We start from the raw sequence: 144,179 nt of genomic DNA, 5'->3' as shown, positions 1-144,179 counted from the left end.
GTGCAGTCGGGAAAAAAGTGGCCCTCAGACAACTGTGAAATGGATAGGACATGGTATATTGAGGTGCAAATAGCTTGGAGTAGAAGGTGGGACTCAGTCCTAAGAGAATATAATGAAATGTTAAGACTTCTGTTTAAACCTAGTTGTTTTTAGAGATAGGTTTTCTTTTTTTAAAACATGCTGCTTCCGAATATCAAATCCTCCGTAGACTGAGTGGGAAAAGGCAGTGAGACTTATAAGGCTCATTATAAGATTTCCAGGACACTATGCGCCCGGGTTTTCTGCATCCTACTTTGTTGGCACCTCCTTGGTTGCTTTGTTTTTCCTTTCTCATGCTTGGATGCCCTAGGGCTCACCCCTCTTCTCTCTACGGTTTACTCCCTAGATGATCTTACCTAGTCTCTTGGCTTTAATAACGTCTGCGTGCTGCCATCCCACAAACTTAAATCTTCAGCTTGCATTCTAGACCCGTATCCACCCACCTATTTGACTCCTCTCCACAAAACTCTCCAACAGCTTTCTCTCAGTACAAGCTGAAATCTTGACTGTGACTACAGTTGAGCAGAAGTCAGAGTCCTGTGGCTACAATGCTCTACTTGACTTGCCACTTCCTACCCCCAGCCTCCCTGACTTTGTCTCTTTCTCCCCCTTGCTAGCTTGCCTCTTCGTGAAGATTTCTGCCTCAGGTCTTTGTATTTCTTGTCCTCTTTCTGGAAGACTTCCACTAGATATTTGCTTGGCCCTGCTCCCTCACTTCCTTCAAATGAGTTTCTCAAGGAGACCTTTCTTGACCACTTTAAACTCAAATATTAAGCCCCTTCCCATGGCCTTCTGCTCCCTTCACTGATATATATTTCCCCTGAAATAGTGTACGTTTATCTTCATACTTGTTTGGGTCTAGTTTGCTGCTCTATTTCCAAAGTGTAGAACAGTGCACTGTTAGAGCACATAGTATGTGCTCAGTGTGTGCATATTGATTGAGTGAATGAAGAGTAGCTTCACACAGGTAGGTAGAAATCTTAGAGAAAGCTGGGTGCGGTGGCTCACGCCTATAATCCGAGCACTTTGGGAGGCTGAGGCAGGTGGATCACCTAAGGTCAGGCGTTTGAGACCAGCCTGATCAACATGGTGAAACCCCGTCTCTACTAAATACAAAAAATTAGCTGGGCATGGTGGTACATGCCTGTAATCCCAGCTACTTGAGAGGCTAAAGCAGGAGAATTGCTTGAACCTGGGAGGCAGAGGTTGCAGTGAGCCAAGATTGCACCATTTCACTCCAGCCTGGGCAACAAGAGTGAAACTGTCTCAAAAAAAAAAAAAAAAAGTCTTAGAAGATCTTTGAGGTGCCACATCACAGCGTCCTGTGGGGAAAGATAACACAGATGGAAGAAGGGGAGTCAGAATGACATGGGGAAATTATTTCCGAAGTAGAAATACCTCCTGCAACCACTCTGCTAAATAGTTTATCCTTCCCCAAAGTTCTGAAACTGGTTTCAGAAATTCTGCTGTCCTGCCTTCAAGTTAAATGCATCACTTCATAAAATTATTATATTCTTGACAAATACATGTAAAGGGGCTCTTCAGTGTTCTCAGTACAGGTAAATCTAAAGACAATAGTGAGCTACATGTTAAACAAGATGAACAAACTTGTCATTAATAGACAGTTAAAGCTAGGCCTTTGAGATGATTTTCTTCCCCTTACTACACAGTTTTTAAAGATGCTATTATTAAGGGCTCCATAAAAAATTTAAGCAAATCCCCCTTCTTCCCAACTTTTTATATAGATAAATGAGCTTATAGACATGTAGGAACAGTTTTGCTTTATAATAAATAAATCTAATAGGAAACCTGATTTTTTAAAAAGAAATATAATTTTTAAAATAAAAAAATTCTTAAATATGTTACAGAAGGAAGAAACACATTGAGTTGCTTTGTTTATATATGTGGTATGTACATTTTCTTTTATTTCGTTCTTTTTTTTTTTTTTTTTTTGAGATGGAATCTCGCTCTGTTGCCCAGGCTGGAGTGCAGTGGCGTGATCTTGGCAAACTGCAACCTCCACCTTCCAGGTTCAAGCGATTCTCCTGCCTCAGCCTCCCAAGTAGCTGGGATGACCGGTACAGGCCACCATGCCCGGCTAATTTTTTTGTATTTTTAGTAGAGACGAGGTTTCGCCATGTTGGCTAGGCTGGTTTCAAACTCCTGACCTCAACTGATCCGCCTGCCTTGGCCTCCCAAAGTGCTGGGATTACAGGTGTGAGCCACCATACCCGGCCTCATTTTATTTTCATAGACAATTTTTATAACCATTTATTGAGATAATTGATGTATCATAAAAATGCATCTTTTGAAAGTGTAAAATTCAGTAGTTTCTAGTATACTCAGAGATTAATATATCAAACCATTATCTGGTTTTAGAACCTTTTCATCACCCCAGAAAGAATCCCCATACCCACTGGCAGTCATTCCACATTCTTTGTCTCCCCGCCCCTAGCAACTATTCAGCTATTTTTTGTCTCCATGATTTGCCTGTTCTGGACATTTCCTAAAAATGGGATCATTGGATGGGCACGGTGGCTTATGCCTGTAATCCCAGCACTTTGGGAGGCCCAGGTGGGTGGATCACAAGGTCAGGAGTTCAAGACCAGCCTGGCCAATATGGTGAAACTCCATCTCTACCAAAAATATAAAAATTAGCCAGGCGTGGTGGTGGGTGCCGGTAGTCCCAGATACTTAGGAGGCTGAGGCAGGAGAATCGCTTGAACGTGGGAGGCAGAGGTTGCAGCGAGTCTAGATCACGCCACTGCACTACAGTCTGGGTGACAGAGCCAGACTCGATCTCAAGAAAAAAAAAAAAATGGTATCATCATATATGTAGCCTTTATGTGTCTGGCTTCTTTAGTATAATGTTTTCAAGGTTCATTCTTGTATATATTGGCACTTTATTCCTTTTTATGACTGAATATTCCATTGTATAGCTATGTCACATATTTAGTTTATCCATTCATCATCTGATGGAGAGTTCTGTTGTTTCCGCCTTTTGACTGTTATGAAAAATGCTGCTTGCACAGTTTCCTTAAAGGATATAAGAGACCTGTTAACAACTACTCCTGGGAAGTGTGAGAGGGAGACATACTGATTACCTTGTTGTACTAGGTGATTTTTTTTTTTTTTTAGCTAAGTGCATATATTACTTTATAATTAAAAATACCCAATCACTAATATTATGACAGGGGTAAGTAATTATACTTTTTGGTTTTAGTTTCCTCATTTTAAGTAAAATTCAACGAAATGTTTGTTGAGGTCTTTTTTAGTTCTCAAATTTTGTTTGTGATAAAATGAGTGATAATGTTATAGGCATTTTTTGTTTGTTTGTTTGTGTTTTTTTTTTTTTTTGGTGAGACAGAGTTTCACTCTTATTGCCCAGGCTGGAATGCAATGGCACGAACTCGGCTCACCGCAACCCCTGCCTCCCGGGTTCAAGCGATTCTTTCCTGCCTCAGCCTCCCGAGCAGCTGGGATTACAGGCATGCGCCACCACGCCTGGCTGATTTTGTATTTTTAGTAGAGACAGGGTTTCTCCATATTGGTCAGGCTGGTCTCGAACTCCCAACCTCAGATGATCCACTCACCTCAGCCTCCCAAAGTGCCGGGATTACAGGCATGAGCCACTGTGCCCAGCTATAGGCATTTTTCTTCATGAATGAGAGTTGTATTCTTTGTATCTGCTGTGTAACTTGCAATTTGTTTTCATCATAGGACTGAGAGTGGTTGTCACAATGGAAGGGATCAGTAATTTCAAGACACCATGCAAATTATCAGAAAAAAAGAAATCTGGTAAGATAGCAGATGTAAGACTTTTTTTTTTTTTTTACTATTACTGTTGTTGTTTCTCTTAGAAATGTCCTAGTAATATTTAGTTTGATTCTTTATTATCGGTCACTTAGAAACTTTAGTGTAAATCCTCTTTATGATGTTAATATTAACAAATAAGACATTTTATAGGTCAGGGTTTGATCATATCTGGACTAATTTTATTGACAATCTAACAGGTTTGGAGGCTCTCCCTGCTCAATAATCAACTTAGCTTGACCCATTAAAGAACTGCTTTACCTTTCTCCCTCTCATCCATACATCGCTCTTATGAGGGAAAGATATTTTCCAAGGCAACTCAATGGACAAAGGACAATCTTTTCAACAAACACCTGGATATCCATGTGCAAAAAATAAGCCTTGACCCTTAACTCCCATTATATAAAAAATAGCTAAAATTAAATTTCTAGAAAATAACATGAGAAAATATTCTGTTGTCCATTTCTAGTGACAGATTTTTCATATTGACCTTGTATCCTGCAACCATCCTAAACTCACTTATTCCATTAGCTTTTTAATAGATTGCTTAGGATATTGTATATGGTTGGTCATTTGTGGATAAATAAAGACAGTTTTACTTTGTTCCCCAGTCTGTATGGCTTTGTTTCTTTTACTTTTTTTAATTGCACTGCCTTCAGTATGTTTTTGAATAGAAACGTTAGTGGATAATACTTGCCTTGTTCCCAGTGTATTATGTTAGATGTAGGTTTTTCACAAATGCCCTTTATTAGTTTGAGGAAGTTTTCTTCTATTTCTAGTTATTATCGTGAGTGGGTATTGAACTTTGTAGAGCGCTTTTTCTGAATCTATTACATTTCCTTTTAAAATCTCTTAATGTGGTAAATTATGTTAATTTTCAAGTGTTAAACTGACCATTCCTTGTGTAAAGCCAGTTTGGTTATGATATATTTTATGTATTGCTTGATTTGCTCATATTGTCTATATTCATGAGGGATATTGGACTGCAGTTGTCTTTTTGGGATATCTGTCTAGTTTTAGTATTAGGTTATTCTGTATTCATAAAGTAAGGTGAGAAATGTTTCTATTTTTTTAATAGAAATATATTTTTGTTTAACTTTATGTGGAATTGTTATTATTCCTCCTTAAACTGGTGGAATTCACTAGTAAAGCTATCTGGGCCTGGAGTTTTCTTGGTAGGAAGATTTTAACTGTGATTTCCCAGTTAATAGATATAGGGCTATTCAAGTGATCTCTTATTTTCTTTGTGAATTTTGTTAGTGTTTTTCAAGGAATTTGTCCATCACTTCTAAACTGTCAAATGTACTGGTGTAAATTTATTCTTGATATACTCTTATTAACCTTCTAGTGTCCTTTTTTATATCTGGTACTAGTATTTTATATTTTCTTAATTTTTTTCCTTAATCAGTATGACTTGAGGTTTATATATCTTGGTGAATGTTGCATGCACTTGAAAAGGGCATTTTTTTCTACTCTTGTTGGGCACGGTGTTCTACAAATGTCAATAGGTCAAGCTGATTGACCTGTCTGTTATTTTCTTCAGGTCTTCTATATCCCTACTGATATTCTGTGTACTTTTTATATTAATTACGAGAGAAGAGAGTTGAAGTTTCCAACTACAATGTGGATTTGTCTGCTTCCCCCACCCTCAATTTCTATCAGTTGTTGCTTCATGTATTTTGAAGGTTTGTGCTTTGTTATTAGGTACATACACATTTAGGATGGTTATTTCTTTTCTTTTTTTTTTTTTTTCCGAGTTACCCTTTGTCGCCCATACTGGAGTGCAACAGTGCGATCTCGGCTCACTGCAACCTCTGCCTCCTGGGCTCAAGCGATTCTGGTGCCTTGGCCTCTGAAGTAGCTGGGATTACAGGCATGCACCACCATGGCTGGCTAATTTTTGTATTTTCAGTAGAGACAGGTTTTCGCCATGTTGGGCAGGCTGGTCTCAAACTCCTGGTCCCAACTGATCCACCCGCCTTGGCCTCCCTTTCAAGTGCATGCAACGTTCACCAAGATACATAAACCATAAGTCAGATCCCAAAGTGTTGGGATTACCTTGTCTGGCCTAGGATGGTTATTTCTTTTTGATGAATTTATACCTTAATTGTTATGAAATACCCTTCTTAATCCTCAGTGGTACTCTTTGTTCTGAAGTCCACTTTATGTGGTAGTAATGGAGCCACTCCAGATTTATTTTGTGTTTTAATGATGTTTTTCAACCCTTTACTCTTGCCCTATTTGTGTCTTTATATTTAAATTGAGTTTATTATAAATGGCATGTCTTGAGTTGTTTTTATCCATTCTGACAACTTTAATTTCCTTTGACTGTTTTGCCATTAGCTACATGTGGCTATTTAAATTTGGATACATATTAATTAGAATTAAATAAAATTACAAATTGAGTTCCTCAGTTGTATTAGCCACATTTTAAGTGCTCAGTAGCAACTGACTACCTTACTGGACAGCACAGATGTAGACATTTCCACATAGCAGCATGATGTATTGGACAGCTGTTTAGACCATTTATACTCAATGTAATTGTCTATTGTTGGATGTAAATCTGCTGTTTTGCTGTTGTTCCATAGCTCATTGATTTTTTAAAATCTTTTTCTCTCTTTGCTTCATTTTTTGATAGTTTTTGTTGCTCTGTCTTAAGATTTAGTTATTCTTTCTTCTGCTCTAAGATGATACAATTCTTATCCATTGTATTTTTCATTCCTTCTATTTTGTCTTTTTCTTCCTTGTTATGCTCAGACTTTCCTTTATATCATTGAGCATATTTTTAATATTTGTCTTAAGGTTCTTATCTGCTAATTTTGCCATCCCTTTTTTTTTTTTTTTTTTCTTGAGATAGAATCTTGCTCTGTCGCCCAGGCTGGAGTACAATGGTGCAATCTCAGCTCACTGCAACCTCCACTTCCTGGGTTCAAGTGATTCTCCTGCCTCAGCCTCCCGAGTAGCTGGGATTACAGGCATGTGCTACCACGCCTAGCTACTTTTTGTATTTTTAGTAGAGACAGGGTTTTACCATGTTGACCAGACTGGTCTTGAACTCCTGGCCTCAAGTGATCCGCCTGCCTTGGCCTCCCAAATTGCTGGGATTACAGGTGTGAGCCACCATGCTTGGCCTCCTGTTATCTTACGGTATGTTTCTATTGATTTTTTTTTTTTGAGACGGAATCTTACCCTGTGGCCCAGGCTGGAGTGCAATGGCACGATCTCGGCTCGCTGCAACCTCTGCCTCCCGGGTTCACGCCATTCTCCTGCCTCAGCCTCCTGAGTAGCTGGGACTACATGTGCCCGCCACCACTCCTGGCTAATTTTTTGCATCTTTAGTAGAGATGGGGTTTCACCATGTTGGCCAGGCTAGTCTCAAACTCCTGACCTGGTGATCTGCCTGCCTCGGCCTCCCAAAGTGCTGGGATTACAGGCGTGAGCCACCATGCTGGGCCTCTATTGATTTCTTTTTCTCCTTGTATGGGTCATATTTTCTTGCTGCTTTCACGCCTGGTACTTTTTGATTGGGTGGTAGATATTCTGCATTGTCTAATACTGGATTTTGTTATTTCTTTAAAGAGGGTTTGATTTAGTTATGGTCTGAGGTTTAAGTTACCTGCACATTAGCTCTTTCCTTTTGAGACTGGCTTTTAAGCTTTGTTGTGAATGTTTATCTGGGGCTAAAATCTAGCTGTACTATCTAGTTGTGACCCTTCAGAGGACTTTACTGTGTGTTACAGGGTTACCATCCTCTGGCTCATGGTGACATGAAGTGTTCCCAGACCTGTATGATCTCTGGTAACTGTTGAGCCAATTGCTTTCCTCTGGTGCTTTCCCAGCTTTGGGGCATCTACACATTGTTATGTGCGGATAAGTACTTGGCCAAACACTCAAAGGGAGACTGTTCAGATCTTTGAAGTGCTCTCTTTGGAGCTCTCTTTAGTTCTCTGCTCCACAAATTCTAGCCACCTAGTCCTTCTTGACCTCTGATCTCTCTCTCAATGTGACAGGACTGCTGGATTATGTAACCTCTGTCCTGCAGTCTGGAAACTGCCTTCAAGCAGTAAGTTAGGGCAGTGATAGGGCTCACCTCATTTGTTTCTCTTCTCTCAGGGATCACAGCGCTGCTCTGCCTGTTGTCAAGTGTCTGAAAACAATTATATTTTGTCTAGTTTTCTAGTTCATGGCGAAGTGGTAACTCTAGGAACAGTTAATTGTCAGGGGTAGTTAATTTTCATGAGTAGAAGCAGAACTCCATCTTTTCATCTTTTTTTTGAGACTGTGTCTTGCTCTGTCACCCAGGCTGGAATATAGTGGCATGAACATGGCTCACTGTACCCTTAACCTCCTGGGCACAAGCGTTTCTCCCAAGTAGCTGAGACCACAGGTGTGTGCCATCATGCCTGGCTAATTTAAAAAAAATTTTTTTTTTGTAGAGATGGAGTCTCTTTATGTTGCCCAAGCTGGTCTCAAACTACTGGACTCAAGTGATCCTCCTACCCTGGACTCCAAAAGTGTTGAGATTATAGGCATGAGCCACCACATCCAATCCCTTTGTCTTTTAACAATGTTTTAAAAATGTGAAAACAGTTCGTAGCTTGTAGACCATACAAAAACAGGGCATTTCCCAACCTCTGCTTCAGAGTTACTGTAGGATGAAACTCTAAAAGTAGACTTGGTCAAAGGGTACCCATTTAAAATTAGGATATATGTTGTCAAATTGCTCTCCAAAAAGACTGTGCCAATTAATACTCTTGGCAGTAGTATATTGAGAATGTTAAGAGGTTTTGTTATTTTATTTTTTATTAATTTTATTTTTTATTTCTCTGACATTTAGTATTAAATTCAACTCCAACTATAAATATCCCTGCCTCTCCGTTTATGCAGAAGCTTGGCTTTGGTACTGGGGTAAATGTTTACCTTATGAAAAGGTAAGTATAAGATTTCAGATTAACCTTTTTACATGTAACTATAATTCTACTGTACTTGGAGACAAAAAAGTAGTATGAAAATTCCAGTATTTAGATTCAGTGTCTGTTCCTGATCCTGGCTGACGGCTGTATTCCAGTCCCTAGACCCTTTCATAACTTTGCCAGTAGCTCTGCCTCTGCTTTTCTCCTAGCTTCCTCCTGATGCGTTATTAAAGGGGAAGTCATTTACTTTTTAATTTTTCATTGGCTTCTATAAGAAGAGGAAGTGGCAGGGGAAAGGGTACCTTTGTGGTAAACCAGATTCTTCATGACAAAACCTCAAAGAGGAAGCCAGTGTTGGGTGATGTCAGTAACTGCTGTCTCTTCTGCAGCGTTGCCCTTCTAAGATATTCTCTTCTAAAAGAAGTAAAAGGTTTATAGCATTGTTATTAAGAAGGGTAAATACATGATTTTAAAGTACGAATATTAGCCGGGTGCGGTGGCTCAAGCCTGTAATCCCAGCACTTTGGGAGGCTGAGACGGGCGGATCACGAGGTCAGGAGATCGAGACCACCCTGGCGAACACGGTGAAACCCCGTCTCTACCTAAAAAATACAAAAAACTAGCCGGGCGAGGTGGCGGGCGCCTGTGGTCCCAGCTACTCGGGAGGCTGAGGCAGGAGAATGGCGTAAGCCCGGGAAGGCGGAGCTTGCAGTGAGCCGAGATCGCGCCACTGCACTCCAGCCTGGGCGACAGAGCGAGACTCCGTCTCAAAAAAAAAAAAAAAAAAAAAAAAAAAAATAAAGTACGAATATTGAGTTAAAAGAAAAATGAAATAATTGAACAAGTGTGGTGCCAATATAGCTGTCAATAAAGTGTTTTTTTAAATTACTTTTTTATTATTCATATATTTTTTTGAAACAGAGTCTCTGTTGCCCAGGCTGGAGTGCAGTGGCACGACCTCCCAGGTTCAAGCGATTCTCCTGCCTCAGCCTCCTGAATAGCTGGGATTACAGGTGTGCACTATCACACCTAGCTAATTTTTGTATTTTTAGTAGAGATGGGGTTTTGCCATGTTGGACAGGCTGGTCTCGAACACCTGGCCTCAAGCGATCTGCCCACCTTGGCCTCCCAAAATGCTGGGATTACAGGTGTGAGCCACCATGCCCAGCCCAAAATTACTTCTTTTAATCATTACACTGTACCTAGTTTCATGTTTATTAAGTGGCAAAAAACTAAGTTAATATATATTCCTTACTTAATGCATTCTTGGAATCAGTCTGACTTGTCCAACCCTCCGTATCTTAGCTTCATCCAGGTTTACATTGTTTCCAGATAGAAATGCTTTCTTTAATAAGAGGCTAATTAAGACTAATTTAGTAATTATATACAATGGGTATTCCTGAAGCATTTTTGCAGTTTAAACACTTTTTTTGTATGTGTGGTATTAATTTGTTTTCTAATTTGTTTTTTAGTGTTAACTCCTATTTTGAAAGAAATAAATTCTCATAGATTTATGGTTAGTTTCATTTTTTTCCCCTTTTTAAAAAAACTTTTTAAATGTAAAGTGTTTTTAACAAAGTTACACTGTATGTGGTTTAGTCAAAAAGCTTCAAATAGCTGATCTTGAAGAACAGCAGTGCCTGCCTGACCCTACCACTCCTCATGATTCAGCCCTGTCAACCTGGGATGTCTTTTATCCATAACCTGCAAATTTCCTGTGCTTCTCTGCTGAATTAGATCCTGTGTTCTTCTCTATCTTGTGTCTTACTGTTTCTTGATTTACATCCTGTTTTCATTTAGGACATCTTGTAGCTCCCCATGAATTAGTGCACAGAAGATATACTTTTTGAGAATTTGCATTTCCAAAAATTTTTTCATTTTACTCATACTCGAATGGCCCTTTTTGGTTTTCTGGGTTACAATTTTCTTTTCTTTTTTTTTTTTTTTGAGAAGGAGTCTGGCTGTGTCGCCCGGGCTGGAGTGCAGTGGCCGGATCTCAGCTCACTGCAAGCTCCGCCTTCCGGGTTTACACCATTCTCCTGCCTCAGCCTCCTAAGTAGCTGGGATTACAGGCGCCCGCCACCTCACCCGGCTAGTTTTTTTTGTATTTTTTAGTAGAGACGAGGTTTCACCGTGTTAGCCAGGATGGTCTCGATCTCCTGACCTCGTGATCCGCCCGTCTCGGCCTCCCAAAGTGCTGGGATTACAGGCTTGAGCCACTGCGCCCGGCCTACAATTTTCATTTGAAAACAATTTCCCTCCAGAATTTTGAGAATATCAGTCACTGACAGTTTTTTTTTAGCTTACATTGTTGTTGTTGACAATTATGAAGCCTTTTTGACTGCTGATTCTTCATATGTAATCCGTTTTATGTTATCTGTCCCTCCCACTGTCCTGGATCCTGGTATGATCTTCTGTGTGTTGCTAGCATTTTGAAATTTCACAATGACATTAGTGGATATGGGGCTCTTGGAATCTGAATAGTTCTGTTCTTCAATTTTTGAGACATTATTTTAAAAATTACTTTGTCGATGATTTTCACCCTGTTTTTCTCTGTTCTCCATCTGGAATCCTATCATTTGAATTTTGAACTTACTGATTTCTTCATCTACCTCTTGGTTTTCTTATTTGCTATCTTCTCGGTTTTCTGAGATTTCCCCAGCTTTATCTTTCAACACTTCTACTGAGTTATCTTGTTTTAAATTAATTGTCCTTTTTAGAAAAAAAGCATGTTTAGTCTTTTGGAGTGCTAGAAATGTTCAGTATCTAGGTGTTGATAACACAGGTATATGCACATGTAAAAATTCACTGAGCACTTAGTATGCATATGGTGATTAATTATTACCCTGCTTCTGTATTACAGGTTCTCAACTGACAGTAAACCTCAGGCTGAAGACTTGTTTTATACCTTCCAAAGCTAGTTTACCATCTTTAGAAGCTGGGGATGGGGGATGGGCAGCTAGTGCAGAATTAAGGAGGGTATCTAGGAGTCCACCGGTTTTTTACCATTATTAAAAAACATTATTAAAAAACATCATTATTAAAAATGAGACAGGGTCTCATTTTGTTGCCCAGGCTGGAGTACAGTGGTGCCATTATAGCTCACTGTAGCCTCAAACTCCTTGGTTTGAGCAATCCTCCTTCCTCAGCCTCCCAAGTAGCTGGACTACAGGTGTGGGCCGCCACATGTGGCTTTTAAAAGTTTTTTGTAGAGAAGGGGTCTCACTGTATGGCCTATGCTGGTCTCAAACTCGTGGTCTCAAGTCATCCTCCTGACTTGGCCTCCCAAAGTGTTGTGATGCTACCCCTTACAGTTGTGTGCTACCCCTTCCAGCCCTACTTGCTTTTTAAATAACTTGCAAGCAGTTAATTGGGGCTAAGCCAGTTACTTTCATCTGCTTTCCAGCTTCTGAAATTTTGTTGCTGTTGTCTCCTCTGCTGTTATTTCCATTCTTGCTGGCTAGTATGCCTTAAAATATCCATTTGCTATTATTTTGGTGGGTTTGGAAAAGATAAAAACAATGTGTATGTTTAAGCTACAATTTTAACCCAGAAGTCTATATTTTTTTGTTAAATCAAGTTTGCATTCCTTGGTTAAATCCAACATAGTTTTGATGTAGTAGTATTTTTAAATAAACTGGGCCGGGCACGGTGGCTCACGCCTGTAATCCCAGCACTTTGGGAGGCCGAGATGGGCGGATCACGAGGTCAGGAGATCGAGACCATCCTGGCTAACACGATGAAACCCCGTCTCTACTGAAAAAATACAAAAAACTAGCCGGGCGTGGTGGCGGCGCCTGTAGTCCCAGCTACTTGGGAGGCTGAGGCAGGAGACTGGCGTGAACCCGGGAGGCAGAGCTTGCAGTGAGCTGAGATCCGGCCACTGCACTCCAGCCTGGGCGACAGAGCGAGACTCCGTCTCAAAAAACAAACAAACAAACAAACAAAAAAATAAACTGATGGATTCAGTTTGCTAATATTAAAGTTTGTTTCAATTTTTATGTCTAAGTGAGGTTGGCTTGTAGTTTTCCTTTTTCTACTGTCCCTTTTTATTTTTTGAAATTGAAGTTATATGAGACTCATAGTCCCTTTTCTGTTCCCTGTGGAAACAGTTTGTATAAGACTGAATAAATTCTTTGAAAGCTTAGTAAACTCACCTGTAAAATCATCTATACTTTGTATTTCTAGTAGGAACATTTTAAACTGGTGATTAAATTTATTCATCAGTTTTCTTAGATTTCTCTAAGTCTTTGTCCATTTTGTCTTAAATGATTGCATAAAGCTTTTATTATTTACTTATATATTTTCTTTCTTGTATCTGTAGTTTTGTTTCCATTTTTATTTGTGATATTGTCTTTATTTTTTCTTGTGTAATCTCATCAGAAATTTGCCTTTTTTTCTATTAGTCTTTTTAATGAACCAGCTTTTTGCATGGTTGAGTATTCAGATTTCATAAATCTATTCTTATTCTATAGATTAGAATATGTTATGGAAAAGGTGAAGATTGACTTGTTTACTAAATTCTAAACTTTCAAGAGCTAAACTTTCAACCCTTAAAACTTGAAAAATATATTTTTCATAATAAAATGATATGTAGATGCTCATCATTATCCTCAAATGCTGCTGTTATCTAAAACTGGAGATTTAAGAATAGTTTAGATCAACTTACGGATGATAGATGTGCATGAATTAAGAAATCTTGTGATCCTTTTAGTATAGGTTTTTTGATTAAACAAAAAAGGTTCTGCAGTCATAGAGCTATGCCTGTGAGAGAGTGCAAAGCTAAATAGATCTTTGGTTCAATCTCTTGTTTTGTGTTCTTACCATTAAACTTTCTGTCTTAAACTTCTGAGGCTCTTTCACTAGGTTTTGTGCTGTTATGCTGCATATACTTAAGTATTTTGTGATCTGCTGTACTCATAAATATCTACCACCTCAGGTAAATCTTTCCCTGACTTTATTTTACCTGTTTATTGAGGCCTTAAAACATTTATACCTTAGATATTTCTAAAATGGCTGAATCTTCCTAGAAAATAGAAAGTTTAAATTTTTCTCATTTGTATGTTCATCATTATCTCCTTAAGCACATATCTTTGAATATGTGGAAAAGGTATAAGGTGAATTGGTCAGTGTATAGTGAAGCAAGAACAGCATGCTGTTCTTTGGATGATGATATATGGGCAAAATGTTCTTGATTATCTCTTCTTTAAATTTCCTAATTTTTTTTCTTTAGCATCCTACAACTCATCTCTGATACATACAATATTTAATAAGTAGTAGTCCGACATGCTCAAATGGAAAAATTGGAAAGTAACAATTTTCAGGTTTAAAGTTTGTAACATTCCATCTTTACCCTTCAAGTTCTTTTTATCCTCTCCCTTCCACTGTATAGATAGTAAGACTTGTCTATTAGATCTTATCTCCCAATTGAAATGGAAATGTAGCAGAGGTGTTCATAGTCCAAAACATCTTAAATACTGTTTTTTAAAACAAATTTCTTTCAAGTTTTTTCCCAAAAATTTGGAAGTCATTTTAAAAAGTATTGTGGTTGTATTGTTTTCTATCCTTTTTAAATGAATTTTTTTCTTAGATCTCCAAGAGGTTTGTCTCATTCTCCTTGGGCTGTAAAAAAGATTAATCCTATATGTAATGATCATTATCGAAGTGTGTATCAAAAGAGACTAATGGATGAAGCTAAGATTTTGAAAAGCCTTCATCATCCAAACATTGTTGGTAAGTTTAAATTTGGTAGTAGTGTCTGGTATATTATTTTGTTTATTCAGAAAAAGGTTATATGCTCTCTTAACTGGTCTCACTAATAGAAATGAAGAGGAAGGGGCTGGATGTTTAATGGGAATCAAATTAATGTGATTGGTCTAAAATAAAAATTTGCATATAATATTTTTTGATGCCTAAGTATATATTTAAACTTCATGGGAATAGATAAAATTGTGTTGCTAGTTCTATGAAGATTTTAGGAATATAAAATGATCGTCATTTAGATAATTTAAATCCATTTAGGTAATTTCTTGGATTTTGTTTTTCATTTTTAATACAAGTAAGGCTGGCGAAACCATTATATTTAGGGAAGCAAAGGAAAGTAAAAGTATTTTAATTTGTGTTACTACTGGCAAACACTGAAGGCGTTTTAAATGAGATCTACTGAATTAGTCTTGTATATAGTAGCTGTTTAATTGTATATTTGTGTTAGTCCAGATCCATGTTTTCAATCACATTACTATAAAGGACTTAAATATTATTGTTCTGTATATTAGTGAAGAAATGTCATGTTTTCTTTAAGGTTATCGTGCTTTTACTGAAGCCAGTGATGGCAGTCTGTGTCTTGCTATGGAGTATGGAGGTGAAAAGTCTCTAAATGACTTAATAGAAGAACGATATAAAGCCAGCCGAGATCCTTTTCCAGCAGCCATAATTTTAAAAGTTGCTTTGAATATGGCAAGAGGGTTAAAGGTAATTATGCCATTATATTTTAAATGACTTCTGTTTTTGTTCATATTTTAAATGAACAAATAATCACTTTGCAGGACATCTTTGAATGTGGATGGATATTGTTACTTGTCAGTTCCAAAAAGGGGTCAGTACAAAATAGAGGCTTACATTTCTGCTTCCGAATTACATTCATGTGTAGCTTAATATGTTCTGAGAAATGTGTCATTTGGCAGTTTCATCACTGTGTGTGTGGACATCATAGACTATACTTACATATACCTAGATGGTAGAGCCAGTTACACACCTGAGCTATGTGGTATATATAGCCCAGTTCTCCTAGGCCGCAAACCTGTATAGAATGATACTCTACTGAATACTGTAGGCAACTGTAACACAGTGGTAAGTACTGTGTGACTAAACATATCAAAACATAGAAAAGGTAAAATCAAAATAAGATATTGTAATCTTGTGGGACCACTGTTGTATATGTTGTCCATCATCAACCAAAACATCCTTATATGTACATGTGGCCCTAGTCATTCATTGTCCCACATGGTCTCAACAATTTATGTATGCTTCACTGAAGATTCCAAAATTATTTCTAAAAATTACTAGACTAGCCTCAAAATTGTGATATCTTTTGAAATCTGCAGTTGTATCTTCTGATACAACTTACCAAGTTAACTAATTAATAAGTAAACTTATAAGTATATATACATACTTATAGTTAACTTGGCTGGGTGTGGTGGCTCACGCCTGTAATCCCAACACTTTGGGAGGCCAAGTAGGGCAGATCACGAGGGCAGGAATTCGAGACCAGCCTGGCCAACACAGTGAAACCCCATCTGTACTAAAAATACAAAAACGAGCCGGGCATGGTGGCGGGCGCCTGTAATCCTAGCTACTCTGGAGGCTGAGGTAGGAGAATCACTTGAACTTGGGAGGCAGATGTTGCAGTGAGCCGAGATCACGTCACTGCACTCCAGCCTAGGCAACAAGAGCAAGACTCTGTTGTCTTGGAAAAAAAGTTAACTTATAATTATTTATTTTATAAGTATAAAAGGTTAGTGGGAGTATCTATTTCTAAAGAAACTTTTAGACTTCTGGTCAGTACGGCAGACTGAGATAACACGGTATGTTCCCTTCTCTTGTTTCAAATAATCTGAAATGCTGGGCCGGGCACAGTGGCTCACACCTGTAATCCCAGCCCTTTGGGAGACTGAGGCGGGTGGATTACTTTTAGCCAGGAGTTCGAGACAGACCAGCCTGGTCAACATGGTGAAACCTTGTCTTTAATAAAATACAAAAATTAGCCAGGCTTGGTGGCACCCACCTGTAGTCCCAGCTACTTGGGAGGCTGAGGCAGGAAAATCGCTTGAACCTGGGAGGCGGAGGTTGCAGTAAGCCAAGATCGTGCCACTGCACTCCAGCCTGGGCAACAGAGTGAGACTCCGTCTCAAAAAAAAAAAAAGGTTGAAATGCTGGACAAATGTAAGCCTAGAGTTTAGGAAGGGAGCTCAAGTAGTTATATTTGGAGGTTATCACATTTTTTTATTAGTTTGTGTTTCTGCTCATATGTGTTAAATATTTTACTATTTTAGTATCTGCACCAAGAAAAGAAATTGCTTCATGGAGACATAAAGTCTTCAAATGTTGTAATTAAAGGAGATTTTGAAACAATTAAAATCTGTGATGTAGGAGTCTCTCTACCACTGGATGAAAATATGACTGGTAAGTTGTACTCAAGTTTTAAAATTTTGTTTTTAATACAGTGTTTACATTTTTAAATATGTAAGTCCACATGGATCAAAAATCAAAAACTATTTTTAAAAAGTATATGGTAAAAAGTCCTCTTTTTTCTCTCTCCCAGTCAGCCTGCAGTCTTCTCCCTTGCCACATGTACAGTATAAATTACTGTATTAGTAGTCGTAGTAGTAGTAGTATATATTTTAACTAGAGTTATCTTTGGGAAAGATTTGTAACTGGATTGGGATCTTTAAGCAGGAAAGCATCTGGGATCTTTAAGCAGGAAAGTAAAATTTAGTAAGGTTGTGTAAAGCAGTTTATTTAGCATCAATAAAGTGACAAGATTTAGGAAACTGGTAGAAGAAACTGGAATGAAGCAGAAAAGAGGCATGCTAATGAAGGCTGGTCTTTGGCTCTTTGCCCTTTCTTCTCTATTGTATATACTACTGATCACTGGCTTCGCAGGGAATTTAAGATATGTTCTTGGTGAGAAACAAGAGCCAGCCTCAAGAGAAAGCCTCTGCTTGCAACATATTATTTAGTAAATACTTAAATGTGTCTCTTTATATGAACAGAAGTTAAACAAATGGTTAATAAATGCTGTTTAGAACATATAACTACTTTGATATCAGAGCATAACTCTGATATCAAAACCTGACACATTGTGGGACATCCCATTGATCCTGATGTGATTATTATGAACTGCATGCTGGTATCAAAATATCTCATTAACACATAAACATATACATCTGCTATGTACCCAGAAACATAAACTGACATTAAAAAAAAATTCATAGTCCAATATCCTTCACAAACATAGATATCAAAATCCTTAACAAAATATTAGTAAATTCAGTCTAATACTACATAAAGACACTACATCTTGACCAACTAGGACTTATTCCAGGAAGGAAAAGTTGTAACATTCAAGAATGAATGTCCTCACTGTGCTGTATGTTAGGTCATCAGAACTTACTCATCCTGCCTAGTGGAAGCTTCGTGCCCTTTGTTAACAATACTGTATACTTGAGATTTGCTGAGAGTGGATCTTGAATATTCTTACACACAAAAAGGAAAATGGTAACTATATGAGGTGATAGATATGTTAATTAGCTTGATCGTGGCCGTCAGGTCACAGTGTTTACGTATATCAAATATCAAGTTGTATACCTTAAACATATAATTTTTGTTAATTATACCTCAAAGCTGGGAGGGGGGAGTCAATATAATTCACCATATTAACAGATTTTTAAATTATACTTTAAGTTCTAGGGTACATGTGCACAATGTGCAGGTTACATAAGTATACGTGTACCATGTTGGTTTGCTACACCCATTAACTTGTCATTTACATTAGGTATTTCTCCTAATGCTATCCCTCCCCCTGCCCCCCAACCCCACGACAGGCCCTAGGGTGTGATGTTGCCTGCCCTGTTCTCATTGTTCAGTTCCCATCTATGAATGAGAACCTGCAGTGTTTGGTGTTCTGTCCTTCTGATAGTTTGCTGAGAATGATGGTTTCCAGCTGCATCCATGTCCCTGCAAAGGACATGAACTCATCCTTTTTTATGGCTGTATAGTATTCCATGGTGTATATGTGCCACATTTTCTTAATCCAGTCTATCATTGATGGACATTTGGGTTAGTTCCAAGTCTTTGCTATTGTGAATAGTGCCACAATAAACAGCATGATTTATAATCCTTTGGGTATATACCCAGTAATGGGATTGCTGGGTCAAATGGTATTTCTAGTTCTAGATCCTTGAGGTATCGCCACACTGTCTTACACAATGGTTGAACTAGTTTACACTCCCACCAACAGTGTAAAAACGTTCCTATTTCTCCACATCCTCTCCAGCATCTGTTGTTTCCTGACTTTTTAATGATTGCCGTTCTAACTGGTGTGAGATGGTGTCTCATTGTCGTTTTGATTTGCATTTCTCTGATGGCCAGTGATGAGCATTTTTTCATGTGTCTGTTGGCTGCATACATGTCTTCTTTTGAGAAGTGTCTGTTCATATCCTTTGCCTTTTTGATGGTTTTTTTTCTTGTAAGTTTGTTTCTTTGTAGATTCTGGATATTAGCCCTTTGTCAGATGCATAGATTGCAAAAACATTCTCCCATTCTGTAGGCTGCCTGTTCACTTTGATGGTAGTTTCTTTTGCTGTATAGAAGCTCTTTAATTAGATCCCATTTGCCTATTTTGGCTTTTGTTGCCATTGCTTTTGGTGTTTTAGTCATGAAGTCCTTGCCCATGCCTATGTCCTCAATGGTATTGCCTAGGTTTTCTTCTAGGGTTTTTATGGTTTTAGGTCTAACATTTAAGTCTTTAATCAAATATGAAAACTACGTATCGTCTCAATAGATGCAGAAAAAGTGTTTGCAAAACTCAACATCCATTTTTGATTTAAAAAAAGATTAACCTCTCAGCTAACTAGAAATAGAAGGGATCTTAGCTTGAGAAAGGCTGTCTACAAGAAAAACCTGCAGGTGTCATACTGAAGTAGGGAACAAGGCCAGGATGCCTGCTCTTGCCAGTGTTATTTAACAGTCCTATAGCCCTAGCCACTAAAATAAGGCAAGAAAATGGAGAAGGCAAAATTGGAAAGGAAACAAAACTGTCCTTGTTTCCAGTTGATATGTTGTTTAGGTAGAAAATCTCAAGGAATCTATAAAACAGCTATAGTGAAGTTAGTGATTACATTTCTGTGTATTAGCAATAATAATTGAAAATGGAATTGTTTAAAATCTATTTACAAGTACCAAAACCCAAAATATTTCAGAATAAATCTAACCAAAAAAGTCTAAGTCTTCTGTAATGAATATTATAAAGTATCACTGAGAAAATTCAGTAAGATATAACTAAGTGGAGAAATATATGACTGTGGTTTGGAAGACTCAATACTATTAAGATATTAATGCTTACCAAATTGATCTAGAGAGTCAGTCCAATCCTAATGAGAATTCTAGCTGGCTTTTTCATTGAAATTGACAAGTTGACTAAAATTTAAATGGAAATGTGAGTGGACCTATTTTTCTTGGGTTTTAAAAAAGAGCCAGTGTGTGATTTCTCCCCTTCCCTTTTCCTTGACATAGCAATCATGGAAGCATAGAAATGGTACTTCTCTCAGCCTAATATTGTTCACAAACTGAAGAAATTCAGGTCTAGAAGTGATCTGCTCAAGGTCACGCAGCTTGCACATGTCTTTGAACCAACCCAAGCAAGGCAGTCTGGCTCCAGAGTCTGTAATCTCAACATCCACATTCTATATTCCTACTAATTTCTAAGAGAATTGCTGTTTCTCTACATAACTGCCAACTGACCAGCTTCTTGAATATTTACCAACCTGAAAGGTAGAAAGTAATCCTTATTGAGGTTGAGTGTATTTTCACATTTACTGGTTATACTGATTAACCTGTGAACTACTGGTTCAAATCATTTGCCCATTTTCCTTTGAGTTGCTCGCCTTTTTGTGATTTGTAGTGCCTGCCTTCATAACCATCTTGCTTGTTTCAGTGACTGACCCTGAGGCTTGTTACATTGGCACAGAGCCATGGAAACCCAAAGAAGCTTTGGAGGAGAATGGTGTTATTAGTGACAAGGCAGACATATTTGCCTTTGGCCTTACTCTGTGGGAAATGATGACTTTATCGATTCCACACGTTAATCTTTCAAATGATGATGATGATGATGAAGGTATGAATACAATTTCTGACATAAATCCCAGTCTCTTCATTCACACTAAAGATTGGTTTATATAATTTTTATCTTTCTGTTAAAACTTAAAATAGCAACTTATAAGATCTTTAGTTGTGTAATTTCTAAGATATGTATTAGTACTGATGACTGATTTGGTACCACCAAGGTTTAATCTCACAAAAATGAGACATAGATTGAGAATAGGGGGAAAAATTGAGGCTATCCAGAGAAGCAAAAAATTGCCTTAAAAACTCTCCTTACCTGAGAAAATGACTGGAAAGCTATCATAGGAAGGGTGGTAGTAGGGGTCGATAACCTATAAATCCAAGACTAAAGCCAATCTACTTGATAGCAGGACAATTAAAGACATTTCCATTCTGTCTATGGCAGAATGGAAAGCATACTGGACCATAAATTCTTGTTTCAGGAGAAGGGTGAACTATTAAACTTTTCCATGACATAAAGTGATTTTGTTTATTGTTTCAATCTCTAACTCCTTCAAGATAAAACTTTTGATGAAAGCGATTTTGATGATGAAGCATACTATGCAGCCTTGGGAACTAGGCCACCTGTTAATATGGAAGAACTCAATGAATCATACCAGAAAGTAATTGAACTCTTTTCTGTATGCACTAATGAAGACCCTAAAGATCGTCCTTCTGCTGCACACATTGTTGGAGCTCTGGAAACAGATGTCTAGTGATCACCTCAGCTGAAGTGTGGCTTGCGTAAATAACTTATTCCAAAACATTTATATAGTTACTATCAGTAGTTGTTAGATTCTCTAAAATTGGCATATCTGAGGACCATAGTTTCTTGTTAACACGTGGATAACTATTTCCAATATGAGATATGCTTATGTTGGCTATAAGCACTTGGAATTGTACTGGGTTTTCTGTAAAGTATTAGAAACTAGCTACATAAGTACTTTGATACTGCTCATGGTAACTTAAAACACTAGCAGTAAAACGCTGTAAACTGTGTCTAACATTAATTTAACGACCATTACTTTTATTAATGATCTTGCTTATTCTCTATTTTAATGGATCTACTGAAATTAGCACTTTGTACAGTACAAAATAAAGTCTACATTTGTTTAAAACACTGACCCTTTTGCTGATGTGTTTATCAAATGATAACTGGAAGCTGAGGAGAACATGCCTCAAAAAGAATAGCTCCTTGGATACTTCAGACTCTGGTTACAGCTTATCTTGAGCTCTTGGATCTCCTCAGATCTTTTTTGCTTTAATTTATTAAATGTATTTTCCATACTGAGTTTAAAATTTATTAATTTGTACCTTAAGCATTTCCCAGCTGCATAAAAGCAATAAAACTCAAATAGAATGATATAGAATAAAGGACACTTTGGGTACCATAAGGTGTCTCAACATTATTTTATACTTGATTTGAGTGTTGTCATTAAACTTGTTGAGTGAATAATGTGAGTAGGTTTCTTTCCCTCTCTTGGCCTTATTTTGCTAATCTGTAAAGTGTTTTGGATCAGTAGTTTCTGTAAGCCACAGTCCCCTGGGAATTCTCTAAATTATTGAATTGCCAATGTAGGTGGTATACCTAGATTTGGGTGTAGACAGAATTTTAAAAATTACTGACACGGGGGGTTCTTAGAAACATTAGGAACAACTACACTCTGAACTTTAAAAATGCCTAGAAATCACTGAAGGCCTTTTGGTATAAGATTGTACCAAGCAATAGGACACAGATCATTAATTTGCATATATTCCATCAAAATATTAATGTGACAAACTGGAAGTTGTCTTAATCTGTAGAAAAACATATGTATAATTTTGCATCCTGATATTCAATAGGGTCTCTTATCCTCACTCTGACATGTGTCACTCTTCTTTGCCAAGCCAACAGAGCAGTTTCTCCAGGCCATTCTTTTCCTAGCAGTAATAGCAGTTCCTGCTTATAAGACAAAGCAGGAACTGGATCTTTCTTGAATTGGCTCTTTAACACATAAGCCATTGCTTTTGAGAAATTTGTTTCTAGTTCCTACAGTTGGGGTATCTAATAAGAATAAAGTAATACCAAGGACAAGGCCAGCAAATTCACAGCCCTTATCTATGGTAGACATTATAAAATACTCCCAGCATGCACTGCCCCTTGAGTCTGGTGAGGTCCTAGAAATCCTCAACACAAGATTGCAGATAATCTGCTACCAACTGGGAGAAATTTTTGTATTCTTTTTCTAGAACTTGCTCTTTAAATCTCAGATGTTATCTTTTTGGACATTTGTCTCATTCTCAAAAGAGCAACATGTGACTTGGCTGGCTGAGGGTTTTTGTTTTTTGAGACAGGGTCTTGCTCTGTCAGGCTGGAGTACAGTGGGACAATCATGGCTCACTGCAGTCTTGACCTCCCAGGTTCAAGTGACCCTCGCACCTCTGCCTCCCACTCTGAGTACCTGGGACCACAGGTGTATGCCACCACACCTGGCTAATTATTTTTTTGTATTTTTTGTAGAGACAGGGTTTCACCAAGTTTCTCAGGCTGGTCTGGAACTCCTGAGCAACCCTCCGTCTAGGCCTCAAACTGCTGGGATTACAGGCGTGAGCCACCGTGCCCAGTACTACCTTTACACTGAATTAATTAGTAAATCAAAATAACCTTCTCTCAAGTGGGTTTCTCACCTCCCAGAAAATCTTTCCCTTTAGAATCTGTAGAAGGCCTCCAGGAGCTTGTTATGCCTCCATAAAAGGAGATAATCAGCAGCTGCTTGAGAAATGTTGAAGATCATTCTTTCATGTCTCCTGGTACCTATTTAATCTTCTACAATCTGTTGATTAGAATAAAAATTAGAAACGATTTTAAATGAAACAAATGCTACACATAAAAACTATATATAAAAAATGCTGTATATATCAGCTAAGAATTTAGGAAAAACAAAACAAGCCTCTCATCTTAGGTTACTATAACAAAAATACCATAAACGAGGTGCCTCAAACCACAGAAATTTCTCATAGTTCTGGAGACTAGGAAGTCCAAGATCAAGATGGTATCTGGTGAGGGCATCCTCATAGAAGGCACCTTTTGGCTGTGTCCTTACATGGTGGATGGGGCAAGGGAGCTCCCCCACCCTCTTTTATAAGGCCATTAATCCCTAAGGGTTCCTTCCACCATCATGACCCATTCACCTTCCTAAGGCACTACTTACGATGGTATTACATCATCTTGGGGGTTAGGGTTTCAACATGATTTTTGGTGGAACACATTCAGACCATAGTACCTCCCTTCCAATGAGGGGAAAAAAATTAAAACTTACAGGAAACAGAAAACAAATCTATGATAGATAGGATCAACAATGCCAATCTTTAAAAATACTAACAAAATTGATAAACTCCTAGGCAAAACTAATCTATGGAGAAAAAAGACATGTCATAAGTGAAAAACTTTACTACAGATCCTACAGATGCCGATCTTATTTATGAACACATGAAAAGTCCAAAAAAAAAAGTAGTTAACTGAAGCCAGTAACATAAAAAAGAAAGACATCAAGACCAAATTGGGTTTGGTTTATTTAGTTCAGGAAAGCTAGATTACTTTAACATTCAAATAACAATGTAACTGCCATATTAACAATGAAGAAAAATCAAAATCATCTCCAAAGATAGAAGAAAGACTTTTTATAAAATCTGAGTATCTGTTCAAGATGTTTGAGAGCCTCTTAGAAAACTAGGAGTAGACAGAGGAACTTCCTTAATATTAGAAATTTATCTACAAAGAAACTATAGTAAACCTTATATTTAATAGTAAAATGTTGAAAACTTTACCTATATCAGCAATGAAACAAATATGTCCCCTACCATTGCTTTTATTCAACACTGTACTAGACTGGCGATCTTAGAAATGCAATATTGTAAGAACAAAAAATAAAAGCTGTAAGTTTCTAAAAGAAAGAAAACTCATTCATAGACATTATGTAGATAAAAATAAATTAGAATTAAATAAGTTTAGAAAGATTGCTGAATACAAAGTCAAAACAGAAAACTTGTATTTTATGTATCAGCAAACAAGATGTAACTTAAAACACTTTTCCCAATGGCTTAAAAAAAAAGTATCAGCTGGGCACACTGGCTCACGCCTATAATCCCAGCACTTTGGGAGGCCAAAGTGGGTGGATTACTGGAGGTCAGGAGTTCAAGACCAGCCTGGCCAACATGGTGAAACCCCATCTCTACTAAAAATACAAAATTAGCTGGGCGTGGTGGCATGCACCTGTAATCCCAGCTACTGGAGGCTGAGGCAGGACAATCGCTTGAACCCGGGAGGCGGACGTTGCAGTGAGCTGAGATCACGCCATTGCACTCCAGCCTGGGCAAAAAGAGCAAAACTCCGTCTAAAAAAAAAAACTATCAAATAATCCTCCCAAATTGATCTATATATCTGACACAGTTCCAGTAAAATCCCAACAGGCTTTTTTGTTGTTGGTAGCTTTTTGTGGAATAAATTGATTTCAAAATGTATACGGAAATGCAAAGACCAAGAATAGACAAACTATTCCTGAAGAAAAAAAGGTGGGACCATGTACTAATACTATAGCAAACATTAATATTATAATTAACAGTCTGGTATTGGCATAAATATAAACTATATAAGATTAGTAAGAATAAACAGGCAGAAATAGACATACACATATATGGGCACAATTTATGACAAAGACTGCCAGGAGGATGCCTGAAACCATGGACAGTACTGAACCTGATTGTCCCCAATTGGAATATATGTCTGTGCGTGTCTTCTGCTGACAAATTTGATGCCTTTTCCATCTTAATTGAGCACTCATCACCCACTGTGGCTACTCTGAATGGTGGGTAAGTAAAACTTATGAATTCCTTACTTCTAGAAATTTCCAACTGTGGGAAGCGAGATTGCAGATAAGGGGGGATTGCTGTACGAGGTGATCTAGGCTCATCTTGTACGTTCATTGCCCTATCCCTAGAATGAGCCATTTCTCCCAAGAGCCCCAGGTCCTTTGGTGGAGGAAGGTATTAGTAAGCAAGATCTGGCTGGGTACAGTGGCTCACATCTATAATCCAGCACTTTGGGAGGCTGAAGTGGGAGGATCACTTGAGCTCAGCTCAAGGGCCTCAGGAGCTTAAGGACTGGCTGGGCACGTTGGTGAAACTCTGTCTCTACTAAAAATACAATACAAAAATTAAACAGGCATGGTGACACGCACCTGTAGTCCCAGTTACTTAGGGAGCTCAGGCGGGAAGATCACTTGAACCTGGGAGGTCGAGGCTGCAGTGAGGCATGTTTGTACCACTGCACTTCAGCCCAGGGTGGGAAAAAAAGAAAGAAACCAACCAAGATTTGGATGGTAGGTGTGCTCATTGCCACTGGGGTATCATTGCTTTGAGACCTTGTCAGTGCACTTGCTTCTTGTATGTGTTACACTTAAAAATAAAACAAAAACACACCCAAACAAGCCAAGAGTATCAACAGCAAATCATGCTAAATATTTAAAATAGAAATAGTTCTTGAAATACAACATATCTAAGACATACTGAATTGAAGCAAGATGCAAAATAACTGCATATGTATTTAGTTTATCTAAAGTAACAGGCACTAAAAGTAGGATTATGGGAAGCCTTTTGGTCATCTCTATGTATTATCTGAATTTTATGTTACATATACAATTTTCATAATAAAATATAATTAAAATCAGATTTAGTTGTATAAAATATTAAAGAATTTTAATTGATTCATCACAAAAGCATTAAACAATGTTAATTAAAAATTTTAAATAAATTAAAAGAAATAAACAAGTGCAGAAAATAGCATTAAAATGTTTGCATAATTACATACATTTTAATACTTCCACATTCTTTTGGGAACCCAGGCTTTTAAATTTTGGAAACATGTTAACTCACTGGCAAATAAAGTGAATGCAGATGAATAGTTTCTACATATAATTACAATCTGGAAAACGACTTGCCTATAATCCTTCTGCCAGTTAGCAGTTGAATGATTTTTTAGAATCAAAATAATTTGAACAATGTTTTGCTTTTTAAAGTATCCAAGAATTACACTAGAAAAATGTGTGAACATTTAAGTGTATTTACACAGTTCCATGGTCTCTGATCCACCAGCCTATGTATATTTACTAACCTTGGTTCTATTACCATACATTTTGTAAAGACTTTTGCCAGGTATCTCAGAACAAGTAAGGTGCATTTTAAACAAGCAAAAAACTAGAAAATGAAACATCTAATCCAACTAGGCATTTTGTTAATGACATCAATTGTCAGTAACAGGTTCCTAAAGTAGTACTACCAACATTTCCATACAACAAAAATTAACTAAGTGATAATAGTGCAATTACCAAGTATAATTTTAATTAAATCTGATGACAGGTAAACATTTAATTTTATTTTCAAAAAGATTAAACATTAAGCTATAGAATTCTGCTCTACAGAAATGCATATGGGATAATCTTATTCCTTACCATCTTGTTACAAGTAAGAAATTCTAAACATTTTCTAAAGATATTCAAACTGAGTTACAACAGATGAGTGCCTATCAAGTGAAGACTTTTATAGAGAAGTCAGGAATTAGGCTGGGCACAGTGGCTATGACTGTAATCCCAGCACTTTGGGAGGATCGCTTGAGCCCGAAAGTTCCAGAGAAGCCTGGACAATATAGTGAGAACCATGCCTCGATTTAAAAAAAAAAAAAAAAAATTCAGGAATTCCCTTTACAAATTGGGCATAGAAATTACTTGCCCAAGTTTAAATTTGCCTCTTTGCTTCTGATGTGGCATTAGATAATCCTGGTCCAAGAATGTACTTTACAAAAGACCAGGTCACATTTCTAGAGAAAAACCACTTTGTCAATACTCTTACATAAGAGTCAGGTAATTTTCCAGTTATAGCTACAAAGTTTCATAATTAAAAATTCAGAGTGCTAATCAGTGAATCACTCAAAGGTTTTTCCTTTCTTTGAATCCCCAGATAATTTTCAACAAATTTATTCCTGACTTTTCAACTCATAAGGAACAAAAACTGTGACGTACGTGTGTGTGTATGAGAGTGTTGGTCTTTTTTATTTTGATATTTATTAAATAGTCTCTATTTTATAATAAGGAGCTCTCTCAACTTATCCAGACAGTAACTCCTTTATAACTGAAATCAACTTTAACTATTAAAATTATATACAAGGAAATTAGGAGTGTTGCAGTACTTGGTTGCGAATAACTTGCCATCTGGTGTTGGGTCAGAAAATGCTATTTCATCAGTGCTGAGAAAACAGCCAAACATGAAGCAATTCCTAAAAGAGAAGAAAAGATAATTTAATAATGGAAGCAACTTAACATTCTAATTAACATGAGCACAACTTAAGTAAATATTCTTGACTTAAATCAACTTTATTTTTAGTAAGTGAAAAAATGCCTTATATTTTAGAGAAAGAAGTCTAATGATATCATTTCACAGATGAGAAAACTAAGGTCCAGAAAAAATTCTGCTGAGGGGCAAAGGGAACCATCCACCTAACTCTAGTATATCCACGGTAAAGAGCAACTAATATAAGATCATACTGCTAGGCCAGGTGCAGTGGCTCACGCCTGTAATCCCAGCACTTTGGGGGCTGAGGCGGGCGGATCACGAGGTCAGGAGATTGAGACTATCCTGGCTAACACAGTGAAACCCTGTCTCTACTAAAAATACAAAAATTAGCCGGGTGTGGTGGCACATGCCTGTAGTCCCAGCTACTTGGGAAGCTGAGGCAGGAGAATCACTTGAACCCGGGAGGCGGAAGTTGCAGTGAGCCCAGACTGCGCCACTGCACTACAGCCTGGTTAACAGAGTGAGACTCCAACTCAACCAAAAAACAACACATCATATTGCTAATTAAAAGCAACAGATAATTAGAACAAACAAAAAAAATCACCAATTTTAAGCAGTAACCATATATACACACACATATATATATATATATTTTTTTTTTTTTTTGAGACAGAGTCTCACTCTGTCACCCAGGCTGGAGTGCAGTGGTGCGATCTTGGCTCACTACAACCTCCGCCTCCTAGGTTCACGTGATTCTCCTGCCTTAGCCTCCCAAGTAGCTGGGATTACAGGCATGTGTCACCACACTCAGCTAATTTTTTTTTTTTTTTTTTTTTAGTAGAGACAGGGTTTCTCCATGTTAGCCAGGATGGTCTTGAACTTCCAACCTCAGGTAATCCGCCCTCCTTGGCCTCCCAAAGTGCAGGGATTACAGGCATTAGCCACTGCCCAGCCTATATACTTTTTTCAACGAAGACATCCACTGAGAGCTTTAAGAAGGGAAAAACTAATCTGCATTTTGACTACAACTCTCCTTGATCTTGCTTACCTTAGGATTAAAAGTAATAAGGAAATGGTTAAAAGAATTCAACATCTCCCACAACTTGTTTGTGAAAGAAAAAAACAGAATTAATCAAAATTGAGGGATATTCTATAAAATAACTGGCTTGCACTCTTCAAATTCTTCAATGTCAAAAGACTGAGAAACTGTTCCAGATTAGGGAAGATGAAGATTAAAGAGACTAAATGCAGTATGTAATACTGGGCAGAAAAAAAAAAAAAAAAGCCATGAAGGACATTTGAGACAACAGACAAAAGTGAAATATGGACTGTCAGATAAAAGCATTATATCAATATTAAATTTCCCAAATTTGATAATTGTATCATGGTTATATAAGAGAATATTCTTGTTCTTAAGAAAAACACCAATGCATGAAGGGGTAAAGGAGCGTAATATATGTAACAAAATAATTCAGGAAGTTTATCTAAACATAGAATGGTAAAGCAAATGAGGTAAACGTTGAACTTACTAGATCTTGACAAAGGCTTCTTACTACTCTTGCTGCTCTTTTGTAAGCTTGAAATTATTTCAGAATAAAAAATTAGAATTTGATTCAATTAGAAGACATAAGCTTCTAATATATTAAATACTATAATTAAATACATAATATGGTAGAACTAGGTTAGATACTGGTATTCCTCATACCAAATTTATATATCTAATATAAAACATAGAAAAGTATTTCATAACTAATCAAAAATCTTTAAGATATCAATTTTTCCTACTGATCCCTTTTGTAAGTATGTGTAATTGACTAGGATTTATGGCCCAAGATTGGGTCCCCATAATGGTGTTGGTATTTATTTTTTAAAAGTGGCATAGAATGCAAGAGGCTTGAATAACAGTATTCCAAAGTGTGGTCTTTGGTTTGGTCAAAGTGTGCTTATTGGTTTGTAACCTATTATCTAGACAATGAAATATGTGTAGAAATTGTGAGAGTAAGTGTTGTGAAATTCATCCATATAACCTAGATTAGGTAAATTAGCAAACAAGTTTTTTTGCGACATTGGAAACTTTAAACAGCAATACATAGTGTTAGTTCAAAGTGTGTACATGGGAATTAAAAATGGAGACTAATTTTTTTGGTTGAGATATATATACTCATATACCGTAAGACTCACCCTTTAGAAGTGTACAACTGAGTGGTTTTGTGTATATTAACAAATATTGTCCAATCACCACCACTATCTAATTCTAGAACATTTTTATTATCCCAAACGCAGCACTCATTAGTTGCTCTCCATCTTTCCTCAGTCCCTGGAAACTACACATCTACTTTCTGCCTCTGGATCTGCCTGCCTCTTACGGACATTTTATATAAATGTAATCACATAATGTGCGATCTTCTGCAACTGACTTATTTCAATTAGCATAATGTTTTCAAGGTTCCTCCACGATGCAGCGTGTGACAGAATTTCCTTTATGGCTGAATAACATCCCATTGTTATTATTGTATCAATATACCATATTTATCCATTAATCACAGATTGGATTATACTTTTTTGGCCTTTATAAATAATCCTGCTATGAACCTTCATGTACAAGGTTTTGAGTGGACATGTTTTCTTTTCTTGAATATGTAACCTAGGAGTCAAACTGCTAGGTCACATAACAGTTTAACTCTGAGAAACCATCAGATTGTATTCCACACCAATTGTACCAGTTTACATTCCTACCAGCAATGTACAAGAGTTTCGGTTTCCTCTACATCCTCACGGACACTTGTCTGTTTTTTGATTACAGTCATCCTACTGGGTATAAAGTGGGACCTCACTATGGTTTTGTGATTTCCCTGATAAAGATGTTGAGCACCTTGTTATGTTGAATTAACCATTTGCAATTCATCTTTGAAGAAATATCTACTGAAATTCTTTGTCTATTTTTAAATTGGGTTGTCTTTTTATTGTGTTCTAAGAATTTTATGGGTATTAGACCCTCCTTAGACAAATGATTTGCAACTATTTTCTCTCGTTCTATGGACTGTCTCACAAATCCACTTTTTAAGTTATGCTTATGAGTTATAGCAAGTCTTCATTATCTAGTCACTGTCAATGAACATGTACAGCTTCTGTAATTTTTCAAACCTTTACTTTGTATAGATTTATTGAAGCATAATTTCACATCTGCTAAGTCTAATAACAATTTGAGATTGTATTTTTGTTTTGTTTTTCTATTTTTTTCTAGCAATCCATTTTTATTTTATTAGTGTTGATCTGTGACAAATTAAACTAGTCCTTTAGCACAGGTAGTTTGAAAAGCAGTGGGCTAGTATGTTTCAGACCTGGAATGTTGTGCCCTAGACTGAGTACATCTAGTATGGTTTTTCTAGTGCCAATATCTTCCTTAGTCTGACTTTGATAGTATTTATACAGAAGTATCTTACCAATATCCTTCTCTTTAGCTCAGAAGCCGAGAGGTACTGGGAAAGCTATGAACCTAAGGTTCTGGATCTAGATCCATTTTATTTCTTACCTGAGGGTATCAACCAGTCGTCTTGCAATGCGCTTTCTTCTCTTCAGTCTGAAAACCCAGATTCTACTTATCCCACAGACTGCAGGTTCTGGTACATCTGAACATTGCCAAGCCCTAGAACATTCTGTAGAGGTTGGGGATCCCGGACCAGCTGGTTCAGACAGGACACGAAAGGCCTGCAATGATATATAGAAGCATCTATAGCTAACACCACAGATGAGTTCACACTGCTTTTAAAAAAATATTCCTTAAATAAAACAAGTATCAAAAATTTAACTTATATCTCCACCAAATATGTTAAAAATATTTTCTATTTCTTAAATTCTTATCCATTTAGTCACACAATGCTTTAAAAAAAACTAATGGTGTTGAGACATTCACACATTCTAGTGCGTGCCATAGCATTATGAAACTTTCCTCTTTAATTAAAACAATTGTAGACATTAGACTCTTCCTTTCAATAAAGTATATCAACCTCTAGCATTCTCTCCATCCTAAAATGTATATATGACCACCTAAAGAAACCAGTAACACTAAAGATTTATATCTATTAACTATGAAATTTGGTTGGCATTGCAAGTTTCTTAAAAAACATTTTTATTTTGAAATAGATTCATGAGAAGTTGAAAAAACCACTACAGAGGACCATGTGTCCTTTCCTGAGTTTTCCCCAATGATTACATCTTCCATAACTGGTATAATACCAAAACTATGAAATTACCATTGGTAAAATGTGTGTGTATAGTTTCAGGACACTTAATCATACCTGTGTATTCATTTAACTACCATCACAATCAAATACAGAACTATTGAGTCACCACAAAGATCTTCTTGCTCATTATAGTCACATCCACACTATCCCGTCTCCCAACCTCAATCCCTGACAACCACCAATTTATTCTCCATGGCTATAATGAGAATGTTATATATTATATAAATGAAATCACACACCATATGACTTTTTAAGATTAGCTTTTTTCCACTCAGCATACTGCCCCTGAGACTCATCCAAGTTGTTAAGGGTATCAATTCTTTGTTCCTTATATCGCTAAGTAGTATTCCATCATATGGATGTATCATAGCTTATCATTCACTTAAAGTATTTAAGGACACTTTGGTTGTTACCAGGTTTTGGCTATTACAAATAAGGCTGCTATTAACATTCTTGTACAGGTTTTTGTGTGTACATCAGTTTTCCTTTGTTTTGGCTGGATCATATGGTAAATACATGTTTAGTTTTTTTATTATTATTATTATTTTTTAAAGAGACGAAGTCTCACTGTCGCCCAGGCTGGAGTGTAGTGACACAATCTTGCTCACTGCAACCTCCACCTCCTGGGTTCAAGTGATTCTCCTGCCTCAGCCTCCCGAATAGCTGGGATTACAAGCATGCACCACCACGCCCAGTTAATTTTTGTATTTTTAGTAGAGGCGGGGTTTCGCCATGTTGGTCAGGCTGATCTCGAACTCCTGACCTCAGGTGATCCGCCTGCCTCAGCCTAAGTGCTAGGATTATAGGTGTGAGCCACTGCGCCCAGCCTGTTTAGTTTTTAAAGAAACTTCAAAACTTTTTCCAGAGTGGCTGTAATATTTTACATTCCTACCGACAATGTGTGAGAGATCTAGTTTCTCCATATCCTCACTAGCATTTGGTATTGTCTCAATTTTTTACATACTGTTACCTCTTCTGACAGGTGTGTATTTAGTTTTTAATTACCAAAAACAAAACATTGTTTCTGACCTGAGAGTAGAAGAGAATAGTTGGCTACATCTTGCCTATTATCAGGACATAAGAGTCTACTTCTTTGAGATCAAAGAAGGAAAAGGCCTTTTAAATAAATACACAACATAAAAAGATGTAAACTGTAAAATTAGTAATGTTGAAGGGAGAAAAAGTACAGAGCTTTTGTAGGTGATATAAATTGTTATCAGCTTAAAATAGACTGCTATATTAAAGGATATTTTATGTAAGCCTCATGACCAAAAAGCAAAAAACCTATAGTAGATACATAAAAGATAAAGAAATCAAAGCATACCACTACAGAAAATCATCAAATCCCAAGGAAGACAGCAAGAGAGGAATAAAGGAATATATATAAAACAACCAGAAAACAAAACAAAATGGCAATAGTAAATCCTTATTTATCAATAATTACTTTAAATGTAAATAGAATACATTTGCCAATCAAAAGACACACAGAGTGGCTAAATGGATAAAAACATAAGACTCAACTAAATATTGCCTACAAAAGACTCACACAGACTGCAAGTGAAGGGTCAGAAAAACATACTCCATGCAAATGGAAACCAAAAGACAACAGGAAGTACCTACACTTACATCATAAAAAACAGATTTCAAGTCAAAAACCATCAAAAGAGACAAAGAAGGTAATTATATAATAAAAAGGTCAATTCATTAAAACAGTTGTAAATATATATGTGCCTAACACTGGAGCACCTAAATATATATTTAGGATTCTTAAAGGAGAAATAGATAGGAATACAAAATTGAAGAGGACTTCAAGATCCCACTTTCAACAATGGATACATCATCCAGACAGAAAATAAATAAGGAAATGCTGAACATTTTTTTTCTTTCTTAAGAGACAGGGTCTCACTATTGCCCTGACTGGAGTGCACTGGTGCAATCACAGCACACTGCAGCCTTGAACACCTGGGCTCAGGTGATCTTCCTGCCTCAGCCTCCCAAGTACCTGTGACTATAAGCATGCACTACCATGCCTGGCAAATTTTTGTAAAGACAGGGTCTCACTATGTTGCCCAGACTGTTCTTGAACTTCTAGCCTCAAGCTATCCTCCTGCCTCAGCCTCCCAAAGTGTTGGGATTACAGCTGTAAGCCACTGAGTTCAGCCAGTAAACACTGAACTACACTTCAGACCTAATGGACCTAACAGAAACACATATAGTATTCCATCCAATAGCAGCAGAATGAATGCACATTCTTTTCAAGTGCACACAGAACATTCATACGGTATAAAATTATAGATCAATGACAGGAGGAAAAGTGGAAAACTGACAAATATGTGAAAATTAAACCACATGCTCCTGAACAACCAACAGATCAAAGAAATTAAAAGGGAAATTGACAAATTTCTTGAGACAAATGAAAATGGAAACACAGCATACCAAAACCTATGGAATGCAGCAAAAGCAGTTCTACATAAAAAAGAAGAAAGATCTCAAGTAACCTAACGTTACACCTCAAAGAATTAGAAAAAGAATAAAGCCCAAAGTTAGTAGAAGGAAGAAAATAAAGATAGTAGAGATAAATTAAACGGGGACTCAAAAAATAGAAAAGATCAACAAAATGAAGAATTGGTTTTTTGAAAGATAATAAAATTGACAAACCTTTAGCTAGACGAAGAAAAAAGAAGACTCAACTAAACAGAATCACAAACAAAAAGAGGAGATATTACAACTGATTATCACAGAAGTACAAAGGATCGTAAGACACTATGGATAATTATATACCAACAAATCAGGTAACCTACAGGAAACAAATTCCGAGAGGCATACAACCTGCCTACACCAAATCATGAAGAAACAGAAAATCTAAACCAATAGAAAGGAGATTCAATTAGTTAAAAAAAAAAAAAACCAAACACAACTTGCATCATAAGAAGGCCCATCTGTAATGACGTCACTGCTAAATTCTACCAGACATTTAAAGAATACTAATCCTCAAACTCTTCCAAAAAACTGAAGAGGAAGAATACCCCCAAAGTCATTTTACAAGGCCAGAATTAACCTGATACCAAAGCCAGAAAAGGACACTACAAGACCGGCCAATATTCCTGATAAACAGATGCAAACTGACACATTAAAAGAATAGTACACCATGATCCAGTGGACTTTATCCCTGGATGCAAGGATGGCTCAATACACGCACATCAATGTGTTACACCATATTAACAGAATGAAGAACAAAACTATATGATCATCTCAATACAGAAAAGGCATCTGACATCCTTTCATGATAAGAACTCTCAACAAATTAGACACAGAAGGAATGTACCTCAGTATACTAAAGGCCATATATCACAAGCCCACAACTAACATCATACTCAGCAATGAAAAATTGAAAGCTTTTCCTCTTAGATCAGGAATAAGACAAGGATGCTAACTCTCATCATTTCTATTCTACATAGTTCTAGAATTCCTTGCCAGAGCAATTAGGAAGAAAAAAGAAAGGCATTCAAATTTAAAGGAAGAAGTTAAATCATCTGTTTGCAAATGATATGAACTTATGCACAGAAAATCCTAAAGACTCCACCAAAAAAACTATTAAATTCAGAAAAGGCGCAGGATACAGAATCAACATACAAAAATACCTCTTCTATATAGGAACAATGAACTACAAACTATCTAAAAAAGAAATCAAGAAGACAATCCATTTACAATAGCATTAAAAAAACCCACTTATGAATAAATTTAACCAAGGAGGTGAAAGATCCATACACTGAAGACCGGAAAACACTGATGAAAGAAGCTGAAGAATATTCACATAAATGGAAGGATACCCAGTGTTCGTGGCTTGGAAGAATTAATATTGTTAAAATGTCCATACTACCCAAAGCAATCTACAAATACAATGCAATCCCTATCAAAATTCCAATGGCATTTGCCACAAAAATATAAAAAAGTCCTAAAATCCTATGGAACCATAAGCGATTCCAAACGGCCAAAGCAATCTAGACCAAAGAGTAAAGCTGGGGGCACTGCACTCCTACTGGCATTAAAACAAAACACAGCAACTAAAGGAACAAAACAGATAAAATAAATCCAGGGATTTAGAGTCAACTGGTATCTGACAAACACATCAAGAACAAACAATGGGGCAAGGACACAGTCTCTTCAATAAATGATGTTGGGAAAAATGAATATGACAAAATAAGAATAAAATTGGAGCCTTATCTCAAACCACATACAAAAATCAACTCAAAATGGATTGAAGACTTAAAATGACGGACCTGAAGCTGTAAAACTGTAAGAAAAAAAATGAGAAAAAAGCTTGACATAGGTCTGGGCAATAATTTTCTGGCTATGACTCCCAAAGTGTGGGCAATAAAAGAAAGAAATGTAAAATCAAACTGAAGTTTCTGCATAGCAGAGTGGATAAACACAAACCAACCAACCTACTGATTGACTGGAAAAAAATTTTGCATATACAATAGTGGATAATAGCCAAAATATATAAATAACTCTATAGCAAGAAAACAAATACTCGGATTAAAAAATGGACAAAGAACCAGAATAGATATTTCTCAAAAGACATACAAATCAGGAACAGGCATATGAAAAATGCTCATTCAACACTACTATTCATGAAGGAAATGCAAATTAAAACAAGATCACCTCACACCTGTCAGGATGATTACTATAAAAATACAATCACCATATGCAGCAATCCCACTCCTGAGTGTATATCCAAAGGAACTGAAAAAAGTATGTTGAATAGAAATCTGTACTCTCATGTTCAAGGCAGCATTATTCGTAGCCAAGATATGTAATCAACGTAAGTGTCCATCAATGGATGAATAAATAAAGAAAATGTGGTACATATACACGTGGAATACTATTCAGCCTTTAAAAAGGCAATCCTGACGTTTGCAACAACGTGAATGAACCTGGAGGACATTATGTTAAGTGAAATCAGCCAAGCAAAAAAGAAAAATAGTGCAACATCTCCCACAGGTAATCTAAAGAAGTTGACTTCATAGAAGCAGAGTAGAATGGTGGTTGCCAGAGGCTGGGGGAGTGACAGATAGGAGAAATGGGGAAACGTTGGTAAAGGGTACAAAGTTTAAGTTAGGATAAATTCTGCAGATCTATTGTACGGCATGACTATAGCTAATGTATACTTGAAAACTGCTAGAAGCCGGGCACGGTGGCTCATGCCTGTAATCCCAGCAATTTGGGAGGCCGAGGCGGGCAGATCACGAGGTCAGGAGTTCAAGATCAGCCTGGACAACATAGGAAACCCCGTTACTACTAAAAATACAAAAATTAGCCAGGCATGGTGGCACGCAGCTGTAGTCCCAGCTACTTGGGAGGCCGAGGCAGGAGAATAGCCTGAACCTAGGAGGCAGAGGTTGTGGTGAGCCGAGATCGCACCACTGCACTCCAGCCTGCGCAACAGAGCAAGACTCTGTCTCAAAAAAAGAAAGAAAGAAAAAGAAGAAAATGAAAATTGCAAGGGGAGTAGATCTAAATGTTTTCATCACAGTAAGTTGATAAGTATGTGAGGTGAAAGATATATTAGCTTGACTTAGTCATTTTACAATGTATACCTATATCAAAATATCACATTGTACACTATAAATATTTGCGATTTTTATTTGTGAGTTATACCTTAATAAAGCTGAGGGAGAAGGGAAAGGCCAAACTGATCACTTATACTGGCAAAAATACAAACAAGCTGCTTTTCTCTCCAACTTCTAATAACACAAGGAGAAACTATGTCTTCTAGAACATTGCTAATTAGTACCCAAATTAGATTCTAATTAAGGGATAATGACTATTTTGCCAAAAATATTAACCTTCACTAAGCCACATGTTTAAAAACTTTGGTTTATAGATCTGCTTACTTAAAATCAATATACTTTATAGTCCAGCTGTGGAAATGATTACATGAACATAAGGCTGGCTTACCTATCCTGTTTACATAAAGCAAAATTCCAAATATTAATGGAAATAAATAACTTCAATTATCCACAAGGTCAAGATATTCCAGCAGAATGTCATTAATGGTAGCAATCTTAAATGCTGAGACTTCTCCCAACTTTTCTCTTTATTTTGCCCCCAAATTATGCCAATAATTTAAAATAAATATACCATACCTGTTTGATGGGTTCTGCAATTAAACACCCAACTACTCTCTTTTCATCAGATATAAAAAGAAAAGTTTTTATTTTGTTTGGACACTTAGGAACAACTTGCTGGAAGCCCAATTCATTATCAACAAGTTCTTGGACATCTTCTACCTAATGATTTTAAAAACCAAGACAGGTGAATGTTTTAAAAAGTACAATAGAAACTATACATATTTATATACACAAAACGTATGATTACTGTTACTTTAGTGTCTTTAATTTCTATTTCTTAAATTGACACACCTCCAAAATTATTTCACTATTGATGCATGTAGCTGCTACTGTGGAAACAAGGTTTTAAGAACCTATTTTAAAGATCACTTTCAGTAGAAATTCAGACACCTGGGAGGGATAAGGAATAGAAAGCATTAAAACAGATTTGTTTTAGCTTTATTCATTATTCACGGTGGCTAGACATCCAACCTCAGAAACACAGGCAACACCAATGTAAGAAATAGACCCTGGGGCCATTAATTTCTCAAACTGAAAGCTTAGTTTATCTTTCACAAGGGAAAGATGAACATAAAAGATAAGCTGTGGAGCCTTATCTGCCTTCTTTACTCCTTTGTCCTACAATTCTAAGTTTAGTTTTGTATAAATTGCTACGAAAGTAATCATTAAGCAGGTACCCAAGTGAATTATGTCAGCAAAGGCAGTGTGCACTTCAACATAGGTTGATTTCTTGGGGGTGGGGAAATGCAAGTTAAAAAGATAATGTTCCATACCTTTTTGATAGCGAAGCTTGGATCATGTGGCAGAACCAACACAATTTTCCCATCCCAAAACTCTGCTACTACACGTTCTTTCTTCCAACCCTGCCAAAGGAAAAAAGGGTCACAGTTTAATTTGTGAAGAGAAAAAAACCAACACTAAATAATTTGATGTGCAGAAGACAAAAGGCTAAACAGTAAGATATTTAAAAAAGATGAAATCCAACTAAAAGTAATGTGGGAAGAGACATAAAAGATGCCTAAAACAGGTACCTGGCCTCAACAAGCTTATATCCTATCTGGAGACATGTATATGATTATAAAGCAAGGTAAAGAGGTAACGGTGCGGTGGCTCACACCTATAATCCTAGCACTTTGGGAGGGCTGAGGCGGGTGGATCACTCGAGGTCAGGAGTTTGAGACGAGCAGGCAGGTAGGGGAGGGGTAGAAGAATAAGCCAAATTCCAAGAAAAGGCTAAATAAAAGTCCTTATATGTTTGTCCCTTATGTTTAACAAGACCATGGAAGGGCGCAGTCTTACAACTATTTTAATCTCAATCCCCAGCATAGTGCTTTTGCATGTGGCCCTAGTGTTTGAATGATACTGAAGTGTTATGGTACTTGAAAAGGGTTTAAAAACCTTGGTAAGATGTCAATGAGCATAATGGGGAAAGTGGTTAACTTGCCTTCAGGCTAAGGCAACTAACTGAATAAGCACAGGTGTAGAGAATGGCAAAAAAAATGTGGTATAACTGCCTGGAAAAAATGAGGTTGAAATATTAGAAATAAATTTAATAAGATCCACATTGACAAAACTATAAAATGTTCCTGAAAGACATCAAAGATATGAATCAATCAGAGGTATACTAAGTTTCTAAGTATACACTAGGTTTATATTATAGTATATACTAAGTTTATATTATAGTATGTACTATACTAAGTTTCTAAGTTATACTAAGATTTTTTTTCCCTAGAAATAAATGGCATTAGTTTGACTACTTTCAATAAAAATTAGAATAGGTTTTTTATTTGGGGGGAATGTGATAGGCTCCTTTTTTAATTTGAAAGAGTAAATGTGCAGAAAAAGTCAAGACATTTTTTACAGAGAAGGATAAAAGGGAACTTACCTAACTATACATCCAAATACAGTATGGAGCTACGTTTGTAAAAGTATGGCACTGGCCAGGAAATAATGGATGGTGCAGAAGTGTCCAATAACAAGCCCATTTATATGTGGGAATTTAGTATGCATTAAAGGTGGCATTGCTAATCAGTGTGGAAGATAAACCAAACAGTAATGTTGGCACACTTTGCAGTCCTTTAGGAAAAATACAAAGTTAAGATCCATCTCTGACACTAGGTCTTGAAAAACTTCCAGTGGATTAAAGGTCTAAATATAAAATTTATAGCTATATATTTTTTTTAAATGTAGGAAAAACTTCTTACTAATTTTGGGACTGAGATGATGTTCCTGACTTAAGAAACCAAAGGTCACAAATTAGCTAAATAAAAATTTTGTTTTCTTTGTAGCAATATATACCATAAAAAGGTTAAAGAAAATCCAAGTAATGGTATTTGCTTGTATATGCAGAAAATATCTCTGAAAGATATAAAGATGAACCTGTGAATGCTGGATGCCTATAGATAGGGGAACAAGGTTTCTGGAAGGGGTATGGAGAAACACTTCACTGGATATACTTTTGCATTCTGTGAATTTCGAATCATGTGAAAGTATGACTATATCAAAAATATAAATTCAAACCTTAAAAAAAGGGACAGGGAGAATGTATTTGTAACACAGGAATAATATACAAAATATATAAAGGATAACATGTCCAGTATGTTTCCACAAATTAAAGAAAGAAATCCAATATAGTATAGTCTGGCTTCATCAGAGAATGTGGCTTATTCCAGCGGCAGGAGCTTAGAGCTGGAGAGGGAATGTGTCATGCGACAAGGTGACCAGGGGCCAGATATGAAGAGATCTGCTGGCCAAGGTAAGGAGTCTCGGGTTCTATTCCTAGTGCAACAGAAAGCTGCCATGTGTGAAGCAGACAATGTCAGAACCTATGTTTTAGAACTTTCTGGCTGATGTAGAGATATCAGAGAGGGCAAGAATTTAAATTATACACATATACACTTTCTCTTTTGTATATATTTTATATGCACATATATAGAAAAGGTTAAGGCCAGATTAAAGAGCACCAAACTGCTGGTGGGAACTTTTTCTTTCTAGAAGTATGTAGAATTATACTAGACTTATGTTTTATTTGTGGCTTTTTTTTTTTTTTTTTTGAGATAGAGTTTAGCTCGTTACCCAGGCTAGAGTGCAATGGCGCAATCTCGGCTCACGGCAACCTCCGCCTCCTGGGTTCAAGCGATTCTCCTGCCTCAGTCTCCTGAGTAGCTGGGATTACAGGCGGCTGCCACCACGCCGGGCTAATTTTTTGTATTTTTAGTAGAGACGGGGTTTCGCCATGTTGGGCAGGCTGGTCTCAAACTCCTGACCTCAGGTGATCCACCCACCTCGGCCTCCCAAAATGCTGGGATTACAGGCATGAGTCACCGCGCCCAGCCTAGACTTACGTTTTAAAACATTATTTCTGGTAGCACTATGGGAACCCAGAAAGCAAGCTGTTTCAATAAACAGGCTAAAAACTTTGTGAAGGTATTAACTATGGCAATAAAAATAGGGGAAAAGGAATGAGTAGCAGGTACAATCATAAAGATAGGGCCAATGATAGGATGTGTTGGGACTTGAAAGGTGTTTAATGGGTGGGACCTCACCTCTCAGAAAAAACCTGGAGAAGTCATGGAAAGGCTATTTTTTCTAAGGCTATCCATAAAGACAACACTATAGTGGGAAGAGGGTATCTCTTCAGGTCTTTGAATTTTGTATATCTTGACTGTTCAGTTCTGCTCAGAATGCAGTGTTTACAAAATATTTATCTTATATTGAGAAGATAAGCTTGAAACATCATCATTAAAAGTTAACTTTTCAGGCTGGATGGTGGAAAAGAAATGTCTCTTTTAAAGCAGTTTTACTTCTAGAGCAAACTGAAAGACTATCTTTTGGCTCACCACATATTTGATTCCTTCCAGAAACCTGTGGTGATGCTGTACATGCTGCATTTCATCTTCAGGGTTGGAAGCAGTATATATCATACCACAAGACTTGCACACAGTAGCCCCAAAATGTTTCTGACCAGCGTCCTATAATTGGGGGGTATAAAAAGAAGCCCATTTAAATATAGCACAAATAGCTCTAAATTACGTACCTATAACCATTCATTCAAATTTCACCTAATTTTTTTTTTTTTCTGCTGACACAAGAGAAAAACTAAATGAAAGTCTGGTTACTATATCCTCCTTCCCTCCCCCAAAACAAAATGAAATGAGATCATGCCGGGCACAGTGGCTCATGCCTATAATCCCGACACTTTGGGAGGCTGAGGTGGGTGGATCACTTCGGCCAAGGAGTTAGTGACCAGCCTGGGCAACATGGTGAGACTCTATCTCTTTGGCCAGGGCGGCGGGGTAGAAGAGACCTAAAAATGCAATAAATTGATGGAAGGGAATTGTTTATTTGAATGCACAGTGTAAAAACCAAAGATTCTTTTATTTTTACAAGATTCCTTACTAGACCCATGGTTCTAAGAAGCAATAAGACTAAACTGTGGAAATTATAGCTAAAACGAACAACAAAACTTTTTAATGAAACTCTTTTTTTTTTTTTTTTTTTTTTTGAGACGGAGTCTCGCTCTGTCGCCCAGGCTGGAGTGCAGTGGCCGGATCTCAGCTCACTGCAAGCTCCGCCGCCTGGGTTTACGCCATTCTCCGGCCTCAGCCTCCCGAGTAGCTGGGACTACAGGCGCCCGCCACCTCGCCCGGCTAGTTTTTTTTTATAATTTTTTAGTAGAGATGGGGTTTCACTGTGTTCGTCAGGATGGTCTCAATCTCCTGACCTTATGATCCGCCTGTCTCGGCCTCTCAAAGTGCTGGAATTACAGGCTTGAGCCACCACACCCGGCCTAATGAAACTCTTAAAGACCTGAAAAAGCCTTCTTTCAAAGAGAAGAGCAAAAATTTTAGGACTTCTATATTAATTATACAATATTTTTCCTTAAGTGGCTAAGAATATTAAATTATTCTTAAAGAATATTAAAATTATTTGACTCAAGAATTGACAAAAAATAAAGTTCAGGAAAAGCACAGATAAATTCAAGAATATTCAGTGTGTGGCCGGGCGCGGTGGCTCAAGCCTGTAATCCCAGCACTTTGGGAGGCCGAGACGGGCGGATCACGAGGTCAGGAGATCGAGACCATCCTGGCTAACACGGTGAAACCCCGTCTCTACTAAAAAAAAAATACAAAAAAATAGCCGGGCGTGGTGGCGGGCGCCTGTAGTCCCAGCTACTCGGGAGGCTGAGGTGGGAGAATGGCGTGAACCCGGGAGGCGGAGCTTGCAGTGAGCTGAGATCCAGCCACTGCACTCCAGCCTGGGCGGCAGAGCGAGACTCTGTCTCAAAAAAAAAAAAAAAAAAAAAAAGAATATTCAGTGTCACCACCTATAACTCCCATTCTGTCACATAAAACATTGCTTAATGCCATTGAAAATACCAAGTTCTGAACTGTCTAATACAGGGGTTTTTCTGTAAAGGGCTAGATAGGAGAAGCTTTGTTTTGCATTTACTCACAATGATGAGCTGGTCTTTTGTTTTTTTACTTGTATCTCTGGTATTAGTATTTTTCTGGATATTGGTCTGTTTCAAGAAGTTGATAGATCCCACAGAAAGCTGTTCTTCACCTAAAGATCTTGACACAGAAAGTTGATAAATATCATATAAATTTGATAAATATCACAATTTGATATTTATTATAAGTTGATAAATATATAAATTCATAATTTTTGCAGAATTACAAGGGAAAGAAAGCAGACATTTAACAGAGTACCTTGCAATTTTTAGTGCTTTCTGACATTAACTTGATGAGATAATAGGGACAGGAATAATGAGAAATCTGAGGCCCACTCAGAGAGGGTCAGTAATTTACTCAAGGTAAAGTAACTAGTAAATGGCAGCATTAACACTCAAATCCTGGTCCTCTGACTCCAAGTCCCAGGGACTTCCTTCTACAATATCAGATGCACAAAGATGCACACTTTGGAAACTGACTTCACCCTTTAAAAAAATATTTTTTTTGCTTTATCAAATCTTAGGATAATATTCACCTATACAGTTATAAAGAAATTCCTGGGGTACTGGAGGAAATAAGTATAATACTGAACTTCACAGATCCACAGGAAATCAGAGTCACCATCATATTATGACCCAGCAACGTTTTACCTGGGCAATGAAGCTACTAAATTTGCCTTTCCTTATACCAAAAGCAGCATCTCACTACTCTGAAATTCTTAAGGAAAAAAAAAATTTAGGCTGGACAGATGTAGTTGAGACAACCTTTACCTATTAGGAAAGAATGCTGAGATTGACTTACAGAGGTTGCAAACCGGAACCCCTCAGGCCAAATCTAGCTAGCAGACATGTTTTGGTTGACCCATATGTTATTTAAAACTTTGGATTAGCCTCCAATATTTTAAAATTTAGAGATTTCACTTAAAAATGTGTATTTCCAATATTAAAAGAGACTGTAAGATCACTAAACCTCTATTCCATCAAAGAATCTACAAGTTCGAACTTGGAATAGCACACGCCCTTTTAAGTGGGCAATTCTTCAGCTGGCCCTAGTTTCCACTCAGCCTGCTGGCTCTGTAGGTACTGAGTTTGTAACCCTTGCCTTGTAATGAAAGGAGTAGAAATCCCTAAAGAGTAGAAGTAAATAAGAAAAAAAAAAATCCCTAGTGCCCAAAGTAAGAGGTTCAAACAACAGGGGGGAAAAAAAAACCTGACAGAGTAGAAAAGAAAAAAGTGGAGCATTAGCTCTACTGCATTAAGCTAAGTCAAGCTGTCTTCTTACCATTTGTCTGAAAAGTAGTTTTCAAATTGACTTGACAAATCTATGCTAAGAAATACATTTCACATGACTAGTATAGACATAAAACCAAAGTTTCACTAAATATACTTGCTGTGTGAGATACACTACTCCACTAAAAATAAATGCTATTGTTGGAGGCCAAAGAATGAGGGTTGTGACCAATTCAGTATACCACTGGAGGCCATATGAGCAAACAGCAACTGTTCTCATGAATGCAGGTTGCTGGCAAACTGACCAACTGCGTCTGCCACCCAGAAGGAATGCTGAGGGCAGTCATGCCCAGGCACAGTGTTTCTTGCCATTATCTACAGGCACATTTGAAGCTTGTTAACAATCAAGTGAACCTGTGATAAATCATGCAGCTGACCTTTACCTGCTCCCCTCTGCTGTTTCTACCCAATAAATACGAAAGGCTGTAGAAGCTCAGGGCCCTTGCTCACTAGAAGCGAGAAGCTCCCAACCCCTTCTTTAAAAAGATCCTTTTGTCTTTGTCTTCATTTCTGTGTTCGTCCACCTTCGTTCAGTCCCATAGTAACAGTCACAAGATATGACACCCTAAACTGGTCTGATGAACTACTAATGGGCTGCTACCTACAGTATGAAAAAACATTTGTCCAAGTTACTGACCCTTTTCACCTTATGCAGCCTTTGCTAACTCAGCTCTCCCTGACCCTGCATGTGTGATAGCCATCTCTTTGCTTCCATTTTAGCAATTGTAACACTATACTAGTTTAAATGTCTACCCTCCTCTAACCATAACCTTGATAGCAAGACCACGTTAATTATCTTCACATCTCTAGAACTCAGTATAGCTCAATAGCATGTGATACTCTCTAAATGTTCACTGAATGAATTTTAAAAACCAAAAAACAAATGTGAGACTAAGCACTTTGAGAATCTGTAATCTATCTGAAGTAACAGATTAAATCTCAAATTGCTGATAACTGACATTTTGGAGTCTACAAAAAGAGTAATATCATATTATTTAACAAATAGTATCCCACTTTTTTTTTTTTTTTTTTTTGAGACAGAGTCTTGCTCTGTCGCCCAAGCTGGAGTGCAGTGGTGCAATCTTGGCTCACTGCAACCTCTGCCTCCTGGGTTCAAGCTAGTCTCCTGTCTCAGCTTCCTGAGTAGCTGGGATTATAGGCATGCCCCATTATGCCCAGCTAATTTCTGTATTTTTAGTAAAGATGGGGTTTCACCATGTTGGCCTAGTCTCAAACTCCTGATCTCAGGTGATCCACCCACCTTGGCCTCCCAAAGTGCTGGGATTACAGGCGTGAGCCACAGAGCCTGGCCTGTCTCTTTATACTAGACTAAATTAGTATACACTTTTATCAGTTAATTGTGGTAGGCTTCTGCTATGGTTTGAGCATGTCCCCCAAAATTCATGTGTGAAAACTTAATCTCCAGTGCAACAGTTCTGGGAGGTAGGGCCTAATAAGAGGTGTTTAGCTCATGATAGCTCCACCTTCATGAATGAATTAATGTTGATTATTGAAGGACGTGAGGCTGCAAGCCAAGCTCTCTTGTTCTCTCACGTACACTCTCTTGTTCTGCCTTCTGCCATGGGATCATGCAGCAAGAAGGCACCCACCAGATGTGGCTGCTTGATCTTGGACTTCTCAGCCTCCAGAACTGTGAGCCAAATAAATTTCTGTCCATTATAAATTACCTAGTCCATGGTATTCTGTGATAGCAACACAAAATGAACTAAGACAGCTCGCATCTTCAATAAAAGGTCATGAAAGATAACAACACAGGTGAAAAATGGGAAAGGTGAGAAAAACTAGAAACAAACCTTTGAAGAGGAAAAGCTGCCCACTCAACCTAGTCACTGAGGCAATTTAAGATGAGGTGCTCTGAGAGTAAGGAAAATGTAGCCGGGAAGTTCCTTAGTTAATATCTGGAGTTATTTATAATCAAATGGAGAGAGAAGGATCAAAGCTACTTAGGAAGATGTTTAGACTATAAGAAACTGCTTTTTCAGAGCTCTGCTGCCTATCATGCTCTCTACCCATCCGTGCCTCCCCCAATGCAGTCTTCAGCTTTGAATACGATATTGGTAGCTTCAGCTATACTTTATGAAAACATTAAGCTGCTGCAAGTTACTTACTCCTCCAGCCAGCTTTCTCATCTACAAAATGGGGTAACAATGGTACCTACATCATGAAGCTATAAATGCTTATTAAATTATAGCTACTATACTATCACCCAGGGAAGGAAATATAACTTAATGGGCATTTGGTTCAGATATAGATTCTAGTCCTGGTCCTAGTACCTAATAGCTGTGCAACTGTGGCTAAATTACTAACAGTTTCTTAGGCTAAAAATAGAATAATAGTATCTACCTTCTAATTTGTTGTGAAAATTAAGATAATAGATACAAAAGCTACTTATTACAGGTAAGGTATTATATGTTAGCAATTACTCTTACTCAAGCATATAAAGATCTTTTCCATCTCTCAACTCTTAAGTTCTTATGTTTCCATGAGGGACTGATTTCATCACCCTATTCTCAATATTATTCTCCTATTCCCCTTAGTGAGGAAGAAAAAAAACTCCCCAAATTAAGTAGCACGAGACTGAAAAAGAGACCCAGAGGACCTGTGTAATTTATAAGGCTTGAACTTTAAAACAGTAACAATTCTCACCTTTTTGAATTGACTGAAGATGCACTGAAGATTGGATAGACAGTGGACTTAGGAGAAACTGGTAGGGGAAAAATTGTGATAATGTGTATTACCAAATAAAATCAAACCTTTAATTCATAAGATTTCAAAGGTTAATTAAGACAAAATACTACTCAAGATCGAGATTTAACAAAGAGGCAAAGGTAATCCCATGGAGGAAAAACAGTCCTCAACAAATGGTGCTGGACCAATTAAACGTCCACATGCAAAAAAAATTACACCTATTCAAACCTTATGTAAACTTAACTCAAATGGATCACAGATCTAAATGTAAAACTATGATCAGGCATGGTGGCTCATGCCTGTAATCCCAACACTTTAGGAGACCAAAAACGGGAGGATTGCCTAAGGCCAGGAGTTCAAGACAAGTCGGAGCAACTTAGTGAGACTGTGTTTCTACAAAAAAATAATAATAAGGTAAAAACATAAAACTACAAAACTTCTAGAAAAACTATTAGGGAATAATCTTCATGAACTTGGATTGGGTAATAAGTTTTTACACACAACACTAAAAGCATAATACATTTATAAAAAATTAATTTAGACTATCAAATTTAAAAATTGTGCTCTACAAAAAATAAAGAGAATGAAAAGACAAGTCACAGATTGAGGTGAGAAAACATTTGCAATCATGTATCTGATCAAAAACTTGTATCCAGAATATATAAAGAATTCTTATGGTATGCCGACAGTTCAGTGATAAATGAGAATTACTACTGATACATCCAACATCATGGATGAACTTTAAATGTATTACTAAGTGAAATAAGCCAGACCCCAAAGGATACATATGTGTAATGTTCTTCCTGGAAAAGGTAAAACTATAGAAATAAAAAGCAGATTAATGGTTGCCACGGGACTGTGGGGAAGGACAGTAACAACAAAACGTAGGCATAGGGAAATTTTAGGGTGAAGGAACTATAATGGCTAATACATAATTCTATACATTTGATAAAACCCACAGAACTGTAAAAATCACAAAGAATGAACTTCAATGTACATCAAATGAGAAAAAAATATGTATAAATATCAACCAGGCTACTGAGGTAGCCTAAGATGGAATGCATACTGTGAGAAATGAACCTAACTATATTAGAACTGTACAGCATAACGACACTGAAGGAGGTAGGGGGAAAAAGAGAAGCTGACCTAAGTAACTTCAGCAAATGGTGTTTTAACTAGAAGTTATAAGGATAAAGACAAAAAGACACTACTTAAAATTGCACTCTAGGCTGAGTGCAGTGGCTCACGCCTATAATCCTAGAAAATACGTATATTATTTAATATATATATATTATTAAACTATATATGGAATTCTACAAAGGGAAAAAATTGAAAATATATCACATTTAGAAAAGAATGGCAAGAGTTGATACAGGATTCCACAAAAGCTTACTTCGGCAATAATTACATACAGAAAAAGACACTGAATTAGATAAGATTCATCTCAACCTCAACATGAACAATGAGATGAAAGGTAAGGGAGGCCGAGGCACGTGAATCACCTGAAGTCAGGAGTTCAAGATGAGCCTGCCCAACATGGCGAAACACCATCTCTACTAAAAATACAAAAAAATTAGCCGGGCATGGTGGTAGACACCTGTAATGCCACGTACTCAGGAGGCTGAGGTAGGAGAATCGCTAGAACCCTGGGGGCAGAGGTTGCAGTGAGCTGAGATTGCACCACTGCACTACAGCCTGGGTGACAGAGTGAGACTGTCTCAAAGAGAAAAAAAAATTGCACTCTAATTGGTTAATATATTTCTCACAGGGGTATGAATTAACAATTATGAAATGTTTTACATGTTTACTGGGACAGAACAAATAAGTAGGTGAATAGTGAATAGTAGGAACTAAGTTTCCCACTGTCTGAGAGGGAAGTTGCAGATGAAAAAAGGATAGAATAAATCCTGGAGTACTGGATTAGAGTTGGAGATATCAATGTCCAGCTGGCGATATGCAAACAAAGAAATAAGACAGGAAATGTCACAGACAAGACTAAAGACACATTACAATTAAACATAATACAGTACCTTGGATTGGATACTGGGACAGAAAGAAAACATTAATAGAAGATTCCAAATAAAGTTTAGTTAATAGTAATATACTACTACCAATATTTGGTAAACTCCAAATAAAGTCTAGTGTTTATGGCCGGGCACCATGGCTCACGCCTGTAATCCCAGCCCTCTGGGAGGCTGAGGCGGGTGGATTACTTGAGGTCAGGAGTTTGAAACCAGCATGGCCAACATGGTGAAACCCCATCTTAACAAAAATTAGCCGGGCATGGTGGCGGACATAATCCCAGCTACTTGGGAGGCTGAGGTGGGAGAAATGCTTGAACCCTGGAGGCAGAGGCTGTAGTGAGCCGAGATGGTACCACTGCACTCCAGCCTGAGCAACACAGCAAAACTCCATCTCAAAAAAAAAAAAAAAAATTCTATACTAATACCAGTTTCTTAGTTTTGACAAAGGTATTATAACATAAGATGTTAAGAACTGAGGTAACAGGGTAAGAGATACACTGCTATTCTCTGTACTTTAACTTTTCTGTAAATCTAAAATTATGGCAAAACAAACAGTCTATTAAAAGAAAAGACCAAAGTTAAAACAGCGACTGATTTGAGGAAAATAGTAAGTTGAGAGTGGGCTAAAAAAACAAACTTTAACTTTGCACTGAAAAATAATTAGAGCTTATCCTCTAGAAATAAGGCCAAGGCAGGTGAGAGTCTGAGCTGCTATGGGTAAGTTACTTAACCCAAGTCCATTTCCTCATCTATAAATGGGCATATCAGGACCTACAGTAGTTGGGAGAATTAAATGATACACTGTAGTTATTAAGTAATAAAATTTTGGTTTTTTTATATAACTTTCATGATTTCTGCCATATCCTTATACCATTGTATTATTTTTATTCACTATCTTTCTTTAAATGGACTTAGACAATGTACTAAAATATATTTTAAAAGAAAAATTTATAACTATTGTAAGTAGATGGCATTGTTTTTCTGTTATATGTTCTATTGTATCAGTGCTTTGAGCACAATCTATGAAAAACATAACTTATACTAAATACTTAGCACTGCCTGATATATATATTCAGCACTCAGTAAATACTAGTTATTAGCATCATATCTCAGAATCATAAAAAAAGCTTTATGTATTCATAATTTATTAAGCTAATTGAACACTGATAGCATAAATTAGGAATACGATTTCAGAACTGACAGAAATTTAAAAATTAACTTTAACTCTTTAGAGATCTCTTCCTAGATCATACAGCTAATTAGCAGTAAACCTAGACAAAAATCTCATGGTTCCTGACATTTCAGTGTCATTTATAAGACTTGGTAAGTGCTGCTCACAACTGGGCTTTGATCACAAATATACAAAATAGTTTTAACTTACATTGTTTTGGGAGAAAGATAGAGTAGGTATGATTTTATAATGAGAACACTCAACTCTAGAGAGCTTAAGTAACTTGGCCATAGCCATAGACCAATTAAGACTACCATTTTGTCTAAAATTTTAACCTAGGATCTTGTTTCTTGTTTTTCAAAACGCAATGCACTGTTTTACTACAGAAAACAGTGTCACAGAGATAAAAACAAAGATACTAACTACAGGCACACGACTGAAAAAAGAAAGACCCAAAAATTATTATAAGAATTATTATTATATAACATATGTAATAAAGCATTAAGTAGTTAAATTCATGCTAGTTTTCTCTTACTTGTCTTATTCTCACCAAGAGAATCCTCTGAAGGAAAAGCTTCATTTTTATCAACTTTATGTTCCTTTGACGAAACTCTGTCATCTGATGAATCCTGAAAATAGGTTAAAAAAAAAAAAAAGGAACAAATCTAATTTTTAACTGTTTTCTAGTGAATGAATCCCAGATCTATTTCTAAAACAAACGATTTGGTTTATTATGAATTACATTTCATAATGTGATTTTCAATTGTCAAACTATTTTTAGGAAAACTTCCCCTGTATGCACCAAGTGTACATTATCTTTTAAAAGCCAGAGTATGGCAGGGTGCGGTGGCTCATGCCTGTAATCCCAGTACTTTGGGAGACTGAGGTGGGTGGATCACGAGGTCAAGGGATTGAGACCATCCTGGCTAACACGGTGAAACCGTCTCTACTAAAAATACAAAAATTAGCTGGGCTTGGTGGCACACACCTGTAGTCCCAGCTACTTTGGAGGCTGAGGCAGGAGAATCGCTTGAACCCAGGAGGCGGAGGTTGCAATGAGCCGAGATCATGTCACTGCACTCCAGCCTGGCGACAGAGCAACACTCCATCTCAAAAGAAAAAAAAGCCAGAGTACACATGTTGTAATCTGTCATCCTCTCAAAAATGTGTTATACTTTCTGATAGAGACGGCAGAATGATTGCAGACCATCACTTTCATAATGAAATGAACAAAAAAGTCAGTAAAAATGGCAAAAATTTCCCCAGCAGCCACCAAACTGGAAAGGGACAACTTTTTGCCATGAACTTTTAAAATGAGCAGCTAAGGAAAGAATAACTTTCTAGAGTCACTGGAGAGTAGCAGGAATGTGGGAAAAGCAAAGTAGAAAAAATTCTGACAGATTTCCCTCATACTAATTTGGGAATTACTAGGGAATATACGGCTTGGGGAAAAAGGAAAAACCTCTTGGTTAAAATATAACTTCTACTACTCAAAACCATAATATCCCAGCAGAGGTCGGATAACCCATCAGTTTAACACTTTTCAGGGCTCCATGAGTTGGGGAAAGGGTATCCTCATGAAAATCAGATTCACCAGCCGGGCGTGGTGGCTCACACCTGTAATCCCAGCACTTTGGGAGACCAAGGCAGGTGGATCACGAAGTCAGGAGTTCAAGACCAGCCTGGCCAAGAGGGTGAAACCCTGTCTCTACTAAAAATACAAAAATTAACCAGGCATGTTGGCGGGTGCCTGTAATCCCAGCTACTTGGGAGGCTGAGGTAGAGAATTGCTTGAACTCAGGAGGCGGAGGTTGCAGTGAGCTGAGATCGCGCCACTGCACTCCAGCCTGGGCGACAGAGTGAGACTCCATCTCAAAATGAAAAAACAGAAAATCAGATTCGCCCTTAGCTAGCAGAGATGAATTCTAGACATGGGTATTTAGCAATATCCTGAGAGAGTGTAGTCCCTTTCCACAAATTTAAAATGACAAAAGCCCAGCCTCCCAAACTACTGAAAACTAACTCAATACCAAACCCATAAAGTGAAGCTAAGAAAATGAAAATAAGACAGAAGAGAGAATTACAGAATTCTCTGTTACACTGCTTACAGAGAACTCATCAGGTCACCATTCATTTGGTACACCACCAGGCTGTACCAAATAGATCATCATCATCATTAGGAGATGTATAGGGAAACTGCAGATTCTTTGTTTTACTGGATTGAGACAATTTTAGCTTGAGTTATGCCCCAACCTTTCAAAAAACTTAATTTTCATATAAATGTATAGGTATAAAGCACAGTTTAATAAATTTTGACGAAGCTTACTCTTGTAATCAAAATCCCTATCAAGACACAGAAGTGTTTTGTTGATATAAACAGAAAATGAATTAGTAAAATTAGACTGTCATGGCTTAGCCAGCAAGAACCTATCTCATTTAACAATCTACTTGGCCATACTTGATAAATAGGAAAAAAAATATTTACAGTGAGGACTAAAAACTTAAATGTCTTACAAGGGCAGCAGTAAGTAAAATTATCAAAATTAAACTCATCTAAATATACACTGACTTAGAGAAATGAAGAGCCGGCCCATACTTGTCAAATGGTATGATACTCAGCCTGACATTCAGCTGATTATTGCCATGTAGAAATGAAGGCTCAATTTTCAATATTTCATGAGACACCAGAAATTTCTTGTATTTAAAAATAATTTTGGCTCCAATTTTAAAATTATGTAGGCCAAGCAAAACATTTATGGGCGAGATTTGGTTTACTGGCCACCAGTTTATAATCTTTGCCACTGAGGTTTGAAATTTAGGTGATTACAAGAGATATGAACTGGGGTTGAATTTGAGAGAAGTGAGTGAGGAAGGCAACGATGAGAGGTGGGTTAGGAAAGACATGACTATAAGCCTGAGTATAATGGGTATCACATACGCCTACCATTTCTCCAGCTACAAGGGTTGTGATGAATATAAACAAGCCACCATAGACATGGAAGCCCTGATCTGGGAGACAACCTTTCTTAAGGCTGCTTCATTGGCTTTCTGTCCCTAGCTGCCCCACAAAACCCAACTTTTTTTCTGACGAAGGTTATAGAGAGAAGATCAGCAACAGAAGTTCTAGACCAGCATGGTCTAATATGGTAGCCACCAGCTACATGTACCTATTGAGAACTTAAAATGTGGCCGGGCCAGGTGCACTGGTTCACACCCATAATCCCAGCAATTTGGGAGGGTGAGGCAGGTGGATCACTGTAGCCCAGTAGTGCGAGACCAGCCTGGGCAACATGGTGAAATCCCAGCCTCTATAAAAAAATGCAAGAATTAGCCAGGTGAGGTGGTGTGCACCTATAGTACCAGTTACTTGGTAGGATTGCTTGGGTCTAGGAGGTTGAGGCTGTAGTGAGCAGTGTTTGTGCCACTGCTCTCCAGCCTGGGTCACAAAGAAAGACCCCATCTCAAAATAAATAAATAAATAAACTCCTTACAATAACTAAACACTATGCTATCTGGCTTTATAAAAGCAGTCCAGAAAATAAAATTTTATTCAACTATGTCATACTAAAGTTTTATTATATAGCCATTTTTAAAGTGATATATTTAGCTTTACCTTTATTAATTCCTCTTGATTTTTACTGCTTGCACTTAGTCCAATGTTCAATTTCTCTTCTAGGATTAAGCACTTTGGCACCTGCCTTGTCTCAAAAGCTTTTTTTTCACTGACAGTCTTTACATCAGAATCTTCAATCACTTCTGATTTATTCTTTTGGGTGCCCCGTGACAGCTCATTTTCCAGGGACCATTTTCTAAGAGAGGATTTTTTTCTACTAACAAAAAATGCTGCTCCACCCTGGAGCGTAACTTGTGGTTTTATTTTTTGGCTTAGAACCCGAGGAGCACTGGGATTATTTTCAGCTGAGTGACAATTATTTTCTTTCTCCATAATTGGCTTATAGATCACTCGATTTTGCTTGAGATTTCTAGAATTCCTTGATACAGGCTTGATGTGTCTATACCTTGGTTGATACTTAGCAGTTAAACTCTTCTGTGATTTTTTGTTGTTCTTCTTGGAACAGACTGGTTTTCCCTGCGTTTTTTCTGTCACAATGGGAAAAGATATATCTTCATCATTAGTTTTTAGACAAGTAGATCTACTCTCTTTTATCAGCTTTCTCTCCAGTGGATTGAGGTACCACTTATTTTGGTTGTAGAAAGATACAGTGGACACAGAAGATTTAAATTGTAAGCCTTGATTTGCTGATGGCAGTCTATTTATTTCAGTTGTTTTGAGTGCACTTAAAACAAAATGCCCTTGTTGAGAGCAATGCAGGTTTTCTTCATTTTTATCACTGTTTTGATTAAAACAGTGCTTTTTATTAGGTGATGGAAACAGATTTTCAGTGAAGTGTAAAAGGCTATAAAAAAAAAAAAAGTCCATTAAGATTATTTTGTGTCAAAATTTACATAAATCTACTGCTAAGTAATAAGCTCTACTTATAGGTCATATTAATACATGTACCCCCAAACATACACACAATTTTCTATTAGTTTAACAGTAGGATTCTCAAATTCTGTCTTTATCAAATAAAACATTCAAATATCTTCCCAAAGAGCCCAATGTTCATGAAAACAAACACCATACACAAAGAAGCTTTGCTAGACATATATGCATGTGTTTTAAAATCTATTTCTATGTGTTGGCCATATATAAACGATAGCTCATATATTTTGCTCTATTGTCTACAAGTCCCCTATAATAATTGTCTGTAATGAACTGACCCCCTGGGGCTTTTCCTGGGTAGAGTAATTAATATCTGAGTACACAAACTTTCTAGAATTGTTTCCAGACAAGCATCTACTGTATGCAAGACACTACATAAAATATTATAGGGGAACAGAAAGGAACAAGGTAATAGCCGATCTGGTATATTTCCTAGCCATAGAAAACAGCTTTCTTCAATAGGCTGCTTCTATGTCAAAAGAAAAAAACAAAAACCAAAAAACAGCCTTCTTTGATTCCCTTGAAAAGGACTAAATAATTCGTTATGAAAACTTAATGTATTTCCTAGCTAAAATTAAAATATAGGTTATCAGGTTATCACTGTAGCCACAAGGAGTAGGCTAGTGGAAGAACAAAAATTTTAGAAAATGGGAGAGAACAAGAGAGACAAGGTGGATTTTTCTAAGAGTTTCTATTCGTAGGCTGAGATTCACCTGTCACAGTTCAAAGAATCCTGTTTCCTCTTCCTTGGAGTAAGAGCTGCCATTTTCTTTATTGAATTCCTAAAAGAAATGACAATAACCACATTCATCAAAATATTAAAAGTCGCTTTATCAAAATTACACCCCCTTTCATTAGTCTATTTCACACCAAGTTAAAACCCTATTTTCCGGGAGGCCTTCCTCGACACTGCTCTCCTTCCACCCCTCCCAGGGTTACACGCGCTTGTTCTGCTTCCATGGCACCCTATATTTCCCTAATAGTCCATTTAAGACATTTTCTTCTTGTTTCCCCATCTCAACAGCCTTCAATGAAGGCAGAGACCGTTTGTAACTTTTCATCAGAGCCCAGCAAGAAAATGGGTGAAGCACAGTCCTCTGCCATTTTCCTAGCTGAGGAGCCTGGAGCATGCCGTTTGCTTCCTTTTTTACAAAAATCCCTTAAAGTCGTGAGGCTGCTGAAAACAAATGCAAGAATGCACGAGCAGGCGGCTATGTGGCTCGTCAGAGTTCATTTCCTTCCCCTTTCCTGGCATCAGGAAAATTCCCCCCAAAGCAGCACACAAGCGTTACTTCAAAGCCATTAATAAATGAACAAACTGAAAGGCCAGGGTCTCTGGGAATTCAGGTCGAGCTGCGGCTTAAGGGATGGCCCCTCTGGGGCTAAGCGAGGAAAGGTAGGAGAGGAAAGCGTCCCGACCCTGAACCCGGTCAGGGAAACAAACAAACCAACCCTAAATCCAAAACAAGGAAACGCCGACGTCGGGAAGATGGAAACCCAGCGCCTGTGAGCGCGGAGAACGGGTTAGTGGCTTCTTCGGTCTCGGGGTCGCGGACCTGCCGAGCGCCAAGCAAAAGCTCTTTTCCCGTGACATTCGTCCCCACGTCCCACAAGGTCTCCCGCTCGCCTCAGCCTTCCACAGCCCTGCCTCGGCCTACTCCAGAGGTTACCTGCGCCTCAGAACCCGGCAAGCTCTCCTCAGCCCAGCCAGCCGCTCCGTGAGCGTCTTCAAATTATCGCGCGCCAGGCTAGGAGGAAGCCGCTGCGTTCCGATTGGCCACGGCTCAACGCTTCCAGGGGCTGGCTCGGTGATTGGTGGAGCACCAGCCCTTACCCCGCCCACCCTGGCGGCTGTGTCCAAGATTCTCGCGCCCTGGTGAGGTGAAAAGCTCTGAGGGAAACCACGCCACCCACAATTCCCTGCAGCAACGCCGGGCTGCGTTCCCGGGGCCTTGTTTAGGTGCATTCTGGGAATTGTAGTTCTCGGTCCGGTTGAAGTCGATATACATTCTGGGGTCACTTGGGGTAAGAAATTTTTGTAAAATGGCCTCTCCAACGTGGCGACAGAGCAAGACTCCGTCTCGAAAATAAATCAATAAATACAGGCCTCTCCAAGATTCTGAATGCACTTATTTTTCACATTTGAAGCTTGTTAGTTTCATTTTTATCAGTAACTTTAGGTTTCTATTCACCATTTTATTTTTAAAATTAAAATATAAAACTTAACACCTGCTATGTGCCAGGCATTCTTAGATGCTTTACATGTTTTGTTTCTTTTACTTCTCACCACAATCCATAAGGTATTAATATCTATTGCCATTCCCATTTTACAAATAATACAACTGAGAACCCCAACACAATTGCTATTTACAGAACAGAGTTAAATTCTTACTTTGGAAAACCAGAAAGTTCCTAAAACGTTTATTGTTAGCTATTGTTACTATCTTTGTGTCACCAGCTCCTGGTACAGTGTTTCTGGCACATTTTTAGTTTCAAATAAGTTTAGGGTTTTATGTTTATTTTTTCAAATTTAATTTTCACAAATTTGCATGTCATCCTTGAGCAGGGGCCATGTTAATGTCCTCTGTATCATTCCAATTTTAGTACACATGCTGTCAAAGCGAGCACATAAATAAATTTCGTTAAGTGATGCCCTCAATGTCATAGAATGAAGTCAGTGAGAGTGATTTAAGAGTGTCAGTTTAAAAGGAAAGGCTGAGGCAAAAAAATAAGAATGTAGAGTTTGCTTGAGTTAAAGCGGAGACAGCTGCCCAGAAGATTCCACCCCCCGACCCCCCACCCTCCACCAGTAGCTTCGGATATGAGCTCTGTTCGGCCTTTGCTACAAGCAGGTTTTTAAAGACGAAAAAGGAGGACAGGAAGTGGGCTGATACACAACTGTCAAGCATTTTCATTTATAGAAACTACATGCATCAGTGATTGGCTAGACATTGTTAAGCTGTAGGGTGTGGGTCATAGTGTCTTGTGTGGCAGTGTGAGGTTAGTAGGTAGCTGCTTGTGGCAGAAGCAGGTAGTTTCAGGAGATGAATACATAGCTCAAGGGGATAGTAGAACATGATGGGGTCTCATTTTAATGCCTCTCCAGACCTAGTAATTTAAAAGGACTCACATTCCTCAGATAAAAGTGCTTTCTCAAAAGAGAAATAATCAGGGCAAAACCAAGTGCTGTAGGAGCCTTACATGAGTATGATTATTCCTACTTTACAGCAGGAGTACCTCTGAGGTTCAGAGGTTTGGGATGGCAGGCCTTCGATTTGAGCCAGAACACAGTCCAATCCCCAAGAGGCATATTCTCCAGGTGACTATCAGAAACAACTCGCTTGTGTGCTATGTTCTAAACCCTTGGCGCCCATTAACTTATTTAACCCTAAAAAATATCCTGTGACTTAGCTGCTCTAGTATCATCTTCATTTCGCTGCTGAGGAAAGTGAAGCACAGATAGGTTAACTAATGTGCCCAAGATGCCTCTTTCCCTTAACCCACAAATCATTGAACCAAACTCCTTGCCAATACCCTTCGCCTCGCCAGGACTAAAGATGGCGCCCACGGCCGGCGTTATGACGCGCCCCGACGTCCGCCGGAAGTGCACGGAGGAGTTCCGAGAACCAGGCGGCCGCGGAGAGTCTGGTATCCTGAGCTTCGTGAGTTGAGCGCTGCTGCTCCGCGGTGGAGTCACCGCATCGCTCCCGTGATCATGGTGTTCTACTTCACCAGCAGCAGCGGTGAGTGGGCGCCGCGCCCTCCGGGACCCTGCTGGACAGCGGGCTCCGAAGCCGGGACCCCCAGTCCGCAGCTGCGCCTGATCCTCGCTCTAAAATGCCTCCTCGATGCGAGTGCCTCTTCCCGCGGCCTCTGGTTCCCCCAGCACGTCTGTCCCTGCCACAACTGCAGGGTTTCCCCCGGCGTCTCCTCGTCATGGCGTGGGGGGCGCGGAGGGGCGATGCCACTGCTCTATTTGTATCGGGGAGTTCTCGTCCTCCAATCGGAAAGACGTCCCGTCACTCCCTGGAATTGGGCCAGAGCCTGTGGGCTCCTCCACACACCTTATCCCAAGTCTTCTTCCCACCTTCCATCTGCGGCCTTTATGGTGGCTGCGCCCTGATAATTATCCCCCGTGAGAAAGGACACACCTGCTAACAACTTTTTCTTAAGGGAAGTGCGCTTTACCCTTTCAGAAAGGGGTTGTAGGGTCTGGGATGCAACAGCAAACAATAAAAAGACCCTGGAATGTCCACTCAGCCACTCTCTGGGCAGTTGATGTCCCAGATCTCAGAAGTGACCTGTGATAATGCTCTGACTTATCTTTGATAGATAAGGAAAGGGTGCTTTTCGTTCCCAGGAAACGCCATGTTCCGAATTGGTTTCATTCTGTTCCTGTTATTCCCCTTTCCTAAAATCAACCCCCAGCTAATTCCCTTAAGACAGTTTTGGCCCATCTTTTCCAAGATGCCTTTCCTGATCCTAGCTCCCACCCCAAGATTGCTTAGCTGTTCCTTTTCTGGGACCCACTTAACGTTCCAAGTATGCCTTTGGCATTGCACTTATCACGTGGTATTAAATGGTGTCTGCTTGAGCTAGAGTGTAAGCTCCTTGAGGGCGTGGACAGGATCTCTTTACAGTAGTGCCTACTTGTCCTGTGTTTCGCTTTCCGTGGTCACATCATCACAAGAAGAAAAAGAGTGAGTACAGTAAAATAAGATATTTTGAGAGGGAGAGAGAGAGCAGAGTCACATAACTTTTATTACAGTACGTTGTTATAATTGTTCTATTTTTTTATTAGTTGTCGATAATCTCTTACTCCACCGAACTGATACATTAACTTTATCATAGGTATATATGTATAGGGAATACCAGTACCATGCCTCCCTTAATGACAAGAAGACATTCTGAGAAATGCTCCATTAGGCGGTTTCATTGTTGTAGCAACACGGTACAGTATACTTAAACCTGTGGTATAGCCTACCACAAACACGGGCTGTACGGTATACCGTGTTGCTCCTAGGCTACAAACTTGTACAGCACGTTGCTGTGCTGAATGGCTGTCGGCAATTGTAACACAATGGTGTTTGTGTATTTAAACGGGCTCAACTTAGAAAAAGTGAGTTGCACCACGGTGTTATGATGGCTACCAGGTCATCAGGCAATAGTGATCAGAATTTTTCAGCTTCGTTATAATGTTATGGGACCACCATAGTATGTGTGGTCTGTTGCTGACCAAAGCATCATTATGTGGCAAATCCCTTTTATATATGGAATTCAGCATTGTCCTCGGTTTCAGGCATCTACTGGAGATCTTGGAAGGCATCCCCCACAGATAAGGGGGGACTACTGTACTTGTTTCCCTAACTTAGTGACTGGCTAGTAGTTCTCAATAAATGCTTGTTGAAAAAATGAATGCCATTTTTTTCTTACTCATAGCACCGTCTATTCTGTTGCTACTCTATATGCTAAAGGTGAGGTTTTTTTGTTTTTTTTTTTTGAGACGGAGGTTTGCTCTTGTTGCCCAGGCTGGAATGCCATGGCACGATCTCGGCTCACTGCAGCCTCCACCTCCCGGGTTCAAGCAATTCTCCTGCCTCAGCCCCCTGTGTAGCTGGAATTACAGGAATGTGCCACCAAGCCTGACTAGTTTTGTATTTTTTTTAGTACAGACGGGGTTTCTCCATGTTGGTCAGGCTGGTCTCGAACTCCTGACCTCAAGTGATTCGCCCCCCCACCTTGGCCTCCCAGAGTGCTGGGATTACGGGCGTGAGCCACTGCGCCTGGCCTAAAGGTGAGATTTATTTTATGTATTTATTTTTGAGACAGAGTCTTGCTTTGTCACCCAGGCTAGAGTGCAGTGGCACGATCTCGGCTCACTGCAGCCTCTGCCTCCTGGGTTCAAGTGATTCTGGTGCAGCTGGGATTACAGGCACCAGCCAACATGCTTGGCTAATTTTTGTATTTTTAGTAAAGATGGGATTTCATGTTGCCCAGGCTGGTCTTGAACTCCTGAGCTCAAGTGAACTGCCCACTTCGACGACCTCCCAAAGTTCTGGAATTACAAAAGGTTGAGTTTTTGTTTTGTTCTGTTTTTTGTTTTTTTGAGATGACTTCTCCCTCTGTCACCCAGGCTAGAGTACAGTGGTGTGATCTCAGTTTACTGCAACCTCCACCTCCTGGGTTCAAGCAATTATCCTACCTCAGTCTCCCAAGTAGCTGGGATTACAGGCACACGCCACCATGCCCGGCTAAGTTTTGTATTTTGTTAGTAGAGATGGGGTTTCACCATGTTGGCCAGGCTAGTCTCAAACTCCTTACCTCAGGTGATCTACCCGCCTCGGACTTCCAAAGTGCTAGAATTAAAGGCGTGAATCACCACGCTCGGCCAAAAGGTAAGATTTAAGTGAAACTAGTTCCACATTGTTTGTGTGGGTTTGAATAAGGTGATACTTTCTCTTTAGAAATAAGATGGAGGCCCAGGTAAGTTGTAACTCACAGACCCTACTCTTCTACCGTCATCACACTGACATCTCCTTATTTTTGTCAGTAGTTTAGGTTTCCACAGTGTGCGCCGTGAGCTATTTCTCTGTTTCTGTACATGTGGTTTGTTTTACCCATATTATTAAAATTACTAGAAACAAAATTCAAAACCAGCCTGAAAAATCATATACCCTTATAGGCCTCTAAGCATTTTCATTCTTGGCAACTCAGGCATCTCTTTATAGCTTCTCCACTCGTGAATCTTCAACAACATAGATATCCATATAAACCCAACAACGGAAAAACATATACAGGCAGGGTGTGTAGGTACTGAATGTATTTTATGCTATTCTATTCCCCGTAAAGTTACTCTAAATTCTTTAAGTGCTAGTCACACATACACAGCTGCCCTTAATAGAACAAAATGCTTCACTAGATTTGTGGGTCCTGTTTTTTTTTCATTGACTTCCATTATAATATCAGAACTGTTTCCTGTTAGAAAAATATTTGGCCTCTAAGCCTAATAAAACTGCACTTGTGCAGCTGATCTTTTACAACCGCAAAGTTAATGGAAAAATCATAACTTTCTCAGTAAAATAGTAATAAAACTTTACATATTGGCAGTATAGAAACAACAAATATATAGAATCTTCAGGAAATGAATTTGTATGGCTTGCCAAGTTTTCAACTAACTGATGGTTTTTACTGCATAAAAACTTTTTTAAAATGGGAAGAAAATCTTCATAGGAAGTTGTTCTTTTACGTTTTAAGATTAATATCTGACTAAAATGTGTTCCATTTTCATTCTTTCATGCTGTCTCATAAGGGAATAATTGAACATTAGTCTAATATGTCAAATTCAAGACCATCTGATTGTAGATACTTGGCTCAAAGTCCACTTGTACTTTTAATACCTGTTAATGTCATCTACCTAAAAGTAGGTTGTTCTATAAATTGTGAAATAATCAGATCACCTCTGAAGTTGGATTGGTTGCTACCCGTAAGTCAAGTGTCTTCCAAATAATGAGTTCCAGTACTAGTCAGCCGTATTATTTAGATGAGAATAACAAATGAACTAGAATAATTCAGTTTACTTTTCCTTCTTAACATGGAAAGGAACTTAATTCAGACTTGTTGCGCAACAATGATGTTCCTTTATATTTTTCATCTTCTTTTCTTTTTTTTTTTTTTTTTGAGATGGAGTCTTGCTCTGTTGCCCAGGCTGGAGTGCAGTGGCATGATCTCGACTCACTGCAACCTCTGCCTCCTAGGTTCAAGTGATTCTCTTGCCTCAGCCTCCTGAGTAGCTGGGATTACAGGCATGCGCTACTATGGCTGGCTAATTTTTATATTTTTAGTGGGGACGGTTTCGCCATATTGGCCAGGCTGTTCTTGAACTCTTGGCCTCAAGTGATCCTCCTGCTTCAGCCTCAAGTGTTGGGATTACATGCGTAAGCCACTGTGGCAGACTAATTTTCTATTATGACATAATTTCAGTCTTTCAGAGAAGTTACTAGTAAAAGATTTCATGTATATTCTCCCAAAGTACTCCCAATTTTTTTTTTTTCTTTGAGACAGTCTCACTCTGTCACCCAGGCTGAAGTATAGTGGCAAGTGTAGTGGTGCAGTCACAGCTCATTGCAGCCTCAATTTCTTGGGCTCAAGTGATCCTCCCACTTTAGCCACAACAGCCAGCTAATTTTTAATTTTTTTTTTTATAGAGACAGGGTTTCCTCATTTTGCCCAGGCTGGTCCCGAGCTCCTGGGCCCAAGTAATCCGCCTGCCTCAGCCTCCCAAAGTGGTGGGATTACAGACGTGAGCCGCTGTGACTACAAATTCTGGCATTTTACCACATGCCTTGTCTTTCTTTTTCCCTTTCTCTTTTTCTGTATTTTTTTCTCTCCCACACACCTTTTTCCTGAACCATTTGTTAGTAAGTTGCAGTTAACCCCTGAATGCTTCAGATTTGTTTTTCTAAAATCAAGGGCATTCTCTTCTCAAAAGACATTTTTCATTATCAAAATTAGGAAATTAACATTGCAGCATGGCTATTATCTAATGAACAGGCTTTATCCAGTTCCTATTAGTGTTGTAATGATGTATTTGTAACAAATATACCATACAAATCATTGTTGCATTCTTTAGGTGTCATTACTCTGTAGCCTCCTCTAATCGGGAGCAGTTGCTCAGTCTTTGTCTTTCATGGCATTGTTTGTTGAATTACTTTGTAGAATGCCCCTCACTTTAGGTTTCTTATGGTCATTTTCTTAATCACCTCATTTAATAAGTCAACCATCAAAACATTCCTCTGTTATTCTTTTGACTGTAGCTTAGAGAGCTTGGCCTGCAGAGATAACTTTATTAATATTTTATGTCAGTTGTTATTTTTTCTTTCTTGAGACAGTCTTGCTGTCGCCCAGGCTGGAGTGCAGTGGCATAATCTTGGCTCACTGCAGCCTCTGCCTCCCAGGTTCAAGCAATCCTCATGCCTCAGCCTCTCCAATAGCTGGAATCACTGGCGTGTGCCACCACACCTAATTTTTTTTTTTTTTTTTTTTTTGAGACGGAGTCTTGCTCTGTCGCCCAGGCTAGAGTGCAGTGGTGAGATCTCGGCTCACTGCAAGCTCCCCCTCCCGGGTTCACATCATTCTCCTGCCTCAGCCTCCCGAGTAGCTGGGACTACAGGCGCCCGCCACCACACCCGGCTAATTTTTTGTATTTTTAGTAGAGACAGGGTTTCACCGTGTTAGCCAGGATGGTCTCGATCTCCTGACCTTGTGATCCACCTGCCTCGGCCTCCCAAAGTGCTGGGATTACAGGCGTGAGCCACCGCGCCCGACAGTAATTTTTGTATTTTTAGTAGAGATGGGGTTTCAACATGTTGACTAGGCTGGTCTCAAACTTCTGGCCTCAAGTGATCGGCCCACCCTAGCCTCCTAAAGTGCTGGGATTACAGGCGTGAGCCACTGCACCTGGCCTATATCGTTATTTTGAAAATTCTGTTCTAATTGCAAAAGCCATCTGTACGTTTTATAGCAGGCTAACCAAGGTAACTGTTGTTAAAAAATGTTTATGCTTCCATACATATAAATAAGTATGTGCTTATGTAAAAATAAAACGTGTGTGTGTATACCACATACACATACCATTATAATTTATTTTTTATAAATTGAATCTTCTTATATATAGATACACAAAAATACTGTTCTGGTACTTAATTTCTTCACCTGCCATTTCTTTTTAATGGGTACATGGTATTTTGTTTATGGATGTTCAAATCTGTAATATATCTAAAGAGTCTCTATTAAGGGGTGTTTAGGTTGTAAAAAGATTATTGCTTGGTGGAGTATTTTGGTACTCTATTATGGTGACATTATAGGTAGTGACATTATAGGATTGAAAGGGTATACACTTGAACTATTGCCAGGCCATTCAGAGAGAATCTGAAATGCTTTTTAGTTTTATCCCCACCCTTTTGGCATTTGTTACGTGCTACACTAAGGCCTGATCAAGGTACTACAGTGGTCAGTAATAGACAAGCATTTCTGTAAACTTGGCAATGCACACATTCTTTCAAGGTACCTTTCTCAGCTACTTCTGTACTTAGTTACTGTAAATGTCAAACAAAGGAATTAGGTTTTTCTCCCCCAAGAAAGGCAACTAGGATTGATCACTTAAGAAACTTTTCATTACTGAAAGTACAGGAAATCTCTCTGATACAAGACTTTTTAATTTAGGAGAGTGTATTGCTCTTTGTCCTTCAGGGCTCCAGGTACATGTGTGTGTTCTGTGCTGTGGTATCATAGCCAACAGACTGTCCAGCCCAACCCTGCACTTATCCGTACTTTGCTTCAGTGTGTATTTACGCTTCAGTACTTCTTCATCGCAGGCTTTGTAGCCTGAGGGCCCAGTGTCTGTAAATTCAGGAGTTTAGTCTAATTGGATCAAACAAGTTTTGGTAGACTAGCTTTGAAACCTGGCACTCAGTTATAATTTCAGTAGGAAACTTTAATCCAAGATCAGGGATGTCTGCAATAAAACACTACCTTGGTAAAGCAAATGTCATTTCTAGGATAAGTCATACCCAGAAGATTCTACTTGATTTAGGACAGTTGTTTCTAACCCTGACCTTACATTAGAATTACTTGGAAGGCTTTTAGAAAACACAAATGCTCACTCTTGCCCACCGTAGATTTGGATTTAGTTGATCTGAGGTGAAGCTGGGGCATAATTAGATGATTCTAATGCAGATCAGGGGTCAGAGTCACTGGTTTAGAAGTTGGAGAATCATGGTCTCCCTGAATGCAATAGAGAGCCTGTTAGAATTTGCAGCACACCTGGAATATGATGGGTAATATTGGCTAAAAAACTTATGCAAAATAAAACTTTCATGAACATAGGAACTTAGTTGTGGGGTTTAGTTTTCTTTTCTTTTTTTTTAATCTTGAAGGGAAAAGTATAGGACTGGACTGGTGATACCATTGAACTGTAACCCTGAGAAAGTAGGAAAGTAGCTATTGATAGGGATGGTAAACTTTTTCTTTTGGGGCCAGATAGTAAATATTTTAGGCTTTGTGAGTCACCTACAATCTCTGTGGCGTATTTTTCTTTGTTTTGCTTTTTCTTCCAACCCTTTGAAAACGTAAAAACCATTCTTAGCTCAAGGGCTGTTCAAAAACAGGTGGTAGGCTGGACTTGGGTCATGAGCCATGGTTTGCCAACCCCTAATGTAAGCATTGTCACTTGTTTTTCACATGGAACAATTTTGTTGGTAATGAAGTTACTAATTGTTTTTTATTTTTGTTTTATCTTAGTTAATTCATCTGCCTACACTATTTACATGGGAAAAGATAAATATGAAAGTAAGTTTTCAAAAGCATTTGATTTTAAAATTTTCAGCAGGTAAGTGTTATGTCTCTCTCACCACCTTCCATGCCCCCGACCCGGTTTGTTGGTTCTAAGTTTTCACCTACTTTGATAAACTAGCTTATGAGAAACAAAACAAGCTCATCCATTATAAGGAACTCCAAAGGATTAACTTTCCTAGAATTTAATTGTATAAAATAATATTTGAACTAATTGGTCCATCCGTTGCTGATTAGAAACTTACACTTTACAAGAAGTATTGTGTTGTTATTTGATTTACAGTAATATGAATCACAGATTAACCTTTGCTGTTTACTTCAAATTAAAAAAAATCCTCTGTGGTTTGAACTTTGGAGATCATTTTCTGTCTTTTTTTTTTTTTTCTTTGGGAGGGAGTTTTGCTCCATTGCCCAGGCTGGAGTGCAATGGCACGATCTCAGCTCACTGCAACCTCCGCCTCCTGGGTTCAAGCAATTCTTCCACCTCAGCCTCCCGAGTAGCTGGGACTATAGGCATGCGCCACCACATCTGGCTAATTTTTAGTAGAGACAGGGTTTCACCATGTTGGCCAGGCTGGTCTCGAACTCCTGACCTCAAGTGATCCACCTGCCTCAGCCTCGCAAAGTGCTGGGATTACAGGTGCGAGCCACTGAGCCTGACCCATCTATTTTTTACAACCATTTTAAAATGGTTAAATTAGTGAAATTAGTGAAAACATACTTACTGGGGCTTTTGAGGCTGAAAATGCTCTTTTTGAGTTAAGAAATACTAGGATTTTTCAAACTTCGTTGACCGCTTTTCTTAGTATGAAGTACATTATGTTTTGATGTACACGTTCATATCGCTAAAACAAAAACTTACAGAAATTACTCATACTACTTGCTATTCCCTCTTTTTACTATTTCTATTTCATTTTTGAAAGCTAATCTCAATCGGCTAAATAAATTTTTTGGCCGACTAATAAATTTGAACTAAAGTTTAAAAAAAGAGTAGGTTTTCATGATAATAAAGTTATGACGTTAACTTTGGGTGTGACTTAATGGTGAAGCAGTCTGCAGCATATTAATACTTGAGTTTTATATTTCTCTTACCCATAAATCATCACAAGTAACATTGACTATTAAAGCATTTTTCTTATGTAGCTGAGGAGGTGCTGCTGTCTCCCTATGTTATGTTGAACAATAAGGCGGAGTAGCAGGAATCATGATTATCTATCGTGAATACAAATCCAAATATGTTTTTCTTTGTACCATATCAAGAGTGGGAACCTGAGGCTTAGATTACTGAGAAGCACTAAAGCAGAGTTAGTTGCCACATATGCTTGTGCGAGTTTTGCACTGTGCAACCTAGTGGGTGGGGTGTGAAGGGCTGCCTTGATTCTGGTTCACACGGATGGGCTAGCAGTGGTGCCAGCCTAAGGCAGCTGTGCCAGTGACATTCCCACTGTGTCTCTTCTGTCCTTCTCTGTTCATTTACTGTTTGCTGGGGGCTTGTCTTTATGGGACCATGTTCCAGCCTGTGTCAGGTATCCGAAGAGGAAGATTTAGTTTGCGCTTTCACAGCATTCAGGTGGACTTACACACAAAAATAAGTATGGCCCAATTTTATTGTGAATGTACTCCAAAAAGTAAGGTCTATTTTTTAAAAACTATAGACAAAATGAAGTAACATGAATAGTAAATGCTGTAGAAGTAGACAGATGAGAGATAGTAAATGTGATTGAAAGCTGAGAAGGCTTTGTGGAGGAGTGGGTTAGGATGGACTAGATTGTGGAATCCTTTGAATGTCTGTTGTAGGAATATATAGATACAAATCTAGATACATAATTTATGTCACAGATATAAATTTAGATGATATTTTTAGAGCTCTCTGGAGTGGCATTTTGCTGTCATTAAAACCTATGTAGAAAAAAATTTAAGAGGCCAGGCATGGTGGCTCACGTGAGCCTGTAATCCCAACACTTTGACAGGCGGAGGCGAGAGGATCACTTGAGCCCAGGAGTTCGAGACCTGCCTGGGCAACATAGGGAGACCCTGTCTCTACAAAAAACAACAATAAAAGAAAATATTAGCTGGGCATAGTGACACACACTTGTTGTCCTAGCTACTCAGGAGGCTAAGGCAGGAAGATGGCTTGAGCCTGGGAGGTAGGCTGCAGTGAGCCGTGATCGTGCCACTGCATTCCAGCTTGAGTGACAGAGCGAGAATCTGTTGTCTGAAATAGTGTATGTATGTATGGAACACTTTTTCTCTAGGAACTCTTAGAGTCATTTGGAGGTATCAGCTTTTCCTAGGCTGCCTTGTAAGAATGGACATTACTTCTCTAAATCACCCCATTGTCTGGCATTCCTAGCCCATTGCATTTATTTCTAATAGTCTTTATGACTTCAGACCAAGAACTCATTAGAACCGTCAATTTAAGTGGAATGATTTACTTTCACTGAAATGCTTTCAGGTCTGTTCTTTTTATCAGCCAGCAGGTGTCATCAGGGAGCCAAACTTTGCCTGACTGAGGGAAAGAGATTTTTTAAATTTCTCTTTCCTTTTTCTGCTTACCTTTTGGCTATTTGCTCAGTCCTACTTAAAGCATTCGAAAGCCTTTCAGAAAACTGATGGTGTCTACAGTTGTTATGAGTGCCTTCACCCAAGATGTGTCTTCCTTTTGCTTTTCCTTTTCTGGACAGTAAATACCCCATTCAAATTATATAGACCATACTTTCTTGGGTACATTTTAAATCATCACATATGAATCATTCACAGTTTTTTTTTTTTTTGAGACAGTCTCTCACTCTGTCACCCAGATTCCAGCGGCGTGATTTCAGCTCACTGCAACCTCCACCTCCTGGGTTCAAACAATTCTCCCACCTCAGCCTCCCAAGTGGCTGGGGCCACAGGCACGTGCTACCATGCCTGGCTAATTTGTGTAATTTTAGTGGAGACGGGGTTTCGCGGTGTTGGCCAGGCTGGTCTCAAACTCCTGACCTTAGGTGATCTGCTTACCTCAGCCTCCCAAAGTGCTGGGATTACAGGCGTGAGCCACTGTGCCCAGCCTCGTTTATAATTTTAAATTGGCATTTAATACTTAAATACTTCTGTATTAAACAGAATTATTACCAATTATTATGGCTATATGAAATATTTATCGATATAACCTTTATGTAGTGATATATATTAGCCTTAAAAAATGTGCATTCACTTTGAGCGAATACTTTAGCTTTTAGAAATATACCTTAAGGAAATAATCAGAAATATGGACAACTTGATTTAAAACATTTATTGAAGCATTTATAATTAGAAACAACCCAAAGGCCAACAATAGAAAAGTGTATTCATATAAGAGAATTAGGTGGTCATTGTTCCCAAAGAACTTTATTTTTATTTTTATCTAATAAATACATAGTTTAAAAAGTTAAGTAGTAATAGAATGCTTAGAATTAAAAAAAAAATCCGGCTGGGCACGGTGGCTCACTCCTGTAATCCCAGCACTTTGGGAGGCCGAGGTGGGTGGATCACAAGGTCAGGAGATCGAGACCATCCTGGCTAACATGGTGAAACCCTGTCTCTACTAAAAATATTTAAAAATTAGCTAGGCGTGGTGGCGGGTGCCTATAGTCCCAGCTACTCGGGAGGCTGAGGCAGAAGAATGGCGTGAACCCAGGAGGCAGAGCTTGCAGTGAGCGGAGATCGCGCCACTGCACTCCAGCCTGGGTGACTGAGCAAAACTCCGTCTCAAAAAAAAAAAAAAAATACTTCTTAATACCCATGTTCCACCCCACCCTGTACCTCCCCAGATAATTACTTTTCACTCTGTTAGCTATTTCTTCTGGTATTTTATTTCCATATGTGATAGAATTTTAGGTGATTTTTATTTTCTTTTTATACTTCTATTGTTTGTTTTGTTTTAAATTTTCTATAATTTTATAATCAAGTTATTTTTCTTAAGTAAAATAGTGCTTTAAAGTTTCAGCAAGATCATTTTAATGTTTAAGTATTATTAGGTGAGCTGATTTTCTGAAACATCTAATGTGGCTGCATTGTTTGTCAGTGTTAGTTTTATTATCTTCATATAGAAATATCTGAGCCTTAGATTAGAAGTATTATATAAATTTATAAAAATTATAGGTCTATATTGTCCAATTTTGAAAATTATTATTTTTTCTGTATTTTCAAGCATCAAGGCCTCTGAATTACTCTTCTTCATTGAGGGAGAGAGAAATTTGTGGGAGGAGCTGACATTTCTCCCATTCTTAACTTATGAACGCTGGCATATCTTCATTTGACAGTTTTTGCTTCTTTGTTTTCTCATGTCTCATTGCAGATGAAGATCTGATCAAGCATGGCTGGCCTGAAGATATCTGGTAAGTAACAATTTCGGTTCTGCTCTCTGTAGATCATCGTTTCCTTTCTTAGACTTGGCCAAGCATTCAAACTAGAATCGTGCTTTGTACTGTGGTTTATGGGTCTTCAGGGGTAAACAGCTGACTGCCAGTTCCCTTCATTTCTAATTACCTTGCAAGTTGGAAATGATGTTTTTGAGTTTGATCTCAGGCTTGAGAGCAAAGGCCTCTAGGACACAGGCCTTCTTTTTCCTCCTTTTGTCTCCACGCCGTAGTAAGTTACTGAGACCACACCTCACTTAAATATTCAGGCCACTGTTCTTGAGTAGTAAAATGAAGACTCCACATGAAGCAATGAAGAAAATAGATACAGGCATCCATGTAGATGGAATAGATGGAGGTTCTGACTGGTCCAACTTTAAAGGAAGCACACTTGTTCCCCTTTGTCTTCTAAACTCCCTGATGAGTTTAGCTCTGTCTTGATCCAATCCCAACGCCTTCTCTCTAAAACAATGTATGCAAACTGTTTTAAATAATAACATATACTTTCTTAGTCTCCCTTTGAGATGACTTATTTTGCTCACAAAACCCAGTCCAAAGAAAAGAATACCAAACAAACAAAAAGACTTCATTTAAGCTGAATTCTTTTCTCTGTCTTAGAACACCATTTAGACTTCTACCATTCAGACTTGGGACCGTTTATGAACACGTGGGCTTCTGTCCTATAACACTCTCACACCCAGTTTACTTTATTTGTCTTCATCTTCAGCTTCCACCACTGACTCTGACCCTAGTGTTGTCTCTCTTCTGGAGCACAGTCCTGCCTATGGAGTGGGATATCATCTTCCCGACCCCTCATACCTCCTACTAAATGTTATCCCTGAAGATAAAGGCACCTGGGTCCCGTTTACTTTATTATGATAGTGAACATCTATCAAGCACTTAACTATATGCCAAATACTACTAAGTGTTCACCTCCAGTAGTACATTTAATTTCACAACAACCCTGTGAAATAGATATTAATATTATGCCCATTTTTTCAGATGAGGAAATTAAGGTTAAGAGAAACTGACAGAGTCTGCTCTGTCTGCTACTGGCGCCGGCTCTGGTTCTAAGTCACTGCTTCTGTCTCCTCCAGACTGCTACTCTTTTGGCTTCAACTCCTTTCTTCTCCCAGGCTGTTGCTGCAGCTCTCTCTGGACCTCTTTTCTCCAAATGGGGACACAGACCCCTCACTTAATTCCCTCTAGTGATGGAGCTGAGGCTGCTGCTTTTTAGTAGAGTTGATTTAATTTTCTTTTTCTTTTTTTTTTTTTTGAGACAGAGTTTTGCCCTTGTTGCCCAGGCTGGAGTGCAATGGCATGATCTCGGCTCAGTGTAACCTCTGCTTCCTGGGTTCAAGAGATTCTCCTGCCTCAGCCTCCCAAGTACCTGGGACTACAGGTGCCCATCACCATGCCTGGCTAATTTTTTTGTATTTTTAGTAGAGACTGGGGTATCACTGTGTTGGCCAGGCTGTTCTCGAACTCCTAACCTCAGACGATCCACCTGCCTCAGCTTCCCAAAGTGCTGGGATTGCAGGCATGAGCCACCACGCCTGGCTGGAACAAAGGAATTTTAAAGGCTTTTTAAAATCTGGTCCCTATTCCAGCACAATAGCCTGTCTTCTAAATCCAAATATGTCCTCAAGTTAAACCCTGCTTGGTGCTCTCTTGCCTCAAGTGGGCAGTGTGCAATGCTGAAAACAGCCAGACTGGGGCTGCCCGCCTTCCTGCGGCCTGAGACAGTAAGCTGTATGAGGACAATGACCACCTATTTCATTAACTACTATGTTCCCAGTACCTAGCATAGGTCCTGGCACATAGTAGGTATTCAGTAAATATTTGTTGATTTCCTAATTGACTCTCTGCCAGCATAGAAATAGTCCCCATGAATACTTCCCTACAATGGCCACATCACAGTTATCTTCATTTTGAGCTCCTGCCACCTGCAGCTGGATGATTTTCAGTTGTTTTTAAAGACCAGCTATCTCTAGACTCTCATGGAAATAAGAATGGCTGCACCTGTTAAGCAGTTAGCTGATGGAAATTTTTAACCTATAAGGTTTGAGGCATAAATACCTGCATAGAGAAGGCTACATAATCAGATGCAGCCTGCAAATCAGTGTACCACAGTCTTCTACCTGACTTTCATTTGTTTAATTAAATAAATGGAAGAGAAATTTCCAGTTTACAACCCACATCCAATAAATTATGACCTCAGTTTTTCATTTCATTAAGGTTAGTACTTCCCAAATTGGTCTACAGATACCGAGAGGCCCATTTTGACCCCCTTTAATAGTCTTGAGATGAATGACTCTTGTTGGATGTGACTGGCTTTTACCTTCAGAAGCTACACTTGAGGTGTGATGTGAGTAGGTGTAGACCTCAAAACCCATTCCAGCTGTCAATTTTGGACATATTCCAGGGAGTGCTAAGAATGATCCTGAGTTGATCACTATTCCAGCGTGGCGTGTTTGCCTGCTTCACTTTGTGGAGCTTTTGAATCATTCATTACCTCTGTGAATGTCAGCATCTGAATTTATCCCGGAAAACCTCCTGAGGCTCTTTTAAGCAAAGGGTTTTCCTAGGAATCAGTGAGAATGGAACTAAATTCATCTTTTCTTTTCTTTCTTTTTTTTTTTTTTGAGACAGAGTCTTGCTCTGTCACCAAGGCTGGAGTGCAGTGGTGCAGTCTTGGCTCACTGTAACCTCCACCTCCTGGGTTCAAGCTATTCTCCTGCCTCAGCCTCCCAAGTAGCTGGGATTACAGGCATGCACCACCACAACAGGCTTATTTTATTTATTTATTTATTTATTTATTTTTTGAGATAGAGTTTCGCTCTGTCACCCATGCTAGAGTGCAGTGGTACCATCTCAGCTCACTGCAACCTCCACCTCCCGGGTTCAAGTGATTCTCCTGCTTCAGCCTCCCAAGTAGCTGGGACTATAGGCACCCACTACTATGCCTGGCTAATTTTTTTGTATTTTTAGTAGAGATGGTATTTCACCATGTTGGCCAAGTTGCTCTCCAACCCCTGAACTGAAGTGATCTGCCCACCTTGGCCTCCCAAAGTGCTGGCATTACAGGCGTGAGCCACCGTGCTTGGCCCTAAATTCATCTTTAAATGTAGGAAAATAGAAATAGTGTGCATTTACTGTGTCCAGACCTCCTAACGATTAGTATTTCCACAGACTCCGCTTTAAGTAGTTGGACGGCCCAGCTCCAGGGCCCTGAACGTGTATCCTCAGACAGTTTATGCTCATTTAGGGAAGTTTCTGGTCTCTGCATTCAGAAAAGGGTAACAGGGAGAGGAAGATAACAAGGATAAGAGGGAACTATGGTTATAGTTTAAACTTTGAGTAAATGTTTAGAAAGATTTGAGAAGTCGTTTGTTTCTTTTTTAAGGAAACTTGCTCAAGATTGTTTATAGAGCTGGATTTTTTTTTTTCTCTTATAGTTTCATCCATTCTCCCCTGCCCTTTGTAGAGGTGTATCTATCATATACAAACCTGAAACTGGTGTATATTAGTAAAGTTGCTGTATTTTGGCAGTGATATTCCTGTGTACGTTTTGGTTCTTTCTCTCCTTATGTATGAATATCATTAAATATATATTGAATTATTTGGGTGTTTCTTTTGACAAAATCTACATAGAGACCTTTAAGAAAAAAATCAGAATGTAATCTACTGTAGGCCCATGGGGAAGGAGATGTTGTAAATAGAGAACTGCCTTAAGGCAAATAAAAGTTGGAATGGGAGAAGTTACTTCTCAGTTATCTTGGTTACTAGTGTGATATTTTCCTAAGATTTTGAAAGACGGTAATGAGATATGTAATTTTTAGATTTGCAAAAAACACAGGTTTTTCTGGCTGGAAAATGTCCAGCTGAAGGTGATAATTAGTTTGAATCTCTCACATGGGAATGCAAATGAGTAAGTGAACCACTTGGAGAAATATAAGTCAACTAAGATGTTATGTCCATTTCTGGCTATTACTAATGATTAAGAGTAAAACCTAGAGTCATCACAGACTGTGCCAAAAGTGCCTAATATTTTTCTGTATTCATAGTGAATAGCAAGATGATTAACATCTTTAAAGAAGGCACTTTTATATAGAATCTTACAGTCTACATCTTGTACTAGGTGTGAAGGTGACCATTTTCACCTCTAAAACATTTATTAGTGCTTAAGAAAATGGCTAGAGAAACTTAGTGGGATGTAATGGTGCCTCTTTAGGATTTTCTGAACATTCTTCAGTCTGGAAAGGTAAGGACCAAGGAAGCAGTATGACTGATGTATTAGTCCGTCTTACATTGCTATAGAGAAGTACCTGAGACTGGGTAATTTGTAAAGAAAAGAGGTTTAATTGGCCGTGGTTTGGCAGGCTATACAGGAAGCATGGCAGTGTCTGTTTCTGGGAGGCCTTGGGGAACTTTTAATCATGGTGGAAGGCAAAGGGGAAGCGAGGCATCTTACATGGCAGGAGCAGGGTGCTGGGGCCATGCACTTTTAAACAGATCTCATGAGAACTCTGTCACAAGAATAGCACCAAGGGCATGGTGCTAAACCATTCATGAAGAATCCACCCCCATGATCCAGTCACCTCCCACCAGGCCCCACTTCCAACACTGGGGATTACAATTTGACATGAGATTTGGTGGGGACGCAAATCCAAACCATATCAACTAAAGTTAACAGAATCACGAAGTGACAATCGCGTTACCTTGTTTGTTGTGTGATGCTGGGATTCTGAGGGGGCATTTCCGGGTATTGGAAAGAGAAAGTCAAGTTCATTTGGTGAACTGAAAACATAAAAATCTCATATCCTGAATGTTGCATAGATTTTAAAAGGTTTAATTAAATTGATAGATTGATAGAGTCATAATGAAAGGTAAATTTAAGGGGTGGGGGACATTCTGAATGTTTTTAGGACAATGTCAATAAAGGACAGTGCTCACCCAAGAGACATATATTAGTATCACTGTCAGAACGTAGGGCTGGATGAACTACTGGGCTTGTGAATTATTGGGTTACATTATTGAATTGTAATCCATTTAATGATGTGTTCTGCTTAGCGTCTTTAGGCCCCACCTCACTCTTCCAGCTCTCTATTCAACATTCTTTTGGATTGTTTTGCTATCACTTGAAATTTGGGATGTCACAAACAAAACTGTCGTCTGTTTCCCCCAAACTGTGGTTCTGCTTATCTCCCAGGCTGGCAGCATTGGAGACTCACTGACTTCTTTCATTCCCCACTCTTTTCACCTGAAATTCCTTTCCTTGGTTTTGCTCTAAGTCCTATGCTTCAGTCAGGGGTCAAGCAAATCTCACTGCCTCCTTTTTAATCATGAAGCCTTTGGTCACTGATAGTTCTTTTTATATCTTGAAAAATCACCCTTCCCAGCAAGTTAATATTTAGTATCTCTGCTCATCTTGGCACTTACTCACAGCTCCATAACTCAGTGTTTCTCGTACCTCTTCATGGTGATGGGGAGCCCTTTGGAGGTGGTGACTCTGCTGTATACTCCTCATGATGCTTCACATGTGGCAGGCATGGAGTGAACACTTTTTAGAACAGAATGCTTTAAATGGCATGTGGCCTGAGGAGATAATTGTCTTGTACCTCTTGCTAAAAGTGGTTTTCATTCTTTGTAGGTTTCATGTGGACAAACTCTCTTCGGCTCATGTATACCTTCGATTACATAAGGTAACTGAATTTAAACGTGGATTCTTGACTTTTCTCCTGATGATGCGTCGTATCTTGTTCTTTATCTTTTGCAATTAAATTGCTTAAAGTAATAAGTCGGTATGCAAATCTAGAAGTTAACAAATGAAGACATATCTTCCCTCTGACCCAGAAAATCACTCTGTAATATTCTAGATGATTTTTGAGATGTAGAAGGAGGTAGTGTACGTATTTCCCAGCTAGACGCACTGCTTATTCTGCCACTTCTGGTGTGCTGTCTGTCATCTCTGCTTTCCTTTTCTTTCGATTCAGTTGACACTCCCAGACTTTCTGTCTCCTCCAGTGGATATCATGTGTGGCTCATGTGATTCTCCTGCCTCAGTGAAGGGCCGGTGTTCCCAGCTATCCTGGGCTTCTTTAGGAAGTTTAAAAGAACATGCTAGTAATAAAGGAAAAAATATTTAATGGCCTCTAGTAATGCAATACCACTATTTTTCCAATCTGTCTCTATTCGTATATTTTATATAGTTGAATCATAGGGTATATATGCTTGTGAGTGTACTGCTTTCTTTTTGATAAACTTTTAACTTTGGAAAAATATTAGATTTACAGAAAAGTGGCAGGAGTTATACAGAGTTCTCATCTACCCTTCACCTAGTTTCCTCCATCATTAATGTCTTACATTACTATGGCAGATTTGTCAAGATGGAGAAACAAACCTTGGCATGTTGCTGTCACCTAAACTCTGGACTTTATTTGGATTTCACCAATTTTCTATTAATGCCCTCTTTTTGTTCTAGTAGCCAGTCTAGAGTACCATATTACATTTAGTTGTGTCTGCCTAGTCTCCTCTAGTCTTTGACAATTTCTCCATTCTTTCTCTGTTTTTCATGACCTTGACAGTTTGAGAAGTACTGATCAGGTATTTTGTAGACTATAGCTCAGTTTGCATTTATCTGATATATTTTCTTGTGACTAGATGGGTTATGGGTTTAGGGGGAGAATATCACAGAGTGAAGTGCCTGTCTCATCACAGCGTATCAGGTGTGTGCATTACCATGACTTATCATTGATGACGTGAGCCTTGATGGCCTGGCCAGCGTAGCGTTTGGAGGTTTCTCTACTACAAGGTCGCTTTTCTCCCCCTTTCTTTACTCTTATTTGAAAGCAAGTCACTAAGTCCAGCCCATACTCAAGGAGGAAGAGGATGGAATTAAGCACTACTTCCTGGATATGGGAGTGTCATATACATTATTTGGAATTCTGGAAGGAACATTTTTCTCTTTTCCCCTATTTATGTATTCTGTCATTTATTTGCATCAGCCTAGACTCCTGTGTTTATTTTATCCTTTGAGATATGTTCTGGAACCGGGTTATTTTACTCTGATATCGTTGCAGCTTCAGCTGGAACTCTTTCAGTGGGCTTCCATGTGCTCCCGTGTCCTCTGACTTGCTCCCATCCTTTTGTTCTTTGAGCACATCCTTGCTTTCTGGCACTACGGAGAGTTCCAGGCTCGTCTTGTGTTTTCCCTGTCCCAGCTCCAGAATCAGGCATTTCTCCAAGGAACCTTGGTTCTTTTCAGTGGTATGGTGTTTTGAAATCAAGATCTAGACAGATCCTTTTGTAGTTTATGAGTGTGGTGATTGGCTGTTCATGTGCATGTATGAGATGTGCCACCCTTGAACCTTGTCATGTCTGATGTGAAAAAATTTAAAAAGATCTAGGCTCTGGGTGTGCCTGTTACCACTGGAGTGTCATTGCTTTTCGGCCCTCTGAGCTGACAGAGAAGGAGATACATGTATGTGTACTAACCCATGCATATGCACATATCCGTAATTGTTTCTGTATCTCTCCATCTGTATTTATACTAAGCTAAACATGAGCTCATGGGGATGGCTCTGATTGTCATCCTTTGCTTTTTGCCTTAAAGCATTTCCAGTCAAAACATTGTTTTCCATGCTAGCACTTGGGGAGGCTGAGCCAGGAGGATCACTTGAGCCCAGGAATTCAAGACCAGCCTGGGCATCATAGGGAGACCCTGTCTCTACAAAAAATAAAGAAAATTTAGCTGGTTGTGGGATACCCACCTGTGGTCCCAGTTACTCGGGAGGCTGAGGTAGGAGGCTCACTTGAGGCCGGGAGGCTGAGGCTTCAGTGAGCCATGATCACACTACTGCACTCCAGCCTGGGCAACAGAGCAAGACCCTGTCTCAAGAACAACAACAAAAAAAACACATCATTTTCCAAAGTTAGCTGTAAGCTACTTTTTTTTCCCACCCCTTTCAGTGATGTGATGTCCTGTGTTTGTAACACAGTTAAATTCTTTTGTCCACATTCCAGCTTGACATCCCTTGGTTGATTACTTTTTAACGTGACATTTTGTGAACTTTTTTATGTTGCTATATAATTTTCATATTTGTTATTTTGACTGACTGCATTGAGTTAATAATATGCTGCAATTAATATGAAACTCCCTTCTCAGAATATAGGTTGTTTACAATTTTCCAGCATTATGAATCCCAAGAAATAACTTTTCATGATCTACCTTCTGGTTCTATGTTTTGTTTTTTTGTTTTTCATTATTCTTTTAGAATAATTCTTAGGAATGGATTTCCTGGGTCAAAAGATGTACATAGTTTGGTAACTGCTTTGTTGCCAGATTGCTCTCTGAAAGTACAGTGCTTATTTAAAATGCTCTCTACTGTTTATAGGTTTACCAAAATCTTTTTGGGTTTTATAACTTAAAAAATAAAAAAAAAACTTTTGGCCATTTTGATGAATATAAGATGCTACTTCATTATGGCGATAATACTCACTTTTTAGTTTACTGGCAAGGTTAAACATTTTGCCCCATCTCATACTATTTATGTTTTTGAGGACTATATGATGAAGGAAAAGAGGATTATGAACTCTATGCTGGAGCAAAATTCTGAGTTCTTTTAGGCAACTTCTTGCCATTTTGGAACTATTAGATTTAGAGAAAACAAATTATGGCATTACCAAGTTTCATTTTGGGTCAGATTAATGTCTTCTTTGGGGAATCTGCTGTGTCAGAAGATGGAAAATACTGGTGGTAGTCCTAAGTTCACATTATCACCAATTATTACTTGTTTGAATTGAAGTTCAATTTCACTTTCTTTTGGAAGCACATAATGAGCCCAGTTTAATTTTTTTTGGTAGATATGGGGTCTCACTGTGTTGCCCACCTGGGCTCAAGTTATCCTTCTGCCTTGGCTTCCCAAAGTGCTGGGATTACAGGCATGAGCCCCTAAACCCAGCCTAATGTGCCCAGTTTGAAAGTGTGTGCTCCTTGAGGAACTTTTACCTGATTAATTTCCTGCAGTAAATGACATAGCCGTTGTACTTAGTAGGTACCAAGGAAGTGTTGGAAATGCAGTAAGACTAAGGGGTTATTCAGACTCTGGGGCCAGACTGCTGGCTTTGAATTCTGGTTCTGCTGCTTACTTACCACGTGACTCTGAGCAAGTTACTTAACTGGCCTGTTTCTGCATCTGTAAAAGGGGCATCACCTCTCTTATTCATCTTTGATTTTGATACAAATTTCTGTAGAGAAAAAGGATCAGTGTCATTTCTGTTATTTCTTCCTTATAATGAATGGTTGAGATCTACACAACAAGAACTTTTCTCCTGATTAAAGCTGAGGATAGATGACCTACCAGATGTCTGAGAACTAAAACTACACATTTTCTTTTGAGAGGAAGGTCATAGGGACCTCGGCCAGGAAGACATCCAGTTGTCAAAAATAGGCACCATTTTCCCACAAGGTTTCTAGAAGTCAGAATGAGAAGAAAGAGAATAAAAATTACTCAGACATAATTATAATTAATATTCTGGCAGTTATTTTCATTTCCTATTTTGTTTTGTTTTTACTTATTAAGTGTCAGTATTTTTCATATTACAGCGTTCTCTTATTTTAAACATTCTCATAATGCACACAGTAAATTTACTTTTCAGTGTTCTGTAACAGTTGAAGAACCTCGCTTATAATAAAGTCATACCTGGTAGATAAGGCAGCAGATGCCCTTTGAGTGCTCCGGTGTCAATGGATAATGAGGTAGTGGACCAACTGGTTTATTTTTGTATTTCAGGGAGAGAATATAGAAGACATCCCAAAGGAAGTGCTGATGGACTGTGCCCACCTTGTGAAGGCCAATAGCATTCAAGGTCAGTTTTCCTAGTGGTGTTTTTAGAATTAGCATTAACTTTCTCTGTGTCTGAAGTGGATTACATTTTAGTGAGCATGCTCTTGACTTTGGCCTCCATCAAAGGAATAACATGTGCTGTGCCTTTGCCGTGTTTTGTTCTTTAAGATGGATGGCAATTTTGCTACCTGTCAAATAACTGAAAACTGATCTCCCCACCCCTGTCATTTTGATGGTCCTATCTGAGTCTCAGCTCTTTTTACTGTTTCCTTACCTTGAATAGAAGGTTGTCTAGATCTGTCTCTACTTAGTGTTATTATAAAAAGACTTTGGGAAATTTGGTGATGTTGATAGCTAAGCAAGAACAATGTGTTTTGTGGCTTTATTTTTAATGTTGTTTGATACCTTTATTTCTATTATTTGTCATTAGATTCTAGAAAAGTCCCCAAATCGTGCTTTTCTACTTTTTCTTTCTCTCCTCCTCTTACATACTTTTTCCCTCTTAAATTGTGAAGTTGTCAAGTCAGTTGATCTTGTTACTTCCCCTCCCCACTGAAGAGAATCTTATTTAGTTGGTGTGGGGTGATTCCCAAGTATCACTGCTTTTAAAAGTCCTCTGTGTGATTCTCCTGTGCAGTGTGGGTTGAGAACAATTAGTCTAAGTGTTTTAGGTGGGGCCTGGCATACTGTGCTTGGTGATTACCTAGTATTTATTTATGCCATGCAAGATTTCATCTAATCGTCATGAAGGGTTAAGAAGGATGATTATTAGGTTAGAGGTGGGGTTTAAGAAGGGAAACTAGGAGGTGGTGCTCTGCTAAGGATGAGCCAGTAGATCCGATTTTAGGGTGTAGAACATAGGTCTAGATCAGGTAGAGGTTATTGTGGCTTGAGATGGAGTGGAAGGATGCTCCAGAGGGTTGGAAAGCAATCATGGTTTGGGTAGAAGATAAACATGGGGCAAACCCACAGCTGATAACAGGTACCAGGGGTTGGCAATTACAGGACAAGAGCAGCGCAGCATTCCCCTTTCCCCGTCACTCAGACTGTGCTTCCCACACCTTCACTTAGGCGGCCTGAATGATGAGTCAGCACCTAGCCAGAGAAGGTAGAACTCTTGCTTTACAGAGCCACTGATTTTCAACTCTGTAAGTCAACAAATTGTAATACATTTTGGGACATTCCATTTTATGAGTAGAACAGAATTTTCTAAGATCTTCAGCAAAGATCTTCAGTTACTGAAATAATAAGAATTGAAACAGTCATTATATTCTTTTCTTCTGTGTTCCAACTTCCTTCACATGTCCTTATGCCTTCCCATGCCCCTGGCTAGCAGACATGCCTTTGTCAAAAGAGCTTTGGAGGCCTTATTCTTGGCCCAGCTGCTTTCTTCTTAATCTCTTCTTAGTTTACTAGTTCTAGAGAAAACAAAGAGGAGCAAAGAGTCATGACCTTGAATTACTCTTTCTCTTCTCTTTAGCCTTCTGCAACGATAGCTCAGCTAGCAAATAAGGAGCTAAGCCCAAGGGTCTTGCTCTTGTGAGTCAGTAGAAGATACTGTGCTAAGGAGTGGAGAAAACGGTCTTTGCTCTGAGATTTCTAGAGGACACTCCGCTTGTGGCACTTTGTAGGGACAAAATTTTCCCCTGGTTGACCATCTGCAGTGATCAGAACCAAGGACATTGGGGGTAAACTCGTTCATCACTGTAGAATCAGCCTGTTCTGGGTCATAGGTCTAGAATCTTAGGTCAGCCTGTTCTTTGTTCACCCAATGAATCTTTCCAGATTAAACTTTTAAAAGTTTAGAAACTTTCTTGACTCCCCTCGGCCTAAACTGTTCAGTCCGGACTTCTGAAGTTGGTATTTAAGCATCTCCGATTTGACTGCGGACTTCTTTTCCTTCACGTATTTCACCCTACAGCCAAAGCCAATATTTGCTGTTTTCTGACCTTGCACCCGGCTTGTATTGTTCCCTCTGCCTTCAGGTTTGTCCTTGTCAGTCATCAGAGTCCAGATGCAAGCTAAGGTTCAAGGTCCACATAGTAGGTATAGTGGTGGTAGTAATTGCTAACATTGATGGAACGTTAATTACATGCCTGGCCGTGTGCTAAGTACTTCACAAATTATCCACCCTGTTGAGTTAGATATTATTTTCATTTTATAGAGGAGGACACTGATCTTAAAGAGAATTAAGGAACTTCTTCAAGGTCTTAGAGGTCTAAAGTGCAGTAGAGACTGGATTTGATGTCACCCCATTTGGCTCAAGTCTTCTGGCGTAACCCCTGAGCTCTGTGAGCCTCCTCGATGGAGGCTTTTCCTTCTTCAGCTGTGAGTGGCCCCACTTTCTCTGTGCTGTCTCAGCACTTTCCTCTACCTTTCCAACAGCATTTGATCAGTTCTCCTTTTAATCCAAGTTATTTATGTGCTTGCCCTGCTCCGTTAGAGTTGTGGAGAGCAGGAGTCATTGTCTAATCATGTTTGTATCCCCCACAGTGCCTTGCACATGGAGATTTTCTAAAGAAACTTTATTTTGAAAAAACTTTCAGATATACAGAAAAGTTGCAAGAATAGTACAGCTACCATATACCATTCACTTAGATTCATCAATTTTTAAATTTTTCCATATTTATTTGCTTTATATATAGCATACTCATTAACCTTTTTAGCTGAACCATCTGAAGGGAAATTGTAGATATCATGACCCTTGAACATGTTTCTCTGGAGAACACGGACATTGTCTTAAATAACTGCATTACAGTGGTAAAATTCAGGAAGTTTAACATGGATAGAATACTGTGTTCTGATATACAGTCCATATTTAAGTTTTGCCACTTGTCCCACTACTGTTTCTTTATAGCTTTTTCTTTTTTTTGGATCCAGGGCCATGTGCTGTATTTACTTGTGCTGTATTTAGTCTCCTTTAATCCAGAAATGCTGCTTTGTTTTTCGAAGAGTGCAGACCAGTTGTAGTAATGGGATTACTAACCCACAGTTGGGGTTTGTCTGACGCTTCCTGTGGATTAGAATCCCATCATGCACTTTGGGGCAGGAATATTACATAAGTGAAGTTTTGCACATTATAGTCAGGCAGCACATGATGTCATTTTGTGCCATTTTTGGTGGTGTTAACCTTGAACACTTGGGTAAAGTCGTCTTCCAGCTTTTTACAGTGTACATGGGGATTTAATAAGCATTGAAATCTCTTGCCATCTAATTTGAAAGGACCAGAGAGGGCATCAGACCAGTGATTAAACTGCGATTTCCAGAGCTGCCAGGGAGGGTATTGGGGGTAGAGGGCGTGAGTGGTGGAGGAGGTGGTGCAAGGGGTAGGAGGAGGAGTGAACAGGGCACCTGGCACTCCTTCCATCCAGAGCGCCTCTGCTCTGATGACTTCTGTATTTTCTTTAGTAAAAGGGTTCCACTGCTGAAAGAAAATATAAGCAAAAAATCTATTCAACTAGTCCAATTTCCTCACATTTCATATGCGATTCAGAGGGCCGGGGGACTTCTCCAGAGGGGCTCGGCTAGCTAGCTCGTGGTAGTCCCGGCTAGAGTCCAGGGCTTGCGAGTCCCAGGCCATGGCTTTCCATTGCTGCTTAACCTTCAGAGTCAAGGAGTCCTTTGAGAATCTGAGGAAACGTATTCAGTCCTTTTCTCTCAAAAAAAACCACAATGATACATTTTGCATCCAATGTTAGAGAGTCCTCAGAAGTCCCTGAAGCTAATCCATGGACCCCTACTTGCCATAGTAATACTTCCGTCTGAATTTTGTCAGCTTTACCATTTGCCTTTTGTGGGTGGTTTTGAAAAAGTATTGGTGGTTTAAAACAATGGGTGGCCTGTTCATTCTAAGCCGTTTCCCTTGTCGGCTTATGGCAGTTTGCCAGTGGGTAAGGGAACACATTGCTCAGTCTCATCCTGCCTGCATGTTGAAGACAGTCTCTCTTGGCAGGCTGCAAGATGAACAACGTTAATGTGGTATATACGCCGTGGTCTAACCTGAAGAAAACAGCTGACATGGATGTGGGGCAGATAGGCTTTCACAGGCAGAAGGATGTAAGTGTTTTGTGCCACTGAAGGAGGCGGAGCCCTGATACTGAATGGAGTATCCTATCTTTTCTGTCTGACACCATTGTTGTTGAGGGCTGAGCATGATGTGTGTTTTCTAAAGGGAATTAAACTGGGTTGCTAAACCCCTGGAAAGCCTCACCCCTCTTCTGGGAGAAAAAAACAAAAAGATGCAATATCTTTTCTCCTATCTCCCTTAAAGGTAAAAATTGTGACAGTGGAGAAGAAAGTAAATGAGATCCTGAACCGATTAGAAAAGACCAAAGTGGAGCGGTTCCCAGACCTAGCAGCAGAGAAAGAATGCAGAGATCGTGAAGAGAGGAATGAGAAAAAAGCCCAAATTCAGGAAATGAAAAGGAGAGAAAAAGAAGAAATGAAGAAGAAGAGGGAAATGGATGAACTTAGGTATGTCGGAGCTGTGGTATTGAGACTGGCCTCAAAGATTATTCCCTGATGATTTTAATCATGTATTAGCCATTAAAAACGATATATTGGTAGAAGGAGGGACATGTAACAAGCTCAGAACCTTGAATCAGTTTTTCATTTATATTAATGTGTTGGTTAAAAGAATTGCTTGTTTATGGCGGCAGGATATGAAAGTGGATGAAATAAAATAACTAATTTTATTCATAGAGAAACCTTCATAGGTTATCCCTAGTTTGGTTTGGTTTGTAAAGTTCTTCTGGAAAGGAAAAGGTGCCGTGGGAGGGGTTTACTATTGACTAGCTGTGCTATTTAAATAAAGTTGTGTTGGCTCTAAAAACCAATGCTAGTAACTCTCAAAGCTGTTTTTAAAACTCTTTTTCTACGTTTTGAAAGTTTAAAGTAATGTGGTAAGGCCTGTTTCAAAGCACTACCTTTTTAAACAGCTAAATATTCCAAATACAATTTGGCTCCTGAAATTCTAATGAAGACATGAATTCTAATGAAGCCATGACAATAATGATTGTTAGTCTTCTATTGCCGTTGAAACCAATTGCCACAAATGTAGTAGCTTAAAACAACACAGATTTATTGTCTGAAGATTGGAAGTCCAGTAGTATTCTCACTGGGCTAAAATCAAAGTGTCTGGAGGCACTAGGGGAGAATCTTTCCTTTCAACTTTGAGAGGCACCCACATTTCTTGGCTTGTGGCTCCTTCTCCAAAGCTTTCCATAGTCACAGTCCCCTGTCTGACCACTGCCTTCTCTGCTTTTAAGGAACAGTGTGATTAGATTGGGTTAATCCAGATAATTCAGGATGATCTCTCCATTTTAAGGTCCTTAACTAATGACATCGGCAAAGTCTACTTTGCCATAGAAGATAACATATTTATAGGTTCTAGAGACTAGAATGTGGATGTTCTGCCATACAGTGCTGTACCCGAAGGGCCCCTAGTTGTTCTAATTAAAGGAAATTAATCCTGCAAATTCTCATCACAGAACTCCTAGATTTTTCCATGATTTGTTATTTGCAATACATATACCAAAAAGAAAAAAGGGTTACTGATAACATATATTGCCTTTGGAAATGGTGTGGAATCAGAACCATGTTGCGTAGGCACATCCTAACCCAGTTTCGTTGGAATGCCGTGGATTCTTAGAAAGATTGTTGGGTCAGAATGTAGGTATAATGAACACATACTGTTATTTATTATTCACATGCACGTGTTTCTGGTTGGGGTTCTGCTAAAACAGGCTTAGTAGCTTCATTTAAAATACAGTGTTCATATGGAGAACTTCAGAAACGTTACCCTGAATTACAATCTGCTAATATGAGGCCAACTAACATATATGTTTAAATATTTGATATGGCCTAGAATTGTGAATCTGCTTTGTGTTTGAAGTGAAAGAAACAGTATTAACGCCATCAGTGAGGTAAAATGTGTGGAATTCTGAGTGATGCAGGATTTAGAGAAGTTAATTCTTTTTTGTTTTGAGTTTGGAGTGGGGGGAAATTGAAAACATGCCTTTTAGTGCCCTTTGTATGAATCGAACATAATTTTGTTTAGAAACATGATGGAACATCATATTAGGAACATAAGATCACCTAATTTACTTATAACATTGAATAAGGAAGAATAGCTAACCCTTCTGAACGTTTTCCTTCTGCCAGACACTGCACTGCGAAGTGGTTTACTGCATTCTCTCATTTAATGCCAACAATAGCCATAGCAGATTTTTATCTGCATCTTATAGAAGAGGAAACTGAGCCTGAGAAGCAATCAAGAAACTTGCTACAAGCTCATGTGGCTACTTAGTCTCAGTCTGATTCTCAAACTTATACACATTAATTACTATACTCTTCTGCCCTCTGTTCAATTTATTCAATTTTAAAGTAATTTTTATTCAATTTAAATCAATCAAGTAATTTATAGATGTCATAATTCAAATTAAACTGCATGCTACTAAAATTTAGGACATTTATGTGATTTTATGAGTTTCAAAAATTACAAGCATTTAAACAAAATTTGTCCACCAAAACACAGTTTCAGATCTTCTGGGCTTTTTTCCATAGTGTCATCAACATATAAAATACTCCTATTAACTGAAGGGAAAACTCAGTCTTACTGAATATAAGATTTTTGCTTCAAAAGTTTAATCAGTCCCACTTTCTAAGTTGTCACTAGTCATTTGTATTTTGTAATAATCTCCATGGAGCTCAGAAAACCAAAAACAATCGCTATGTTTATTTCCATTAACCATATGCCACACAGACAACTTTCTGTCACATGCTGCAGAAGATAGAAGAACGTGGCACAGGGCTGCAGTGCCGGGAATGGGACGCGGTGACATTGCAAGGGTTTGTTTGGCACATCCGGAGCTACTGTTTGCTGTGTTCTGCAGCTTCTGTGAAATTCCGGCAATAGGCTCTAAGCTCCTGACTTGTTTTGTAATCTGTTTTTACATTTTGCAGTGCTAGCATCGTTTTAATTTCTGTCTTTGAATCTTCCACCCAAGATATAGAAATCTATGTCTATTACCATCTTTTAATTTTGCATTCTTTTATTTGGCTTTTTGTGTTATTGAACCAAACATTTATTACATCAAAATTAAGTCAACCCATGTAGATGTCGAAACCAGAAGAAATAAGCAATAGTCAGGGAAGCATCATAAATAGAGCATGGGTGAGTAACAGATGAGAGGTTGAGGCAGTCAAAACAAAGAGTAAGGACTATGGCTACCTGAGAGAGGGATATTTAAAAGTTGAGATGGGGCCGGGCAAAGTGTTTTATGCCTATAATCCCAGCACTTTGGGAGGCTGACGCAGAAGGATTGCTTGAGTCTGGGAGTTTGAGATCAGCCTGGGCAACAAAATTAGACTCTGTCTCTACAAAAAATAAAATAATTAGCCAGGCGTGGTGGTACAAGCCTATAGTCACAGCTACTCTGGAGGCTGAGGTGGGAGGATTGCTTGAGACTTGTTGGCTGAAGCTGCAGTGAGCTTACTGCATTCCATCCTGGGTGACAGAGCTAGATTCTGTCTCAAAAAATAAAAATAAAAAGTTGTGATAGAGACTGGGAGATCAGAATTGGAACCCACAGCTCAGGTAATTGGATTGAGAGAAGTACAAGACCCAGGTGAAATGGTAAGTCAGAAAATGTATCATCAGTTTGAACATTGACATGAACTTGATTTTCAGGCAAAGCTTACTTCAGCATGGAGGATAATGTGGAAAGATTTTAGCCCGTAACTGACAAAGCAGGAATCCAAACTCAAGTCTAATCCTGAAGCCGATAGTCTGTATCATGCTTCCTTTGAGGCAAGGAATGAACAAACCGGCAAGGCCAGAGTCAAGGTCACACGTAGGCAAGTGAAAGAATGAAAAATTCGGTATATTGTAGAGTGACTTAAAGGTTTCCTTTGGTCCAGAATTTCATGTTGTAAGTGATAAAGAGCCTTTATAGGTTTTGTGGAATATTGGGAAAAGGTAGACTTACAGGATGAATGAAGTAACATGTAGGAGAGGAAATGGTGAAACCATTAACTAATTAAATGGGTGACAGTCTCATGAAGAACCGACTTCTTTGTACCTCTTTTTGTTTATCTTATACACATTGCCACTGCCTTCTACTGTAAATAACACTGTGTGCTGTGCCTCCTCGTGTTACCTGTGAGCTCCTTCAGGGAAACATTCGTGCATCCTTGCGTCCCCTTACAGGTGACAGAGTGCTTTGTCTATGCAGTGAGTGACTAGTCGTACATCATGAATGTACTAAGATTAGCTTCCCTGGTATGGTGATTCCTTTTATGTTTCAATTTTAAAGTAATTTTTATTCAATAAAAACCAAGTAACTTATATATGGCATAATTCACGTTAAACTGCATGCTACTAAAATTTAGGGCATTCGTATGATTTTATGAGTTTCAGAAATTGTATTTAAACAAAACTTAAAAAGCAAAACACAGTTTTTATATCTTCCGGGCTTTCTCCCATAGCATCCTCAACATATAAAATATTCGTATTTAACTGAGGGGAAATAATTCTCAGTCTCATTGAATACAATTTTTGCTTCAAAAGTTTAATTAGTCCCACTTTCTAAGCGGTTGCTAATCACTTGTATTTTTTAATAATCTCCATCGATTCAGAAAACTAGAAACAATTGGTATGTCTCTTTCTGTTAAACACATGCCAAACGTATCCCAGGCTGAAATGCCAGGGTGCCATCGTAGCTCACTACAGCCTCCAATTCCTGGGCTCAAGTGATCCTCCTACCTCAGCCTCCTTAGTAGCTGAGACTACAGGCTCACACCACCATGCCCAGCTAATATCCTTATTTTTTGTAGAGGTGGGGTCTTGCTATGTTGCCCAGGCTGATCTCAAACTCCTGAGCTCAAGTGATCCTCCCACCTCAGCCTCCTTGGTAGCTGGGACTACAGGCTCACACCACCATGCCCAGCTAATATCCTTATTTTTTGTAGAGATGGGGTCTTGCTATATTGCCCAGGCAGATCTCAAAACTCCTGAGCTCAAGTGATCCTCCTGCCTCAGCCTCCCAAAATGCTGGGATTAAAGGCATGAGCCACCACACTTGTCCCCTGATATGGTGGTCTTGAAGTTAAGATCAAAACTCTGATAGCTAAAGAGTTGGAAGGAGTGCTCTAAAGCAGAGGGAACTATCTATGCAAAGACCTTGTATGGGAGCAGCAAGGCAAAATGCAGGACTAAAGTCCCAAATGTCTAAAGCAGCAGGGATGAGAGGGCACTTGGATCAAGGGGCCAGTCTACGCAGGCCTTGCTGGCCGTGTTTGTCTTCATCCTAAGAGCACTGTGAAGCCATCAAAAGGTTTTAAGCAAGGGTTAATACAATGAAGCTTGTGTTTTGAGAAGGTCACTTTGCTGACCTGATGGTAAAGGGAACCGGAGTGGGTGTGACTAGGTTAAGAGCATTCCACATCACAGATGATGGTAGCTTAGAATATGGTGGTGACTTGGGGTGGAGAGAAGTGGATCAATGAGAGATAATTTTCTAGGTAAAACATTAGGATTTGATGATAGTTTGGATTGAGGTGAAGGGCAGGGAAAAGGGGGCTAAGAATGGAACTCCTAGGTTTCCAGTTGGAAATGAAATGGATAGTGATGCCATTCTTTGAGCTGGGGAACACTGGAAAAGAACTAAACTGGTTTGGTAGGGGGAAGACCATGAGTTGGATAGGGACATAGGAATCTGAAAATACCCTTGAGATCTCCAAAAAGATGTCAGGGAGGTAGTTGGACTAATGGAAATGGAGCTCAGAGGAAACTAAAAAAAAAGGTAAATTTGTTTTTGTTTGTTTTTTTTGTTTGTTTTGTTTTGTTTTGTTTTTGAGACTGAGTCTCACTCTGTGACCTAGGCTGGAGTGCAGTGGCACCATCTCGGCTCACTGCAACCTCCACCTCCTGGGTTCAAGTGATTCTCCTGCTCCAGTTTCCCGGAGAGCTGAGATTACAGGCATGCACCACCACGCCCAGCTAATTTTTATATTTTTAGTAAAGACAGGGTTTCACCATGTTGGCCAGGCTGGCCTTGAACTCCTGACCTTAAGTGATCTGCATGCCTCAGCCTCCCAAAGTGCTGGGATTACAGGCGTGAGCCACTGCTCCTGGCCCAAGAAAAGTGAATTTGTGCCTCATTATCGCATAGATGGCAATTCTGACCCAGTGATTCTTCAGCCTGGGTAGATCCCCACAACTGGGCATATGGATCCATTTAAATCTTCACGAGTGATTTTCAGATGCAGTCAGGATTGACATTCTCTGCTCTCACCACTTTCGTTTCATCAACATGTCTTTCTCCTCCCGCTCATGCAACCCGTTGATCTTGTCTGGTGTTTTGTTGTTGTTGTTGTTCTTTTTGTTTTTAATTCCTTGGGGACACCACTTACTCTTACAAGCTTGCAGGTCTCTCCAGAGGGAAAGTCTTCCTGGTCTCTCCCTCCGGGTGTCTCCCAACTCATTATCTTTGACTGTGACATTTCTCCTTCCCACTGGTCTTCAGTTTTCAGTTTCTACAGTTCATATTTACTTGGGTGTCTCACTGTGACTTCAGATGCAGCGTGTCTCAAACCAGGCACCTCTTCTTTGCAACATTTTCCCATTTCTCTTAATTTTTTCAAATCACCCAAGCAACAAACCTTGATGTCATTGTTGTTTCTTCTCTGTATTCCATCTTACCATTACAGCTGTTGACTCCAGGGATTCATGCCCTCAAATTGGGGTATTGCAGTAAGCTGTGGCCTGGTAAGAGTGTGAGCTTAGGAGTCAGACCTGGGTTCAAAAGCTGGCATATCTTCTTATCTCTAAGACCTTGGACAATGTACTTAACCACCCTGACTCTGCTTTCTTATTTTGTACAGTGGGCTTAAAATACTCCTTGACCTATTAGGTGGTTGTAGAGGTTAGCAGTAATTTATGTAGAAAGCGCTTTCTACAGTTCTTACCAAATAAAGGACACCTAGTAAATGGTAAATACTGTTATTTTGAATGGACCTTCTTGCCTTGACCACTTCTCTCCTCTCTCTACTCTTGTTTGCTACAGACTATTCTTTTCAAAACATTGGTATTATGTAGTCTCACTTTCCTTTGTCTCTTTGTGTATTTGTTGTTGTTGTTGTTGTTGTTGTTGTTTTTGAGATGGAGTCTTGCTCTATTACTCATTCTGGAGTGCAGTGGTGCGATCTCAGCTCACTGCAACCTCTGCCTTCCGGGTTCAAGTGATTCTCCTGCCTCAGCCTCCTGAGTAGCTGGGATTACAGGCGCACGCCACCACACTTGGCTGATTTTTGTATTTTTAGTAGAGATGGGGTTTCACCATGTTGGTCAGGCTGCTTTCAAACTCCTGACTTCGTGATCTTTCCGTGTCAGCCTCCCAAAGTGCCTGGATTACAGGCGTGAGCCACTGCCCCCAGCCGTGTATTCTTTAATAGTACTTTTCACTGTAGTTATTGATGAATAAGTCTTATTTCCCCTCCTAGTAAGTTCTGTGGGTCCAGGCTTTGTGTTAGTCATCATTTTCTGTTTTCTTCTCATCCGATCCTCCACCCAGGCTTAGCACAGGGTCTTATGCATCATGGATATTTAATAAATACCCATCGAACCTCATTATGGCTTTACACAGTTGTGTATTATGGATTCTTGCTGAACACATTGTGTTCAGTCGTGCAATCAAGACAACATAATTGGACCCCACATCCAGCCTGATTTCCCACTACTTTACTTTGAGAACCTGCCCGAGTTAGCTGGATCTTCAGCAAGTCATATAGATACCATCTCTGTCTCTTTGCTCATCCCACTCTCTGGATCTGAAATGCCCCCTCACTCATCCTGCCCACTTGATTGGCTTGATTTGGGTTCTCCCTTGTCTGTGAAGGGTGCCCTGACAGCTCCTGCCCACACTGATGTGTTTCCTCCTTTGAATTCCTGTAGCATTTACAGTCTGAGCTATATACCTAAGCAGTGAATCATATCAGATCTTGGCCATAGGTGAATTTCCCCATCTAAAAAGTAGGAATAATGCCACCTGTCTCGCCAAGTTATTGTGGAGGTGGTGACATGAAACAAGTGGGAGAAAGCACTTTGTAAACTATTAAGTGCTGTGCACATCTTTTTTATTTTTTATAAATAGGTATCCTTTGAACGTTACAATCTCCTTGAGCTCAGAGATTATATCTAATAGCTCTTGCGGTTCTTCTAAAGCCCCTGAGCAGTGCTGGATACACAGGAAATGTTCATCAAATATTTGTTGACTGGATCACCATATTTTAAATGTATGTGTGTGTGTTTTCTTTTTTCCTTCTAGGAGCTATTCATCACTAATGAAAGTTGAAAATATGTCTTCAAATCAGGTATGTTCAGGTGGTTTGCATGAATGTTTGCCTTGAAATAATTCACTAAGGGTTTTTAATAATTGTGTTACTGGCCATTATTGCCTTACATGTTGCAAATAGGTGACTGTGATTTGGCAACCAGGACACCACTCAGGCTGGAGTCTGTTAGGCATTGCGCCTCCTTCCCTGTGGACTTCCTCATGTGTGTTGTTAAGTAGCTCATCTCGGGGAAGGAGATTGTCAGAGCTTGTCTACTGTGGAATACAGGTCTATTCATTTTATATTTACAGGACTTTATTCAATTTCCCCTCTTTTCTGGTTGCAGGCATGCAAAAGTGCCTTCATTTATTAGTGTTCTATATCACTGTGACTGTAGAGTCCATATTATAATTGAGTGAGAACAAAATTATCACCTTCAATTAAAATAAAAGTACTTACCCTAAGATCTTATGTGACTAAGTGAAGCCTAAGTGACAAAATTGGTTGTTTTCATGTTCCTTAGGACCTGGGATAAAAACGGATGATGACCTATGACACAGTACTGAAAGGATCTTCTTAACATCACATCTAATTATTTGATTGGAACTGTGTCAGAGAATTATTGTCCTTGAGGCTGTCTTTCCCAAAATTTGTCTTGAAGTACCTAGAGATAGCACAATTTAGCTGCTATTGAGCAGTCTGCAGAAAATGGAAACTGGGTGGATATATTTGGGATTTTGCATGTTTTATAGTATAGTTAAAAAATTTAGTCATCCCTCAGTATTTGTGGGGGATTGGTTCCAGGACTTCCTGAAGCTACCAAAATCCTAGGATGCTTGAGTCGCTTGTGTAAAATGGAGTAGTATTTGCATATAACCTATGCACATCCTTCCATATACTTTATCTCTAGATTACTTATAATACCTAAATAGTGTAAATGCTATGTAAATAGTTCTTATACTGTATTTTTTAAATTTATATTATTTTAATTGTATTTTTTAAATTGTGTTTTTCCTCTAAATATTTTTGAGCTGAGGTTGGTTGCATTCACAGATAAAGAAATCAAGGGCCAACTGTAACAGAATTTAAGATCCCTTATAAGTCATCTAGTCAAACTCCAGATTTAATGTGTGAATTAGAAGTAATAGGATTTTACATCTTGTTTATATCTACATATGCTTCTAAAAATTTGTAAGAACAACATTCTTAATCCCATATCTATGAAGAACTAAATTTATGAGGCTCCTTTATGAATCGGAGACGTTTCTTTATAATTTATTCCTGAAAAATTCCAGAATAGCATTATTAAATTAAATAGAGCTTTGAATTTGAAGTTTAGAGACTTAACTGTCATTTGCTAATCGTGAGGGATTAAAAATCTCTTGGACAAGGGAGCTTTGTCACAGTGGTTGGGTCATTTAAACTCTCTGAGGGAGTATTGATCATCAGTAAACTGGAGACATATTATTCCACAGGGCTGCTTCAGAATTGAAGCAAAGACACATCGATGTGAAAGTCTTCCTTGACCTACTCTGTAAACAGTCATATTTTTATCCCTTGTTCATATAGTCTTTGGTTGCTATTTTTCCAGAGTATCATTATGAAAAGATGAGATGTGTTTAATCCTTTCTGGAAGCTAATTTCAGATTTCTTGAAACTATTGGAACAGTTTATCGCTAAACAGTAGTCTTGAACATACCACAGCTCAGATGTCATTGTTGGGCTTATTTTGCTTTTTGAACTTTTCTGTATTTTAGAGGCTACTTTCCACCAGAAATCTAGCCCCCGTATTATTTCATGACCCTAGTCATTTCATTCTCATTATGGATTTTTAAAGTTTGTATATCATTCTAGAGTTGAGAAATAAACAAATACACACACACATATACATACCTACCTACCCACCTACATACGTACATATACAAACACCATCTGATCAGTGATGGATGTTAAAAGTCCCAAGACTAGGAAATTGAATTTGTAGCCCAAAAGATTGCTAACCTTTCTACCCTTACTCTCCCTCTGTTGCTTGCAACCCCTGCTCCTGAGCTCCAAGTATGAATCAGGTTCAAGATTCCAAGGAAGTTTTGCACTGGGTGTTTTTATTCTCTCTTTCAGTGAAAATGTTTTTATAGTTTTTCTCCATACTTTAAAAGAATAGACTAATTCTCCTTGTAACCATCTTCTGTTAAGGGATACAGATGTTTGTGTTTTGTTTTGTTTTGTTTTTCATAAGTTATTGGAGTACAGGTGGTATTTGGCTACATGAGTAAGTTCTTTAGTGGTGATTTGTGAGATTTTAGTGCATCCATCACCCGAGCAGTATACACTGTACCATATTTGTAGTCTTTTATCCCTTACCCCCTCCCACTCTTCCCCGAAGTCCATTGTATCATTCTTATGCCTTTGCATCCTCATAGCTTAGCTCCCACATATCGGTGAGAACACACAATGTTTGGTTTTCCATTCCTGAGTTACTTCACTTACAATAATAGTCTCCAGTCTCATCCAGGTCACTGCAGATGCTGTTAATATATTCCTTTTTATGGCTGCATAGTATTCCTTTGTACATATATACCACAGTTTCTTTATCCACTCATTCATTGATGGGCATTTGGGTTGGTTCCACAATTTTGCAATTGTGAATTGTGCCACTGTAAACGTGTGTGCAAGTATCTTTTTTGAATAATGACTTCTTTTCCTCTGGGTAGATACCCAGTAGTGGGATTGCTGGATCAAATGGTAGTTCTACTTTAGTTCTTTAAGGAATCTCTACGCTGTTTTCCATAGTGGCTGTACTAGTTTACATTCCCACCAGCAGTGTAGAAGTGTAAGCAATACAGATGTTTTATGATCCAATTTAGAACGTGATCAGTTGATTTTTCAGTTAAGGGCAAGTGTTTATGTAATAGAGGACTTAAGTTTTAATTTAGCTTATACAGGTTCATCAAGAAGAGTAATTACTGTAATTCCAAAACATAGCCCCAGACAAGTGGGAATTCTGCACATCTAACCCACAGCCTTTACAGGGAATGGCTTAAACTCTCGTTGATAACAACCCAGACTGTCTTACTGAGTTGTTCATCTTCAGTGTTTGGGATCTAAGCTGGCATTTGAAGATACTAAATGACTCTTTCAAACATTGCTACTGCTTTTATTTCAGATTAAGACTCTAGGGCAATCATACTCTTGGCGCCTGGATATAACAGAGTCATTAGTCTGCTCTTTGTACAATTATCGAAGACATTTTTACCGTGGCTTCTGTTCATTATGCTAATGGAAGAGAAGCACAGAGAAAACCACTAAGTGAAGCTGGAGCTAAAACCAGACTTCATAGGAACTAATGTTTTCTACCCGTATCGTATTTCTCTACCATCTTTAATAAGGGCCATTTAGATAAGCCTTAGTCTGATCCCTTTCTCTAACAATGCTGGTGTCAAGCAATGGGAAAGAGAAAGAAGATAAAACAAGTGGAGTGTTCAGGTTGTGACATTGGCAAGCAAATCAGAATGCACACTCTTAGTGAATGTTGTCCAAAAAGGAGTCAGGGCTCTACCTTTGTGTGTGGCCTTCAGGACTTGCTCATAAGCTACGCAATGGAATCAGTCCCTTTGTGCTGTATACCGTTATGCAGGTTTTTTAAATTAAAAAATGTCACAAACCAGCTAACTTGGTAAACTAGCCTATGTTTGACTTCCTAATGGCCTTTCCTATTAAAAAAGAAGAAGAAATCAGAGCCATGTTGTGAAGTCCCAAATCTGTGACAATGTTGAGGCTCAGATTACTGGAACTTAGGCCAGAAATAGTTTGCATATTGGCAGAATTGCTGGCATGAGGATATTGAGGTGGTGTTTGCTTGGTACATTTGTTGAAGGACCTGTCATGTTTTCTTACAGTCACATTTGTTTTGCACTGTACTAGGTCAGGTGGGACTTACTTCATTATTTAGAAATCAGTGGTCACTTATTGCTGTGTAATCAGGCCATGTAATGACACCTCATGGAATATAGCTGTTAATTCAGCTATCTCAGGAAACTGACAACTTAAGTTGGAGAAGTGATGAGTGAATTTAATTATTTTACCTTGTGAACTCAGCAACTGAGATGAGAAGGCAGCTCGCTAATTAAGATAATTGTAAATTTTAAATATTGAATTATTGTCAAGGCTTTTATGGTCTCATTTTTTTGTTTCCTACAGGATGGCAATGATTCAGATGAATTCATGTAAAAGGAGAAAAGGACCTTTGAAAGATGTGAATGTAGAGACAATTGCAGACCTTTTGGTTTCATCTGTGTTCTGAAGTATAAAATACAACCAAAATTCTACCTTCATCCTACCCAGAAATTATTGATTTTCGAGTTTTAAAAAAATAGTACCTTTTTTGCTGACAGAAAAGGATCAGATATGTATAAAATAGTTGAACTTGACAGCATATAACCTAACGTGAAAATGTTTTTGCCAGAACATGTCTTGGTACCTTGTGAAAGCAGGTTGGTGTCAAGCAGGCTTGTTCTTGAGATAGACTTTAAAATGAACCAACTCTGAAAAGTACTTCTGTTGCTCTGGTCTGTCCCTGAAAACAGATGTCTTGAAACACTTTTCATATTCTTAAAATAATCTTCACTTCTGTTAAGAAGAACATGTTGGTGGGTAATTATGCGAATGTTTCCCTGTCCCTGATTTCCCGATTAGAAAAAAGGGCGTATGGGTTTTGAAAAAGAGATTTTTCAGAAGATTGTAAGCTTCAGTATTCACGTTCCATCGTGTCATCTGAGTCTGTAGTGTAGTGACCCTCAACAGTCTGTCCCAGCTTTTATATCCTTGCTTCCTCTGAGCAGGGGCCGCCATCTTAGTATCATCATATTTAAAGAAATTGGTGGTGTTCATCAAGGTGGGGCCTGTGGCAGTTGTTGCCTGAGCACCAAGTAACCCAAGCCACCTATGCGACAACTTCTGGGCCCAGGAGTAATTTCTCAGCATTGAGGGTAAGATAGGATGGAGTGCTCTGTTGATCATTTGGGAGATGTAGGTTACCTGATTTGTGCCTTGGGATGCAGCGTGAAACAGAAGTCCATATTGCAATTATGATTTTAGAAGGAACTAAGCGTTTCACTAGCCAGCCAAGTAATTATTTTCTTTACCTTGAAGTCATATTTGAGTTGTAACCCCAGAGTTAATTTCTCATTGTAGATTCAGTAACTTAGTATGTAACATTACTTCTCACGTGAACCACTCGCTATCTGTTGTGATTCTGAGCAGAAGATGTCTTTTGATTGCAGTATGTAAGGCAACCCCTGTAGAAGGAGACAAAACAAGGAGAAAGAGAACAAAGCCTGCCGGACCAGAGGCGAAGAGATGGATATTTTACTCACACCCACAGCAGCAAGAATGACCTTCTGCAGCAGATATTCCACCTGTAATAGCACTTTGGAACTGTGGGCAAAACCAAAAGGCTAGTGTTTCCATTTATTTCACATTGGTGAATGGGGTTGAACTGGAAAATTCACGGAGGCATAACTCACTGGCCAAATTTTGAGAGGTGATAGAAGATGACTTTAGAGATGAGTGGTTTTGTTTATGTGTCTAATGATATTCAGTCTGACGTTCTGCAATTTTAAAAGTTATAATAAAGTATCATTTTTTTAATCTGGAAGGACATTGATAGATGTATTCTTAGAATTTGCTATAAAAAGGGTAGCCCCCATTCCACAAGCTGATTTTGAGGGTGATCTTACTGTAAAAAACCTCATTCATCATAGGCTTAGTCTGACAGATTCTGTAGGGGGCTATCATTTTTCTCCTCCTCTGCTAAATGCCTCTTTCTTCCAGCTGCTCACTGGGTCAAAGGGATGTCCTTTCTCAGATACACTCTTGATTGACTGTGAATTCATAGCTGTGCTCCTTCCATACTTCCAAGGAGTCCGGCTTCTCCAGAATTCCTCTGTACCTCACACTGCAACACGTGTAGGTAGCGCCTTTGAAGAATACCTATATTTTTACTATAGTATGAGAAGTCCTGGGGCTCAAATTGTAAACATTTCCTAACTCTCAGCTTACACTGGTTTAAAATGTCCAGGTCTCTCTGCTGAATTCTCTTGTTGAATTCGTAACTGTCCAACCTCATCTGTGTTGATTCCTACGCCCCCACTCCCCAGCCTCTGTGTTTTATTTTTTTCCCCATCTCTGCTGGTCCCAGGGAAAGCGAGGACGTTTTCTTTTGAGGACTTATAGGTTGATCGCCCACAGGTCAAACTGTTGGCATTGAACCGCTCTCATTTCTTGCTATTGGATTGTTTCCTAAACGTTGGATAGGGGAATTCGAAATTGTTGCTATTTTTATGAGCTGTGCCCTTGATCAAATCTGTGCTGTGGGTCTGAGTCACTTTGCCAACACTGTCTTCAGTTTCACCACTCTGATCAGCATGCAGGCGAGGGGCATGTTTAGTTTACTTCCCTAACTGCTGTCTTCTATAGCTTTGGACTTCATATTTCTTATCCACTTTTGTCTAGGCTTTATGGGCAGGGGAGCTTTGTCACCGTGGTTGGGCTACAACAAATCTTAAGAAGTTTACCAACACAGATGTTGAGAAGTTTATCGAAAAGCACTGACATTAGCAGAATAGGCGATGGACATTAGTTGAATCTCTTCAGTGTCTATGTGTTTTGTTGTATTGTCTTTCACTTGTTCTTGAAGCATAGATTGCAGCGAGTCTTTCAGCTGTTCAGTGCCAGCGGTTTTCCCCACTCAGAAAAGATGGTGTGAGCCATGCACACAGCCGGCAGGATTAGACCGGGAGAGTTTCAGCTGCAGCTTCTAGTTTAAGACCAAAGCCCTTCCTCTCACTATTGCATCTGTCTGAGAGGGGGAAGTTCTTGTTTTCCAAGCTGGAACTGTTTATGAGGAAAACGGAGCAGAGTGGCAAAATGGAAAAGGAACAATTTTCTAATTTTTCCTGACACGTGATACTGAGGCCTGCTTTTTCTTTGATTTGAGGTACAGCATGTGAATAACAAATTTCCATATTCAAAATGATCATATTAGAGTGACTGGATGACCTTTTGATTTTAAAGCAGACTAAAACCTAATCAGACTACAACCAAAAGTATACAATTAGAAACTTAAATTCCAAGCTAAATTTCAGCTTTGACCCACCTAACTCCAGTGAATAGGTGGCAGCTCAGAAACAAGGACGGCACTGCTGCTGCCCGGGCAAGCTCACATCCAGCTGGCACTTCGTGAGAGCTCCTTCCTGCCAGGCACGTGTGAGTTCAGCGTGGGCAAGAGACTTTTATGCACATTCTGTCGTTTAAAAGGGAGACGATACCAACCCCAGACGCAGCATGTCCTGAATGAATGATCTGTAAAATACAATAATAAAAGCTTATAGTTTGAGTAGAACTGTGTGTGTGTGTGAAAGATTTCACTTCTCATTTTCTCCTGCGAGTTCCAGTCTCACGGATGGGATGTGCCTGCTTATTTCAGGCAAGTGGGGAGACAGAGGTACTTGCTCCCCATGTGATGATGCCCTTCACACAGTCACAGCAGGAGGAGAGGAGCAAATCATAGTAAAGGGAAGGTCGCCCAAGAATTCCAGGAAGCGGATTGAAAGAGCTGAAAGACCTCGGTGTTTGAACACTAGCACTTGGAGTTTACAGCTTGACCCTCTGCTCTCCCCAAATTCCGGGGGGTCTGCCTGAAATTTTGGCCAAGGCGAGCCTGTAAATGTGAAGACTTCCTGGATGGTTTCATGGATGACTGTAGGGCTGTGGATTGTGTTCTGTTGATAGATTTTCACCTCTTTTTTTGATGGAGCTTACGCTATTGTGAGAATGCTTGCAGGGAGGTTTTAGGCTCAGAGGAGCCACACAAACATATAAGTTTTTCTCCCAGCTGTAAAAGCATATTTGAATCCTTAAATGTTTACTAGAGCACATTTGGTTTACATTTCTAGTCAGGGCATCCATTGATTTTAACTTCCTTAGCTGCTAGCGTTCTGGGGTTTAAATGTTTAAGTAAATTAGTCTATATAAGGAATGTAGTTTGAAACCAGAATTTTTATACAGAAAAATTTAGAGATGTGTGTATATACTAGGTGACTTAGCAGTGCAGTGACAATACAAATACCTACCTAATGCCATCTTTTAACTGGGGTCTATTGTTAGATTATACATACCTCTTTTTCTGTCTTAAATGGATTGTTTAGTTTTATCTTTCTGATTTCATTATTGTGTCAGTTATTGAAGGGGCTGTGAGCTTTCTACCTTAGTGGTGTGACTATAGGTCTACACCATAGCCAGATGAAACAAGAAGCTGGTCTCTGCCCTTGGCGTGTGCTGAGTGGCACCAACCTGGCAAGAAATGGCAGCCAGAGGAAATTGTTGCTCACTCTAGAAATCCATGTAGCTTTTCTAGTTCTCAAGCCTGGTGAGTGGATGCCAATATTTAAAGCTGAAAAAAAAAAAAACCAAGGAATTCTCCAAAGTCAGTGTTTTGCTTTGTTCCAACATCAAGTAACCACTGCAGTGAAAATATTAGACAAATGGCCTGACATTTCACATCCTGCCTGGATGAGGCCTTAGCTGCCTGGGCTCCTGCTGGTGTTTTGGTTTCTGCATCAGCAGTTTGCTTTCCATAGACAAGGCTAACATTTGCTTATGATTTCAGAAGAGAACTGGGATCTTTCAGGTGGTGAAGGCTGATCTGTCAGACTTGAAGCTTTTTGACCCTTGGTGAAGACACAGTGCAGGGTCAACAGATTAAAACCACAGACTGAAAAAGAGAAAATATTTGGGGCACCGTGCAGTGCCCTGGAACCAGCCTAGCCTTGCCAAAATCGTCTTCCACTGTGAAGCCCTGATTTTCATGTAATAGCCCTTCCAAACTCTGAAGTTTGTATTTTATGTACTCTGCATCCGTGAGACTTACATAACATTTCAAAACTGGAATTGCTTTTAGGAGAGTCTTTGGAATCAGTTGGAAGGTCTGAAATAGACAAAGCTTAAATCTGGTTACCAAACAGCCTTTTTTTTTTTTTTTTTTTTTTTTTATATACAGAGTCTTGCTCTGTCGCCCAGGCTGGAGTGCAATGGTGTGATCTTGGCTCACTGCAATCTCTGCCCGCCAGGCGATTCTTCTGCCTCAGCCTCCCGAGTAGCTGGGACTACAAGTGCACACCATCACACCTGGCTAATTTTTTTTATTTTTAGTGGAGACAGGGTTTTGCCATGTTGGCCAGGCTGGTCTCGAACTCCTGACCTCAGGTGATCCACCCGCCTCGACCTCCCAAAGTGCTGGGATTACAGGCGTGAGCCATTGTGCCCAGCCCCCAAAAAACCTTTACTGGTGCCTATTCTTAGAAAATGTTTTGTGTTTTCAACAAGAAGGGGGCAGGAGGCACAGGGTCCTTTTCTGCCAAGGTAGAGAATTACCTGCTATGTTTAAAACCAGCCATTGGGGCTTTGCAACATAGTAAAACCTCAGTTAATAGAACAATTACTGCTGAAATGGGGTATAGTTTAAAAAAACAAAACAAACAAACAAAAAAACAGAATAATAACATCAATTACTTGGAATTTTTGTCTCCCTTACTTCTGTGGAAACAGTACATCAGCAGCTGAGGTGGAGGAGTGCAGTGCTCACTCCTGTAATCCCAACACTGGGAGGCCGAGGCGGGAGGATTACTTGAACACAGGAGTTCAAGACCAGCTTGGGCAAGATGTTGAGACCCTCTCTCTACAAAATAATAATAGTATAAAAATTAGCTAGGCCTTCCTATAGTCCTAGCTACTCAGGAGGCCAAGGTGGGAGGATTGCTTGAGCCCAGGAGTTTGATTCTGCAGTGAGCTGTGATAGCACCACTGCACTCCAGCCTGGGGGACAGGGAGACCCTGTCTCTATTTAAAAAAAAAAAAAAAAAAAAAAGATAAAAGCGGGTAAACAAAACCCACAAATCTCCCCTCATTTTAGCTGCTGCCTCCTCCCTTCAGGCCCTCTGTTAACACCCCCAAAGCCCAGGAGGTCCTGGAGGAGTGGCCCCCGAGGATCTCCTGGGCTTTGAGGTCAGGAAGAATTTTTCTTTTCCGAAAATTAATTTTTTAAAATCTACAAGCATAGGTACTTAGGGTGCAAATCAAAAGGTATAAAAGGGTATAGGGTGAAAGTGTTTCCAGTTCCCCTGCTTGGGGACAATCAGTGTTACCTTTTTAAAAATCAAAGGCAGCCAGGCGCAGTGGACTCATGCCTGTAATCCCAGCACTTTGGGAGGCCAAGAGGGGCTGATCACTTGAGTCCAGGAATTCAAGACCAGCCTGGGCAACATGGCAAAACCCCATCTCTACAAAAAAATACAACAATAAAAAACGTCCAGGTTGTGGGCACTTGCCTTATAGTCTCACCTACTCAAGAGGCTGAGGTGGAAAGATTGCTTGAGCCTGGGAGATCAAGGCTGCAGTGAGCCGTTATCTCACCAGTGCACTCCAGCATGAGTGACAGAGTGAGACCCGGTTTCAAAAAAAAAAAAAAAAAATCAAAGGCAGAAGCTCTTGTTCTGGATTCAGCTGAACTTGGGAATTCTGCCTGCTTCTAGGCCTGGCAGAAGCAGTGGCTTAGCTAGAGGGAAGGGGCTGGGGCTTCTCTCTGCCTTTGCATCCTGGGGCTCGTAATCCAAGAGAGAATACCACATTCCCGCACTATGGGGCTGAGGGGAAGATAATGAGTTGAAAAATGAAGAAGAACAAGATTAGGAGCCCCTTGGTGTCCCTACCGTTGAGTGGGCCTCTATTTGGACACCGAGTTACAGGGTGAATCGTTTCTTAATAAATTCCTCTGATCCAGTTAAAATCTGAGCTCCGTGTAGAATGACCCAAAGAAGAAAGCCATTTGCTTTCATCCCGGTGCTTGAGGGTAGGACAGAAGTGGGAGTGTCTGCAGGTGTGAGGGGGTGGGAACAGGACTGGCCCCAGGCACCAGCTCCCCTTTGATCATCTCCCCACGCCCAGCTTGCCAGAGCTTCTCGGGGCCCTGCCGCCTCTTCTTACCCCATCAGAAAGGATGGGAGAAGAGCTCATGTGTGGGTGAGGATATTGAATGCACTGTCTACTGAAGGAAAGGGGGCACACACCATTTCCACTCCTAGACCTTCCACAGTGTGCATTTAGGATACAGTTCTGCTCCTTTTATTTATTTACTTATATTTTAAATTTTTAATTTTTTTTTGCTGTTTTTAATTAGAGATGGAGTCTTGCTCTGTCATGGACTGGAGAGCTGTGGCATGATCTCGGCTCACTGTAACCTCAGCCTCCCGGGTTCACGCGATTCTCCTGCCTCAGGCTCCTGAATAGTTGGGACTACAGGCGCCCATCACCACGTCCCGCTGATTTTTAAATTTTTATTAGAGACGGGGTTTCACCACATTGGCCGGGCTGGTCTCGAACTCCGGAGCTCAGGCAATCCGCCTGCTTCGGCCTCCCAAACTGCTGGGATTACAGGCGTGAGCCACCGTGCCTGGCCTCTGCTCCTTTTCTGTGTGACTTTAGATGCATGACTTGTCCTCCCTGGGCCTCCATTTGCCCACTGGGAGATGAGGAATAGAGCTAAAGCAGGGGCAGGTAACACCTGTGGGAAGGTGCTGCAGGGGAAAGTAACACCTGTGGGAAGGTGAGGCCAGTGGCTCACATCCTGTGAGCTGTGGGGGCTGCGATGAGCCAGAGAGCACATAGCTCTTCCTTTAGGGCAGCTGCTTCAGTTGTGGGGAAATGGAATTTTATAAGGGAAGTCAATGAGTAAAGTGCAGTGAAAGAGCTGAACTTGGTAGGACTGAAAAAAGGAAACTACTTGTTTCTCCCACTTTCTTCAACAATGCTCTGAATTCTCTTCCCCGCCCTTAGATGCCATCTTGGACAAACAGATCAGATTCCATGATTTCCTGATCACTTTCCAGTATGGGAATTGCTATATATATTTGAGACAGGGTCTTGCTCTGTCGCCTAGGCTGGAGTGCAATGGTGCAATCACAGCTCATTGTAGCCTCAACCTTCTAGACTCAAAATCCTCCTGCTTCAAGCTGTCAAATACCTGGGACTAAAAGCGCATGCCACCACGCCTTTACTAACCACCTTTAGTAACCACTTAACTAAACAGCACGCCCAGCTAAGTTTTTAATTTTGTTTATGGTGGGTCACCCTCTCTGTTGCCCAAGCTGGCCTCAAACTCCTGGATTCAAGTAATCCTCCCACCTCGGTCTCCCAAAGTGTTAGGATTACAGGCATGAGCCATCCCACCCAGCCAAGAACTGTTCTGTTTTACAATGATACTTTCCCTTTAGATATGAAAAATTCTTCTCATTTAAATCAGAACTTCAGTCTCACAGATAATTCAGAACTTCAGCTCACCTCCTGGTTTATGTCTGATACTTCACCCTGCCTCTTCCAGGATGACCCCATAGTCCCCCTCTTCCCCAGCGACGGCCCCTCCAGAATGGGGGTGGAGGCTGGAGAAGGTGGGTTTAGGGAGCATTAGCTGCTGGATCATCCAGGACAGGGGCAGAGGGCAGGAGTCAGAGAAAAAGAGGAGAGTCTTCATGGCAGGCATTCTTATAACCTGACTGTTGGTGGCCCCACTGCAGCAGGAGCCCCAGTGCTGGTTCTTTTCCACCCATTTGTGGGTTCTTCAGGCTCACTGTAAGGATTGTCAGTGCCATAGTTGTCTGATCCTGGAATGCACTTCCCAGCTGTCTTTACAATCTCACTTCTTTACAATCTCCCTTCCCCAGTCACAAAGGGCACACCTGCAGCCACCTCTGAGACTTGAGTCCACTTGGCCGGCAGCCCTCGTCGGTGAAGTCTCAACAATGTAGCTCTCACCTGGAACCCAGCTTTCTCCTATTGCTTCCCTGTGATCGAGGGAAACCACTTGCTAAACGAGGCAAGTCCAGTTTGACCAGCGGCTACCACTGTCTCCCCATCCTGCTGTTGTGGGTATCTCTAGCTTGTCCTGCCTTAAGAATTCTCCAGGTGAGAAAGGATCTGTCCAACCCCGGCCCATTTGCAAGTTCCAGAAGGCTCCTCATTTGGCTTTGGGTAGTAGGATTGCAAGAGTGGAGCTCTCCCTTCCTGGGCCCATGGATTCCCTTCGGTGCCCTCTAAATTGTCATTTCTTGTAGAGCTGTTGGGGTAATTGGTTTGGCTCTCTTTCCGTATATCATGCATCGTGTGTCTTTCAACCAGAATCCCTTCTTGCTCTCTGCTTTGAGACTTCATGAATACCCGGTAACATAACATTACAAATCTAGATTTTTTAGGTTAAGTTTCCAAATTTTTATATATTGGCTCAAAATTATTTAATACTGTATGGGCCAAACAACGTTTGTCTGTGGGTGTGTCCATTGCCCAGGAGCTGTCAGTTTTTAAGGGCTCTGGAGAGCTCTGGCTCTGAGTCCAGTTTAGAAAGAGCTCTGGGTCTTCTCTGTGACTTTCTGTGAATTCATCATCTGTGAATTTCTGATTTTCCTGGATTTAGTATGAGCCACTGGAAGGAACTCTAGGTGACAGAGTATTATCCGGTGTGGATACCACCAGTGTCCTAGAGAAAGAAGAGATTCAGCGAAGGACCAGCAGGTGGCAGGAGAGAGTAAACCCTGGTCTCAGCGCCCATCCCGCGGAGGTTCAGGGATTCTTGAGGAGGCTGGACACAGGAAGTGCTGCACCTCACAGAAAGCTGTGCTTCCAGGCGGATTTCAAAGTTCTTTGCCTTTGAAATCTTAGAAATGTGGGTGGAAGGTGCCTGAATCTTCTTCAAAACCAATACTATGTGTTGATCTCAGAGGCAAACTGAGCCAGGTGCTGTGGCTCACACTTGTAATCCCAGCTACTTAAGAGGATCATTTGAGCCCAGGAGTTTGAGACCAGCCTGGGCAACATAAGGAGAGCCCATTTCATTTTAAAATAAATGCTGTTGGCTGGGCAGGGTCGCTTAACGCCTGTAATCTCAGCACTTTGGGATGCCGAGGTGGGTGCAGCTCACTGGAGGTCAGGAGTTCAAGACCAGCCTAACCAACATGGTGAAACCCCATCTCTACTAAAAATACAAAAATTAGCCAGGTGTTGTGGCACACACCTGTAATCCCAGCTACTCAGGAAGCTGAAGTAGGAGAATTGCTTGAACCTGGGAGGCAGAGGTTGCAGTGAGCCAAGATCACACCACTGTACTCCAGCCTGGGTGACAGAGCGAGACTGCATCTCAAAAAATAAATAAATAAATAAATAAATAAATAAATAAATAAATAAATAAATACTGTCAAAGCATAATGCTTATATTTAAAATCAAATTTCTTCGGTTTCAGAATAAACCGTTTTTTGTTTTTTTTTGTTTTTGTTTTTGTTTTTTTTTGAGACGGAGTTTTGCTCTTATTGCCCAGGCTAGAGTGCAGTGGCACAATCTCGGCTCACTGTGACCTCCACCTTCCAGTTTCAAGCAATTCTCCTGCCTCAGCCTCCCGAGTCGCTGGGATTACAGGTGTCTGCCACCACGCCCAGCTAATTTTTTTGTATTTTTAGTAGACACGGGGTTTCACCGTGTTGGCCAGGCTGGTCTCAAACTGCTGACCTCGTGATCCACCCGCCTCGGCCTCCCAAAGTGCTGGGATCACAGGCGTGAGCTACCGCTCCTGGTTGTTGTTGTTTTTAACAGACACTGTCTTGCTCTGTTGCCCAGGCTGGAGTGCAGTGGCGCAATCATAGCTCACTGTAGCTTTGAACTCCTGGGCTCAAACAATCCTCCCACCTCAGCCTTCTGAGTAGCTGTGACCACAGGTGCACACCACCACACCCAGCTACTTTTTAAAAATTTTATAGATGCAGGGTCTTGCTATGTTACCCAGGCTGGTCTCAAACTCCTGGGCTCAAGTAATCCTCCTGCCGTGGGCTCCCAAAGTGCTGGGATTACAGGCGTGAGCTACCACGCCTGGCCAGTAGTCAGCTTCTCTCTTTCCTTTGTGCATATCATGCACACGTTTCATAGACTCACAGCCTGTCGAGGTTGGAAGGGACTTTAAGGGTCATCTTAGCTGACCTAACTCTTCTGTGACCTCTGCGACATCCCTAAAAGAAGACCTAAGCCCGGGCATGAATGCATCCAGAGACGGGAGTTCATGACTCACAGCGATTCTACCTGCCGCTGTGTCTTCTGGAGCCACACAGTACAAGTTGAATTCCTCTTTCATGTGACAGTTTAAAAGGTTTCAAGACAGCTGTCAGCTGCCACCTGTGACTGTCCCTAAACATCCCATTCTCTGTGATCCAATGAGACACAGGAGGAAAAGCAGGCATCTCAGAACAGAGGATGGCTTCTGACATCCCATGGGGCAAGACCCCCAGCTCTTCCCTGTTTGCCTGACTCCCAGGGAAGGAGCAGCTCTTGAGCTGTGCATGGTCTCCAGCCATGACTCCAGTCATGAACCCAATCATGATCCCAGATGGCCTGCACAGAAATAGGGTAGAGACAATTCTCCAAATGTAGCCTAGACACCTGACTCTGACTTACACCACCCATTAAATCCCCTGTCTTTTCCACACGTTATATTGATTAGATTATTCTAGGGTTTTTTTCTTTTTTTTTTTTTTTTGGAGAAGGCAGTGGTTTGGACCATGGTATAGGACTTTAGATTTATTCCTTAAAAATCTTTTTATTATATAATGTGACAAACATAAAAAAGAGTGTATGAAAAGATATGTTCATTTTCAAGGATAATATTAATATAAATCCTATGTTATATTTCTGAGGTTAGGAAATAGAACAGTACTCACCCATCCTTCCTCAAAGCCCCATTTGTACCCTTTCCTAATCGCATGCCTGGCTTCCCCCCAGCTCTCCTGAACTTTGTGACAATCATCTGCTTCCTCTTCATATCTTTTATCTCTGATGTGTATTTCTGTAAACAATACACTGTTCAGTTCGACCTGTTTTCATTTGTTTGTTTGTTTGTTTTAGAGACAGGGTCTTTCTTGGAGTGCAGTGGTGCAATCACAGCTCACTGCAGTCTCGAGCTTCTAGGCTCAAGCGATCCTCCTGCCTTGGCCTCCCGGAGTGTTAGGTTTACAGGTGTGAGCCACCACCAATTCTTCCTATTTTGAAACTCATTCATGGAATCTTATTGTAATGTTTTTTCTATGACTTGCTGCTTTCACTCAATATTACGTTTTGGTGAATTTTCTCTGTTAAAAGACATCTAGTTGGAATCTGCCTATTGAGTTATATATGGTTCTCATTATTTCCTCGAACATAATTCCTTTTACAAATATATCTACATGTTTGTAAATATTCCTTCTACATTGTCACCCCTCAAAATTTGGAAGAATGGGATAGGTCTCAGAATAGTGCCTTTGGGAAAACATCCCTTCTGACTGAGGTTAATCCATTACTTAGCACTCTTTGGGCACACTTAACCAGTTTTTTGTTTTGTTTTGTTTTGAGGAGGAGTCTCGCCCTGTCGTCTGGGCTGGAGTGCAATGGTGTGATCTTGGCTCACTGCAAACTCCACCTCCCGGGTTCAAACGGTTGTCCTGCCTCAGCATCCGAAGTAGCTGGGATTGCAGGCACCTGCCACCACGCCCAGCTAATTTTTGTATTTTTAGTAGAGACAGGATTTCACCATGTTGGCCAGGTTGGTCTCGAACTCCCAACTTTGTGATCTGCCTGCCTCGGCATCCCAAAGTGCTGGGATTACAGGCGTGAGCCACTGTACCAGGCCACACTTAACTAGTTTTAATCCTCCTGATTTTACTTTAATCTGGACTATGTTTTCCTACTTGCTCACATGGTTGTCAAAAAACACCTTGCTTTAGAGCCAGATAAAATATATTTATGGTGTCTTCCTGATCTACCAGTCTAGCAACCTTGTCAAAAAAAAAAAAAAAAGGGAATAGGTTTAGAGAACTTCTATTGACTCCTAGTGATTGCTGTACTATTTTCTAAATAACATAAAGCAGCCCTTTGGTTTCTATAATTTTGTCTGTGATTGACAGCAAGTCATCAAGCCGAGAGTTGTGGGAATTCACCGTTGACCTCTGGAAAATAAGAACAACCCTTTCCAGGTCAGGCGTGGTGCCTCGCGCTTGTAATCCCAGCACTTTGAGAGGCTGAGGCGTGTGGATCACTTGAGGCCAGGCATTCGAGACCAGCCTGGCCAACATGGTGAAACCCTGTCTCTACTGAAAATACAAAAATTAGCTGGGCATGGTGGCACACTCCTGACTCCCAGCTACTTGGAAGGCTGAGGTCAGAGACCGTTTGAACCTGGGAGGCAGAGGTTGCAGTGAGCTGAGATAGCGCCATTGCACTCCAGCCTGGGTGTCAGAGCGAGATCCTGTCTCTGAAACAAACAAAGAAAAAGAACCACACTTTTTGATCTCTAGTCTTGCTTTCCATGATTGCTCAAAGTTCACAAATAACACTTGAGAGATCTCCACTGACAATTTTTCAGTACCTGGGGTGTCTGTCATCTGGTCCAGGAAGCTAGGAGTTGGAGAGAACAAGAGGTATTTTTAGTACAGAGAATGGACTGACTGGGACAAAGCTCTTAATGATCAGCTTCCAGAACGTGGTAGATGAAGTAATTTGTAAGAAATCAGCAGTCAGAGTGGGAGTAAGACTCTGAGGATGAAGGGGAAAGGTTGAGACAGTCGGTGCGTGATGAAAAGCACACTCTTACGAGAAATGAATCAGAAGATTGCCAAAAGGAAGTGGTAGAGTTAGAACAATTTTGTAGTCGGTCCATTTAGCATGGAATGATAACTTTCTCCACCTGCCAATTCTGAGCCAAGGAACAGGAGAGAAGAAAGAAAACAGGATAGCCCAGGGCTGTGGATGCATCAGCTCAGGGGTGAACTTCAAGGAGTTTAGGTCATTTGTGGGGCAGCATCAGAGGGGCTGAGGGGCTCCAGGCCCCACCAGAAGGAAATCACATATATATGTGTGTGTGTGTGGACAGGTGAAAATGGGACAGGTAACATGACTAGGGGTCTGTCCAAGAGATGAGTGGATTATGGAAGGAAAGGGAAGGCACCACCAAGTATGAGACTGAGCAGTGGATGCGCAGAGTGGTTGATGCTGGGATGTGTTCTGGGGAAGCGATGCAGCCTGCTGCTGAAGAGGGAGCCCAGTGTGCTGGTGGGAGGGAGAGATGGCTTCAGGTGGGGCGGCCATATCACCTGAAGTCAGGGACAAGTGGACCTGGTGCTGGGGTCACTAGGAGTAAAGGGATACCCTGTTGGAGAAAGTAACAGGACCAGATGCTGTGACCTTCAGTGGGGGACGATGGCAGGTAACAGTCTGGGGAAGCAGCAGAAAACAAGGCGTAGTTTCTTACTTGGCCATAGAATGTTATGCTGAGGGGAGATGGATAGGAAAAAGCTGCTTTGGTTAAGGAGAAAGGCTAAGGAGAAAAAGGCTTGAAAATGAATGGAAATTTGCAGTGATAAAGCTAGGGATAGCAGGGCTTTCTGACAGCAGCTCAAGAATCAGCCTTTAGAGAATGGGTCTGAGGCCAATGGCCAGGGACAGAGCACAGCAGGGAACTGTGGGTGGCTTTTGGAGAAGACATACTGTGGATAATATGGATGGAGGCATGAGGGTTTGGAGGTCTGTGTGAGAGCGAGGGGTGATCCTGTTGAACCCTCACAACCCTTCGATGGGGTGAATCTGACCTCTTTTTTGTAGATGCAGAAGCCCAGAGTAGCTATGAACATGAACCATGAGCTCTCTGTGGGCAGGGCTGCCTGTGTCTTCATGCATCTTCAGTTCTACAGGAGTACCTGTCCCAAGTGTGGGAGTTTGTGCAGAAGGACAGTTTGTCCATTTGCACAATACCTGCAAGCTTTTCAGGAGCAGGCAAAAAGTGTATGAGACCTTCCTTGGAAAAGTGTACTGGCTTCTAGATTCAAATAGAAACCACAATCAAATACATATTTAATTAATGTCTACAAATGTCATGCTACCATATCATCCTTATGTCTAGATTTAGCATTCATAAATATTTCATTTCATTTAGAGACAGGATCTCACTCTGTTGCCCAGGCTGGAGCACAGTGATGCTGTCATAGCTTACTGCAGCCTCAACCTCCCAGGCTCAAGCAATCCTCCCACTTCAACTTCTTGCGTAGCTGGGACCACAGGTGCATGCCACCACTCCTGGCTAATTTTTGTATTTTTTCTTTTTTGTAGCGATGGCATCTCGCTATGTTGCCCAGGTTGGTCTCAAACTCCTTGGCCAAGTGATCCGCCTGCCTTGGCCTCCCAAGGTGCTGGGATTACAGGCAAGAGCCGCTGCACCTGACCTTATTTCATTTTAAACTTGTAAATTAGGAGTGCACTTTGATTACTGAGGAATCATGATCATTTGTAAACTGAATTGCTCAAAGCCAAACCTCAGAATTATCCCTGAGTTAAGGGTGAGTTTAATGCATAATATGAGTAAATTTTATTGCATTTGATGTGAGGTGGAATAGAGCTTCTAAAAAAGTAAGAAGCTTGGATGTTCTTAAAATGGCCTTACTCATGAAATGAGGGAGGGGGGAGGAAGGGAAGGAGGGAGGGAGGGAGGGATGGATGGATGGATGGATGGATGGATGGATGGATGGATGGATGAGTAGGTGAGTAGATGGATCATAGGTGGATGAATGGATGAATTGGCAGATTGGGTGAATAGGTGGGTGAATGGATGGGTAGGTGAATGAATGGATAGATGGATGGATAAATAGATGGATGAATGAATGGATAGATGAATGGATGGATGAATAGATGGATGAGTGGATAAACAGGTAGATGGATGAATGGTTGGATGACTGGGTGGGCGAATGGATGGGTGAGTGGATAAATAGGTGGATGGATGGATGGATGCATGGATGGATGAATGGGTGGATGAATGGGTGATAGATGGATGGAGATGGAAAGGACCTTAGAGATCAGCTGGAACAGAAATATACCCTAATTTGATCATCCAGGTGGTGATGGAGACTCGACTAGAACCAGGATCCTGATTCCTAAGCCAGTACTTTTTTTGAAGCCCCACACACATAGTGGGTAAAAGATGGGGTAAGGGTCTTGGTTATCAGAGATGAGTTTATTATGAAACTGATGAAGCTTAAGTGGTAGGGTCACCTGACTTACACTGCCCCTTCCCAGGCTGATCTCTAATTTCATGTTTGTAATGTTACATTCTCTAAGAGTCCTCTTGAAGAAAGACTCTTGCCAGAGTATATTAACTTCAAGCTTCCCAAAATCAGGATTCACCTGATCTTGGGCAGAGACAGAATGGCCTCCCCTCACCACTACCAACCCCCTCCCCCCATACACACATCCATCTGCTGACTTGCTCAGCACCCTCCTGTGTCTTACTTGCCAGAGAGGGTGAGGTATCCTTCCTTACCCAGCTTTTGAGCACCCAGCTTTGAAGCACCCCACATCTCCTATAATCTCCATAACCTCTCCAACTGCAGTTCTTTTGTGGGGAAAAGCCCTCATCCCTCCCCGTCCTCTGACCTGGCCATCTCCTGTTTGTCCTTGAAGACTTAGCTCCAACATCTTCAGGAAGTGCTCCCTGATCAGCTGCTGGGTGAGTCATGGGCTTTTTCTCTGTGTTTCTTGGCTCTCTGTAATTCCTCTACATTAGCACTTCTCAGAGTAAATTATAATCAATGAGTCATTCCCAGGGCTCTAGAGATGCATCTTTTCTATTTTAGACCCCACGACATTTTGGTGACAGAGGTCTCAAAGAAGTGAGGAGGATTGGGTCTTTAAAGACAATTGGGAAGGGAGACAATTAGTTTGCCAGTTACTACATCTGCTTCTTCAATTGCAAAAAAAATCAACAGCGTAGGGGAATAAATAATAGGATGTTTACCAAGCACCTCTTCTGTGTCAGAGACAGTGTTGTTTAGTCTTTTCAACTCCTTTGCTATTGTCAGAATTGAATGGATGAGAACTCAGAGACCCTGAGAACTAAGATGGCTTGGTCAAAGTCACACAGCCTAGACCTTACCTTCATTCCTTTTTTTTTTTTAACTTTTATTTTGAATTCAGGGGTACAAGTGTAGGTTTGTTACATAGGTAAACTTGTGTCATAGAGGTTTGTTGTACAGATTATTTTATCACCCAGGTATTAAGCCATTAACCCATTAGTTATTTTTCCTGATCCTCTCCCTCCTCCCACACTTCACCCTCTGAAAGGCCCCACTGTGTGTGTTCCTTTCTATGTATCCACATGTTCTCATTATTTAGCTCCCACTTACATGTGAGAACATGCAGTATTTGGTTTTCTGCTCCTGTGTTAGTTTGCTAAGGATAATGGCCTCCAGCTCCATCCATGTCCCTGCAAAGGACATGAGCTCATTCTTTTTCTGTGGCTGCATAATATTCCATTCTTACCTTCATTCTGACAAAGGATAATCTTTATTCTGCCACCTTCTCTCTCCTTGTGTGAATAGGACCAAGCTTGCTGCTATTTATCTTTTGTTAAAACCTCCACGTTCTTAAAGTCTCCCAAAATGGAAGAACTTGCACTTCTTCTTGCAGGCGGAGTAGCTTGTTTTTGCATCGGAATGTCTGCTAAAGTCTAACATTCTAGACATATCCTCAATTTATGTCTTGAGACTGTTGGACTTCCTGGAGCTTAAGTGATTTAGAGGGAAAGAGAGTGATCATTGTTTTTTCACTTTCAAAAGAAGCACACAGGAATTATATTCTGTGTTTCTGAAATTAGTTATAAGAATACAGACACATACATTACCTCCAAGAAGAGGAGGGAAGATAAAAGTGTGCAAGTTTTGCTTTTATGCAGTCATCTGGGTATTTTGAAATTCTGATTAGTCCTAATGGAAATACATAAAGCGTTCACCCCTGTTGTGTCTTCAGCTGGTAAAGCTACATCTCCATATCTGCTATTGCATCTTTTGTGGCCCAAATGAATTATTCCTCTGTTTTTAGATAGTTTTCCCAATAAATACTTCCCCATCCCCAAAGAGCCTGCAGTTTTTCCATTGGTCCAGCTTGCCTTCTGAAAACCATGGAGCTGGAGTGCGAGGTCTTCACATTTCTGAACGCTGGGAGTCTGTGAAGTTTTGAGAGTCACAGGACTCCCAAATTCGTTTGAAATGCATTCTTTTTCCAGGAAGGGTCTTCACTGCTGGCCTAATGTTTTGGGAATGTTTTTTTCAATCCAAATAAATTAGGCAAACGTTCATGAGACACCTGACCATTTCAGGCCTTGCCTAAGCACCCAGTTAATAACTTTCCCCAAAGACATCCTCAGGTCGCTGGGGGCAGATACATCCACAGTAGTCCAGTGACCAGATGACAGAGTGCTTTGCGGGCACAGAGGAGGGGGCAGTTCGCTCACCTGGGCCAGGGAGTTTCCCACAGAGAAGGTAGCTTCTGGTCTGGATTTGAAGGATGGCTCAGAACTCACCAGGTTGTGGAGAAGCATGCTGGGCAGAGTCTGGCAGAGAACAGAGGCCATAGGCTGGAAAAGCATGAAATGAGATAAGGCCATGCATGTGCAGGCTGCTCAGCACACCGTGGAGAAACAGTAAGCGTCCCTAAATGTTTGAGGGTAGTTATACCACCTGGGAGTCTGGGGCAGTAGGACTGAGAGGATGTGGTTGGGAATGAGAACAGCAAGGAGGGTTTCAGACAGACAGACTGAGTGACTGACTTAATGCCATGCTAAGACGTTAGGAAGAGGAGGGGCATGGTAAGAACCGTGTTTTATACTTCTTAAAATTGGTTTCTTTCTTTTTCTTCTTCTTTTTTTTGCGATGGAGTCTCGCTCTGTCTCCCAGGCCAGAGTGCAGTGGTGCAATCTTGGCTCACTGTAACCTCTGCCTCCCGGGTTCAAGCGATTCTCCTGCCTCAGCCTCCTGAGTCGCTGGGACTACAGGCACGTGTCACCACGCCTGACTAATTTTTGTATTTTTAGTAGAGACAGGGTTTCACCATGTTGGCCAGGTTGGTCTTGAACCCCTGACCTCAAGTGATCTGCTCGCCTCAGCTTCCCAAAGTGCTGGGATTACAGGTGGGGGCCACCGAGACTGGCCTCTTTTTTGAACAGTTAATACAATCACATAGTTCAAAATAAAAAGTACATAATAAGACATACATTGAGAAGTCTGGGCCCCACGCCTGACTCCTTCCATTCTCCCACTCTGCTGCTGTAGGTTACCACTTGTATTATGTTGTTTGTTGGTGTCATGCTGATGTTTATTGATATCAGCATCAACATCTGTAGCTATACCTGCATCTGCATCTGTATCCATATCTAGCTATGAAATTTTATTGTGGAGCAATTTTCATCTTCCAGAAAATTTGCAAAGAACATCACCTAGAGACTGCGTTTCTGTTTCACCAATTGTCCAAATGAGATTATAGCAAAGGACCCAATCCCAGCCAGGTTCCATGTCACACCCAGCTGTCCCATTTCTCTAGTCTCTTTCACTCTGGAGCAGGTCCTTGGGGAGTCCTTGAATTTCAGGCCCTTGGCTTTTTTTTTTTTTTTTTTTTGGATTACAGCCCAGTCTTTGTAGAAGATCCTGCAATTTAGATTCATGCACTATTTTCTGGCGATTAGACCCAGATTATACATCCCAGATTATACATTTCTTTGGCAGGGAAATCACAAAGGTGATGCTGTGTTCTTCTTACCATGCCCTACAAGATTTCACATGATGTGGATTTGTTCAATTCCTGGTGGTGTTTGTTTTAATCAATTAAGAGGGCCAGATTTCTCCACTGTACATTTCTGTATCCCATTTTGTACTGAAGTGCTATTTGGCATGGTGATACTTTAAGACTATGTTATTATCCTATTTCTTATCCCACTTTCACCTACTGGTTTTAGCATCCATTGATTTTTCTGCCTGAATTAATTAATACTATGATGACTATAAAGTGATGACTTTCTAACTTTGCCATTCCGTCTTCATTTATTAATTGGCATTTCATTATCAGAAATAATTTTTCCATGTATTTGCTTGTTTCTTTACTTAGATTAGAGTAGATTTCCGATTTCATCCAATGAATTTGTGATGCTCAAATTGTTCCAGATTTGAGTAGCAGGAGGCCCTTGAAGCTAACTTTTATGTCCTTTTGACATGTTCCCATCATTCTTTGAGCATTTCCTTACTTTCTGGTTTAAAAGAAAAAGTTCCAGGCTCTTCTTGTACTTCCCCTGCCCAGCTCTGGGACCAGTCATTTCTTCATGGATTCCTTGTTCTTTATGTGTGTGTGTGTGTGTGTGTGTGTGTATATGGAGATCTTTATATAGAGAGATCTTGCTCTGTCACCCAGGCTGGAGTACAGCAGCTAATCACAGCTCACTGCAGCCTTGACTTCCTGGGCTCAAGTGATCCTCCTGCCTCAGCCTCCCGAGTAACTGGGACTACAGGCATGCACCACCACACCCAGCTAATTAAAAACACTTTTCTTTTCTTGTAGAGACTGGGTCTTACTCTGTTACTCAGGCTGGTCTTGAACTCCTTGTCCCAAGTGATCCTCCTGCCTCAACCTCTCAAAGTTTTGGGATTACAGGCATGAGCCACTGCACCCAGCCTGAGAGTGATATCAAATGACCAAGATGTCAGGGCCAGGCGTGTTCATTTCTACTGCAGTGTTGCTGCTCTCAGGCCCCCTCAGTAGAGATATACTCATATACCCCTTTGCATTTCTATTTTTCTATGTGTCTTTCTTTCTTTTCTTTTTTCTTTCTCTTTCTTTCTTTCTTTTCTTTCTCTTTCTTTCTTTCTTTCTTTCTTTCTTTCTTTCTTTCTTCTTTCTTTCTTTCTTTCTTTCTTTCTTTCTTTCTTTCTTTCTTTCTTTCTTTCTTTCTTTCTTTCATCTCTGTCAGTGTCTGTCTACTATCTGTCTGTCTGTGTTTGTCCGTCTGTGTCTGTCTACCTATCTTTCAGCCTGTGTCTATCAATCATCTGTCTGTCAGTCTGTCTGTGTCTGTCTGTGTCTATCGGTCTGTGTGTGTCTCTATCTATCTATCTGTCTGTCTATCTATCTATCTATCTATCTATCTATCTATCTATCTATCTCTGTATCTATCTATCTATCTATCTATATCTGTCTGTATCTATCATCTATCTATATCTATCTATCATCTATCTATTTCTGTCTATCTGTCTGTCTGTATCTATCTCTATCTGTCTGTATCTGTCATCTATCTGTCTCTATCTGTCTGTATCTGTCTATCTATCTATCTATCTATCTATCTATCTATCTATCTCTGTCTATCTGTATGTATGTATGTATGTATGTATCTATCTATCACTATCTATCTATTTCTGTCTATTTGTCTCTATCTATCTATCTATCTATCTAGGTGTAAGGTGGGAAGGGTGGGCACAGGTGTCAGAGCCTGAGCAGGGTAAGGAGAGTGCCTGTGTGGAGAAGCAGCTGCTGCTGAGTGCTGGAGCATGGGTGGGGCGGGGAGGATGTCCACGTGGAGCATTGGTGGTGGCAGCCCAGTGCAGGGTATCAGAACCCCGGTAGGGTGAGTAGTGGGAACCTCATAGGACGGGAGGTGGCAGCAGCTATGGGAGATTGAGTGGGAGTTGGTCCAGTGAATAAATATATTAAGGAGAATAAAAGCCAGAGTAATTTAAAGATGAAGTTAATGAAGTGGGCATTGTAGGCTTTTGGACTTAGAGCCTTCAATAAGAAACCTGGGCTGGGCAGGGCGGCTCATGCCGGTAATCCCAACACTCTGGGAGGCCAAGATGGGAGGATCGTTTGAGCCCAGGAGTTTGACATCAGTCTGAACAACATAGAGAGATCTCATCCGTACAAAAAATTAAAAAAAAAAATTAGCCAGCCATGGTGGCATGTGTCTATAGTCCCAGCTACTCAGGAGGCTCAGGTGTGAGGATCGCTTGAGCCCAGGAGTTTGAGGCTGCAGTGAGTCATGATCGTGCTACTGCACTCCAGCCTGGGCAACAGAGCAAGATCCTGTCTCAAAGAAAGAAAGAAAGAAAAAGAAACCTAAAGAGTGGTTGTGAGGGCCAAATATCTGAGGTAACGTATACAAAAGAGCCTGTATGTATAAAATGATACGTAAATGTCAGGCAATACTGTTTTTATTTTCAATTCCTTCTCCTGAAGAGGATTTTTCTTGGCTCCAAGCATTGGAGAAAAGTATTACAAATACAGAAAGGCAGAAAACAAAATGGGTCCTGTGGTGTTGGACTGGAAGTGAACTCATGGTTTCTTATAAATAGATATAGATATGGAAATTGAAATACATATAAATATAGATGGGTGTGTGTGTATGTTTTTATCTCCCCTAATTGTGTCCTTTGAGAAAGCCTGAGAACCAAGACACTTGATAAAGCCGTAAGCCCAGCTAGCATGCTATTAGGCCATTCTTGTGTGGCTATAAGGAAATACCTGAGGCCTGGCATGGTGGCTCATGCCTGTAATCCCAGCACTTTGGGAGGCCAAGGGGGGGTGGGGGTGGATCACAAGGTCAGGAGTTCAAGACCAGCCTGGCCAAGATGGTGAAACCCCATCTCTACTAAAAATACAAAAATTAGCTAGGTGTGGTGGCGGGTGTCTGTAATCCCAGCTACTCGGGAGGTGGAGGCAAAGAATTGCTTGAACCCAGGAGGCGGAGGCTGCAGTGAGCCAAGATCATACCACTGCACTCCAGCCTAGGAGACAGAGCAAGACTCCATCTCAAAAAAAAAAAAAAAAAGAAAAGAAAAAAGAAAAGAAAAGAAAAAAGAAATACCCGAGACTGGGTAATTTCTAAGGAAAAGAGGTTTAATTGGCTCATGGTCCTGCAGGTTGTACAGGAAGCATGGCACTGGCATCTCCTTCTGGGGAGGAGGCCTCAGAAAGCTTCTAATCATGGCAGAAGGCAAAGGGGAAGCAGGCACATCACATGGTAAAAGCAGAGCGAGAGAGTGAAGAGGGGAAGTGTCACACACTTTTAAATGACTGGATCTCACAAGAGCTCGCGATGGCGAAGACAGCACCAAGCCATGGGGGAGCTGCCCCCATGATCCCAACGCCTCCCACCAGGCCCTACCTCCAGCATTGGGGCTTAAAATTCAACGCAAGATTTGGGTGGAGACAAATATCCAGACTCTATCACATCCTGAGTTTGGTTTCTAAATCCCAATCTTCACAAAAAGGAACTGGTTTCCTTGGAGAAATGGCTGATTCCACAGCTGGGGCAGGCAAAGTACAAGATGAGCCTGGAGTATCTTTTTGTAGCAACAGAAAGTAAGGAAGTGTCCAGGAACAATGGGGACAACTCAGAGAGACACAGAACCTGGTCTGAAGGGGCCTCTGACGACCACATCTGAGGTAATCTGAGCATCAAGGCAAATAAGGATCCCAATGGATTATAATCCATTTGATAAAATAGGGAACCATGAGTGCATACCGATGAAAGTATGTAAACGAACAGCTTGAAAGTTTGACAAAGAATAGAGTATTTACACAGTTTCAAAGTACCTCTCCATAAAATGCTTATTGATTACAAGAGGAAAGAGTTACTCTACAAAGGAAACACCTGGCGGTCACCACCTTAATCATTTGTAATCTAACAAATGAACTCGTGTGTCACCTAAGATGCAATGAGAATACATCACTTCCGTGACATTCTTGCCCTAGAGGTGCAACTTGAATCTCATAATAAGAAAATATCAAACACAAACTGTGGGACATTCCACAAAGTGGCTGCCCTGTGATCTTCAACAATGTCAAGGATGTAAACTTTAATAAAGGAAACAAGATGGTAAAATACAACCCAGGATTCTGAATTGGATCTTTTGCTATAAAAGCTGTTATTGAGATCACAACAAAACATAAATGGAGTATGATTACTAGAAGTTAGTAAAAGTATCAGTGCTAATTTCCTGATTTTGATGGTTGTATTGTGCTTGAAGGAAAATATCCTTGTTTGGTGAAATACAATTAAATTATTTGGGAATCATAGGACATTGTATTAACAACTTATGCTCAAATGGTTAGGGGAAACAGTACTTTGTACTTTACTTGGAACTTTTTCATGAGTTTGAGATTTTTTTTTCCAAAACTAAAAAAAAAATAACACTTTAAAATGTATATTTTTATATTTTTACTGTAAGTCCTAAAAATCATGCTCCTTGGTATTTACCCAAAGGAGCTGAAAACTTAAGTCTACACAGAAGCCTGCACATGGATGTTTATAGCAGCTTTATTCATCACTGCCAAAACTTGGAAGCCACTAAGATGTTCTTCAGAGATGAATGGATAAATAAACTGTGGTACATCCAGACAATGGAATACCATTCAGTGCTAAAAAGGAAGAGGTATCAAGCCATGAAAAGTCATGGAAGAATCTTAAATGCATATTACTAACAGAAAGAAGCCAGCCTGAAAAGCATACATACTGTATTATTCCAACTATGTGACATTCTGAAAAAGGCAAAACTATGAAGACAGTTAAAAGATCACTGGTTGCCAGGGGTTAGGATGGAGGGAGGGCTGAAGAGGTGGAACACAGGATTTTTAGGAAAATGAAACTACTCTGTATAATACTATAAACGTGAATACCCATCATTATACATTTGCCCAAACTTATAGACTGTAAAACACCAAGAGTGAACCCTACTGCAAACTATGGACTTTGGGTAATAATGCGTGTCAGTATTGGTTTATCAATTATAACAAACACACCACTGTGGTGGGGGAGGTTAATAACAGGGGAAGCTGTGCATATGTGGGGGCAGGGGGTATATGGTAACTCTGTTCTTTCCTCTAAATTTTGCTGTGAATTTAAAACTGCTCTTAAAAAAAGTCTATTTTAAATATATATAATAATTTAAATTATGATATGTTTTCATTGCTATTTTAAATACATTAATAAATACAAAAATATATATTTCCTAGCTCTGTCCATCAACGAGGTTTAGAAACAATGACCAACCAGTAGCAATGAGTACTTCCTATACCTAGATTATAAATTCTAAATACCATTTTCCACCCAAAGGAATTAAGGTTCTTTAAAGAATTTTGGATTCCAGATGTAAGACAGAAGATATATAAGAAAGGCCAAGAAGATTTTATCATTCCAGAAAGCCAGGGAACTATAGAAGACTACTGAGGTTGGTTCAGAGGAATTCAGGAACCAACTTGAGGAGGCCAAAGATGGGACTATTTGAGTACAATAAGAAAAATAAGTGCAATGGATTGAAATGCTTCTCTCTGGAAGAGTTCCAGCTGGTAAGTGAACATGCAATAGCAGAATCACCATTTTGCAAACCACTTATGAGCTAATGGATCACTAGACAATGATCATCAATGTCTACTAATGTCATAAAAAGAGAGCGCAGGGCCAAGTGCAGTGACTCATGCCTGTAATCCCAGCACCTTGGGAGGCCAGGGCGGGCAGATCACCTGAGGTCAGGAATTCGAGACCAGCCTGACTAACATGGAGAAACCCCATCTCTACTAAAAATACAAAATTAGTTGGGCGTGGTGGCGCGTGCCTGTAATCCCAGCTACTTGGGAGGCTGAGGCAGGAGAATCGCTTGAACCCGGGAGGCAGAGGTTGCAGTGAGCCGAGATTGTGCCACCGCACTCCAGCCTGGGCAACAAGAGGGAAACTCCCTCTCAAAAAAAAAAAAAAAAAAAAAAAATCACCTATGAGGGATTCTTGCTCAAAATCGTATCTCACATCTACAGATCTAACTCTCAGTTTACAGGAAAGATCTGGAACAGCAGAACATGTTTTAGAAATACCATCCGCACAACTCCGAATGTGAGAAACTCTGTAGGAAAAATGGCCTGGTTTCTTCAACAAATAATCTTTACAAGGAAAAAGAAAAAAGAGGGAGTGGAAACCTACAGATTTAAAGAGACTTGAGAGACATCACGTAAAGGTGATATGTAGATTTGAGAAATTTGAACACTCACTGGATATTTGATGGTATTATGGATTTGCTGCAAACTAATCTATTTGTTTTGGAAAGTGGAGTGGCAATGACGCAGTTGAAAGACATGCAGCCATGAGTTGATGGTTTTCTTTGATCCGGGTACTTAATCGGTACCTAATGGTTCATTGATCTTTACTTTCGTTATGCTTTAAATTTTTTCAATAACAAACTTAAGGAGTGGTTGTGAGGGTCACATATCTGAGGTAATGTATGCAAAAGAGCCTGTATGTATAAAATAATATGTGAATGTAAGACAATATTGTTGTTATTTTCAATTCCTTCTCCTGAAGAGGATTTTTCTTGGTCCCACACTATAAAGATATTGGGAAATGGAGCATGGGGGAATTCTTCAAGCATAAGAGAAGTCTCTCTTTTTTTTTTTTTTTTGAGACGGAATCTTGCTCTGTTGCCCAGGCTGGAGTGCAGTGGCGCCATCTCAGCTAACTGCAGCGTCTGCCTCCCAGGTTCAAGCAATTCTTCTGCCTCAACCTCCTGAGTAGCTGGGACTACAGGTGTGCACTGTCACACCCTACTAATTTTTCTGTATTTTTAGTAGAGACGGGATTTCACCATGTTGGCCAGGATGGTCTTGATTTCCTGACCTCATGATCCGCCCGCCTCAGCCTCCCGAAGTACTGAGATTACAGGCGTCAGCGTCTCTCTTTGATTTTCTGTAATCAAATACCACTGAATCTGCTGACCTGGGGATCCTGACACCTGGGTCCTAAGGCAGAACTGCCTGGGCCACTCCTTCAACCACCTGCAGGGAGGGTGATCTGGAGGGAGGGAAAGGAAGTGGGCATAGTGGGTGGCATCTGACCAAGTGATGAAGTAGGTGAATCACAGTTGGCTGGAACCAGGCATCAGCACTGGGTGGGGCCTGGCAAATGACACAGCTGGATTTCCTGGCTCCAGCCCCGGCCAGCATCCCGTGTCTCTGAGTACACAGGACAAAGAAGCACCACTGCCCCTCCAGATTTAGGGAATTTGAGGGTGAGCAGTTGAATCTGAGCTGGCTTCCACTGGGACTTGCACACAAACAGCCCCCAAACCCTTCCCCCGCCTCAGTGCTGAGTCTCAACACTACTATCCAAAGATGTGCATGGTTGGAGCCTCCAGAACCCAATGGTATCTGTTAAAGAGAAAACCAGGGTGGTATGGAAACCCAGGTGAGTGCGTGGAGGCTACAGTGCTGTGGGCAGAAGGCTTGCCTCTTCCTGGCCTGGTCATCGACTTCTCCTCCTTGGGCCCAAGTTACCCCAGAACTTGGGTAAGACCCAGAAATCTTTTCTTGTAAAAATCCCTCAGGTAATTCTGATGATCACTCACAGGTTAGAAACCTGCACCCGACAAGATGGTCACTAAATCTTCTTTTAACTTGGGCTTCTGGAGAATGCTCCTGCCTGATTCCTTGCCTTTCTCTGAAGACTATGTTCATTTAATTAAATAAATAAATATGAGAAGTGCTTCTTCAGGTGGAGAGAAAAGGAAAGTCAACATTTCTTGAGGACATATTCTGTGCTGGGTACTTTACCAACTTCATCTCTGTGCTTCCTACCCAGAAGACAGTCATAGACTGTAGATGTGTTTCAGCAACTTGCCTTTCTCCGTTTTCTTGACTTTGAAACCAAAAAAAGCTACTCTGCTGGAGATTTCCACACACTCTAAGGGAGGGAAAGTGGGAATAGAAACTCACATTTCTTTTTTGCTATTTTATTTACATTTAATTTTTTTAACTAAAAAAGTTATATAAAAGAAACATCCATATGTGGTTTTTAAAATCTGTAATGAACAAGTTATTATCCCCCAAACCTCAGCATCACACAATACACCCATGTAACAAACCTCCACGTGTACCCCCTGAACGTAAAATAAAAATTGAAATTTTTTTAAGTTATTACCTGTCTTGTATCTCTCCACATTACAAAACTGTCCCCCAACCCACCACCAAGACAATTACTTTCACCCTTTCTTTTGGTAGTTATCTCTATAATATTAAAATATTATGCTTACTATTTTTCTTGATATGTCATTTTGGACATTTATAGACACATTTAGACAAACTTCTTGTTATGATAGAGTTATGAGATTGTGTAGCTGTTATTATCTCCCCCACCCCATACTTTCAATATAGTTGAATCACTGCTTTTTATTTTAAGTTAGCAATCAGGGTTTACATCATTAAGACTTTTTAAACATCATGGCAGAGTCAAGTAGTCTGCTATGATTACATTATCTTTCCTTTGTAGCTTTTTGTTTTTCCTTGAGTTATTACTTGCCCATATTTTTACCTGCATGATGTTCTATACTTCTTTTCAAAGGCCCATTGTATAACCTATCATATCATTTATGTTATTAACCTATGTTTTTCCTAAAGATCTCCCTTTCAGAGCCCTCTATTCTTCTCTAGTTTGAAATGGTTATTCCTTAGGTCTGCTGCAAAGTGTCCTCTGAGACTTCTCTTTACTGTGCCTCTGAGTTGCAACACCATTTCCTGGAATATATGACTTTTTCCATCTGGGCTGATGCTTTTGCTTTGCTGGCCTAATCTCTTATAGTTTCCCAAGACAGTGTGGATGGGAAATAAATTTTCTGAATCTTTGCATGTCCGGCAAACATTTCTCCTGCTCTGACATTTGGCTGATAGATTAACTGGGTACAGAAATGCAGATTGAAGATACTTTTCTCCCATCATTTTAAGATGCATTTGCTCTGGAGACATTCAGTGCCATTCTTCTTATTTTTTTGGAAGTTTTTCAGTTCTTTATGCTCGATGTTCTCAAATTTGTAAGATCAAACTCCTACATTTTAGGCCTTTTAAAATTTTTTCTGGCAGGTTCTTGGCAGGTTCTTTTAATTCAGTGACATGCACTTTTTAGTTCTGGAAATTTTTCTTATTTATTTGATAATTTCTTTACATTTTCTCTCTCTTTCTGGAATTTCTGCTAATAAGTTATTGAACTTCTTGTTTTATTCCCTAATGTTCTTATCTTTTCTCTGTTAGTCCTCATTTTTTTTCTTCTACTTTTTGGGAGATGTCCTCAAGAACATATTCTGGCCTTTCTATTGAATGTTTTTGTTTTTTTTACTTACCAGTTTTCAAAATCTCTCTCTAATTAAATGATTGTTCCTTTTTTCATAGCAGCTAGTTCTTGTTTTATGGTCTCATATTTCTCTGAGCATATCAGACTGGTTGTCTGTTCATACTTAAGAACGAGAAACTACAAAAGTTGATTGGAAGGTCCGTGTAGCTTATCACTTTGGGGTGACAGGGAAGAGATGTTACCATTCCTTTGGGGGACTTCAACCCCACTCAAAACAATTAGTATCTGGAGGTTTTATTCCTTGTAGAATAAAACCTTGTAGACTCTTCAGTTTCTCTAAAGAATCATATTTTCCAACCTGAGGGAAAGATACCCATCAGCTGGTAGGACAAGAGGAAGGGGCTGGAGAACTGACTACCCCATGGTTAGACTTTCAATTGATACCTCTTTTTCAGCCCTAAATCTCACCCTCGCTATTTGGTGCTTGGAGCCCCAAGTCCATGACCTCTTCTGTTCTTTTTCTCCTAAGAATAACCCCGTCTCTTGCCTAAGGAGTAGGTATTTGACTGCTAGCATTCTGAAGATAGGTGGCTTTCCATCCTATGCCCTCATTTTCCTCCTATATCTCACCTTGCCCTCCTCCCTACCTGGTGCCTTCACGTTCTGAGCTCCTTCAGAGCTCTGTGGGGGTGATTGATTCTTTTCTCATAGGTATCACTCCTAACTAGAACATTTCTCCTCCTCAGTCCAAAAATAGTCCCTACTCCTCCCACCTCCAAGCCTCCTCTTCTTCCACTGCAACATCCACTCAGTCCCCAAGTTTCATCCATTCTCCCTCTCCAACACATCACACATTTACCTGCTTTCATCTTCTCTGCCTTCTCTTCACCTCCACAGCTCAGACCCCTGCTGCCTCTTGCCTGGATCCTTCCAACAGCTTCCCTCTAATAGTCTCTTCCCCATCTTTTGTCCTCTCCTCCAATCGGTTCTGCAACCTCTAACCACAGAAATCTGATTATCTCATTCCCCTACTGGAAAACTTCATTCAAGTGTAGACTCAGGATGAAATCTAAACCCAAGCAGAGGCTGGGCACAGTGGCTCATGCCTGTAATCCCAGCACTTTGGGAGGCCGAGGCGGGCAGATCACTTGAGGTCAGGAATTCAAAACAAGTCTGGCCAACATGGCGAAAACCTGTCTCTACCAAAAATACAAAATTAGCTGGGCATGGTGGTGCATGCCTGTAATCCCAGCTACTCAGGAGGCTGAGGCAGGAGAATTGTTGAACCCAGGAGGCAGAGTTTGCAGTGAATGAGCCAAGATCATGCCACTGCACTCCAGCTTGGGTGACAGAGCAAGACTGTCTCAAAACAAAACCAAAACCAAACAAACAAACTCAAGCATGGTATACAAAGCCTCCACAGTCAGACCTCCACTTCCCTCTTCAGCCTCACCCTCCCTGAGCCCCTTTTCACCAAACATATTCCATCTCTAGCCATGCTGAACTATTTCTGTTCTCCATGAAGCCATGCTCTCTCTCACCACCAGCTCTGTGCACACATTGCTTTTTCTTTCTTTTTTCAAGAACTCCTACTTATCTTGCAAGTCTCGACTTAGATGTTCCTTCTTACAGAAAGATTTTTTGGTCTCAAGACTAGTTTATACTCCTATCCTGCCTGGTATATATCGCTAGGGTAGCAACTCTCATTCTGTTTTAGAAGAACCTTTTTACTTGTTTTCGCTAAGCTACAATTTCCTTTGGAGCAGGGACAATAGGAACAATAGTTTGATTACTGTTGTATGCACGGTGCATGGCACATGGTAGGCACTAAGTGAATACTTATTGAACAAATGAATACATAAAGAAATGACTGGAGCCCCACATCAGGTGCAAAAGGTGAGGTTTGGAAGGGCCAAGTAAATTACTCAAGATCACCCAGCCGGGACCTGAACTAAGTTACTTCTGGCTTCACAGTCAAGGAGCCCCTGTCGGGTGATGGAGCACCTCATCTTTTGAGCTGCATTTGCTTTGCTCATCCCTGGCCTCTGGCTCAGAGAATGCTGACATTGGCTCCCCTGGCTCAGTGGGCATTAAATTCCTAGGACGCTCAGGGGTGGTTTTTATCTTCAGCTGGCCCCAGTTGGGTCTGCCAAGGTCTTGCAGCTGCTTTCCATCAGCCCAGTGCCTGTCATAAGAGACCCCAGCCCTGGAGGGAGTCAGGTGGGGTCACCCCCTTTCTCTACCAGGCTCCTTCAACCTGCCCCTCCTTCTCCTTTCCCTTCCTCAATACCCCATTGGAACATGCATTTTCTCTACCTCTGAAACCCAGAGAGACACAGGCTGTGAGGGTTTTGATGGGGGATGCAGGGTGGAAAGTGTGAGGGAGGCAGCATTTTGGTGCCCTCGCTGATCGCACCCTTAATGAGCTGTGGTGTGAGTTCCGTTTTGGCCAAATGCACAGGATGCTGCCCTCCTGGGGAGAAGTTGGGGCTGAAAGTTGAGTTTATTTTGCAGCTTCTGAAGCAAACATCCACTCAGAAAACATGATGTCACCAAGAATGGTTGGATTACCCTGCAGGGCGCTGGCAGCGAAGATGCCCTCCCATCTCTAGCTCAGCCTCCCTCCAGAGAGGATACGTAGACCACTCATTTCCAAACAGGAGCCACGACGCTTCTGAAACGAGGTGCCCAGTGTCTTCTGGGTGTGGGTTTGTGTGTGTGTGTGTGTGATGGAATCCTAGAAACTAGACATACGAAACAACCCCCATTGCAGACGCTCTGTGAATGCTGTTAGTAACCATCTAACTATCTTCACAGCTGGAACCACAGCTAGTTCCGGAAGCTTCCCTCTAGTCCAGCCCAACCCAGGGTCTTTCACATGGACCTGAAGGAAGGTGAGGGGTGTGCTAATTTGATGACTGATACTTTGATACTTATTTTGTCTTTGCGAGGCAGCACTGAGATCCAGGAATCCATGAAAATATTCACTTTTTAAGAAAATTAAATTTATTCTTTAAAATTACTATTATACATTTTGAGGTGGAGTATTGCTCTGTCACCCAGGCTGGAGTGCAGTGGCATAATCATAGCTCATTGCAGCCTCAGCCTCCTGGGCTCAAGCAATCCTTCCTCCTAAGCCTCCTGAGTAGCTGAGACTACAGATGCATGCCACTAAGCCTGGTTAATTTTTTCATTTTTTGTAGAGACAAGGTCTTGCTGTGTTGCCCACACTGGTCTCAAACTCCTGGGCTCAAGTGATCCTCCTGCCTCTGCCTCCCAAAGCACTGGGATTACAGATGCAAGCTACTGCACCTGGCCAAGAATATTCACTCTTCTTGTTAATATTCTTTCTCCTTTTCCTCTTTCACTCCTTTCCTTTAGCTTTGACTTCTTCTTCACTTTGGATGTTCCTCTTTCCCCTTTCTCCCTTCCTTCTGCTTCCTCTTCCTTGCCCTCTCTCCCCTTAAGCTAATTACTTTTAACCTTTATTTATCCATTATTAAATGCCAGCCCGTCATCCTGCTTAACACCTTATGTGTAGTGTATCATTTCATCAAAACTCTTATTTTCCTTTATAATATATTTTTTTCCACAGGTATTTTCTTCTCACTGTAAAAAAAAAAAAAAAAAAAAAAAAAGAAAAAGTAGAAAGCACAGGTAAGCAAAAAACAAAACACCACACACAAAACCACAAACTTTAAGTTACCCACAATCACATTGTTACCATTTTGCTGTAGTTTCTCCCAGATTTCTGTCCAAGAATGAACCCTCAAGAACCTACTAGGAAATTCTTTCCAGGTCAGGAGTCCTGGGTTTGTAGTTCAAGCCCCATCTTGAATGTGCTGTGTGACCTTGAACAGATCACCCCCAACCCTGGTCTCAGTTTCCCCAGACTGCACCTGCATCCTGGGAACAGGCGTGGCTGTGCATTCGATAACCACACCCATTGCAGGTTGGGAGACCAGGTTTTTCTCTCAAGGGAGCCCCAGCCTGTTGCCTTTTGCCACCATTTTGCAAATCAGACCTCGATTCTGGGCCCACCCAGCCATCCCCTCCTGTCCCCTCCAGCGTCACCCTGACTTCTCAGCTTTCACTTTTTTCTGCTGATGGATTGGAAATTGCTACACTCCTGTTTTTTCTCCACCTGCACTAACAAACCCCAAGTGCTGCCCCCAGTACGATTCCCTGGTTCCCGGGTCCTCTGCCAGGTGCAGGTGCTGCGGCTTCATGTTCAAAGGATTCTGGGCAGGGCGCTTTCTCCCTTGATGTGCCCAGCGAGGCTGCGGGGATGGGAGGCTCCTCTCCTGTGCGGCTCAGGCTGTTTTTTTCCCCAGAGCCTTGTGGCCAAGTTTCCGTGGCCCTGTGCTCAGGACCCTGGGCCAGGGCTGCGGTGTGGGCAGCCTTGAGGCTCTGGGTTCCATGCCGGTTCTCGACAGGAAGGCCTTTCATGTGGGTGCCAGCTGGCCTCTGGGCCCAGCTTCGGGCCTGGCAGGGCCTGAGGAGGGAGAGCTGCGAGTGTGAAAAACACTCTCTGTTTGGGAGCTGGTTGGTGGGAAGGAAAGACAAGAGGGAGGGGGACAGGCAGGTCAAAGAGCTTACCCAGGCTTGGAGGAGTGAGGCCACGGTGCCCCTGCAGAAATGAGGCGATTCGGCCTTTCCTCCCCAAAAAGAGGTCTTGGCAGAGACACAAGGAAGCAAAGTCTGTTGGGTGGGGATGGAAACACTTTCCCAAGCCTGCCTTCACTCCCTCCCTCCCCCGGGCTCACTGAGCCTAATCAGGTCAAGCACGCAGCTCCCTGCCAGACACTGTGGCATTGTTTAAAGCCGCTGCCTCCCCGGTACCCTCTCCCCACTGAACTGAGTTCTGACAAAGGAGGCCCTGAGGGACAGGCCTGAAAGGACAGAGACCCAAGGTCCAGGGATGCAGGGTCACTCCCCTGTGGCTCACTCTCCTTACCACTGGTTATTATTTTTCTATCCTAGACCCCAGGGAGAAAAGGAGCCAGGTCCTGGCAAAACTGAAGGCTGTTTGTGTTGACATAAAGGCACTTTCTGAGCAAACAGCCCTGAAAGGTCAGCAGTAATCCCAGGCAGTGCCAGCACTGGGCAGCGGGTTTGGGAGGTGTGGAGAGAAAGGAAACTGTGGGCCACTTGGGGTCGGATGACTTCACCAGAAGAAGAGCCGGCCAGGCAGCAGGGAGGGGGCTTCCTGGAGATGGAGCCCTGGAAGACCTTGGCTACTCCATAAAACTTAAATAGGACTTGAAGTCAGTTGTTTATCTGCCTTCCGGAACACCCAAGGGCATGGGAGAGAGGCTGGCGCCCTAGGTAGGACGCAAGTGAGCCTGGTGTCTGGGGCAGGATCTGCCACTACACTTGGCTTTCTCATTCTAGGCCTCAGTTTGCATGGGGAAACCAAAGGAGAATTTCAAATGTCCTACTCACACATATTCCAGGCTTTCAGGAAACATTTACTGAGCATACATCACCCACCTGATAGGGGGCTAAGCCTGGGAATGGTTTCAGAGATGAGTAGCACAAGGTCTTAGATAAGGTGACCCATCATCCCCATTTGCCTGGGCCTCCCAGCTTTAGCACTGAACATCCTTTAGCTCAGGAAGCCCAGGAAACCCCTTGGTTCGGGGCATGCTTGGTTGGCTGGTCACCTTAGTATCAGTCATCAAGCAGCTCATGATCTGCAAACAATGGTAGACATATGAGTGGTGTAATAGAGGGTGCACAGGCATGGGAGCTCAGGTGAGCTCAGCTCTCTGCCTCACCTGAGCTCCCATGCCTGTGCACCCTCTATTGGCTATGATCACACCACTGCACTCCAGCCTAGGTGACAGAGCAAGACCACGCCATGAAAGAAGGAAAGAAAGAAAGAAGAAAGGAAGGAAGGAAGGAAGGAAGGAAGGAAGGAAGGAAGGAAGGAAGGAAGGAAGGAAGGAAAGAAAGAGAGAGAGAAAGAAAGAAAGTAAGAAAGAAAGAAAGGAAGGAAGGAAGGAAGGAAGGAAGGAAGGAAAGAGAGAAAGAAGAGAGGGAGGGAGGGAGGGAAGAGGGCGGGAGGGAGGGAGGGAAGGAAAGAAGGAAGGAAGGAAGGAAGGAAGGAAGGAAGGAAGGAAAAAGCTACTTTTTGAATGAAAAAATGAAAAAGCATCTCTCAGCTAGGAAATGTCTTGCCATGATGACACCTGTGTTCAATGGGGAGCTATGAGAAAAAATTTTTAAAAATCTACTGTACTGAGGCATAATTTACATATAATACAATGCATACACTTCAATGTAGACTTTGATGAATTTTGACAAATGTATACACTCATGTAACTGTTAACATCAATCAAAAGATTTATATCACCCCAGAAACTACCCTGTTTCTCTTTTGCAGTAGTCAATCTCATCCCAACCATCCCATCCCAGGTAACCATTTATCTGATTTCTGTAACTATAGATTCATTTTAGCTGTTCTAGAATGTTATCTCAATGGAATAATACAGTCTGTACTCTTTTGAGTGTGACTTCCTCTGCTCAACGTGCTTTTGAGATTTATCCAAATTCGTTTGCATATCACTAGTTTGTTCTTTTTTTTTTTTTTTTAACTGGTTAGTATGGATTTATCATAATTTTTCCATGCATTTGCCTATTGATGAACATTTGACTTGTTTCCAGTTTTTGCTATTATGGACAAGGCTGTTATGAATATTATGTACAAATTTTGGTATAGATAAATGTTTTCATTTCTCTTGGGTAAACACTCAGAAGTGAAATTGCTGGATTGTAGATTAAGTATGTGTTCAGATTTATAGGAAATCACCTAACTTTTCCAAAAGGGTTGTACCACTTTACAATTTCACCGTTAATGCGTGAGAGTTCTGGTTGCTCCACATCCTCACAAATTTGGTGTTGTTGGTTTTTGAAATTTTAGCCATTCTACTGGTATCTCAGAGTGGTTTCATTTGCATTTCCCTGATGATTAATGAAGCTGGAACACTTTTTCATGTGCTTACATGGTCATTCATATACTTTCTTTTGCAAAATGTCTGTTCATGTCTTTCATCCTTTTTTTTTTTTTTTTTTTTTTGAGGTGGAGTTTTGCTCTGTTGCTCAGGCTGGAGTGCAGTGGTACGATCTCAGCTCACTGCAACTTCTGCCTCCTAGGTTCCAGTGATTCTCCTGCCTCAGCCTTCTGAGTAGCTGGGACTACAGGCACCCACCATCATGCCCAGCTAATTTTTGTATTTTTAGTAGAGACAGGGTTTCACCATGTTGGCCAGGCTGTTCTTGAACTCCTGGCCTCAAGTGATTTGCCCACCTTGGCCTCCCAAAGTGCTGGGACTTTTGCCCATCTTTAATTTGAGCTGCGTGTCTTTTTCTTATTGAGGTGTATGAGTTCTTTATGTATCCTGAAAGCAAGTCCTTTGTCTCATATATGTATTGCAAATATTTTCTCTTATTCTGGGATTTTTTTTCTTTTCATGTTCTTAAAGGAATATTTTGAAGAACACAGAGTTTTAGAGTTTTAATTTTGATACAATCCAGTTTATCAAGGTTTTTCTCTTATGGCTTGTGACTTTCATGACCATATTTTATAAAGTCATGAAAATTATCTTACTTTTTTTTTTTTTTTGAGACGGAGTCTTGCTCTGTCGCCCAGTTTGTTTTTTGCATATAAAAATCGTTTGTTGAAAAGACTTCTCTTTCCTTATTGAAATCATTGGTGTCTTTGGGGAAATTCAGTTGATTTATTATGTGTAAATCTATTTCTGGATCTCAGTGTGGTTAAATTGATCTATATGTCTGTCCGTACACCATTATCTCATTGTCTTAATTACTGCTGCTTTAGAGTAAGTCTTTTCTTACTTTCTGAAATTTTAAATTTTTATTTTTTGTAGAGTTGGGGTCTCACTATATTGTCCAGGCTGGTCTGGAACTTTTGGGATCAAGTGATCCTCCTGCCTGAGCCTCCTAAAGTGCTGGGATTGCAAGTGTGAGCCTCCATGACTGACCTAGAGAACGTCTTATATCATGTAGTATAGGCCCTCCAACTGAAAGCTTCAAAATTCTGTGGATTTTCTAGATCCTTTGCACTTTTATATACATTTTTAGAATCAGTTTTGTCAGTTTCTTTAAAAAGAAGGCTGCTGAGGCCTGGCACAGTGGCTTACGCCTGTTATCCCAACAACTCGTGAAGCTGAGGTGAGAGGGTCACTTGAGCCCAGGAAGTCGAGGCTGCAGTGGGCTATGATCACACCACTGCACTCCAGCCTGGGTGACAGAGCAAGACCTTGTCACTTAAAAAAAAGAAAGAAAGAAAAAGAAGGCTACTGGGATTTTTATTGGAAATATGTAGAATCTGTAGAAGAATATAGGAAAATGAACGTCTTGTTATTGTGAGTTTTCTTATACATGAACATGAAATACATATATATACACATCTATATCTATATATAATGAAATATATATATACACATCTATATCTAGATGTGTACCCCGTCTCTACAAAAAATACATCTATATCTAGATGTGTATATATACACATTTATAAAGATCTTTAAAAATTTCAGCAATATTCTGTAGTTTTTACTATAAAGGTCATGCCCATCCTTTACTACATTAATTCCTATGTATTTTATATTTTTATGCTATTGTTAAATGGTTACTTAATTTTAATTTTCTAAATTTTGCTCCTAGTGTATAGAGATGCAATGGGTTTTTGTATATTGGCCTTCTATATTATGACATTGGTAAATTCACTTTTTAATAATTGTTATTTTCTTGTAAATTCCCTAGGATTTTCTATATAAACAACTATGCTGTCTGGGAATAAAGACAGCTTTATATTTTTCCTTCCAATATTTATTTCTTTGTCTTATTTCACTGGGGAGGACCTCCAGTCAAATAGAATAAAAGTGGTAGGAGATGAGATCCTTGCCTTATTTCTGGTTTATAAGGGAAAACATTTAGTCTTCCACCATTAAATTTGCAATTAGCCATCCCTAGTGCTCTTGTTGTCATATCAACTTGACACATTATAAATCCAATCTCCAGTCTTATCTTAAAATAGTCTTAAAATAATCTTGCCTTACAATAGTCAGTTGTCTCTCAAGAAAATTCAGAGAGAAAAAAGTCCATGCATTTTAATATTTATGTGCTAATTTACCACTTCTGCTGCTCTCTACTCCTTGCAGATCCAAGTTTCTGTTTCCTCTTAACATAAATAATACCCTTTAGCAGTTTTTATAGTACAGATATACTGGCTATGAATTCTGTGAGCTTGAAATGTCTTTGTTTTCCTCTCATTACTGAAGACTGTTTTCACTGGATATAAAATTTTGTTGTTAACAGTATTTTCTTTTTAAAATATCAAATATTTCAGATTTCCAGTTCTGAGGATATAGCAGAGGTGATGTGGGGTTTGAGGTGTATTAGTCTGTTCTCTCACTGCTAATAGAGACATACCTGAGACTGGGTAATTTATAAAGGAAAGAGGTTTAATGGACTCACAGGTCTGTATGGCTGGGGAGGCCTCACAATCATGGTGGAAGGCAAACAAGTAGCAAAGGCACGTCTTACACGGATGATGGCAGGCAAAGAGTGAGAACCAAGAGAAAGGGGTTTCCCCTTGTAAAACCATCAGCTCTTGTGAGACTTATTCACTACCAGGAGAACAGTATGAGGAAACCACACCCATGATTCAAGTATCCCCCACCGGGTCCCTCCCACAACACATAGGAATTATGGGATCTATAATTCAAGATGAGATTTGGGTGGAGGCACAGCCAAACCATATCAGGAGGGTTCTCTCTGGAAGCACTGCCCAATGCAGGCCTAGTGGGGCTCTGAGTAGGGCAGAGTGGGATATGATATTTACTTTCATGACAAGAAAGTCCTGTTGCTAGAACTGGGTCCAAATGAAGTACTAGAGAAACAAAAACAGCAACTGTTCAGCTCCATTTCCCCTAAGTCTGCAGGCTTCTTAGTAGTGTTGATGCCTCAGACCACATCTGCAACATGAGTTACAGAGCATCTCAGGAAATACAGGTGTGGGATTCCTGCTCAGAGGCCTCAGTGATGCTTGATAAGGAGAATTTAGATGACATGGCCTATAAACTGGAGAACGATGTCATCATGCATGCTCTCACTGAGCAGCTGCAGGCTGCATCTGCTGAGGCCCCATCCACCATCTTCCATTCGCTCTGGGAAGTAAACTGCCTTAGAACATACTGGAAGAAAGGATGCCTTTTATAGACACTGAGTGTCCACCATGAAGAAATCCTCTGATGGTTATCTCAGGGTTGTTCTTTCTTTTTTCTTTTTTTAAATCAGGTTTATTCAGGATACAACTTACATACCATAAAATTCACCCATTTTAAGTGTATAATTCCATGATTTTTAGTTCATTTATACAACTGTGCAACCATCACCATAATATCATTTTAGAACATTTTCATCACCTCAAAAAGAAACCTCATGCCCAATGATAGTCATTCTCCATTCCCATCCCCACCCCTGGCAATAACTAATCTACTTTCTGTCTTTCTAGATTTGCCTTTTCTGGACAATTCATATAAATAGAATCATAAAATATATGTAAAACAGAAACAAACTGGCTGGGCTCAGTGGTTCACCTACAATCTCAAAGGGCCTATAATCTCAGCACTTTGGGAGGCTGAGGCAGGAGGATCACTTGAGGCCAATAGTTTGAGATCAGCAGTTTGAGACCAGCCTGGGCAAGACTGAGAACCTGTCTCTACAGGAAAAAAAAAAAAAAAAAATTAGCCAGGTGTGTTGGTAGGCACCTGTACTCCTAGCTACCTGGGAGGCAGACACAAGAGGATTGCCTGAGCTCAGAAGTTTGAGGCTGCAGTGAGCCTTGCCACAGCACTCCAGCCTGGGCGACAGAGTGAGACTCTGTCTCCAAAAAAATTTAAAAGCAAAGCAAAACAAAACAAAAAATACTGATTCAAAGATTTCTACTATTTCTGATGAGATTCAGTGGTTTTTAATAACAGTGTTCCTCTGTATGTGCTTTTATTTTCTAGCTGTTTTAAATATTTTCTCTTGGCCAGGCATGATGGCTCATGCTTGTAATCCCAGCATTTTGGGAGGCCAAGGTGGGAGGATTGCTTGAGGCCAGGAGCTCAAGACCAGCCTCAGCAACCTTGTCTCTACAAAAACAGCAAAACCTTGTCTCTACAAAAAAAATTAAAATTAACCAGGCATAGTGGCATGTGCCTTTAGTCCCAGCTACTTGGGAGGCTGAGGCAGGAAGATTGCTTGAGCCCAGGAGTTCAAGGCCACAGTGAGCTATGATCATGCCACTGCACTCCAGCCTCGGCAAAATCTTGTCTCAAAAAAAAAAAAAAAATTCAATTAAAAAAAAAAATCTTTATTCCTGGTTTTGAGTAGTAGGTGCATAAGCGTGATTTTTGTTTGTATTTCTCCTCAAAGTTTTTTTTGAGTGTCCAATTTCATGTATGTTAGAATATTTGATATTTTCCCATATGCCCATGAAGTTCTGTTTATTTTTCTACTGTATTTTTTCTTCATTCTTTAGTGTGGATAGATTCTCTTGATTTGTCTTCAAGTTTACTGACTTTTTTTTTCATTTCCAATGTGCCATTAAATTAATTCAGTAAATGTTTTATTTTATTTATTGTAATTTTCAATTTTAGAATTTCCATTTGTTCTTTTTTATAACTCCCAATTCTCTGCTGAGATTCCCTATTTTGTCACTCATTATGACCACATTTTCCTTTAGTTCTTTGAACATATTATATTTTAGTGTTTGTCTGCTAATATTTAGGTCACCTCTGGGTTCGTTTCTATTGCCTAACTTTTTTCTTGACAATGGGTCACATTTTTCTGGTTTTTTTCCCTATAGTTAGAAATTTTTTATTTTCTATTGTGTGTCAATTCTCTAAGTGTGTCAAGGACATGCTTTAGAAACTATGGAGTCTGTTATTTACTCATGAAGAACATTAATTTTTGGTCTTGCGGCCGGGCGCGGTGGCTCAAGCCTGTAATCCCAGCACTTTGGGAGGCTGAGGCGGGTGGATCACGAGGTCAGGAGATCGAGACCATCCTGGCTAACATGGTGAAACCCCGTCTCTACAAAAAATACAAAAAACTAGCCGGGCGTGGTGGCGGGCGCCTGTAGTCCCAGCTACTCGGAGGCTGAGGCGGGAGAATGGCGTGAACCCGGGAGGTGGAGCTTGCAGTGAGCCGAGATCGCACCACTGCACTCCAGCCTGGGCGACAGAGCGAGACTCCGTCTCAAAAAAAAAAAAAAAAAAAATTTTTGGTCTTGCATACACTTCAGTCACTAGCTGATCCCCCTGAACTTGTCTTGACTGTATTTCATGCTTTGTTATGGCAAATCTGTGAAAAACCCAGACCTTCTGACTTCATAGCACTCAACCTCCAAACTCAGATTTATTTCAGGGCTTGGCTTTAGTTAGTTAGTTTGTTTTTAGGGCGGATCTATAATAGGCCATACTCTAGGGTGTAGTCCTTACTCCTAAAGCACAGCTTCTGTGATGTCTCAGTCTGATGCTTGAGATATAACAAGGTGTTAATGGCATCTCTCCATTCTGGCTGGTCTGGATCTCCAATATCCCCAGGGCTTCTTTATCTTTTATATTCTATTCAATTTCTAACTCCTTATCAGCCTCTCTGGTAATCCTACACGGTCATACATTGTGCATGTGCAGCCAAACCCTCATCTAAGACCCCATGGGTGACCCAAACCTACAACTGTAGGGCCCCTTCCCTGCACATCTCTCTCTTCTTCACAATGCCTTGCTCTTCAGATTCCAGTTGCTTCAGCTACCCCAAACTCTGAATTCTTGACTCCCCAGCTCAGCAAGGGGTCATCTCCTAGTAGGCCATCTCTGTCTTTCTGTGGTCAACTTTCATTCCTCCTCCATGTCTTCTGCTATCCTGGATGGGCCAAGTTCACAAATTAGGTCATAAACCACCTGTGCATACCAAATTATTATGGAGGTAAGCTTCTTGCTGATCAGAGTTCCGTGTACTTCTTACTCCCATACACTCCCCTAATTCTGCTTCTCAACTGTCCATTTCCTCAACTCCCTGCTCATTCCTTTCTTCTTCAACACATGGTTTTCCTCACCTTACCTTCTTTCCTAGGATATTAAAATAGGATAACATATGTCATTACTGTATTTTAAAAATTATTATTTTTTAAATTTCTTGTTTCTTGGGCCATATAAATATGTATCTCTATATCTCTGTGTAGATCAGTTTGTATATACATGAGCACATGGCAGGTGTTCCTGCGTATGCTGGTAAGAGTGTATGTGGCATATTTTCCGTAGAATGAAGTTGGAAGAATAAGGCTGGAGGATATTCAGTGGGAGAGAACTCCCTTTGCTAAGCATTGACTCTGAGTCCAGGCATAAAATATACTCTTTACGTAGAAATCTGATTTAATCCTCATTATTCCCCTATGAAGTAAGGATTCTTACTTTCATTTTTCAGAAAGAAAACGGAGTTCAATGAGGCAGAGGTAACATGTCCAAGACCACACACCTGGTAAGCAACAGAGCAAGGATTCAAATTGTGAACCCAAAATAACTGAGACAGGTCTCAGTTAATTTAGAAAGTTTATTTTGTCAAGGTTAAGCATGCACCCATGACATAGCCTCAGGAGGTCCTGATGACTTGTAGTTGGATACAGCTGGCTTTTATACCTTTTAGGGAGACATAATTCTTCAATCAATACCTGTAAGATATACATTTGTTCTATCTGGAAGGGTGGAACAACTTGAAGGAGGGGCTTCCAGGTCTTAAAGGTAGATTTAAACACTTTCTGACTGGCAATTGGTTGAAAGAGTTATTGTCAGTAGAAAGGAATGTCTGGATTACAAGAAGGGGTTGTGGAGATCTGGTTTTTATCATGCAGATCGAGCCTCCAAGTAGCAGGCTTTAGACAGAATTTACTGTAAATGTTTCTTATCAGACTTAAGATCTGTGTTGATATTAATGGTGAGGGATATAATGAGGCATGTCCAACCCCCACTTCCATCATGGCCTGACCAAGATTTTTATGTAATTCCGGAATGCCTTTGGCTGAGAGGAGTGATCCATTCAGATAGTTCGGGGAGCCTTAGAATTTTCTATATTTTTTTTTTACAAAACCAACATGTCTCCAGCTCAAATCAGAACTCTTTCCACTCTATAACAGTCTCTCCCCAGAAAGAGTCAGTTAAGAAATGTGATCAAAAGGTAAGTAGTTCCCTGACTCATGAAGTTGGAATTTTAAACTCTGTAAAATATTTGAAGATATTTATTCTGAGCCAAATATGAGTGATTATGGCCAGAGGCACAGTCTCAAGAGGTCCTAAGAACATGTGCTCGATGTTGTCAGGCTACAGTTTGGTTTCATACATTTTAGGAGGACTTAAGACATTAATCAATACATATAAGGTATACATTGGTTTGATCCAGAAAGGCAGGACAACCTAAAGTTGGGGAGGGTTTCAGGTTATAGGTGGGTAAAGATTTTCTTTTATTTCTTTTTTTTTTTTCTTTTGAGACAGAATCTCTCTCTGTTCCCCAAGCTGCAGTGCAGTGGCATGATCTTGGCTCACTACAGCCTCTGCCTCCTGGGTTTAAGTGATTCTCTGCCTCAGCCTCCCAACTTGCTGGGACTACAAGTGCACACCACCACACTTGGCTAATTTTTGTATTTTTTTGTAGAGACAGTGTTTTGCCATGTTAGCTGAGCTGGTCTCGAGCTCCTGGCCTCAAGTGATCTACCTGCCTAAGCCTCTCAAGGTGCTGGGATTACAGGTGTGAGCCACCATACCCAGCCTAGATTAAGGTTTTCTGATTGAAAGAGTTAAGTTATTATCTAAAGACCTGGAATCAATAGAAAGGAGTGTCTGGGTTAAGATAAGGGGTTGTGCAGGCCGACGTTCTTATTATGTAAATGAAGCTTCCAGGCAGCAGGCTTCAGAGAGAATACATTGTAATTTTTTTTTTTTTTTTTTTTTAATCAGACTTAAAAAGATACCAGACACTTAGTTAATTCTCTCCTGGATCAGGGAAAGATCTGGAAAGGAAAGAGGATTCTCTACAAAATGTAGATTTTCCCCACAAGAGACAGCTTTGCAGGACCATTTCAAAATTCATAACAGATATATATATTTGGGGTAAAATACATTGATTTCTTTCAGGACCTGCTGTCACATGATGTATCCTATTGCTACAAATAGTCTGTTCTATCAGTTTTTTTTTTTTTTGAGACAGAGTTTCACTCTTGTTGCCCAAGCTGGAATGCAATGATGTGATCTCAGCTCACCACAATCTTCACGTCCCAGGTTCAAGCAATTCTCCTGCCTCAGCCTCCTGAGTAGCTGGGATTACAGGCATGCGCCACCATACCCGGCTAATTTTGTAATTTTAGTAGAGAATGGGGTTTCTCCTTCTCTAGGAAGGAGAGAAGGAGAAACCCCCTTCTCCTTCAGGGGGTTGGTCAGGCTGGTCTCAAACTCCCGACCTCAGGTGGTCCACCCAAAGTGCTGGGATTACAGGTGTGAGCCATCTGACGTGGCCTGTTCTATCAGTTTTAAGATCTCTGTTTTAATGTGAATGCTGGTGGTTGTGCCTGAATTTCAAAGAGAGGAGGGTATAATGAGGTATGTCCAACTCCCCCTTCCCATTATGTCTGAACTGGTTTTTCAGGTTAATTTTGGAATGTCCTTGGCTGAGAGGAGGGGTCCATTCCTTTGTTTAGGGGGTTTGGAAGTTTATTTTTGGTTTACAGAATGAAGGACGGGAGATACATAGGAAAGTAGACTCATGGTCTAGCATTGTCTTATTGGAATTGCTGGATCTTAGGGGTCTTTTATGATAACCTCCTACCTGAAACCTGAGTGATCTGGGAGGCTTTGTGATCAGGCACTGGTGAATGATAAGGGTGGGAGAACTTAGCTGAGAGGGTCAGAGATTTGAGTAACTAAGAAGTGCAGAAAGGGAATCATAGGACACACAAGGAAATGAGCCCAAGGTCTAGAAGGAAAAGGGATTGAGGATGAAGTCAACAGGAAGAACAGAACCCTTACATGACAAAAGGGCTATTTATGCACTGAAATTTACAGGAATCACCAGAGGTAGAATTAAAGCAGCACAGGGAGGGACTTCCCAAAAGAGACAGCGGTTCAGTGGGTGCAACCAGCCTGCCCTTGGCTCCACAGGGGCTGCCAACGTGAACTATAATCCGGATGAAACAAGCAGTCAGGCTGGAAACGTTAGCATATTGGGAAAGTATATTGAAATGAACACAATGTCATGATAAGCACAAAAAGAAGGGAATCAGTTTGAAAAAGAGAAGAAAGTAAAAGGAAGTAAGAATCTCTCTGAGATTCTGCTGCTCTGGCCAAGGAAGTAAGACTGGAGTTGGGGTGGGGTCCAGATGCATGATCCCTAGAAAGCTGTACATTCTAATGAGGACTGATGAATTCCTAGGCTTTCCCCAAACTGGATTAAATGTAAATACTCCTTGCTTTGGAAAGCAGCCTGCCTTCTTTACTTTTTTATATTTTAAAATATAAATGATTGCTTAAATTTCACAAAACTCAAAAGGGGCAGAAGAGTATACAGGGAAACGTTGTTCTCCCTTCTTCATCTGATCTTCAGTTCCCTTTTCCGAAGGCAGCTGCTATTACCAGGCTTCTATGGATCTTTTCAAAGGTAGTCTCAGCATTTAAAAACATCTATGCATATGGCCTGGTGTGGTGGCTTATGCCTGTAATCCCAGCACATTGGGAGTCCAAGGAGGAAGGATCACTTGATGCTGGGAGGTTGGAACTAGCCTGAGCAATATACAGAGACCTCGTCTCCACGGAAAATTAAAAAATTAGCCAGGCATGGTGGTGTGTGCCAATAGCCAGGCGAAGGTGGGAGGATCCCTTGAGCCCAGGAATTTGAGGTTGCAGTGAGCTATGATCTTGCCACTGCACTATAGCCTGGGTGACAGAACGAGAGCATGGCTTGTACATTAATTTTTTAAACTGCATATATTTATACTTTTCACACAAATGATAGCTCTTCTGCGCATTGCTTTTTAAAACTTTTTAACTTTTTAAATGTATTTTTGAAATTATTCCTTATCAGCACATAAAGAGTTGCCTTATTACTTTTTTTTTTTTTTTTTTTTGAGACGGAGTCTCGCTGTGTGGCCCAGGCTGGAGTGCAGTGGCGATCTCGGCTCACTGCAAGCTCCACCTCCCGGGTTCACACCATTCTCCTGCCTCAGCCTCCTAGTAGCTGGGACTACAGGCGCCCGCCACCATGCCCGGCTAGTTTTTTGTATTTTTAGTAGAGACGGGGTTTCACCATGTTAGCCAGGATGGTCTCGATCTCCTGACCTCGTGATCCACCCACCTCGGCCTCCCAAAGTGCTGGGATTACAGGCTTGAGCCACCGCGCCCGGCTCACCTTATTACTTTTTAACAGCCACATAATTTTCCATCTTAGAGAGATGTATCATAATTTAGGTAGCCTCCTGTTAATGGAAATTTAGGTTAATTTACAATCTTTTGCTATTAAAGACTGCTTCAATAAATATCATTGAACATACATCACGTCATGTGTGTGAGAGAAAGAGGGAGACAGAGAGATACAGAAGGAGAGAATAAGAGAGAAAAGACATGAAGATGCAGTCAAGGGCACGAGCGTTTTGAGATACGGACAATGTTTGCCCCCCTTCTTTAAATACACACAGGCTAC

General features: G+C 40.2%; 3 protein-coding genes, 1 non-coding gene and 1 pseudogene across 10 annotated transcripts in view; 3 read left to right on the top strand and 2 right to left on the bottom strand.

Moving 5' to 3' along the window:
- The window catches only part of PBK (PDZ binding kinase), a 23,513-nt gene extending 1,477 nt beyond the window's left edge, over positions 1-22,036 (top strand). The window contains exons 2-8 of the mRNA XM_025394883.1: positions 3,760-3,837; positions 8,690-8,783; positions 14,356-14,498; positions 15,067-15,236; positions 16,817-16,946; positions 20,446-20,658; positions 21,165-22,036. Of these exons, the coding sequence (XP_025250668.1) occupies positions 3,780-3,837; positions 8,690-8,783; positions 14,356-14,498; positions 15,067-15,236; positions 16,817-16,946; positions 20,446-20,658; positions 21,165-21,361 (1,005 nt within the window). The 5' untranslated portion in view covers positions 3,760-3,779 and the 3' untranslated portion in view covers positions 21,362-22,036. The remainder of the gene's footprint in view (positions 1-3,759; positions 3,838-8,689; positions 8,784-14,355; positions 14,499-15,066; positions 15,237-16,816; positions 16,947-20,445; positions 20,659-21,164) is intronic.
- A 4,315-nt stretch (positions 22,037-26,351) lies between these two features.
- Positions 26,352-57,378, bottom strand: ESCO2 (establishment of sister chromatid cohesion N-acetyltransferase 2). The gene is made up of 11 exons (XM_025393959.1): positions 57,167-57,378; positions 56,210-56,278; positions 54,606-55,410; positions 51,528-51,621; positions 47,756-47,813; positions 43,802-43,919; positions 42,186-42,317; positions 39,120-39,209; positions 38,362-38,505; positions 31,501-31,676; positions 26,352-27,951 (listed from the first exon to the last, which is right to left on the bottom strand). Exons 2-11 carry the CDS (start codon positions 56,260-56,262, stop codon positions 27,819-27,821), a joined length of 1,803 nt encoding a protein of 600 aa, XP_025249744.1. The 5' UTR covers positions 56,263-56,278; positions 57,167-57,378; the 3' UTR covers positions 26,352-27,818.
- Positions 57,379-58,022: 644 nt separating this feature from the next.
- Positions 58,023-58,124, bottom strand: LOC112630821. The gene has a single exon (XR_003120958.1). It is a non-coding gene; the product is annotated as a U6 spliceosomal RNA (small nuclear RNA).
- Positions 58,125-59,098: 974 nt separating this feature from the next.
- On the top strand, positions 59,099-100,804 carry CCDC25 (coiled-coil domain containing 25). 7 transcript variants are annotated; one of them, XM_025393962.1, is made up of 9 exons: positions 59,105-59,239; positions 66,795-66,842; positions 71,164-71,203; positions 76,878-76,929; positions 81,019-81,094; positions 85,025-85,128; positions 85,343-85,545; positions 93,399-93,444; positions 97,603-98,379. In XM_025393962.1, exons 1-9 carry the CDS (start codon positions 59,212-59,214, stop codon positions 97,630-97,632), a joined length of 627 nt encoding a protein of 208 aa, XP_025249747.1. In that variant the 5' UTR covers positions 59,105-59,211; the 3' UTR covers positions 97,633-98,379. The 7 variants fall into 7 exon arrangements, 6 of the variants coding, with proteins under 6 accessions (XP_025249750.1, XP_025249747.1, XP_025249745.1 ...); XM_025393965.1 differs by lacking the exon at positions 76,878-76,929 and having other exon boundaries at positions 59,099-59,239; XM_025393960.1 differs by lacking the exon at positions 93,399-93,444 and having other exon boundaries at positions 97,603-100,804.
- Positions 78,525-78,615, top strand: LOC112630902 (annotated as a pseudogene).
- Positions 100,805-144,179: the final 43,375 nt, after the last annotated feature.

Source organism: Theropithecus gelada, chromosome 8 (assembly GCF_003255815.1).
Source record: "Theropithecus gelada isolate Dixy chromosome 8, Tgel_1.0, whole genome shotgun sequence".
NCBI lineage: Eukaryota > Metazoa > Chordata > Mammalia > Primates > Cercopithecidae > Theropithecus > Theropithecus gelada.
This window is presented reverse-complemented; position numbering and strand designations above follow the sequence as displayed.

Coding starts and splice junctions, on each gene's coding strand:
- ESCO2 (XM_025393959.1), bottom strand. CDS start 56,262: ATGGCAGCTCTTACTCCAAGGAAGAGGAAACAGGATTCTTTGAACTGT. Junction 55,411..56,209: donor GATTCTTTGAACTGTGACAG/GTGAATCTCAGC, acceptor TTTTTTTTATAG/CCTTTTACACTTCACTGAAA. Junction 42,318..43,801: donor CAAAAGACCAGCTCATCATT/GTGAGTAAATGC, acceptor CCCCAATTATAG/GACGCTGGTCAGAAACATTT.
- CCDC25 (XM_025393960.1), top strand. CDS start 59,212: ATGGTGTTCTACTTCACCAGCAGCAGCG. Junction 66,843..71,163: donor GGGAAAAGATAAATATGAAA/GTAAGTTTTCAA, acceptor GTCTCATTGCAG/ATGAAGATCTGATCAAGCAT. Junction 85,129..85,342: donor GCTTTCACAGGCAGAAGGAT/GTAAGTGTTTTG, acceptor TCTCCCTTAAAG/GTAAAAATTGTGACAGTGGA.